Here is a 144,179-nt window from a genome sequence, read left to right on the forward strand (position 1 = left end):
GACTCTGTCTTCACTGCCGTCTGCACTACACCACCACAACCCCCATCCTCTGCGCCTGTCCCCTCTGAGGCTATACCCCTCCCGTTGGGGGTTATCCCACCAAGCTGCGCACCCACCATCAGCCTCAGCGGACCCTGCTGCAGCGGCGGCCACAGTGACCGCATCACAACGGGTGGCGTAGTCGACACAAAAGAACTTTAGTAACATCTGTAGAACTGCCACATCACACTGAGCTTGACGCCCTGGGCACGGGACCGGGTCACAGCCGCTCGGAGACTACAACCCCCATCTGATCCGGTGCCGGGTATTCCCCTCAAAAAGGAATATGTCCCAGGGGGCGCGTCAACTTTGGCGTAGTCGGCAGGATTACGTGCCCGCAACACCCGGGTACTGCGTGCCTGAAGAAAAGTGCAAGTTTACCTCAGAAAGAAGTCTCCCGCCGGTTCCGGAGGGTCCACGCCATCGGACTCCATCACCAGTCGTTTCCCGCCGATTGTCCGCCATTTCCAACTTGTTCCCGCCATCTGCAGAGTTTCCCGCCACTGGGCGACGCTTCCCGCCAAAACCGCAGATTTTCCGCCTTGGAAGAGCAGCGGACGCCATTATGGGCGTGCCAAAGGAGGGCAAGAGGCCACCTCCCATCGTGGGCCAGGACAGAAAATGGCGCCAAAAGTGGAAACCGCCCCCACCAACAGGGACTGTGATGCTGGAGGTGTCTGTCAGCGTGAAAGAACTACCCCTGGAGCTGACAGTCACCCAGTGGCCCCGGGACCGCCCTCGAAGTGGGAGGAGACGAAAGAGAAGAGAAAAGATGGGTGTCGCTTGGAGCAGGCTAGAGCGAGCGCACCCGGAGGCAAGAAGCCGGGAGAAGAATATCGGAGGAGCTTACCCGGAGATGGAGAGAAAGCAGAACAGCACCGGCCCGCTGGCCAGGAGTCTGCTAGAGACCGAGGAAGGAGGGCAGAGCAGCACCGGCCCGCTGGCCAGGAGCCTGCCGGAAGCAGAGCAGAGCAGCACCGACCCGATGGTCAGGAGCCTGCTAGAGTCCACAACCCCGCTAGGTCTAGCGGAGATCTTAGCGCAGCTCCCCCGAGACCGGGAGTGTGCACAAACTGCCTTGGAGGGCCTCGCACGGAGGATGGCCCGGGTACAGCGCGAGATACTGGCGGAGTGGAGCCGGGAGATGGCCCAGCAAGCAGAGACCAGTCAACGGAGCACGCTACCCTGGAAGAGGAAGCAGACCGCCTCTGAGGATGGCGCGGGAGGACCCAAGGCCGGAGACGGCGCCGAGAAGGGAGCCGAACGCATGGAGGCAGGTAAAGGGGACGCCTATACCCCAAGCCGAGAAATCGCCCACCTGCCCCAGCTCCCCGTCGCAGAGCCCGAAAGTCCCCCTGCTGTGCCCGTAGCCGCCATGTCACCGCTATGGACTAGGCCCCGACCGGAAGCCACCGCAGCGACCCCTGTGACGTCACGCGCCTCGACCCGGAGCGTGACAAAGCAGGAAATACCACCAGCCTGGTCGCAAGGCCTAGTACCCCCGGGCGCCGCATCACCAACAGCGCCCCCTACCTCCGCGGAGCCTCCGGCCTGGCCGCAAGGCCAGGTAGCCCAGGGTGCCGCCGTCCTAACGGTGCCCTTCACCTTCCAGGTGCCCCAGGCCTGGCCGCAAGGCCTGAGCAACCCGGGCGCCACCACCACCGCGCCCGCGCCCGTAAAACCAAGGGTGCCACACCTGGGGGAGGACTTGTTCAGCCAGCTCACATGGCCGGACGGGTCTGAAGTAACAACCAGCTATAAGCAAAGAGCAGGAGGAAGACGCCGTTGAGTGCGGCAGAGCAAGTGCTGTAAATAAGTTACCCAATGGGGGTATAAAGAAACTGAAACTGTTGCTGCTAAAATAGTCCCCGTTGGGACCAGTGAACTGTTTACCCGTTAACCCCTTCATCCTACAGGCTGAGGACTGTGAGCAGCCATTCCCTTCCCTCTACCTGGCCGAGGACTGAGAGCGGCCAACTTCCCCTGTAAATAGTTGCGCGTCCTAAAGCGCCCCCTACCGGTTTTATAGAAAACCAGTTTTTCAAAGAGACTGTCGCACTTTTCCCGGACACACGGTGCACAGTGTCCGGAGGAGGAACCAGAAACAAGAGACGACGAGAATGTTTATATGAAAAGTTTTATATGATGTTTTATATGTTTATGTTTAAAAAAAAAAAAAAAAAATGTATGTTTTGGTGTTTTTGTCTTTACAGCCCGAGGACGTGCTGTGATTTACCAGGGGGGAATGTAGCACCCTGAGGATTCGGCTGCTACAGGGGTATTGCACCTCAACCCAGAGGTGTGATATTCCACTCCCGGGTAAGGATGGAGAGTGGAACTGAGCTCGGTAGGCTGCATGCACTACACACATCCCATTTCCGAGGAACAGGCCGACGGTACTCCCACTTAGAAATGTGCAGGTACGACCGAGTCTGTTCCTGGCTGGAGTGGGAGGGGGGTGGAACATCCCATGTAGTGTAGGGGCAGATAGGGGGAGCAGCCTGGGTAAAGATAGGAGCTCATTGGGTGCTGGTCACCTGAGCTCACACATAGAGGGTGTATATAAGGTGGGCACCATCAAAGATCAGGGTCAGTCAGTTGCAGAGAACAAGTCAGGAGCAGAGGAGAGAAGAAAGACCAAGACCCAGAGTGAGAGAGGAGAAAAGAGAAAGACCCAGAGCACAGAAGAGAAGGGACCCAAGAACCCAAATCAGAGCACCGGGTGAGGAGTCAGCATCAGGGTACCGGAACCCAAGCTGGTGGGGGTAAAAACAATCCCCAGCCAGAGACCGGAGACCGTGGGCAGTGTCTGTCACGGTCACCCACCACATTCACCCCGAAGGCACACCACATGAAGGGTCAGGGAACCCAGGGCCAAGGGTGTCCCAAAAGAAGGCCCGAGGGAGCTGGACCTAGGTGGATCACTGGTGGGGACGGCTGAAGAAAGGACAGAGGGAGAGCTCAGGGCCACGCTCCGGACTTGTTTGGGGGTTGGCTGGATCCAGGACCTGGTGGACGCAGCACGGCTCGGGTGGTCACTAGCAGCTGGAGTGACCAGTACAACATCTGCAGTAAGTAAACACCCTTAACTGCACAACCCGACTCTGTCTTCACTGCCGTCTGCACTACACCACCACAACCCCCATCCTCTGCGCCTGTCCCCTCTGAGGCTATACCCCTCCCGTTGGGGGTTATCCCACCAAGCTGCGCACCCACCATCAGCCTCAGCGGACCCTGCTGCAGCGGCGGCCACAGTGACCGCATCACAACGGGTGGCGTAGTCGACACAAAAGAACTTTAGTAACATCTGTAGAACTGCCACATCACACTGAGCTTGACGCCCTGGGCACGGGACCGGGTCACAGCCGCTCGGAGACTACAACCCCCATCTGATCCGGTGCCGGGTATTCCCCTCAAAAAGGAATATGTCCCAGGGGGCGCGTCATATACATTACTGGAGACGCTGGGCTGGGGCATATACATTACTGGAGACACTGGGCTGGGGCATATACATTACTGGAGAGACTTGACTGAGGCATATATATCACTAAAGATGCTGGGTTAGAGCATATATTTCACTGGAGACACTGGGCTGGGGCATATCCATTACTGGAGACACTGGGCTGAGGCATATACATCACTGGAGACACTGGGCTGAGGCATATACATCACTGGAGAGACTTGACTGAGGCATATACAGTACAGACCAAAAGTTTGGACACACGTTCTCATTTAAAGATTTTTCTTTATTTTCATGACTATGAAAATTGTACATTCACACTGAAGGCATCAAAACTATGAATTAACACATGTGGAATTATATACTTAACAAAAAAGTGTGAAACAACTGAAAATATGTCTTATATTCTAGGTTCTTCAAAGTAGCCTCCTTTTCCTTTGATGACTGCTTTGCACACTCTTGGCATTCTCTTGATGAGCTTCAAGAGGTAGTCACCAGAAATGGTCTTCCAACAATCTTGAAGGAGTTCCCAGAGATGCTTAGCACTTGTTGGCCCTTTTGCCTTCACTCTGCGGTCCAGCTCACCCCAAACCATCTCGATTGGGTTCAGGTCTGGTGACTGTGGAGGCCAGGTCATCTGGCGTAGCACCCCATCACTCTCCTTCTTGGTGAAATAGCCCTTACACAGCCTGGAGGTGTGTTTGGGGTCATTGTCCTGTTGAAAAATAAATGATGGTCCAACTAAACGCAAACCTGATGGAATAGTATGCCGCTGCAAGATGCTGTGATAGCCATGCTGGTTCAGTATGCCTTCAATTTTGAATAAATCCCCAACAGTGTCACCAGCAAAGCACCTCCACACCATCACACCTGCTCCTCCATGCTTCACGGTGGAAACCAGGCATGTAGAGTCCATCCGTTCACCTTTTCTGCGTCGCACAAACACATGGTGGTTGAAACCAAAGATCTCAAATTTGGACTCATCAGACCAAAGCACAGATTTCCACTCGTCTAATGTCCATTCCTTGTGTTCTTTAGCCCAAACAAGTCTCTTCTGCTTGTTGCCTGTCCTTAGCAGTGGTTTCCTAGCAGCTATTTTACCATGAAGGCCTGCTGCACAAAGTCTCCTCTTAACAGTTGTTGAAGAGATGTGTCTGCTGCTAGAACTCTGTGTGACATTGACCTGGTCTCTAATCTGAGCTGCTGTTAACATCCGATTTCTGAGGCTGGTGACTCGGATAAACTTATCCTCAGAAGCAGAGGTGACTCTTGGTCCTCTTTTCCTGGGGCGGTCCTCAAGTGAGCCAGTTTCTTTGTAGCGATTTATGGTTTTTGCAACTGCACTTGGGGACACTTTCAAAGTTTTCCCAATTTTTCGCATTGACTGACCTTCATTTCTTAAAGTAATGATGGCCTCTCGTTTTTCTTTACTTAGCTGCTTTTTTCTTGCCATAATACAAATTCTAACAATCTATTCAGGAGGACTGTCAGCTGTGTATCCACCAGACTTCTGCACAACACAACTGATGGTCCCAACCCCATTTATAAGGCAAGAAATCCCACTTATTAAACCTGACAGGGCACACCTGTGAAGTGAAAACCATTTCCGGTGACTACCTCTTGAAGCTCATCAAGAGAATGCAAAGAGTGTGCAAAGCAGTCATCAAAGAAAAAGGTGGCTACTTTGAAGAACCTAGAATATAAGACATATTTTCAGTTGTTTCACACTTTGTTGTTAAGTATATAATTCCACATGTGTTAATTCATAGTTTTGATGCCTTCAGTGTGAATGTACAATTTTCAAAGTCATGAAAATACAGAAAAATCTTTAAATTAGAAGGTGTGTCCAAACTTTTGGTCTGTACTGTATATCACTAAAGATGCTGGGTTAGAGCATATATTTCACTGGAGAGACTTGGCTGAGGCATATACTTTACTGGAGACACTGGGCTGCGGTATATACATTACTGGAGACACTGGGCTGGGGCACATACATTACTGGAGACACTGGGCTGGGGCATATACATTACTGGAGACACTGGGCTGGGGCATATACATTACTGGAGACGCTGGGCTGGGGCATATACTTTACTGGAGACACTGGGCTGGGGCATATACATTACTGGAGACGCTGGGCTGGGGCATATACATTACTGGAGACGCTGGGCTGGGGCATATACATTACTGGAGACACTGGGCTGGGGCATATACAGGTGCATCTCACTAAATTAAAATATCATCAAAAAGTTAATTTATTTCAGTTCTTCAATATAAAAAGTGAAACTCATATATTATATGGAGTCATTACAAACAGAGTGATCTATTTCAAGTGTTTATTTCTGTTAATGTTGATGATTATGGCTTACAGCCAATGAAAACACAAAAGTCATTATCTCAGTAAATTAGAATACTTTATAACAACAGCTTGAAAAATGTTTTTAAAATCCGAAATGTTCGCCTACTGAAATGTATGTTCAGTAAATGCACTCAATACTTGGTCGGGGCTCCTATTGCATCAATTACTGCATCAATGCGGCGTGGCATGGAGGCGATCAGCCTGTGGCACTGCTGAGGTGTTATGGAAGCCCAGGTTGCTTTGATAGCAGCCTTCAGCTCGTCTGCATTGTTGGATCTGGTGTCTCTCATCTTCCTCTTGACAATACCCCATAGATTCTCTATGGGGTTAAGGTCAGGCGAGTTTGCTGGCCAATCAAGCACAGTGATAATGTTGTTTGTAAACCAGGTATTGGTACTTTTGGCAGTGTGGACAGGCGCCAAGTCCTGCTGGAGAATGAAATTTCCATCTCCAAAAAGCTTGTCGGCAGAGGGAAGCATGAAGTGCTCTAAAATTTCCTGGTAGATGGCTGCGCTGACTTTGGTCTTGATAAAACACAGTGGACCTACACCAGCAGATGCCATGGCTCCCCAAACCATCACTGATTGTGGAAACTTCACACTACACCTCAAGCAGCTTAGATTGTGTCCTCTCCACTCTTCCTCCAGACTCTGGGGCCTTGATTTCCAAATGAATATTGGAACTCTGAGACCTTGTGGAGTGTGTCAATGACTGCCTTCTGGACATCTGTCAAGTCAGCAGTCTTCCCCATGATTGTGGAGCCTACTGAAACAGACTAAGGGACCTTTTTATACGCTTAGGAAGCCTTTGCAGGTGTTCTTTGGTAATTATTGTATTTTACTGAGATAATGACTTTTGTGTTTTCATTGGCTGTAAGCCATAATCATCAACATTAACAGACATAGACACTTGAAATAGATCACTCCGTTTGTAATGACTATATAATATGAGTTTCACTTTTTGGATTGAAGAACTGAAAGAAATTACATTTTTGATGATATTCTAATTTTGTGAGCTGCACCTGTACATCATTTGAGACGCTGGGCTGGGGCATATAGATCACTGGAGACACTGGGCCGGGTCACCACCCCGCGCACCCAGGCAAGTGCCAGGGCCCTGAGAAAGCGGGGGGCCCACTCGCCACCGGGAACTCTATCACGCTATGGGGCCCTTGAGTTGGGGGAGCCCAGTGCCAGCACCCCCGAGTGGGCCCCCCCGCTTGCTTAGGGTCCCAGCCCTTGCAATAACTACTTCTCCCTGTTCCACCGCAGCTCCGGTGTCTTCCATGTCTTCTGACTCTGTGATGTCTTAGGGATGTAAGTAATAAAAGAAAACTAAAAAAATACATTGGTGTCTTGAATTTTAGTCCTTGTGAGGTTGGCTCAGTTAAACCTTGCATCAGAGGAGACTTGATACAGACATCTATAACAGCTGTTATTCAGAGTTCATATACATGGCTGATATTTCAGTCATTTTAGACAAAGCAATCATGACTTATAATTGATGTCACCATTCTGTAAGCATGTTCCTATTAAGGGCAAGGCCAGTGTTGTAACATAGGCGGCTTTCTGTTGTCATTAATTTTTGGTGTAATAATAATATATATGTCCATAAGTAAAGTACATCTGCGAGCGGCGTTATCGAGTATTTTCATAGCAATAACTACTATATACCACTTTCACGTACAAACAAGAACTCTTCTTTGGTAATGCTCAACTGCATTGTTATGACCATGTTCACACTCTAACACAGGTAACGGTTGAAAAAAAGGAAAGAGAGACGCTGTACCTGCACCCAACTGGTCCCTGTACAGACTAGAAAAATCATTAACCACATAACTCAAAAACACTTCCTGGCTCCCTAAAAGGCTGTTGAGGGGTTTCTTGTACCTCCTAAGGAACACGATGGGAGGCCGCAACACAAATGCTGCAAAAGGGAAAGGCAGGGAGACAGAAGAAGTCAGGGTAAGAAACTAAACACGTTCACACAGGATAGACAGGGATATATATCTAGAAGCAAAAAAATAAATGGGCTAAGCGAAAAACCTCCCAATCCCCCAAACATAAAAGAAAGGGAAGGGTATGGGAAGGAGAACTCACAGTCAGACCGCAGGAAAAGCAGCTGGGCTTTATCAAGCAAGATAATCCTTAGTTGAGGAGCTGGAACGCCTAACACCATCTAAGATCTCATTCCCACGTCCGTGTCTCCAGTACGTGTGAACGCAGTATAGGCCGCAAAATGTCCCGCACACGTGCACACTGATGACATCCGTGTGTCATCAGTGTGACACTTACCGGACACTGCAGTTTGCGCTGTTCCCCGGCGCCAGGTGCTGAATGCAGCTCACATAATTGTCGTCTGCTCTCCCTGTGATCAGGCGACAATGATGGAAGTTGTATTCAGTACCCGCAGTGTACTTTGTGTGTAAAATCAAGAATTAAATTTTAAAAAATCGTGGGCTCCCATCGATTATTCATAACCATAAGAGGAAAATCGCCCGCTGGGGGAATAATGGGCCCCACATAGTTCTCCATAGAGTATAATGTGCCTACATATCCTCCATACAGAATAATGAGCCCCACATAGTCCTCCATACAGTATAATGGCCCCACATAGTCCTCCATACAGTATAATGGGCCCCACATAGTCCTCCATACAGTATAATGGACCCCACATAGTCCTCCATACAGTGTAATGGGCGCCACATAGTCGTCCATACAGTATAATGGCCCCACATAGTCCTTCATACAGTATAATGGGCCCCACATAGTCCTCCATACAGTGTAATGGGCCCCACATAGACCTCCATACAGTGTAATGGGCGCCACATAGTCCTCCATACAGAATAATGGGCCCCACATAATCCTCCATACAGAATAATGGGCCTCACATAGTCCTCCATACAGTATAATGGGCCCCACATAGTCCTCCATACAGAATAATGGGCCCCACATATTCCTCCATACCGTATAATATGCCCCACATAGTCCTCCATACAGAATAAGGAAGTCAAGAGGCCAATGAAAAACAAAAAAAGGGCTTTCGGTAAACTTAAACAAGAAGGCAGCGAGGAACGAGGAAGCGCTAATATCTTATAGGGAAAAAAACAAAATCTGTAAGAAACAAATAAGAATAGCAAAAGAGGAGACAGAGAGACTAATTGCCAAGGAAAGTAAAACGAATCCCAAACTGTTCTTTAACTATATAAACAGTAAAAGGATTAAAACTGATGGAGTTGGCCCATTGAAAAATAACCTGGGTAAAATCATGGAGGGCAATGAGGGTAAAGCAAACCTACTCAATAGCTTCTTCTCCACTGTTTTCACAAAAGAAAACAATTTATCGGAGGAAATGCAGAGTGATAAAGTAAACCCTCCGCTAAATATCACCCACCTAACCCAGGAGGAAGTTCAGAAACGCCTAAATAATATCAAAATAGACAAGTCACCAGGCCCAGATGGCATACACCCCCGGGTACTAAAAGAATTAAGTAATGTGATAGACAGACCGCTGTATCTTATATTCAAGCACTCTTTATGGACAGGGACTGTCCCACTAGACTGGCGCCAAGCAAATGTGGTACCAATATTCAAAAAGGGGTCTAAAAGTGACCCTGGGAACTATAGACCAGTCAGCTTAACGTCTGTTGTGGGTAAATTGTTTGAAGGATTTCTTAGAGATGCTATTGTAGAATATCTTAATGATAATAACTGTCTAACTCCATATCAACATGGATTCATGAGGGATCGCTCCTGCCAAACAAACCTGATCGCCTTCTACGAGGAGGTGAGCTCACAGCTGGACCGGGGAGAGTCAGTGGATGTTGTATACCTTGACTTCTCCAAAGCGTTTGATACCGTGCCACACAAAAGGTTGGTATATAAAATGAGAATGCTTGGTCTGGGGGATAATGTGTGCAAGTGGGTAAATAGCTGGCTGAGTGATAGAAAGCAGAGGGTGGTTATCAATGGAGTAAGCTCAGGGTGTGTCAGGGTTACTAGCGGGGTGCCTCAAGGGTCTGTCTTGGGCCCTATATTATTTAATATATTTATTAATGATCTAGTGGAAGGGTTGCATAGTAAAATAGCAATATTTGCAGATGATACTAAACTTTGTAAAGTAGTTAATACAGATGAGGATAGGGCACAGCTACAGGAGGATTTAGATAAATTGGGGAGTTGGGCCAAAAAATGGCAAATGGGGTTCAATGCCGATAAATGTAAGGTCATGCACATGGGAAAGAAAAACAGCAGTCACCCATACATATTAAATGGGAAACCGTTGGGGAAATCTGACATGGAGAAGGACCTGGGCGTCTTGGTTAATAGCAAATTAAATTGGAGTGCCCAGTGTCAGGCAGCAGCTGCGAAGGCAAATAGAGTCATGGCATGCATCAGAAGAGGAATAGGGGCATATGATGAGAACATTGTTCTTCCTCTGTATAAAGCGCTGGTAAGGCCGCACTTAGAATATTGTGCACAGTTCTGGGCTCCGGTGCTCAGGAAAGACATATTGGAGCTAGAGAGGGTACAAAGGAGGGCGACTAAGGTAATAAAGGGAATGGAGGGACTAGAATACCCAGAGAGGTTGTCAAAATTAGGCCTATTTACTTTGGAAAAGAGAAGGCTTGGGGGAGACCTCATAAACATGTATAAATACATCAGGGGGCAATACAGAGATCTCTCCCATGACCTGTTTATACCAAGGATGGTGACAAAGACGAGGGGGCACACTATGCGTCTGGAGGAAAGGAGGTTCCTGCACCAGCATAGAAGGGGATTCTTTACGGTCAGAGCCGTGAGACTCTGGAACTCTCTGGGAGAGGAAGTGGTGATGTCCAACTCACTTAATGAGTTCAAGAGAGGCCTGGACGCTTTTCTTGAGAACAATAAAATTACATTTTATGCTTAGTTAATTAATCCAGGGATTTAATCTGACTGCCAGATTGGTGTCGGGAAGTGAATTTTTCCTCAATGATGTAAATTGGCCTATACCGCATGGTTTTTTGTTGCCTTCCCCTGGATCAACGCTGCGGAATAGCTGCAGTGCACAAGAAATAGGCTGAACTGGATGGATGCTTGTCTTTTTTCGGCCTTATAAACTATGTAACTATGTAAAAACTATGAATAATGGCCCCACATAATCCTCCATACAGAATAATGGCCCCACATAGGGGTGGCTGTTCTGGTGTCGCGGGCCAAATAAAACCACCCTGCGGGCCAGATTTTCTCCATGGGCCAGAGTTTGACATGTATGCTTTAAAGTGGCTCTGTCAGAAAAAAAAAATTATTTAAAATATATGAAAAAAAACAAAACATGAAAGTTAAAAATAAAGATAATAAAAAAAGTAAAAGAAATAAGCATATGTGGCATCGCCGTGTTCAGAAAAGCCCAATCTATCAAAATATGAAAATTATTAGCCAGATTTGCAAACATTGTAAACAGAAATTTTTTTAAAAACGACAAAATTATATTGTTTGGCTGCTGCAATATCACAAAAAATGCTGTAACAAGTGATCAAAAATCTTGTAAACAGCAGAAAGTTTGTAAATTTTACTAATAAACCTAATTTGCAATGAGTTTGAATACTTTTCATAACAACTAATTTAGTAGGTGTTATTTATAGTCTTAAGAGTATGAACACATGGCATTTTTTAGACACCAGCGTCAAGTTAAATATTTCAGGAAAATGCTGGCGCAGTTTCTCCTGAAGCATCTTTCTTGCCATTGTTATTTGCGGCAGGGGCGCCATCAGGTCATTACTGCCCTTACTGCTGTATGGGGCCAGGTGAACAGCTGTAAAGAGCAGGGGCCGGGGCCCCCCTCTTGTGCTTCTGGTCACCGGGCCCCGGGTTATCACGTGCTGGTGCTGAGAGCATATGATGGACTGGGACTGGGGGGTAGGGAGAGCATATGATGGACTGGGACTGGGGAGTGGGCAGAGCATATGATGAACTGGGACTGGGGAGTGGGCAGAGCATATGATGAACTGGGACTGGGGAGTGGGCAGAGCATATGATGAACTGGGAGTGGGGGGTGGGGAGAGCACATGATGGACTGGGGAGTGGGTAGAGCATATTATGGACTGGGGAGTGGGCAGAGCATATGATGGACTGGGGAGTGGGCAGAGCATATGATGAACTGGGAGTGGGGAGAGCTAATGATGAATTAGGAGTGGGGGAGCAAATAAAGAATGGGGGTAGGGAGAGCAAATTATGAATTGGGTGTGGGGGTGGGGAAAGCAAATTAATTGGGAGTGGGGATGGGGCTAGCAAATAATGAATTGAGGGTGGGGGTGGGGAGAGCAAATTATAATGAATTGAGGGTGGGGGAGAATAAATGATGATGCAGTGGGGGTAGGAGAGAGAGGACATGAAAAAATGAATTGGGGCGGAGAGGGGCATGTAAATATAATTAATTGGGAGAGGGGGCATTGAGGGTGACAGAGTGTGACTAGTAATGAATTGGGGGAAAGAGTACAGGTTCTAATTAATTGATATATTTATTAGGTGGGGAAAGTGGCTATTTACAGTCAGTGGGGGCAAAGTGGTGGATTACAATTTATATTTGGAATGGTGGGTTACATAATAGCTACTTATATATTAATGGTGGGTGCATGTCTGTATTCAGCTGCGTAGTGTAGAAGTTGGGGAATGTGCTTTAGATAACTGTGATATTTTATGCAGAGAAGAGTCCTGGCTGGAAGAAGTGATGGCAGTCTGCGCTGGATGAAGGACTTCAACTAGTCAGTGAAATCTTTCGCATTGTACTGCATCTATATTTTTTATCCGTGCATCATGAATCGTGGTATGTGTTAAAGGGGCCCACTGAGACTCTTTCGCCTGAGGCTCACGAAAATCTGGAGTCGGCCCTGATAGCAACAGTTAACAGCCTCCAGCCAATCAGAGGCTAGCAGCTGACATCGGCACGCACATCGCCGGCAACGACGTCACTGCCATGCGCCAGCGTGTCCGCGCCTCAAATGGATGAGGAAGAGGACGCCGCTGTACCGCCAGGTAAGGAGAAATTTTTTTTGTATTTTTGTATGGGGCCAGGATGGGAGATCATATGGGGCCTGGGGGCAGGATGGGAGAACATATATGGCCTGGGGCCGGGATGGGACATCATATGCAGTCTGGGGGCAGCATGGAGACACATGGGGCCTGGATGGGAAAACATATGGGGCCAGAAATGAGACACAATGGGGGCCAGGAATGAGACACAATGGGGGCCAGGAATGAGACACGTCATTACAGGAAGGGCCAGGATGTGAAACATTATTACGGCTGTGATGTATTTTATTTTTGAGGATACGGTTTTCAGTGAGGGGGGTCCTGTTACGATGCAGGCCGGCACTATGTCGCCTTTTTCTTCATCTGGCGTAGTGTACAAGTTAGGGAAAAATTGAGGAATGTTCTCTAGATAACTGTTATTTTCTGCAGAGACGAGTCCTGGCTGGAAGAAGTGATGGCGGTCTGTGCTGGATGAAGAAGAGAAGCGAAGATGAAGGACTTCAACTAGAGACGTCACTGGTGAGTCAGTGTGTTACCTGTACACTTACACTATATACTATATACAGGGCTCAGGGCCGGCGTCAGCACCCGGTGCACCCAGGCAAGTGCCGGGGCCCTGAGCAGGAGGAGGGCCCACTCGCGGTCAGGCACCCCGCCGGGCTATGGGCGGAGGAGAGCGGTGCCAGCACCTGCCCTTCTCCCCCGCTTGCTCAGGGCCCCGGCAGCCGGATACTTACCTCTCCCCGTGCCACTGCAGATCCGCTGTCTTCCTGCTGTGCGTTCCCTGTGACGTCTCAGGTCAGAGGGTGCGGTGACGTCTTTCCACCACGCCCTCTCCTGAGCCTTCACAGGCAGCGCAGAGCGGGAAGACGCCGGCAACGCTGGAGTCAGGACCTGAACAGTGGCAGCAGGTGAGGAGGAGTGAGGTGAGTATTTTTTTTTTTTAATGTATGGAGGCATGGAGCATTATATGAGGGGGTGGCATCCTGCATGGGGCATTATATGGGGGGGTGACATCCTGCGTGGGGCATTATATGGGGGGGTGACATCCTGCATGGAGCATTATATGAGGGGGTGACAGCCTGCATGGGACATTATATGGGGAGGGGGGTGACATCCTGCATGGGACAGTATATGTGGGGTGACATCCTGCATGGGGCATTATATGGGGGGGAGAAGTGATATCCTGCATGGCGCATTATATGAGGGGAGTGACATCCCGCATGGGGCAATATATGGGGGAAGTGACATCCCACATGGGGCATTATATGGGGGGGTGACATCCTGCATGGGGCATTATATGGGGGGTGACATCCTGCATGGGGAATTATAAGGGGGGGACAGTCTGCATAGGGCATTATGTGGGGGGAACAACCTGCATGGAGCATTATATGGGGACCAGTATCCTGTACGGAGCGTTTTATGGGGGCCAGTATTCTGTATGGAGCGTTATATGAGGGCCAGTATCTTGTACAGAGCGTTTTATGGGGGTCAGTATTCTGTATGGAGCGTTATATGGGGGCCAGTATACTGTGTGGAGCAATTTGCTGGTTTCTGAGCTATTATGGAATTTACAATAGATATCGCTCATGTAATGTAAGAAGTGAAATCTTTGCATTGTACTGCATATATATATTTCTCTGCGGTATCTGTGCATCATGAATCGTGGTATGTGTTAAAGGGGCCCACTGAGACTCTCGCCCGGGGCCCAGAAAAACCTGGAGCCGGCCCTGACAGGGCTCCTGTGTATAAAGTCACTGGTGATCTCTGTATTACCTGTACACTATATACTATATACAGAGCTCCTGTGTATAATGTCACTGGTGATCACTGTATTACCTGCAGGGGTGGATTAGGAGTAGCCAGGGTCCAGGCAGTTTAAAAGGTGTGGGTTCCCCCAGGTACCTGATGTATCACGTGACGTGCCACATGATCCCCTTTGATAGATCATGTGATAGGTCATGTGAGTAAAACGCAGGTGCTCTGGTGCAGATCTGTGGATGGAAAACGGCAGAGATAGCGGCACGCAAATTTATCTCTTACATACAGCACTATACATAACATAGCGATATACATAATAGAGCAGGGGTGGGAGAATAATTTTCATGAGGGGCCACATGAGAGACCGTGACTGTTGTGAACGCCGAACCATTATGCTGAAATTAACTTTGGTAATTCTGATCAATATTAATATTAACATATTGATTAGAATTATTTTTTATATTAATTGTATCACTTAATATTGAGCAGAATTAAGTATGCTCACACCACCCTATCTACAGTATGAGTCCCCACAGAGCCCCCTACATGCAATATGAGCCCCCAAATAGCCCCCTCAATCAACAAACAAAGCCATCAACCTATGGGGCTCTTATACATGTAAACCATAGCAAAAAAAGACACCTTAAAAATTCTCCCTTTCATTATTTCTTTTAAAAACCCATTACATAAAAACAAAAATGCACATACATTTGCACAGAAAAACAGGGATTTAAAAAAAAGAGCAGAAATGAGGGGATATAGGGACTAGTTTTACCTTTTACAATTCCCTTCCTGACAGTGGAGGTTGGCACACTAACTTGAAACGGTATGGCGCCCCCACTGCTCGTTGACTACCCCTATGTGGCCTTACCAATACTCTAACTGATCAGGCATCCTCAATCAGATAATATGTAATGAACATGTATAAATATATAAAATATAGATACTAGTGGGCTGAGGGATCGATCATCAATACTGTTCAACAATCTGGCCAGAAAAACCCTAACAAAGTCCAAAAGAAACACATATGATGTCCTTGTCAAACAAACAATAACCCTTCAGATCATAAATGGCCAGTCAATTAGCAGTGCAATTAAACCACAAAACATCCATATACCTCATATCACGTTTCTATGGACATGGACTAACTATGTATATATATATATACACTGCTCAAAAAAATAAAGGGAACACTTAACAGAATATAACTCCAAGTAAATCAAACTTCTGTGAAATCAAACTGTCCACTTAGGAAGCAACACTGATTGACAATCAATTTGACATGCTGTTGTGCAAATGGAGTAGACAATAGATGGAAATTATTGGCAATTATCAAGACACCCTCAATAAAAGAGTGGTTCTTCAGATGGGGACCACAGACCACATCTCAGTACCAATGCTTTCTGGCTGTTGTTTTGGTCACTTTTGAATGTTGGTTGTGCTTTCACACTCATGGTAGCATGAGACGGACTCTACAACCCACAGAAGTTGCTCAGGTAGTGCAGCTCATCCAGGATGGCACATCAATGCGAGCTGTGGCAAGAAGGTTTGCTGTGTCTGTCAGCGTAGTGTCCAGAGGCTGGAGGTGCTACCAGGAGACAGGCCAATACACCAGGAGACGTGGAGGGGGCCGTAGGAGGGCAACAACCCAGCAGCAGGACCGCTACCTCCACCTTTGTGCAAGGAGGAACAGGAGGAGCACTGCCAGAGCCCTGCAAAATGACCTCCAGCAGGCCACAAATGTGCATGTGTCTGCACAAACGGTTAGAAACCGACTCTATGAGGGTGGTATGAGGGCCTGATGTCCACAGATGGGGGTTGTGTTCACAGCCCAACACCGTGCAGGACACTTGGCATTTGCCACAGAACACCAGGATTGGCAAAGTCGCCACTGGCGCCCTGTGCTCTTCACAGATGAAAGCAGGTTCACACTGAGCACATGTGACAGACGTGACAGAGTCGGGAGACGCGTGCAGAGCGATCTGCTGCCTGCAACTTCCTTCAGCATGACCGGTTTGGCAGTGGGTCAGTAATAGTGTGGGGTGGCATTTCTTTGGAGGGCCGCACAGCCCTCCATGTGCTCGCCAGAGGTACCGAGATGAGATCCTCAGACCCCTTGTGAGACCATATGCTGGTGCGGTTGGCCCTGGGTTCCTCCTAATGCAGGACAATGCCAGACCTCATGTGGCTGGAGTGTGTCAGCCGTTCCTGCAAGATGAAGGCATTGAAGCTATGGACTGGCCCGCCCGTTCGCCAGACCTGAATCCGATTGAGCACATCTGGGACATCATGTCTCGCTCCATCCACCAACGTGACGTTGCACCACAGACTGTCCAGGAGTTGGCGGATGCTTTAGTCCAGGTAGGTCTGGGAGGAGATCCCACAGGAGACCATCCGCAACCTCATCAGTAGCATGCCCAGGCGTTGTAGGGAGGTCATACAGGCACGTGGAGGCCACACACAATACTGAGCCTCATTATGACTTGTTTTAAGGACATTACATCAAAGTTGGATCAGCCTGTAGTGTGTTTTCCACTTTTTTTTGAGCAGTGTATATATATATATATATATACTGTATACAGTATATATATACCCTATATGGCTGAACAGTTGTGCACTTAGCTTAATGGCATCTTCTTCTGACACATTTCCCTCCTCTTTTAGTAATTCAGGGGTTCATCAGGCAATTCCTTCAATCAGGACAAGAAAAAGAGACCATCAGCCGTACTGCAATGAGGATAACAGCTCACAGGCCTAGACACTATGCCCCCACATAGCCCCTTACATACAATATAAGCCCTCACACAACCCCCTATATAGAGCATGAGTCCTCACATAGTCCCCAATATACAGTATGAGCCCCCACATAGCTTACAGCCTGTAATTACGCCCTGGCACTTTGATTGACAGCTCCCAGTGCAGTGCATCATTGACCGAAAGCCAATGGTTCCTGGGATGAATAAAGTCAATTTTTTCCCCATGAGCTGCACTTTCAGTACAGCGGTCAGGCACCTTTCTAACGCTTGTAAGGAAGCTAACGGACACATAGTTGATGGGAGGTATGTATAACCAAGATGGTTGTCATCTGTGATGTAATCCTGGAGTGTTGCTCTAGTGCACATAACGCTAAGAGGTTTGTTTGGTGCGTCCGGGCCCAGATTTTACGGGTAGCTGGAGAGATGGGTGGATTTGGCTACCCACATACCTCACCTCTGGGTGTGGTTAACAAGGTAAAATGGAGTCTGTTATTTGACACATTGTTATTGGACACTGTGTGTGGAGGGAAAAGGCCTCCGGTGTGATATCAAGACGGAGGCAGGGTACTAGATGCTCTCCAGCCTGTGTGCTCACAGGACTGGCTAACCAGAGACTTTGGTTAAAGGACTGTTTTCTTTATTTTGCCTGCACTGAAGGCTGTTTGTTTTCCTTTTGCTTGTGGATGATTTATGAAGCAATAAACCGACATGGACATTTAAACAGAAACGCTTCTTTTTTTGCCTCCCGACGCACCCAAGGGAATAGAAATCCCACAATTGGTGTTAGAAGTGCAGGCAGCGTTACCAGCAAATACAGTACGTGTGACTGCTACAAGACGTACTGCATGTCCTGGGCGAAGTTTGCCATAAGCCAGCAAGTGACACCAGACAAAATGGAGGACATTCTTAAACATCTCGTGCAAGCACAGCAGGCACTGCACCAGCAGCATCTGCAATTGTTACAGCAGCACAGGGAGCAGCAGCAGCAAATGGCGCAACTGGAGACAAGTAAACTGCTTATGCAGCAGCAGCGACAGGACCAGCACCGTCAATAGCAGCAGCAAATTGATTTGCTCGCAGAGGCGATTCGTGGCATGGCGACAGCTCCGACAAGGTCAGTGGATGATTTTTCCATCCGGGAGGCGGTAAGCAGAGCCCTGCAGAAAATGACCTCAGGGGATGATACAGAGGCCTTTTTGCCTGTTTTTGAAAGGGTCTCCAAGAGGGGGTAACTTCCGCCAGAGCAACCTCAGAGGTGCTGGCGCCATACTTGACGGGGGAGCCCCAGAAGACTTACTGTGACTTGGCTTTGCAAGACGCCAAGGAATATGGCAAGCTAAAAACTGAAATTTTGGCGTGCTTGGGGGTAACGATGACTGTCAAGGCGCAGCAGGTCCACCGCTGGGCATATCATCGTGACAAACCCCCTCACTCCCAATTGTTTGACCTACTGCACCTGGTCCAAAAATGGTTGCAGCCGGATCCTCTTCCCCTGCGCAGATGGTAGAGCGAGTGATGATGGACCGGTTTGTGCACTCCCTTCTGAGGCCAATACAGATTTGGGTTGCCCAGGGTGATCTCTGGAACGCTGATGAACTGATCGTTCGAGAGGTATCAGGGGGTTGAGGGTTCCTTGGGAAGGCAGCCCACTCCATACTGGGGTTCCCAACAGGGGCGGAGGCCCAAAAAAGGGTGGGGCGTCCAAGGTCATGCCAAAGGTCCCTGCTGGCTATAATATATGCTGGAGATGGCACGGCCCAGGTCATATAGCCGCCCGTTGTCCCCTGACCTCCAAGCAAATGGATGTAGCATCCAGGCTTCGTCCAGGACTTATTGCACCCCATTACTATAGAGCGGGACTTTTGTTTGTTTTGGGATCTGTGGGGGAAGAGATCAAGGCTTAGTTGCTCGAATAAAAAGCCGGTTGGACCTAAAGAAGTATCACCACACCCAGAATCTGACAGGTTTCCCTTCTGTGTCCTTGTGGGGGATGAGGAGGTAGTGTCCCCTGGGACTGACTTCCTGAGTTAGGGGTGACCAGCGAAAATTTTGTGTCCACTCAACATAGGGACTTAACTCTAAGGAAAGCATTGAACAATGTAACAGTCATAAATGTTATTGCGCCGGTGGCTGACACGAGATTTCCCTATTTTATGTTGAGTGGGGAGTTATTGTACCAGGTTACGAAAATGAGGGTTAAACTTGTGGAACAGTTATTGGTACCAGGAGCCTATAGATGGAGGATGTTGGACATGACACATTTAATGTCTTGGGTGGCCATTTGGGAGTGGAAAAAAACTCAGAAATGGATCATGCAGCGGTTCTATTGGCCCGGATGTCACCGGGAAATCTTAAAGTATTGCAGGTGATGTCCTACGTACCAGTTAACAGCCCCCACCTCTCACTTTCGAAGTCCCCTCATGCCATTGCCCATCATTGAAGTGCCGTTTGAGAGAATTGCCATGGTCTTGGTCGGTCCCCTGGTTCAATCTGCTCGTGAGCAGCACTATATATTGGTAATCCTGGACTATGCCACACACTATCCTGAAGAGGATCCACAGAGAAACTCCTCGGCAAAAAGTATAGCTTGCGAATTAGTCCACTTTTTTTCCCGGATAGGATTACCAAGGGAGGTCCTGACTGACCAAGGAACACCCTTTAGGAGTAAGGTGATGAGGGAAATGTGTAAGGTGTGTAAGGGCCTGCAAATCACCCAACTAAAGACATCAGTATATCATCCTCAGACAGATGGCCTTGTGGAAAGATTCAATAAAACTCTGAAGATTATGCTGAGGAAGACCATAGAAAAGGACGATAGAGACTGGGACTGTCTCCTGCCGTACCTGTTGTTCTCTATCCGAGAGGTTCCACAGGCCTCTACTGGGCTCTCGCCATTTGAACTTCTGTATGGCCGACATCCGCGGGGTCGCCCATCTCTATATACTACTAACATCAGCAGTTGTGTGAGCAGTATATAATTACAACATAAGTGTTACCATATTATCATTGATGCAATTAAGGTATTTTTTTGTATTATATGCAGAATACGTGTGAACTGGCACAGAATAGAAATGAATTCTTGTTATAATGACACATGGGGAGATTGATATTCTTGCACTGTATACTTGTGCACTATCCTTTCCTGATGTATATTAATCACTGATTATGGCGTGTTACCTATATATACCTTGTTTCTGCACTGTGAATGTTCATGGTTTGAGATAAACTCACAGTTAGAAGGGCCGAAACGTCGCCCGTACATGGGGAATAAAGGCCACAGTTTCTTTTACTATCAAGTCTGGAGTGCTGACATTTTTTGCCGTATATCACTATAAATAAATATGTATCTGTATCAATCTCTAATCATGTGGTTACTTTTTTATATGTAAAGCAATAACTGCACAGATGTCCTCATGTATATGAAATGTATAATCTACAGACTCGAGCCAATCGATCACAGGATCTATTGTAGTGGGACCAAGGTCCCACAAACGTCTTCGGCTGGTATTGGGACCCCGGCATCCTGGATGTATGTGGCATTTACAAGGGTGCACTATTTCCTGACCGGCCTAATTATTTTGCATGACCCTGACCTGATAACCATGGAGTCCTGTGGATCTTTTTATTCAGCTCTACAGTACACTGTATTATATATTGATGATGGCTTACACAGTGATTTTGGCCATGGCACAGTTTGTGCAGCACAAAATCATTGCAATCTCCTGCTACATTACATAGCAGCAGAAATAAAGTGAATAGGGTCACATTACATCCTCTAGGTACCACAACAAGCAACTGAAAAAAATCATAACTTGTCACATCACCGCAGAGGTCGCAATGTGACCCTACTCACGAGCGTCATACAGAGTCTGATGGGCAGAGGGCAGTGCTGGACACTTAGGCCGGGCAGTGCGAGCTCTGGCTGTGAGTTTAGAAAAAAGCACAGGGAGTTTCCCAGTCTGGAGAGCAGCATGTAAACAAACCAGGTGCAGGCAATGTAGTGAAATTCAGGAGGAACGAAAGTTAGAAACCACAAAATTTATAGGGGAGTTATAAATTATAATAGAGCACAGATTATCTTAAAAGTTTTATTTTTCGGTCTGACAACCTTCTTAAATTGGTGCCAGGTGGAATTGGCTGCTGGTGGTGGTGGTGGTGGTTGCTAGGTGGAATTAGCTGCTTCAGGCGGTGGTGGTGGTCGCCAGGTGGAATTGGCTGCTGCTGGTGGTCGCTAGGTGAAATTGGCTGCTGCCGGTGGTGGTGGTCGCCAGGTGGAATTGGCTTCTGGTGGTGGTGGTGGTCGCCAGGTGGAATTGGCTGCTGCAGGTGGTGGTGGTCGCCAGGTGGAATTGGCTGCTGCTGGTGGTGGTGGTGGTTGCCAGGTGGAATTAGCTACTTCAGGTGGTGGTGGTGGTCGCCAGGTGGAATTGGCTGCTGCTGGTGGTCGCTAGGTGAAATTGGCTGCTGCCGGTGGTGGTTGTGGTCGCCAGGTGGAATTGGGTGCTGCTGGTTGTTGCAAGGTGGAATTGGCTGCTGCTGGTGGTGGTGGTCGCCAGATGGAATTTGCTATTGCTGGTGGTCGCCAGGTGAAATTGGCTGCTGCTGGTGGTGGTGGTCGCCAGGTGGAATTGGCTGCTGCTGGTGGTGGTGGTCGCCAGGTGGAATTGGCTGGTGGTTGCTGTTGCTAGACGGATGTTTCTTTGCTATATAGAGTGGAGATATAAGAAATAAAGTGCATTCAATTCACAAGATAAAACCATTTTTTTACACTTTCTGCATGCTTCAATAGTCTCCATAGGAGACTAGAAGCAGCAGTTGTCTGATAGCTTCTACTACATACAGGCGATAAGCAGATCGCTTGTATGCAGCAGAAATGCTCACTTGCTATGAGCGCCGACCACTAGGTGGCGCTCATAGCAATTGAGACATGACAACCACAGGGGTCTGCTGCAGACCCTGGGTTGTCATGCCCACCCATTGGTGACCCGCGATCATGTGACGGGGTCACCGATGGGCGGGGCTTAAGACGCACTTCCCGGAAGCGCGAGTTAAATGCCGCTGTCAGAGATTGACAGCGGCATTTGACTGGTTAACAGCCGCGGGTGGATCGCAATTCGACCCGTGGCTGTTGCGGGCACATGTCAGCTGTACAAATCAGCTGACATGTGCCCGGTTCAGTGCGGGCTCAGCGCCGGAGCCCCCGCTGAACCGGCCTTTCCGAGCTGGTGCATAATATTACTGACCAGGTCGGAAATGGGTTAAAATATGAAAAAATGAATAAAAAAAGCATAAAAGTTGGAATCACCTCCTTTATCCCCCAGTGAATAATAAAGAAAATAAAAATATACATCTGTGGTATCGCTACATCCATAAGTGTCCAGTCAAAGCATAAAAATAATTAACCCGTTTGGAAACATCATAAACAGAAAAAAATTCAAAATGATAAAAAATGTGTTTTTTTGTGTGCAGCAACACTGTAAAAAAATGTTGTAAGTAATAAAAATGTCATATCTGTCAATAAATTATATTGATAAAAACTTTGTCTCACCCCGCAAAAAATAAGTCCTCACACAGCTCTATAGTCCCAAAAATGAAAACATTATTAGTTTTGGGAAATGGAGACACAATCCCCCCCAATTATTTTTTTTTCAAAAATCTGTTTTTGTTTTCACCACTAAAATAATGAAAAAACTACTAGTTTGGTATCGCCGTAATCATACTGATGAGGAGAATCACATTGGCAGGTCATTTCTTACCATACAATGTTTGCCATAAATATAATTCCCAATAGAGAATGACAAGAGTGTGCAAAGCAGTCATGAAAGCAAAAGGAGGCTACTTTGAAGAACCTAGAATATAAGACATATTTTCAGCTGTTTCACACTTTTTTGTTAAGTATATAATTCCACATGTGTTAATTCATAGTTTTGATGCCTTCAGTGTGAATGTACAATTTTCGTAGACATGAAAATACAGAAAAATCTTTAAATGAGAAGGTGTGTCCAAACTTTTAGTCTGTACTGTAAGTTAGAATTGCTTTTTTTATGCTAAGTAAAGTACACACATGGCTATACTGGGGCTGTGACACTGATTAAAACGATACCTGTGGTGCAGAAATCTGTTTTGTGGATTTTGTGTTTGAAGCGGTGGAAGTTTTTTTCTAATCATAGCTTTGTGCGTCGGGGCGGGACAGTGAGATGGAACTGTGGGTAGGGTCTTCGGCTCTGCCACAGCCCCTCCGCTGCTCTTGTTGTCTTTATCGTCCTCCTGGTTTAGACTTCGCGTCGGTGCTGTCCTAGCCACAAGTGGTGCTGGTGCACATTGATCTCTTTGCAGTTTTTAGGAAAATGGCGCTGGTGGTATCACATGCGCAAAATTGACCTCCCGGTGGTCTTCAGTAAAATGGCGCCAGTGGTGGCACATGCGCAGATTAAGATCTTGGCTAGTCATTGAGCCGAGATCTAAATCTGCCAGTGAGCCACCACCGGGACCATTTCCCTGAAGACTGGCAGGAGATCAATGTGCACAAGTGACGCCCGCGGCTAGGACAGCACTGGCGCAAAGTCTAAACCAAAAGGACAATAAAGACAACAGGAGCAGCGGAGGGGCCGTGGCAGAGCCGAAGACCCTACTCCCAGTCCTGCCCCGATGCACAAAAAAAACTTCAAACCCTTTATGCGGAAAATCCACAAAACTGATTTCTTCACCACAGGTATCGTTTCAATCAGTATCACAGCGCCAATATGGCCATGTGTGTATTTTATTTAGCAAAATCCTGCTGACAGGTTCTTTTTAAGAGTATGTTCATACTGAGTCTTTTTCCTCAGTCCTTGGAGGGGAAACAGCAGAAATTCCTAGTTTTTGAGGAGTTGTGAATTTTTGAAGAGGATTTTGAAATTTCTGTTCCAAAAACTCAGTAAAAAAAAATCAATGTGAACACTCCCTAAAGCTAAACATTGGTTTCATCACGGAGAGTATGTGCTCATAAATATTTTTTTAGGTTTTTTTTTTCAAGCAGATCTTCTCCAAAATTCACCTCAAAAATTATTCCAGAAACTCTTGGAAATCAATTCCAGTTCATTTCTATGGAAAATCCACTTTGAACGCTTCAGGAAAAAAAACTCTTCCAAAACCTCTTAAAAATCAGGTATATAAGATGTGCAGTCAGAAATATACAGTAGTAAAGAATCATCTATATCATTATGTCATCATTTGCTCAGTAAATCTCTGCTCTTACATGATCAGGGTGGTGGTCTTCTCCTGATCATCATTTTCGGTGATCTCATATCTACAGTACATAAAACATCTCATGTAAATGTGCAGGTAACGGTGCGGATTAGGGTCAATATTCACAGTGAAAATATACCAATAAAATCATACTTTATAAGATATGCACTAAAAAGAGCAATACTTAAAACCAACACAGTACTCAAACAAGAAATGCTCCAGGGGCCGGGTGGTGATCCCTAATGGAAAACTACAAGTGTAACATCTGACGATGTGGGGTCCCAAACTGACCCTATTATATATCCTACCTAACCACGGGGGTTGGCACCCTAGAAAACGCAAATGGCGCTCCTGCTCAAAGACTGGCCCCAATAATCCCTAATGGCCCAAAGGGGAACAGGTCACAGTTGTTAAGTCAAAATACAGAAGGGTGATATCAGGATACAGGTATATTACCCACACAGGCAGACAGATATGCTGATAGCTGCAAACTAACATGGAGTCACATCCTCATTAAATATAAAGGTGAACTAGATTGATTTGTGGAAATCCAAACAGTATAGAGCAAGTTCTCATATATGGCATTAAAAATTATTGTAGCCTAAATGACAAAGCCCCAATCAGCACTAAACATATTGTAACCAAATCACTCAACGCGTTTCCCCTCCAGCATCAGAGGATCTTCAGGAGAGAACACAGAAACAGATCTGCAGCAAAAATAGGTAGAGATATAAAGACCAAAGGACTTCACTTATTTCAATGGATTTCAGTAACCACAGGTCCAATGGAGAGTGGGCTCCTCATAGAAGCACATATCAAAGAATATATCCTCCGAAGGTGAATGGCCCCATAGGAAGTGTGTGCCACAACTGTGGAGCTCTGTTCCTTAAGTGTGTCCAGGACCGGATGTGGTGAGCCCCCTTACCCTGGAGAAGGGGGTCTCTCCCTCATATCTCATAGAGGGAGACTGGATACCATACAACAGGGGTCTCAAACACGCGGCCCGCGGGCTGCATGCTGCCCCTCCGGCTGCTTCTTGTGGCCCGCAGGCACAGACTCCGTAACTATCGCGGCTCTCTCCAGCTGCCGCCGACATCAGCGCTGTAATGCAGTGTATTGCCGCGCAGAGACCGGCTCTCTGCACAGCAATACCAGTGCCAGCCATATTGCAGACATGGTCCCCCATCCAGATCCCCCATATTGCAGACATGGTCCCCCATCCAGGTCCCCCATATTGCAGACATGGTCCCCAATCCAGGTCCCCCATATTTCAGACATGGTCCCCCATCCAGGTCCCCCATATTGCAGACATGGTCAGTTGTCTGTTCTCCTTTACTACACACAGACGATCATCAGATCAACTGTGTGTAGCAGAATTGCTCACTGGCTATGAGCGCCGACTGCTGGGTGGCACTCATAGCAATCTGGCAATGACAACCGCAGGGGTCTCCTGCAGACCCCGGTTTGTCATGCCAAACCATCGGCGACCCGCAGTCATGTGATGGGATCACCGATGGGCGGAGCCAACCTTGCGTTTCCGATAAGTGCGAGTTAACAGGTAAACAGCCGCGGGTGGATCGAGATTCCACCCGTGGCTGTTGCGGGCATATGTCAGCTGTATAGATCAGCTGACATGTGCCCGGAAAGGTGCGGGCTCAGCACCAGAGCCCGCGCTAAACAGGGGGTTGTGATGTGTGTTGTACTATTACGGCAGACGTCATAAAGGGGTTAAACCCGTACAGCACACTGATGGTAAACTAACTCCATCCATGAGCTGTACGTGTTTATCACGGACCCATAGACTTGTATTGGCCATTGTCATCCGTGCTGCCAGAAAAAACAGACCTGTCTCCATGTGTTTTGCAAGGACACCCGGTTAGGTTATAACGGGTACCGCATTTACTCTTCCGGGGTGGTGCCGTGTATACACCAATTGTCTCTGTTGATACATTTTGTAATATCACAAGGTAGTTTTCTGTCCACAGCATGGATGTCTATACCTGAGGGACTGTCGGGGCCTATTCCCTCACACATACTACCAGGACGATCCTTTTCAAAAACAAGAACAACCATGTAATGAAAGAGAGTAGTAATTATACTGAGGATTCATTCCAAGTCTGTGTTTTATGGTCGGGGTACATAATGCATTTTCCGGACTGGCTGCGAGTCTCCTCACCCGAACCCAACAGCTTCATATGAGCCTGAGGATGTGGAGTGTGGGGTCCGGAGATTCACAGTCGGACTGGAAATCACGGTCCATATAGCCTTAGGGCCGTTTCACACTGCGTTCTTCACCACGTTCACTCGGGGCTTGAGTCCGAACCCCCCGCAAAACAGGATTCGTGCATATGCGCCGACAGGGCCATTTACTATAATGGTGCAGATAGGACCATTGACTCTACCTTCACCATTATAGTCAATGTCACTGTCAGCGCATAAGACCCAATCCTGCTTTGAATTTATTAAGCCTGTGAATTAATATTCAACAGATGGGAGAAAAGCAGCACGAGCCTATAATACTGTGTGGATGGGGCCACGGTGTGATTTGAACCCACAACCCAGAGCCGCGCCGTCACTAAGCTCTGAGCCACCAAACCTGTAGGAAAAAATTGTGCTTTGGCCGAGACCACTTCATGTCTTGGAGTCCCTGGCAATGTCCTGCCAGCTACATATGTGGTGGGCAAGCCACATAGGAGAACTCTCCGATCTGCCGCCTATCTATCCTATCTATCTTCTGATAGATATCTGGCTTGCTGGCAGATGCTTTCTTTATGACACTACCATGATCTCTGCACTGCACCCGATTATACAGGTAAACCTCAGCTCTATTTATGTGCCCGTGATGGCAGAAACTTTTAACTTAGGGAGACTTAAAAAAATATATATCTAAAGTGACCTGCTGACAGTGACCCCGCCCCTGCTGACAGTGACCCCGCCCCTGCCGGCAAAATGTCCCGCCCCTGCTGAATATTTAGGGCAAATTTGTTGAAAAGTTGTTGGTTTTGCCACCAGCTCATTTGCATATGTCGGTGAGCGAGCGCTCTGATTGGCTGGCTGTGGAATGCTGCATCTGCAGCCATGTGATAGACCGGAACATCACCCTGATAGGACAGGTCGCTGCACGAGGGATACGGGGTCACAGATTAAGGAAATGGGGCGTAACACAAGGCTGTATTTACCCCATGGCACCTTAGAGCGGGTGTCTAGGTCGGCAGACTGCAGGGGGCGACGTCAGCATGATTGAATAAACAAACATGTATTTCCGCTGCTTCACCGCTGGACCGAGCGTCAGTATTGCCGATGATATTTGGTGGGATATCAATCCATCATCTACCACATCCTATACATAATCTAGGGCAGGGGTCTCAAACACACGGCCCCCTCCGGCTGCTTCTTGCGGCCCGCAGGCACAGACTCCGTAACTATCGCGGCTCTCTCCAGCAGCCACCGACATCAGCGCTGTAATGCAGTGTATTGCCGCGCAGAGACCATCTCTCTGCACAGCAATACCAGTGCCAGCCGCCGGCCTATCAGAGGCCAGCAGCTGACATTGGCGTCCCAGCACAGCGGCGTATGACGTCACTGCCATGCGCAGATGTCAGCGGCTGGCCTCTGATAGGCCGGCGGCTGGCACTGCTATTGCTGTGCAGAGAGATGGTCTCTGCGCGGCAATACACTACATTACAGCGCTGATGTCGGTGGCTGCTGGAGAAAGCCAAGATCATTATGGGGTCTGTGCCTGCGGGCCACAGGTGAAGAAAGGACGCCGAGGGAACGGAGGACAGGTGAGAATCTTTTTTTTTTTTTTCTCTATCGTGTGAAATACACCACAGGGGACCTGTGCTCAGTATGGGGGGGGACACTGTGCGCAGTATGGGGGGACAGGGACCCTGAGCGCAGTATGGGGGGACAGGGACCCTGAGCGCAGTATGGGGGGACAGGGACCCTGAGCGCAGTATGGGGGGACGAGGACCCTGAGCGCAGTATGGGGGGGACGGGGACCCTGAGTGCAGTATGGGGGGGAACGGGGACCCTGAGTGCAGTATGGGGGGGAACGGGGACCCTGAGCGCAGTATGGGGAGGCGATGGGGACCCTGAGCGTAGTGTACGGGGGCGACGGGGACCCTGAGTGCTGTATGGGGGGGCGACGGGGACCCTGAGCGCAGTATGGGGGGTCGACGGGGACCCTGAGCGCAGTATGGGGGGGGCGATGGGGACACTGAGCGCAGTATGGGGGGGGATGGGGACCCTGAGTGCAGTATGGGGGGGGCGGGGACCCCGAGCGCAGAATGGGGGAACGGGAGACCCTGAGCGCAGTATGGTGGGGGACGGGCACCCTGAGCGCAGTATGGTGGGGGACGGGCACCTTGAGCGCAGTATATGGGGGGGGACGGGGACCCTGTGCGCAGTATGGGGGAACGGGAGACCCTGAGCGCAGTATGGGGGGGGACGGGGACCCTGAGCGCAGTATGGTGGGGGACGGGCACCCTGAGCGCAGTATGGTGGGGGACGGGCACCTTGAGCGCAGTATATGGGGGGGGACGGGGACCCTGTGCGCAGTATGGGGGGACGGGGACCCTGAGCGCAGTATGGGGGGGGGGACCCCGAGCGCAGTATGGGGGGGACGGGCACCCTGAGCGCAGTATGGGACGGGGATGGGGACCTTGTGCGAAGTATGGGGGGGACGGGGACCCTGTGCGCAGTATGGGGGGACGGGGACCCTGTGCGCACTATGGGGGGGGGACCTAGATGGGGGACATGTCTGTAAGATAAGGACCAGGATGGGGGACCATGTCTGCAATATGGGGGAACTGGATGGGGGACCATGTCTGCAATATGGGGGACCTGGATGAGGGACCATGTCTGCAATATGGGGGACCTGGATGGGGGACCATGTCTGCAATATGGGGGACCTGGATGGGAGACCATGTCTGCAATATGGGGGACCTGGATGGGAGACCATGTCTGCAATATGGGGGACCAGGATGGGAGACCATGTCTGCAATATGGGGGACCAGGATGGGAGACCATGTCTGCAATATGGGGGACCTGGATGGGAGACCATGTCTGCAATATGGGAGACCTGGATGGGAGACCATGTCTGCAATATGGAGGACCTGGAGGGGAGACCATGTCTGCAATATGGAGGACCAGGATGGGAGACCATGTCTGCAATATGGAGGACCAGGATGGGAGACCATGTCTGCAATATGGAGGACCTGGATGGGAGACCATGTCTGCAATATGGGGGACCTGGATGGGAGACCATGTCTGCAATATGGGGGACCAGGATGGGAGACCATGTCTGCAATATGGGGGACCTGGATGGGAGACCATGTCTGCAATATGGAGGACCAGGATGGGAGACCATGTCTGCAATATGGAGGACCTGGATGGGAGACCATGTCTGCAATATGGGGGACCAGGATGGGAGACCATGTCTGCAATATGGGGGACCTGGATGGCATACCATGTCTGCAATATGGAGGACCTGGAGGGGAGACCATGTCTGCAATATGGAGGACCTGGAGGGGAGACCATGTCTGCAATATGGAGGACCAGGATGGGAGACCATGTCTGCAATATGGGGGACCTGGAGGGGAGGCCATGTCTGCAATATGGGGGACCTGGAGGGGAGGCCATGTCTGCAAGATGAGGGACCAGGATGGGAGACCATATCTGCAATATGGGGGACCAGGATGGGAGACCATGTCTGCAATATGGGGGACCTGGATGGGAGACCATGTCTGCAATATGGAGGACCAGGATGGGAGACCATGTCTGCAATATGGAGGACCAGGATGGGAGACCATGTCTGCAATATGGGGGACCTGGAGGGGAGACCATGTCTGCAAGATGAGGACCAGTTCAAAAGGTGTATAGAAAATAAAATGGTATCACTAAAAATGTCAGTTTGTCATGCAAATTAAATGTTTTTCCGTGTGCGGCCCATATGCCCAGCTGAGTTTGAGACCCCTGCCATACAAAATACTATTTCATGCTCACTGCGCCTTAGAGTGACGTAATATAAGATGGCTACGCAGTCCACTCGGGAATGCATCTGGTTACTGCACTTGCGCAACCGGAAGTGATGTCATCAATATGACCCTCCACAACAGTGAACGGTCTCTCATGTGGACCCTCGGGGAATGTAACTGTCCACCCCTGGGATAAAGGAATCTAAACGATTGATGTAGAAGAGTATATATCCCATGTGAATGCCATATCCAGGTATCTCTACCCACAGCTGGAAGTGTTTTTTACAATGCAGGCCCTTTAATATAAATCCTGAGAAAGCAGGTATGCTATTATTAAGATGAGACACTAGTCAGCCAGGTGGATCGCCTGTGGTGGTAAAACAACTACTGGATAACTAGGGAGTAATAGAAAGCACTGGACCAGCGGGTGCGAGAAATAGATAGCAGGATCACTACAAGTACTGTACTCCACCAGGGGGTCAAGCGGAAACGCAACCTTGTATAATATATCAGACTGGTCATATAGTATATTTTCAGAAATAATATACGTACGGGATGTTTTCAAGAGATGAATTCTCCATACTATATTCGTATGCAGACGTCCAGATCAGTCTTGCATTTGCGATTTTGTGGAACTTTCTGTTGTAAAAGAAAAGTAATGACAAAGATTTAACAGCAGCAAATGTATGACAGCGACCTCAGAGCCACAATGATCCGACAAAGGTGACATATCGGAGAGATCGCACCACTCAGGGTGTAGTGTGACTGCAGGGGGCGCCACTATCTAACAGCAGCTTCCTTTCCCTACAGCTTCTTTCATCAGCTCAGGATGATGGGGGGTTAAGTAATGTGTTTTTTTACTGGACCCTTTAATTTTTTATAGTCTAAGACCCGAATTTATCCAAGTAATTTAACCAGAATTCTGGGATAAATTGCTAAATTTTAGCACAACTTGGAGTTGCACAAATATTTTTCAGCACTTTGAAAGACAGAAAAGGTGATGTGTTATGAGGGCACTTAGTCTTCTATGACAGTAGAATACCCCCGTATATGCCCCACAGTATAAAACCTTCACAGTATGACACCCCCACGATGCCCCTCCATATAGTATGATAGCCCAGAGATGTATTCCCACCCATAGGATAATACCCCTAACACACACATTACTATGCACCTACACATAATGCCCCAAAAAGTTGCACCACCACACAGTATGTTGCCCCAAGGCATCCCCCTCGCTCTATGATGCCCCCACAGTATAATGCCCCAAGGTGCTCCTTCACACTCAGTACAATGTCTCAAAATGCCCTCCCCAGTGCCCACCCCACGGCACGCAGAATAGTGCAATGGCTAAAAAAACCTCACAAAGTCTTGTTCCCATGATAAGTATGAATCTACAGGCTTGCTCTATTCTATGTCGTGTGGCTGGACGCTGCAGACATGATCTAGTGACATCATTATGTCTTCTGCACCAAACCTTATACAGTGCGGAGAGCATAGACTGTGTGGTGGTGCAGGGAGCTGACGGCTCCCTGCTCCACTACTATATACAACCATATCTATGAGGATACAGACTGGACATGTGCTGACCTCCTGAGACAGCTTCCCCAATCCAGCACCCTAGACAGGAGGTATGCTATAGAAAGTATACATACTTCTAATTATTACTCGTGTCTTTCTAAAGGAGCCATAGAAAAATGCTGGGTCATGAATAGAATAGAACTATAAGCGTAGACAGATATATATAATATGTGTCGACAGGTTTTATATAATTTCTACCTGAAAAAAAAAAGTACTTACAAAGTTTTCTCCATTGTCTTCATCTCTTCCTCTTCTTTTTCCAATCTCTCTTGTAAGATTTGTTTGATTTCTTTCCTGTTGTAGATGGAACATATATCATCATCTCATATGTAAATGTATAAATATCAGCAATTTGAAGATGAGTAGTGAACACATTCCACCCCTTGGCCTCCATCCCAAATACATTCCCAACATTTTCCATCTACATTACACAAATGATACAATTTTGTCTACATGGAGCGATCACTAGAGGGCGCTCACTGTGTAGGGACGGAAGAAACCTAGAAGGCTGGCGGCATAAAAAGACCTCATGGTTGTTATATACTTTTGATATATGTCTATCCCAGACTTATTTAAAGCTTTAATAACTGGGAAATTTTCCATTTTGGAATCTTCATTTGCACCGTTTGCCTTCTATAGCTTCTGTGTTGCAATATCTATTGCTGGCTGCATGACGAGTTAACCGAAAATCTGTCAGTGAACTTGTTCTAATGGTCCAATGATAGAGTTTGTAACTTTATCTGTCTTTTTTAGTTCCTCTCAGCCAATTTATAATCACAGACCACATCAAAGTTGAATGTGGAGGGAAACAAAGCGCCTGTGAAAGGCAAATGGTGCAAAATTTGTAATGAAATCAAAATGCTAAAATGTTTTGTCACCTACTGTATCTACTGGAATAATCCATTATCGCCTGTATTTTATACCATATTTTATCCAGGATGGAATAAATGTTAAATCTTATGGGATCTGCTTTGCTGGACTGAAATTTTGGATTGAGAAGTCTGTGTCTCCTGGCAGATGTTACTGTGATCTGGGAGTCCTCAACACTCCAGCGGTGAGATGACTTTATCTATAGGTTTAACATCTATAATATCTGATATATTTCTACAGAAGCCATATCAAGATATTGCCTCATTTTTCTTTTCTTCTCACAATTCAAGTAACAATTCCACTAATATTTGTATCCCATAAAAAACACTGCCATCTTTCTACAATAAAATATGAGAAATGAGCCACACCCAGTAAATGGCAACTACTGTATCTGTGTATCAGGCTTATCCCCAGGAAGAAGCACATCACGAAACGCGCGTCGGGGCTAGTGATTCATCTCTCAGGTCATATACGCTACTCCTATTTATTTATCTCTCACTACCAGCACTTTATGCTTATCTACCTCTTAACCCTTTATACCTGCCTACTTGATCTGCATATTTTCTGCGTGTTTGCACTATTTTAAGCACTTTCTGCTACTATGTGATCCTAATTCTATCTAATATACACCTACACTATGTTAGGCCTTTTGGCCACTACGTGATTTGGATTTTCTATGATTTGAATTGGTAATATAATCACTTTGAGGTGGACTGCTATATGTTTTAATTATCATCTTCATATCTGATATTAACACCGGAGTTAGACCTGTGAGGGGTATATTTTTCTTCCTCTTTGTACCTATTAAGCACAAGTTCACTTTACTTGCTTGACCTAGATACAAATTATTTTTGTCATTAATTGTCTTTCAAACTTGCTGAATTTGATATATCATGATCATAGAATCATAGAATGGTAGAGTTGGAAGGGACCTCCTGGGTCATCTGGTCCAACCCCCTGCTCAAAGCAGGATTCACTAGATCATCTCAGACAGATGTCTGTCCAGCCTCTGTTTGAAGACGTCCATTGAAGGGGAACTCACCACCTCTCGTGGCAGCCTGTTCCACTCATTAATCACCCTAACTGTCAAAAAGTTTTTTCTAATATCTAATCTGTGTCTCCTCCCATTTAGTTTCATCCCATTGCTTCTAGTCTTTCCTTGTGCAAATGAGAATAAAGATGATCCTTCTACAATGTGACAGCCCTTGACATATTTGTAGACAGCTATTAAGTCTCCTCTCAGTCTTCTTTTTTGCAAGCTAAACATTCCCAAATCCTGCAACCGTTCCTCATAGGACATGGTTTGCAGACCAGTCACCATTCTGGTCGCTCTTCTCTGAACTTGCTCCAGTTTGTCGATGTCTTTTTTAAAATGTCCCAGAATTGTATTTGCCTTTTTTGCTGCTGCATCACACTGTTGACTCATGTTCAGTCTATGATCTATTAGTATACCTAAGTCATTTTCACATGTACTGTTGCTTAGCTCTATTCCTCCCATTCTGTATATGCTTTTTTCATTTTTATTGCCCAGATGTAGTACTTTGCATTTTTCCCTGTTAAAAACCATTCTGTTGGTTGCTGCCCACTGCTCCAGTTTATTTAGGTCTTTTTGAATCCTCTCTCTCTCTTCTCTAGTATTAGCTATCCCTCCTAGCTTTGTGTCATCAGCAAATTTAATCAGTTTACCCTCAATTCCTTCATCTAAATCATTGATAAAGATGTTGAACAATACAGGTCCCAGGACGGAGCCCTGTGGTACCCCACTTGAGACATTCATCCAGCTGGATGTGAAGCCATTTACAACCACCCTTTGAGTCCGATCACTAAGCCAGTTATGAATCCACCAAACAGTTGCCTGGTCCATTGCATACTTGGTCATTTTTTCAATAAGGATGATGTGAGATACTTTGTCAAATGCTTTGCTGAAGTCAAGATATACTATATCTACAGCATTTCCCTGATCCACCCAGTCAGTGATTCTGTCATAGAAGGAAATTAAGTTAGTCTGACATGACTTGTTAGTTACAAACCCATGCTGACTCTGGTTAATCACTTCATTCTTATCCATGTACTTACATACATGTTGTTTAATAATTTGTTCAAAGATCTTTCCTGGTATAGAAGTCAGACTCACCGGCCTATAGTTCCCTGGGTCCACCTTCTTCCCCTTTTTGAAGATAGGAACAACATTTGCTCTTCTCCAGTCTTCTGGGACTTCTCCTGTTCTCCAAGAATTTTCAAAGATTATGGAGAGTGGTTCTAAAATTTCTTCTACAATCTCCTTCAGTACTCTGGGGTGTAATTCATCTGGACCTGGAGACTTGAACTCATTTATGTTAGCTAAAAATTCCCTCACAATCTTTCTGTTTACTGATAACTTGGATTCCTCTATTCCTTTAAAAGGACAGTGAAGATCAGTTGATGTTACATTTTCTTTCTGAGAGAAAACAGATGCAAAATAGGAATTAAAAAGTTCGGCCTTCTCAACATCCTCTCTTACCATTTCTCCATTTTCATCCTGTAAAAATCCTATAGCATCTTTGACTTTTCTTTTGACATACCCCCAAAATCCTTTTTTATTGCTTTTGACATCTCTTGCAAGCCTTAATTCATTGTCAGCTTTAGCTAACCTGATACGTGCCCTGCAGGATCTGCAGACTGCATTATAATCTTCTTTAGATATGCCTCCCTCTTTCCATTTAATAAACATTTCTTTCTTTCTTTTTAGCATGTGTTTAAGTTCTGTGTTCATCCATCCTGGTTTCCTTAAATGCTTCCCATTCTTCCTACTTTTCGGGATTGTTAACGATTGTGCTTTGAGAATCTCATTTTTAAAAATTTCCCATCCTTCCTGGACATTTTTGTCCTTAAGGACATCCAGCCATTGGATCCCTCCTATTCTCTTTCTGAGTCTCTTAAAATCTGCCTTTCTAAAATCTAACCTTGAAGTTTGAGTCTTCACATGTCTTCCTCCTCTAGTTATCCAAAATTCTATAATAGCATGATCGCTGCCTCCTAGGGTCCCAGCCACCTTTACCTCCTCAACCATTTCCTCCCTGTTTATAAGGATTAGATCCAAAGTAGCAGATCCCCTTGTTTTCTCCCCTACCTTTTGGAAGATAAAGTTGTCAGCAAGAGAGGATAAGAATTTGCTTGACCTGTTAGTTTTACTTGAGAGAGATTCCCAACAAATGTCTGGATAGTTGAAATCTCCCATGACCACTACGTCATATTTTTTGGAGAACTTGGTCATTTGATACATAAAGAGCTCATCCATATCTTCAGCTTGCCCAGGTGGCCTGTAGTAAATGCCTACAATGGTGTCCTTTCCGTTGTTCTCTCCTTGTATTCTTACCCAAACAGTTTCCACAGAACTCCCAGTCTCTGAAGCTTCAATGTCTGTGCGGATATACGCTTTTCTAACATACAATGCAACACCTCCTCCTCGTTTATCAAGTCTGTTTCTTGCAAATAAGTTGTATCCTTTTAGCCTTTTATTCCAATCATGTGTATCGTCCCACCAAGTTTCAGTGATTCCAATGACATCATATTCCTTTTCCTGCATTAGTAGTTCCAATTCTCCTTGTTTGTTGCCCATGCTTTGTGCATTTGTATAAAAACATTTTAGTTTGTGATTAGTTTCTCTTCCTCCCATATTTTTATTATTTAGATTTTTTTGTCTTTGTTCTTCTTTTCCACTTCCAGTAGCAGAGATCTCAATAGTATTTGTCAGCTGTATGGCTTTTTCTGGCCTTTTGCTTCCCTTCCCACATTGTTCTAGTTTAAAGCTCTTCTGATGAGTGTAGCAAGGCGACTTCCAAATACATGTTTTCCAGTCTTCGTAAGGTGCACCCCATCTCTAGCAAGTAGTCCATCGTATAGGTAATTCATTCCGTGATCCAGAAATCCAAATCCTTGTTGACGGCACCATCGACGTAGCCAGTTGTTCACCTGTAGAATCTTATTCCACCTCATTGTTCCATGGCCATCCACTGGGAGGATGGATGAGAAGACCACCTGCGCTCCCAATTCTTTCACTTTCTTGCCTAAGTCTTCAAAGTCACTGCAGATGGTTTCCAGGTCCTTTCTTGCGGTGTCATTTGTCCCCACATGTATTAGCAGGAATGGGTAGTGATCTGTAGGTCTGAAGAGTCTTGATATCCTGTCAGACACATCTTTAATTTTTGCTCCTGGAAGACAGCACATTTCTCTTGAGGTTATGTCTGGTCTGCAGATAGCGGCCTCTGTTCCTCTTAACAGGGAATCCCCCATGACCACCACTCTCCGTTTTTTCTTCACAACATTCTTCTTTCTCCATCCAGGAGGATTCTGAGGGCTTACAAGGTTATTCATTGCTGGCAAAGTCTTATCTTGCTGTATTTCTTCATGGTGCTCCTGTGAGAGAGCCTGGTACTGGTTCCTGAGCAGTATGGGTGCTGACTGCCTCTCGATCCTCCTGCTTCTCTGGGTCACATGCTTCCATTCCTCTGTTTCCTCAGGTGCAGTTCGAATTTCTTCTCTTTCTGAATCATGAAGAGATAATTCTGCTCCGTCTAAGAACTCTTCACCTTCCTTAATGATTTTCAAGGTAGTTAACCTCTCTTCTAGATTTCGCAACTTTTCCTCCAACAGGGACACAAGCTTGCATTTCTGGCATGTGAAGTTTGGCTTTTCCACTGGCAAGTCTGTGAACATGTAGCAGGATATGCAGCTCACCAAATGGCTCCTGGACTCTTCCATGTTCTTATTGTTAATGTTCTGAAAACAGTGAAAAAAGCTTAAAAAAAAAGCTTCAAAGCTTTACCGATGTCCTCTTTTCAGCTCCAACAGCCAAAATCCAGTGTTCTTTGAGCTCGCGGAGACTCTTCACTTACCCCAAAATGCAGTGGGAATATGCAAATTATCTCCTCAGGACTCCTCCCCTGGTTTACCGATGAGAGTTTACATCTATCACTATGAAATGGAGTGTGCGCTCCCTCTTGTGGAGGAACCTGGTATGACCACTGAATGAATTTATTTCTGCTAGTATTTTTCACCATTTTTTACTTGCTTTTAAAGAAATAATTTTTGACAATAAAGATTGATGTTTTTCTGGTATGATTGCTTTGACTTCCCATTCTTTGTAGGTGGTTATTATTTATATGGAAGTGCCATAGGATCTATTTGGCTATATTTAGGTTGACTTTACTGTATCTGTGTAGTAGATATACGGTGTATCATGTGCAGACAGGTTTTATATCATCTGTACCTGGAGACAATGAGTCACACATTGGAGATAAGGAAACATCTATATCATTGGGATCTATAAGGTTTGCTTCTATTACATCAGTAATTCTCTGCACTTACATAGTAATGATCCTCTTCTTGATCAATTTTATTTTCTTCTTTCCCTCTTTCTTAGGGGTGTCCTTACTATTGTACAAGGAAGATCCATCAATTTATGTTAAATGGTCACAAACCCAATAGTACGAGCAAATGTAAGAAGCTTTGTAATATAGGTTATCAGAGAAATATGCTTCCTTCTCCACTTATGAGCCACTTCTACTCCCACCAGCGTCTTGAACTCACCATCCAAAAAAATAATTAAAAAAACAGTTTAAGGTGAACCTGTCAGGTCCTATAATGCTGTTACCTGCAGATATTGGGTTAATCTGCAGGTTACTAGCGTTATGAAGGTGCCGGGCGGCTGCACTGAAAGTGCCGCACCTGGGAGAAAATGTCATTTCTTCTGGGAGCTGCCGGCTTTCAATCGTTCAGGCGTGCCCGGAGGAATTACAGTCACGGCTCACAGCACTGAGAGCGGCGGATGTAACCACACCCCGACACTGACTGACAAGGCGCTCAGAAGTGCATCAGTGCAGAGCCGGCTGTCAGTCAGTGGCGGGGTCCGGTTACAGCCGCCCTAACTGTATACTGAGTGGTGACTGAAGCTGTGCCGGACACTCCTCTATGACTGAAAGCTGGTGGCTGCTCAATTGCCGGCATTTGCAATAATCACACTGCACTTGGATGACATCCGAGTGCAGTCCGATGTTTTGCACCCATAGACTTGTATGGGTGATTGGAATCCGATTCCCGAATGCATTCACAGCTTGCTGCTGTTATTTTCTCATGCTGAATCGGCACGAGATTTTAATCTGCGCATTTGCCGCCTCTAGCGGCCATTTTCCCCAAACTCATCGCAGTGAAAAGGATGGATAGTGCAGGGACTCCGCCGATATTTTAGGAACGCCCCGTGCTCGCAGCAAACCCTCACACCAGCGAAAGCTCCCTCCTCCCAACCCGGGGCCCACAGCATCGCCCCACTCCTGACACCGCAGCCAGCTTCCTGCAGCAGCGACCCTGCTTCTTCTAGGACCCTGCTCCACTGTAAGCTATATTCAGATTAAAAGGCACACCCCCATTTTCCCCCCGAAATATAGGGGGAAAAAAGTGCGTTGTATAATCTGAAAAATTCGGTACGTATTTGATGGCTCGGCACCAGCAAAGCCATCTCTTATTCAGGACTGTAACAGAAAACAGTTTTCATCCATGAGGCCTCGTATCACGACTCATTCATTATACACTAGATTACAATACATACATCTGATGTAAAGGGAAACTGTCACCAGGTTTTTTACTCTAAATCCAGTGATGTGTCACTTACTGGGCTGCTTGCTGTTTTATCAGCAGTAGATTATCAGTAGAGGATTAGTAATCCTGCTGCCATTTAGTCCTCCATACTCATAATCTCTGTATAATCCCACCCCCACTACTGATCGGCAGCTTTCTGCCTATGCACAGTGTACACAGAAAACTGCCAGTGGTGGGGACAGGGTTATTCTGAGCTCAGTATTCAGAGAATTGGTAGATCTGCAGCAGATAAAACAGTGACTTTATCAAAACTGCTGCAAATAACCCAGTAAGTGATACATCTCAGGAATCAGGATCTCTGCCCCTACATTTGCTGCTCTGAGATGGGGCAGCTATAACCTGGTGGCAGATTCCCTTTTAATGTGTTTACATCTAGGCATTCACCAGTCCTGTGTGTGTCTTATAACCACCTTATAACTGGGTAATATTAATATTCATTATTATATAATTTTACTCTAGGACCAAATCTGGGGACGTCTCCGCTTTCTAACCTGGTGGGGGTCCGACTACCAGTGCTACAGATCCTGAGAGTGAAGGGTCCGCAGTGCTGGTTAGTGTCGCTTCCCCTCTGTTATTCCATGTACCGCTGTGCTCTCAGCCATGTCTGTATTAGGTGCAGCGCTGCCCCCATCACCTCCATAGAGCTGTGCTGTGGCTCCTGCATAGTAGGTGGATTTTCATTGAATCTTGCTGGTAACTATTGTGTCACCCGGTCACATTCTCATAGTTTCCATGTAACTTAGTGTGGTGCTTAGTTAAACTTTACACTAAGTTACAGTGTGGGGGGGTAGAGGAAAACCTGTAAGGCTATGTTCACACGTTCTGTTTTTGCTGTGTTTTTACACGAATTTATGCAAAATGTAAGCTGTGTTTTACAGTACCAGCAAAAGCTATGAGATTTCAGAAATCTCATGTACACACATTGTTTTTTTTCCTGACTGAATTGGAAAACTGCAGCATGTCACTTCTTTCAGCGTTTTTTCACCCATAGAAAGCAATGAGTGAGTGCAAAAATGCAGCAAAACGCAGGTATCAGGTTTTGCTGCATTTTTGTGAAAAAAGCAGGTACAGCAGGATGTGAAACCCATCTATTTTTGTGTTTTTCCCAAGTTTAAACCATAATATCTTGGTCACGGGGGTTGGACACGATGACCCTGGAGGTCCCTTCAAACGCTAACATTCTATGATTCATCACCTGATAATGCCAGTTTAGGATTAGTGCAGTTTAATTAAATTAGTGATATGTAGAAAGTAAAAATTGGCTGACCAAGGTGTGAAATTGAACAATACTTGGTCAACTCAAAGGCTGAGCAAAGTGTGAACGTAAACAATATCCTACAAACTCAACAATCTGCCAATGTCTTAGGTAAACTATTCCCGACCAATTCACCCCACTGTTACATTTGTAATTGTGTAATTTTTCATTAACTTCTTTCTTCAGAATAGTCACTATTTTTTGAGGCATAAAAATCTTTTTCCACTAAATATTTTGATCAAATTGCCCTTTTTTCCAAAAATGGTTTTATGGTTTCACCTATGTCTTGAATTGGTGACCTGTGTTAATGCTTCTTTGGTGGAAACAAAGCTGAACTTTGGGATCCTGAAAAACGCAGCAAAACCTGCTATTTGTAAGCAGCTTCTTTACTGCCAAGAGAGCAGGTTTGGCTGCAGAGAAAAAAACGCAGCAAAAATGCAACATGTGAACATAGCCTTAGAATATAAATCATTATGTTATTTATAACGTTAGATTTTATTAGCTCAATAAATCTCAGCACTTACAGAGTCAGGCTAATGTTCTTCAGGGCCATGTTCTCTTCTTCAATTTTCATTTCTAGAAGCTGTATGTTCCTCTTCCTATTGTACATGGAAAATATATCTCATATTGAAATATACAAATGCCATTATTTATTACGATATACACTAGTGACCAGGTACTTTCATTGCCAACATTTTACACTGACTACATTCCACAGTTAAAGGGAATCCGTCAGCAGGTTTTTACTATTTAATCTGAGAACAGCATGATGTAGGGGCGGACACCTTGATTCCATCAAGATGTCAATTACTGGGCTGCTTGCTGTAGGTTCAATAAAATCAGTGATTTATCAGCAGGAGATGATCACTAGAGGACTAGTTCTCTCCTGCTCTGTATAACCTCGTCCCCACCACTGATCAGCAGCTTTCTGTCAATGTACAATTTCCCCAATCAGTGGTGTGGGCGGTCAGGGCTAGATTTAGCGCTCATGCTGCTCTAGGCACTGTGATTTTTAATGCACTCTAGTTTTTTTTTACATATCTGTTATCCAGGTAAGCAAGACAAAAAAAATCTCCAAGCTTCTCTTACCCAGTGAACAAAAAAAAAAAAAGGATCTGGGGGCGGAGTGTCCAGGGGGCGGGGTGTCCAGGGGGCGGAGTGTCCAGGGGGCGGAGTGTCCAGGGGGCGGAGTGTCCAGGGGGCGGAGTAACAGACCTGCTCATCCCTGAACCGATGTACTTACACTGTCCTGATGCAGGATGATCTGATGGCGCAGCCGGGGATCAGTCTTCCCTATGCACAGTGTCCTTGGATGTAATCTGTCTTCTGATTGGTGGAGCATCGCACAGCAGCCCCTGCTGACTTCCGTTCCACCAATCAGCGCTGAGCGTTCTATTTTTCACTACATTATTCTGCTGCTTTCTGTCTGCCCTCGTCTCCGCAAAAAAACACACCCCTTCCCTCCCCCCTCAGAAAAACACCAAAATAACTTACAAGTCTGGAAGGAGAAAAAGGGGAGTGGGGAAAAAATCACCACTAGGTGGCACCACCCCCTACAATATGCCGCCCTAGGCACCAGCCCTCCAGTGCCTAATGATAATTATGGCCCTATGAGTGGTGCTATACAGAGCTCAGCATTCAGAGCTCAGCTAGATCTACAGCAGAGAAAACAGTGATTTTATTAAACTACAGCAAGCAGCCCAGTAAGTGACACATTACTGGAATCGGTGCTTTTAGATGGGAAACCTGGTGACAGATTTCCATTAAGTCCAGGGTCAGACAACCGTAGATTCTCTCATCCAAGAGAATTAGGTCCATTATGTTAATGACAATCTGATCAGAGTTTGCTCAGGGTGTCGGCATAGTGTGATCCGTGAGTAGAAGATGGAGAACAAAATTTCTCCCTTTTTTCAATTTTGTGAGTCCGTGGAAATTGGACTGCACTTAGTTGTCACCGAGTGCAGTCTGATGTTTTCCACGCACCCATAGGCTTGAATGGGTGAGTGGCATCTGATTTCAGAATGAATCGCAGCATGCTGTGATTTTTTTCACTGCCAGATCCTGCAATCAGTCATCACCACTGCCCTATTCAATAACATTGGTATGAATGCTATGCAATAAAAAAATCGGATAGAGCTCGTCCAATGTATACGATGGTGCCGCCCTAATTACTAAAATTCTGTCTGCCAGTTGCTGCCAGGACCTAGAAGATAATTGGCAGAAAAAGACTCCGTGGTCCATCTTGTCCATATTATTTCCCTTTTTTAAATTTATAATAGATGATTATGTGGCACCCCAGGGGTCTGGTTGCCACAGTAATAGGAATATTACGTCTGAGGGCAAGTGGGAGGTTTCTCTGGTCAGGAGCCCTTAAGCATGCAACATCTCCTGCCCAGACCTGGGAGGGGAGGAATCTGCCCTTATAAACTGGGTCTGGGGCAGGATCAGAGAGTCAGAGCCTGGAGAGGGAAAGTTACAGCAGGAGCTCTGTAGGAGCTAGGAGCAGAAGACCAGGGGCTGGAAGCTAAGCAGAGATATAGCTCGCCCTGGCAGAAGAATCTGATAACCGGACACCAGAGTCCGAGGCTGTGGGGACTGATATCCACCCAGCAGCAGAAACCAGCCGGCAGGGGATTCCAGGTCTTCTGGCCTTAGAAGGCCGGAGGCTCAGTCACAAGGAAGGGACCAGCACCGCCATCCAGGAGCGGAGGCTAACAGAAGGCCCCAAGTCACCAGCCATACGGGTGAGGACCACACGGTATACTCAGGGACGTGGGCTACTTCTACCCGCTTACAGCAAGGTAGCCAGAAAGAGTGCAGATAGAAGGGGAGGCCTACAACTCCACCTGGCCAGGGGAACTCCTGTTTGCTCGCAGACTGACCAGGCCCCTTATGCTAGCCAGCACTCCCGGGAGGGTCTGCCTTAATATCACCAGTAAAGACCCTAAACTGCACTGCTAAGACTCTGAGTCGTTCCTGCTTCATCGCCGCACCAGCACTATTAGTGCTGGGACTCCCGTGCACTATCACCCTCACCATCAACTACACTGCCCTGGGGCCGCACTCTTCCCGTGGGGAGTCACACTACCTAAGCTGCATACACCATCAGCCCCAGCGGTCAGCCTTGCAGCGGCGGTCCGCACTGACCGCAATCCACGGGTGGCGTAGTCGGACATTAAACCACAAAAACCCCATAAAAGACCACCATCAGCCTGACCACCCTGAGCCACGGGTCCGGGTCGCCGCCACGGAGACTACAACCCCCAGAGACCCGGCTCCGGGTAACCCACACGCGTCCACACTAGGCCCAGGGGGCGAGTCAATTATACCAGACATATTTAATTTACTGGTGATTTCCTAACTATGCCCCACAAAGTGAATATTGTAAATATTAATCGCAAAAAATAGCAATATTGCAGTTGTTTTGCATTTTGTCTTCTGCAGCCTCCATACATTCTAATACATTTAAGGCTGCTCAATCCTGTTCACTGTCAGATGAGCTTGTATACAGTTCACTGCAGTATACGTCCTTTCTTTCTAAAGAAGTCATACTACAATAGTGGCTTGTGTGTGTTTTCTCCTGGTTTCCATTATCCTTAGTGACTGAGTCAATTTTGACTTTAAGGCTATGTGCCCACTTAGCAGATTTGATACAGAGCGTTTTTGCCTCTCCCTGGCAGAAAAAACGCATGCAGATTTACATGAATTTTTTCTGCCAGAGAGAAGCGTTTTTTCAGTGTTATTACATGCGTTTTCGCATGCGTTTTTTCAAGCACTTTTCCAAGAGATTTTGGCTATGTGCCCACGATGCAGAAATGAAGCAGAAAATTTCTGCAGCATTTCTGCATCTCCCTGGCAGAAAAAAACGCATGCAGATTGTGCATGCGTTTTTCCTGCAGAATACATGTGTTTCCGCATGCAGATTGACAAGCACTTTCCAGGCGATAGCATCACTTGGAAAGTGCTTGACAACTAGGTCACACATGCAAACAGCATGGATTTATACAGTGTGAACCGTAAAAATTAAAACAAATAAAGCTATACTCACCCCCGAGGCCCCGGCGTGGCTGCAGCGCTGGTTCCCGGCTGCCGGCATATCGCGAGACAGAGCGGTGAAGGGCCTGCGGTCACATGACTGTGACGTCACCGCAGGTCCTTCAGCGCTGCTGGCATTCAGAGAGAAGCCGCCGGACAGGTGAATATAAACTTTATTTGTTATTTTATTCTTTTTTTACAGGTACAATGGTACCCAGGTCTGGAGGAGAGTCTCGTCTCCTCCAGAACTGGGTACCATCCGCACATAGAGACGCATAGAAGCCGCTTGTAAAAATGTACAGTCGCGGTTTCTGTGCGTCTCAATGCAAGTCAATGGCGGGAGTTCCGCTGCGCTTCCGCAAAATTAAATGACATGCTGCGGATTTTTGTACGCAGCATAAACGCTGCGGAAAAATCCACAGCATGTGCATAGAACATGCGGAATCCCCTTGGGGACCATGGGGTGCGGATTACCTAGCGTTTTACAAGCGTTTATGCTGCGGAAATTCCGCAGCATAAACGCTTGAAAAACGCTACGTGGGCACACAGCCTGAGAGCATCACTTGGAAAAGTGCTTGATAAGTTGATCACACAATATAAATCCATGCAACCGGCATGGATTTATAATGTGTGAACAACTTAGATGCTTTAAATGCAGCATCTATAGTAAAAAAAAAAAGAATTAAAAAGTAAAAAAAAAAAAAAAACCTGTATACTCGCCTCTCCGGCGGCCCCCGGTCTGCTCTCCGGTCTCCTCCGGTCTGCTCCCGGCCGCGTCTTCTCTCTTCAGCATCCCGCAGTGTAGTGTCAGGACCTGCGGTGACGTCATTTAGTCAGCTGATAGTCACGCGACCATCACCTGACCGCCGACGTCAGCGGGCGCATGACCATCAGGTGACTAAATGACGTCACCGTAGGTCCTGACAGTACACTGAGGGACGCTGAAGAGAGAAGACGTGGCCGGGAGCAGACCGGAGGAGACCGGGGGCCGCCGGAGAGGTGAATATATAGGTTTTGTTTATTTTTAACTTTTTATTTCTTTTTTTCACCGCGTGGTAGCCGGGATGAAGAGGAATTATAGTCTCGTCTTCATCCCAGGTACCACACGCACCGTGATTATGCTGCAGCGTAATCGCAGTAGAAATGGTCATGCTGCGTTTTGCAAAGCAATGCGAATTCGGCGCGCAAATTAGCACATCCGAATTCACATTGCTTTGCATGGCAGACTGTTTTACAAGCGTTTTCGTGGCCGTAAAAACGCCGCAAAACGCTACAAAAACGCTACAAAATCGCTACGTGGGCACATAGCTTAATGACCAGGACACATTTTTGAAATCTGACCAGTGTCACTTTGTGGTAATAACTCTGGAACGCTTCAATGTATCCTAGTGATTCTGAGACGTTTTTTTTCGTGACATGTTGTACATTGTGGTAAATTTAGGTCAATAATTTTTTCCTTTTATTTGTAAAAATATCTGAATTTCGGTAAAGACGTAGAGAAATTCACTTTTTTCAAACTTTCCATTTTGGTATCCTTACACCAATTAGTCATGCGGCACAAAATAATTAATAAAAAACACTTCACATATGTCTACTTTACATCTGCATAATTTTTAAAACATCATTTGATTTTGTTTGGGTGTTAGAAGGGTTAAAAGTTTAGCAGCAAATTTTCATTTTTTGCAAGAAATTAACAAAACCAGTTTCTATAGGGACCTATTCAGATTTGAATGGACTTTGAGGTTTTTATATTTTGGAAACTCCCCAAAAGTGATACCATATTAAAAACCGCACAATTCAAATACTTCAAAACAGCTGTCAAGATTTTTTTTTTAACCCTTCAGGTGCTACACAGGAATTAATGCAAAGTGGAATGTAAAAAAACTTTTAATTTTTCCCCTTTAGACCCAATTTTTTCACTTTTACAACTGATAATACAAGAAAATGGACCTCACAACTTTGTTACCCAGTTTCTTCTGAGGGGGCTGATACCCACGTGTGGTCAGAAACCTTAGTTTGGACAAATGTCAGGCCAGGAAGGGTAGAAGCACCATTTGAATTTTGAAACACAAATTTGGATGAAATAGATTGCAGGCACCATGTCACATTTGCAGGGCCCCTGAGGTGCTTAAACAGCAGAAAACTCCCACAAGTGACCCCATTTTTGGAAACTACAGCCCTCAAAGATATTATCCAGAGGTATCTGGAGCGTTTTGAACCCAAAGGTACTGCACAGATATAGATAACATTAGATTGTCATTTTGAAAACTTACATTTTTTTCATAATGTTCTTTTTGCCCCCAATTTTTCACTCTTGCAAGAGGTAACATGAAATAGTGGACACAGCAATTTACCAACTATCTTCTGAGTGTGCTGACACCCCACATGTAGTCAAAAGTTCTGTTTGGACGGAACGGAAGTAGCGACATTTGGCTGGAATAGATCGCAGACACCATGTCTCATTTGCAGGGCCCCTGGGGTATCAAAACAGCAGAAATCCCCACAAGTGACCCCATTTTTGGAAACTATCTCATCAAAAAATTCTGTGTTCTGTGTTGACCATGTTGAACTCATAGGTTCTTCACAAAACTTTTTAAAATGTGGATGTGAAAATGAAAATGATGTTTCCTTCTGCTAAAATGTTGTTTTAGCCCCAAATTTTTAATTTTCACAATGGTTTACATGTAACTTCTCTACCTAAATAAAAGAATCAGTCGTCTGAGATAAGGAAACATCTATATCACTATATAATCTATAAGGTTTACTTGTATTAAATTGTTACATTTTTCACTTACGTTGTTGTGAACTTCTTTTTAATGTCTTTACTGAGATCCTGAAGAATTTTTTTCAGGGGGTCCACCCTATAGTACGAGGAAAACATATCAATGTGCTTAATATCAGCATGACTACATGTGCACATGCGGATATTAAGTGATTCAATGTGCGGATGGTACCCGGGTCTGGAGAAGAGGAGACTCTCCTCCAGACCCGGGTACCATAGTACCTGTAAAAAAATAGAATTAAAATACAAAATATACATTATACTCACCTTCTGATGCCCCCAGTCTCCATAGCGATGCGTCCTGGCTCCCCGGCTGCTCGCAATGGTCTAAAAGGACCGGCCATGACGTCATTTAGTCATGTGACGGGTCACGCGACCGTTGATGTCGGCTGCCGCTTGACCCGTCACATGACTAAATTACGTCATGGCAGATCATTTTACACAACCGCGAGACACCGGGAAGACCGGATGCATCGGATAAGGAGACCGGGGGCCATCGGAAGGTGAGTATAAAGTTTTTTTTTTTTTTTTTTTAACATTTTTATTCTTTTTTTTTAACTAACTTGGTCACACTATATAAAATCCATGCCGGTTGCATGGATTTATATAGTGTGACCAAGTTGTCAAGCACTTTCCAAGTGATGCTAAAATCACTTGGAAAGCGCTTGATAACTCACATGCGAAATCGCATGATCAAAACGCTTCACTTACGCTTGTCCCTGGCAGGAAAAACGCATGTAAAATCCGCATGTACAATCCGCATGCGTTTTTTCTGCCAGGGAGATGCAGAAACGCTCAGGAAAAATCCGGAGCATTTCTGCATCGTGGGCACATAGCCTTACACTGGTAATTGATTTGAACTATTAAAAAAGATGTCCTAGCTTATTTCTCCCCTCTCCACAGTACAGGGAATAAGCTGCTGATTGCTGCGATCCATCTGCCGGACCCTCCAGCTCTGAGATGCCCTTGTAGGATGGAGCCGCGGTGACGCCTGCGCACCCCACCACTATACAATGAGAAGAAAGACTCTTACCTGTAAATCAGGTCTGTGGCTGAAAGACAAACAACAGGTTAGAATTAGATTTACTGAATTATATAATAAAAGTCACTCAGCTGCAGTCAATGACTTATTTTTAGGCCGTATTCACACTTCATTTTATTCTCATCTGCATAAAACCAAAACAACTAGTTGTCACTATTATACTGCATCCGAGTTTCATCTTTTTTTTTGGGGGCCGTGCCCATTTTTACCATCAGTATGTCATCCATTTCTCTTATATGCAAAAAAAGGAAAAAAGCTGCTGGAAGTTTTTCTTAGTAGTCAGTCAATGGGTGAGTGTGATCCACAATTCTCCCCAGAGCTGACATGTTACTAGCTCCATAGAATATAAGGGCCAGTGAAAACTGCAGACCATACACCTGGTACAGACACAACCATGTGAATGAACCCTTCCTCTCCATCATTATTGTACAGAGACTTCCTTACACAATATCGGATCTGATCTGGCATTCAGGTTTCGGCTGTACTGTAACTACTGCAGTGCGGGGGTGTTACATCCATAGCGGCAGACCACACGGCCGTGAGTCCTGGGGAGCGCTGGCTCTGTACCCCCATCACCCAACCGTCATCACTATATTACTGCTCATGTTCCACCATTCAGCCTGCACCTGTGCGTCTGAGACTCAGCTCAGCAGGCGCGATTACGTCACTGGATGGCGCCTGCTGTGCAAAGCCTCAGTCCCCACACTGCACAGACCGGAGCAGGGCGCTGGGGAACACGGCGAGGTATAAATGCTATAATTGTGTGAGAATGTCAGTACTTACATCTCATGTTGGAAATTGCCGTCTGTAATAGTAAAACAGAGAAATATATAAAGTCCATGAAATATTTCAGCTTCTTACATTGTACATCACATACTCATGGTTTCCTATTACACTGGATAATCAATGGGTTTTTAAGTTATCGCACAAGATAGATTTATTAATACTAGCGCAGTCTATGAGCAGAGAGCCAGTCCGTGCCCCATGCAGCATTCATATAGTCCATAAACCGCACGCCCGGTAAGTGACCCCGGAATCTGCTGACAACTCAGTGACATCTGACTTTATTGTCCACTTATTCAAGTATAAAATATGTGGAATATATTGTGACAGTGGCAGAATACTGGAGGGAGGGGAGATATGTTTCACTGAGGCTATTAGCTTCAGTGATGTAAAACATGGAAGTTGCTTCTGCATATTAGGTGCAGAGAGGGTTAATGAGTCAGGTTTACAAGGGCATGTTTTATTGGTGGATTGCTAAGTGCAAGGTGGGAGGCCATCCACCATACCTCCAATCCAGGGAGTCTTCTGGGCTTTAAATAGCCAGCCTTTTGACTCAGGTGTTGTTCAGTATCTGGAGAGACTTGCTCCAGAGAGCGGCTGGCAGGGATTGTGCTGAACCCTGTGTGATTAACCCTGAGTGGCCAGACCTCGGCCGATATATGGACTGTGCTTCACTTTGTATTTTGTTTTGCGATTTTTTGCCAAATGGGCTGTGTTTACTTTATGGACTCCAGGTTAGTTTATGACGCTTAATAAACTAACCCAAATTTTAAAGAGACAGTGTCTTGTGTCTACCTCCGTGTACAGCCAAGCAAGCAGCTTTGCCACAATATCTATAAATGAGCTGTGTGTTATGAGTCTCTGAAGCTGTGTCTATTTTTCCACATTTGTGTTAATAGATGGGGTCAGACTGGCAGAGCTGCATTGGTAAATCTGCATGAATGTAAGAGTTATGTGTATTCCGGGTGCTGTATACTACATAGATTAACCCTTTAATGCCCCATGAGAAATATATTCCTCATGGAGCGTGTCAGGGACTTTGGAGCGGTCTCAGAAGCAGAGTCCACTCCACACTGGGCAGATGTCGCTATATTATATAGACAGCATCATCCTCTAAAAGCAGCAATTGGCGTGACCCCTGACTGCTGCTGTTAACCTGTTTAATGCCGCTGTCAGTTTCTGACGTGACGTGATCGCAGGGGGCGGATGGGTTGCTGTGACAGTCAGGGGCCGGCTAAACTCCCCTGTGCCTGGTATGTGATCTCTCCTGTGATGTCCATCCTGTGGTTGAGCGTCAGAGAACACAGTGATTTTTACTATATACCGCAATACTGCTGTATTACTGTATGTTGCACAAGTGATCAGATAATCGCAGGTTCAAGTCCTGTAATGGACCTAACAAATAAAGTAAACAGTAAAGACATTATTTGGTTTCAATGTGTTCAGAAAAGTGCAATCTATGAAAATATAAAAGTAATTGACCCAATCTGTAAAAACTGTAAAGCAAAAAAAAAATCAAAATGCCAAAATTGCGGGTTTTTGGATGCTACAACTAAAAAAAATGAATTAAGAAGCGATCAAAGCTTCATAACTATCCCAAAATAGTATCAATAAAAACATCAGGTCACCATGCAAAAAAAGAAGCCCTCACACAGCTCCATCCACCCAAAAATTTTAATTTTACTGCTATTCAAAAATGACGACTCAAGTTAATTCTTGTTTTCTTTTGTTTTTTTACAAAATTCATATTTTTTTATTTAGCATTTAAAGGGAATCTGTCAGCAGTTTTTTTTCTACCTCATCTGAGAGCAGCCTGATGTAGGCAAAGAGAAGCTGAATCCAACTGTGTATCACATAGATTACTGGGTGCAGCAGTTCTCACACCAATCAAAGTTTTTAGATTTAGCAACGAAGCAGAGCTGAGAAAGCTAACCCCGCCCACACCACAGCTATCCCCGCCCACACCAGGCTCTGTATGTACAATGTCAATAGATAGTGAGCTGCCTGTCACAGGAAGGGGCGTGTTGGACCAGGGCTCATGGGACTAGGTAGTCACAATCCTTGTAAGCAAACAACATGGGGCTTGATAAGAGAGGCATCGCTGAAATCTGTGTTTACCCCTACAGCATGCACTTTTCAGTTTACATAGCAAAAACCAGCTGACAGATTTCCTTTAAATTAAAAAAAACAATGCAAGTTTGGTATCGTTGTAATCGTACTGATCTGATTGGTCCAGGCATTTGGCCGTGAATAAAGAATGGACATCAGACAACAGAAATTAATTTTTATATATCCGTATAGAGACATCATTACATTCACTATTCTGAATTACATGACTTTTCTTATTTCAGACTTACAAAAATCTTTGTCCAGTGTGCACTCGACATTTTTCAAAAATAAATAATCACAGAAACCTGAATTGGATAAAGAGAGAGGTTTCCTTATAAATAACCTAATGTTAAATACCAATTGTATCAATTGTACATATTGCCATAACGAGCTAATTAACAAATATAAGGTTTTCTAATGAAAAATGTCTGGGATATGAGAATTGGGAAGTAGAGGAAGCTTGTCATAAGAAATCAGAAACATATCTATAGGAAATGGGAAATAATAAGGACAGGACAGGAGTGTAAGAGACAGATACTCACTGTAAATCTCCTACTATAACCCTCAACGGAATTCTGGGTGAGCAGTTGCTTATATAGTCCTCATGATATCATAATGTCCAGGCAGAGGTGACCATGGTGCCCATCCTGTGATGTCATAACATTCTAGAACAAGCCCTGCAGCCAATGAGATCCAATATAACTATATATAATAATAAAGTCTATGGAGGGTTTATAATTGTATGTAAATAATCTGACACAGTAAATGGTTACAAATGATAAGAAACAGCAACACATCACATACAGACCCATGAACACATATACGCAGAAGGGTCTTATAATCAAATTGTTTTCTTCTACAGTATTGTTACTATACATATACACCATAGGGACATAAGTATAGGGATACAGAATTTTATGACATCCCATTCTGAATTCATAGGCAATAATTTGGAGTTGGTCTCTTTGTACAAGATTTTGGAGGCGTCTGTGGGAATTTTAGCCCCTTCATTCAGAAGAGTGTTTCGTCCTGGCTAGCAATCTCCATTCTAGTTCATCTCAAAGGTGTTGGATGGGGTTAAAGTCCGGACTCGGTGCGGCCAGTCAGGTTCTTCCACACCAATCTCCCCCAACCTTGCCACATTTCTACTGCTCTGCAGTATGACAGATATAAAGTGATAATCCTGAAAAGACATTTTAAGAAAAATGGAGAATAATTTCGGTATTCAAGCTGATAAGAAAGTTCATGTCTTTGACAAAGAACTCAAGTCTAACACCTGAATTTATTACTCACTACATGGGCCATGTCACACCTCCACCAGGCTGACTCCAGATCACTACACTCCTAAGCCATCACTGCCATCATCCAGAGGCATATCTAGGAGAAGGGCAGCCGGGGCATGTTCCCTGGACGCAGCCAGCATGGGGGCGCAGTCGGGCCGCCTAATGCGGTGGTCCGAAGTGTCTCCCCCGGCGGCTGCATTCTGCCGCCCCCTGGACTGGAAGTCGGCAGTTCTTTGAGCCGGCTGTCAAGCTAACATCCGGCTCACAGAAGCTGCAGCGCACCCGCTCCCTGTGATCAATTGTACTCATGTCTTTAAGATGCAAGAACAATGGAAGCTCTGACTGCCAGGTTAGAGTGTCGTCAGCAGCACGATCAAGTCATGTTATCACGCTGCTGACGTCACTTGCTGGCACGGAGAGCATTGATGGTAAGTGACGCACCCCTGGGCCTTCTGTGCCGTGCGGCATCGCGTACACGGGGGCTTACCCGGAGCCGGATCAGATGGGGGTAGTAGTCTTGTGGCGGTGACCCGGTCCGTGCCCAGGGAGTCAGACTAAGTGGCGGTAAAATAGCAGTGGATGTTGGATGACTACGCCACCCGTTGAATGCAGCTTTGGAGCTGCCGCTGCAGGGCAGACCGCTGAGACCGGTGGAAGGATGGTGCAGCGGGGATGGTATAACCCCCAACGGGAGGGGTATGGCCTCAGGGCAGCCGACGTGGATGATGGGGTAGTAGCAGGAACCACTCAGAGACGATGCGTGTAGTTCAGGGTCTTTACTGGTGACAAAGATAGACCCTCCCGGAGTACTTGCTAGCGATCGGGGCCTGGTCAGTCCTTGAGCAGATGGGATCTCCCCTGGCCAGGCGGAGTTGTAGGCCTTCCCCGCTAACTGTACTCTTCTGGCTACCTTGCTAGAGGCGGGTAAAAGTAGCCCACGTCCCTGAGTGTACCGTGTGGTGCTCACCCGTATGGCCGGTGACTCGGGGCCTTCTAATGGCTTCCGCTCCACGATGGCGGTGCTGGTCCCACGCGTGTGACCGTGCCTTCGGGTTTCTGGGCCAGAGGACCTGCAATCCCCTGCCGGTCGGTTTCTGCTGCTGGGTAAGGATTAGTCCCCACAGCCTCGGACTCCGGGTCCGGTGATAACTTCTCAGTCAGGGCGAGCTCTGCAGCTGCCAGCCCCTGACTCCTTGTAGCACTGCTCCCACAGAGCTCCTGTTGTTTCTTCCTATGCTGCTTCTCTTCTCTACTCTTGTTCTCTCCTAACCCTGCCTCAGCCCCAGGTTTATATAGGGGAAGTTCTTCCCCTCCCAGGACTGGGCAGGAGGTGTGGCATGCATAAGATCCCTGACCAAGAGACCTCCCACCTGCTCTCAGACATAATATTGCTATTATTGTGGAGACCAGACCCCTGGGGTGCCACATTCCCCCCTAGTGAAATTTAGTACTCCGGGACTAAACATATTTTACAAAAACATAATAGGGTGTAACAACAACAATAAAATACAATAAGGAAACACATAAAGATGGTCACGGTGTGTCCGCAACCGGGTGCAGTCTTTGAAGAAAACAAAGGTGTCCATTTCACCAAAACAGGGAGACGTAACCAGGTAGGGGCCTGTCCTGCCCCGAGTCCTTAACAGTCTTTTAGTCCGTCCTGGGTTACGCTCCAACTATACACAAAGGATTCCCGGTAAATCCACCAAAGACTCCTGTAAATAACTAGAAACACAAAATTATACACAAGCAACAATAACAGATAAACATTAATAAAATAACTTAAACACTTAGATCCTCCACCGTACAGGCAATTGGCCTCTAGTGACCTTAGTGGACCTACGAAGCTGGTTGACTGGTCCTGAGCTACAGGGTATAGGAGCTGTCAAGGGTAAACTGGGCAGCCGTCTACAGACCCTTTGGCTCACTAGGGGTATGGCAGGCTCACTATAAGCAGAGGGTTGATCCTCCTGATCTGCTTGTGTGGAGTTTTCTGCCTCCTGGACCGGCTGTTCTTCCAGCTCTACCGGTTGCTCTGTAAGTACTTGGGATGCTGGTTGGAGGAACGTGAGGACGGGTACCACAACTGCACCATTGACTTGAGTCCAGGACCGAGGGAAGTCTCCGAGCACAGTACTAACCATATCTTTCCCTTCCTCTACGGGTCGAGGGTCTTCTTGTTCCTCTTCAGGGTTCCGTAGCTGTTCGGGACACTTCTTCAGGTGATCCCGGGATACAATGGTTGTGGTTTCCCCTCCGTCTTTGCTGATGGTACAGACCTTCGGGTTGTCGTGGCTCGAGGGCAGTACGGTGTACGGGTCCTTCTCCCACTGGTCGTCCAACTTATGGAGCCGTCTTTTCCTCTTCAAGACCTGCTCTCCGGGCACCAGGGGAACAGCGGGTGCATACTGGTTGTAAGTTTTCTCTTGTCTTTCCCTAGCTTGACAGAGACTACGCTCCACGCTCTCCTGTACTTTCCGGTACTGCTGCTGCCTCTCTGTGTCCCAGTCTGCTTCTGGTGAAGTGTCCTCGGGTGTCAGGACTCCCATCTCCAGGTCAACAGGTAGCTTACCAGGTCTTGCCCTCATCAGGTAAGCCGGGGTACAGTTAGTGGAACCTACCGGGATGTGGTTGTATAGGTCCACTAGGTCGGGCAGCCTCTCGGGCCACAGACTGCGTTCTTCCAGGGGCAATGTTTTTAGAAGATCTATCACCACCTGGTTCATTTTCTCACAAAGTCCATTAGTTTGCGGATGATAGGGTGTCGTCCTTATCTTCCGGCAACCATACAGAGTGCAGAATTCTTGGAAGACCTCCGCTTCAAAGGCAGGTCCCTGATCCGTCAACACTTGGTCCGGGTACCCGTGTGGACGGCAGAAATGCTGCTGGAAGGCTCTAGCTGCTGTTCGAGCTGTTAAGTCCTTGACGGGGACGACAACCAAGAACCGGGAGTAGTGATCCACGATGGTTAGTGCGTAGACGTAGCCACTTCTGCTTGGGGTCAGTTTTACATGATCCAAGGCTACCAGTTCCAACGGCTGCCGGGTGACGATGGACTGCAGGGGAGTCTTCTGGCTGGCACGGTCCTTCCTTCTTAAGTTGCACGGGCCACAGTCTCTGCACCACCTCTCGATGGTTCATCTCATGCCCACCCAATGGAACCGCCCGCGCAGCAGGAACTCCAGCTTCTTCCATCCGAAGTGCCCAGCTCCGTCGTGGTATGCCTCCATCACCATAGCTGCGTCTCTTCTTGGCACCACTACTTGCCAGATTAGTTCATGCGTCCGGGAGTTAACCATTCTGTGGCACAACTTCCCCTTGTAAAGGAACAGTCGACTCTTCTCAGCCCACAGTTGCTTGGCTTCCTCCGGAGCGTCTGGGTCAAGGCGTGCATCTGGCCGAGTCAGCATCTCCTTTACCAGTCGGACGGCAGGGTCACTGTCTTGCGTCTCCGCCCAGTTGTAATGAGGTAAAGAGTTGAACGTAGCGGATTTACTCCTTACACGGTGGGAATACTGGATAGTCCCATGACGGTGGAATGCGGGTAGTTCAACTTCTTCCAGTTCCTCTGAATCTTCCCCTACGTCCGGTAGGTTTGGCATCCTGGACAGGGCGTCTGCGTTGGTATTGGAGCGTCCTGCCCGGTATTTGATTGTAAACTCATAGTTGGACAAGCGGGCCATCCATCTCTGCTCTAGGGCACCGAGTCTTGCTGTGTCCAGGTGTGTCAACGGGTTGTTATCCGTGTACACGGTGAACCGGGAAGAAGCGAGGTAGTGCTTAAAGCGTTCGGTGACTGCCCACACCACTGCCAGGAACTCTAGCTTAAATGAGCTGTAATTTTCAGGGTTTCTTTCGGTGGGTCGCAGTTTTCGGCTGGCGTAAGCAATTACCCGTTCTTTCCCCTGCTGAATCTGGGACAGTACGGCTCCTAGCCCGATGTTACTGGCGTCGGTGTAGAGGATAAAGGGCTGGCTATAATCAGGGTATGCCAGGATTTCATCCCCCGTGAGGGCCACCTTCAGCTGGCGGAAGGACTCTTCTTCCAGCTTCTCCCATCTGAAGGGTGGCTTCTGGTTCTTGGCCTTCCTGGACTGGCCTATCAGGAGGTCCTGCATAGGAGCTGCCTTTCTGGTGAAACCGGGAATAAACCTTCGGTAGTAGCCTACCAACCCGAGGAACTGCCTCACTTCCTTTACGCTGGAGGGGCTTGGCCATTCCTTAATTGCGGTGATCTTATCAGGGTCGGGAGCCACTCCGTCAGCACTCACCACGTGTCCCAGGTACTGCACCTTTGGCTTCAGGAGGTGACACTTAGAGGGTTTCACCTTCAGGCCATAACTTGCCAGGGCTTCGAACACTTCCGCCAGGTGTTTCAGGTGGTCCTCATAAGTCTTGGAATATACGATGACATCGTCCAGGTACAGCAGGACCGTCTCGAAGTTTCTGTGTCCCAGACAGCACTCCATTAATCGTTGGAAGGTTCCTGGTGCATTGCAGAGTCCGAACGGCATACAAGTAAACTCGCTAAGTCCCATCGGGGTAGTGAATGCGGTCTTCTCCCGGTCTGCCTCTGCTACAGGAACCTGCCAGTACCCGCTAGTGAGATCCAAGGTAGAGAAGAAGTTAGCAGATTTTAAAGCAGCCAAAGACTCCTCTATCCTTGGTAAGGGGTACGCATCCTTGTGTGTGATTCGGTTGATTTTCCGGTAATCTACACACATTCTCATGGTGTTGTCTTTCTTTTTGACTAAGACTAGTGGGGCTGCCCAGGGGCTACAGCTATCCTTGATTACCCCAGCCTCCTTCATGTCTCTAAGCATCCCCTTGGCGTGTTGGTAGTGTGCAGGGGGTACGGGTCGATACCTCTCTTTTATGGGAGGATGGTCTCCCGTGGGGATGTGGTGTTCCACCCCCTTGACTCGCCCGAAGTCTAACGGGTGTTTACTAAACACTCTCTCATACTCTTGAACCACCTGATAGACTCCCTGTTTCTGATGGGAGGGAGTGGAGTCAGTACCCAAATGTAGTTGCTGACACCAATCCTCCATTATTTTCTTAGAGCCGTTACCTTCCTCCGGGTGAGATGGAGGCAAGGGTTCCACAGACTGTATAGAATTTTGGTTGATGGTGTATAATTTGGCTAGCGTGGCATACCGGGGTAGGTACACTTCCCTCTTCCTGATATTTATTATGCGAACGGGCACCCTCCCATGGCGTACATCAACCACCCCCCGGGCTGTCAAAATGGTGGGCCTACTGTCCGAATAGGCTGGTTCTACCATTGCTTGGTAATCTCTACCTCTCAGACCAATAGCCTCCCGGCACCAAATCATCATTTCACTTTTTGGGGGCATGGCAATAGGGAAAGGGTCACACATTCTCACGCTACCAATCTCACCGCCGGAGAGTTCCACCTGTTGCCGTCGCATCAGTGCCCGGATCTCTTTCTGGAGCACTCGCTGCTGGCCGGAGCTGGCGTTCTTGGCAACCTGCTGTAAAATGAAAATCACCTCTGCAAGACAATTTTCAATCACATTAGTTCCTAGAGTTATCTTTGGGTGACTCTCATGCTTGTCAATGTCTACAATGATCAGTCCCTGTGCTGCCAGTTCGACTCTACCGATTTTAATGGTCATCTCTTTAAATCCGATCTGCGGCACGGGTTGACCATTGCTGGCGATGATACTCAAGTCGTCGTCAGGGTAGCGGGTTATATCCGAGTCATTCCAGTACTGCTTGAAGAGCACGTACGGGATGGTGGTGACCTGTGACCCGGTGTCCAGTAGGGCACTCATAGGAATGCCATCCAGTACCACAGGCAAGACTGGACGTCCTCCCACATATTTGTCGTGCCAGTTCGATGGGCCTGGTGATCTTTTTCCTGGGGGTTGGCCCTCTACCCCAGGTTGTGCCAGTTTAAAGGACAGTACCTTGCCATATGTCCGGGTTGATTGCAGCGGCGGCAGATGGGTTGTCCGTCCTCGTTGTATCGGTCGCTGGGTCTTCCTCTGGCCGGTGGGGTCCTCCTTGGTCGGCGCCACGGGATGTCCTCCGGTCCGGATGCCAGCTGGATCTTCCCTGGAGTGGAAACCTGTAAAGACTGCACAGTACGGGTTAGCGCAGCAACGCTTTTAGCTAGCTCTTGGACCTGATGGTGCAGGTCTGGAGTCGGGTCATTGTTCAAAGCCTGCGCATCAGCCCCCACAGGCCCTGCCGACAAGGGCGCCGCCTTCTGGTGGTAAGTGATAGCTGGGCGCCTGTGGGTCACAACGCCACCCGGTGCCGGTTCTCGGAGCACCCGGATAGCTCTGTCCTTGAACTGTGCAAAGTCCAGATGAGGATCCTGTAAGGCTATGGCCCGCAACTGGGTTCGGTGGACATTGCAATATAGTCCCTCTATAAATTGTTCGGTTAACAGCCTGTCCTCGTTTCCCACGCTGTCGGGGTCGGTCTGCTTAATGGCTCTCAGGGCCTCTTGTAGGTTTAGTGCATAGTCCCTTATACTCTCATGTGCTCGCTGCTTGCACCCATAGAATTTAAGCTTAATCTCGGCTGAGGTGCGGGTATCAAAGGTGTCCCTCAGCCGGGTTAGTATCCCTGCGACAGTCCTCCTCCCAGGTGGCCAGGACTTTACCTCCCTTTGGGCTGCCCCGGTTAGTTGGGCCACCAGGATGCTCACTTTTTGCTCTTCTGTGAGGGGGTACACCTGGAAGAGGCTATCCAGCTTTTCTCTAAAGTCATTCAGGGTATGTGACTCCCCTGAGTATTGGGGTAGCCAGGCTGCTCCCGGGATATAGGGCATGGTAAAAGGCATGACTGCAGCAGCGCTGGCGCTGGCGGGGGTTGAGGCAGTGAAGCTCTCCTCCGTATCCGACATCTTCCTCCCCCCCTAGTGGACTGTGGCCTACCTTGCGATGATCCTCTTCCGTAGGCCGCGGCTCCGCAGTGGATCATCAGGGTTGAGGACCTTCCGTCGCGCTCCTGTGACGTCGGCGTCTGCTGGGCTCCTTCCAGGACCTTACGCAACGTCCGGACGTGAGGCGGGGCTTCAGTTCTCACGCGCCTTCGGCGTCCACGCCCCTCTTCTTCCCGCGCGGCGTCTTCAAGATGGCGTCCAACGGCGGGAAAACTCCACGGATGGCGGGAAGAAGGCAAAAGATGGCGCCGGATGGCGGGAAACTTCACCACTGGTAAGTTTGAACAGTCTTTTTCAGGCACGCAGTACCCGGTGGTTGCGGGCACGAAATCCTGCCGACTACGCCAAAAGTTGTCGCACCCCTGGGCCTTCTGTGCCGTGCGGCATCGCGTACACGGGGGCTTACCCGGAGCCGGATCAGATGGGGGTAGTAGTCTTGTGGCGGTGACCCGGTCCGTGCCCAGGGAGTCAGACTAAGTGGCGGTAAAATAGCAGTGGATGTTGGATGACTACGCCACCTGTTGAATGCAGCTTTGGAGCTGCCGCTGCAGGGCAGACCGCTGAGGCCGGTGGAAGGATGGTGAAGCGGGGATGGTATAACCCCCAACGGGAGGGGTATGGCCTCAGGGCAGCCGACGTAGATGATGGGGGTAGCAGGAACCACTCAGAGACGATGCGTGTAGTTCAGGGTCTTTACTGGTGACAAAGATAGACCCTCCCGGAGTACTTGCTAGCGATCGGGGCCTGGTCAGTCCTTGAGCAGATGGGATCTCCCCTGGCTAGGCGGACTTGTAGGCCTTCCCAGCTAACTGTACTCTTCTGGCTACCTTGCTAGAGGCGGGTAAAAGTAGCCCACGTCCCTGAGTGTACCGTGTGGTGCTCACCCGTATGGCCGGTGACTCGGGGCCTTCTAATGGCTTCCGCTCCACGATGGCGGTGCTGGTCCCACGCGTGTGACCGTGCCTTCGGGTTTCTGGGCCAGAGGACCTGCAATCCCCTGCCGGTCGGTTTCTGCTGCTGGGTAAGGATTAGTCCCCACAGCCTCGGACTCCGGGTCCGGTGATAACTTCTCAGTCAGGGCGAGCTCTGCAGCTGCCAGCCCCTGACTCCTTGTAGCACTGCTCCCACAGAGCTCCTGTTGTTTCTTCCTATGCTGCTTCTCTTCTCTACTCTTGTTCTCTCCTAACCCTGCCTCAGCCCCAGGTTTATATAGGGGAAGTTCTTCCCCTCCCAGGACTGGGCAGGAGGTGTGGCATGCATAAGATCCCTGACCAAGAGACCTCCCACCTGCTCTCAGACATAATATTGCTATTATTGTGGAGACCAGACCCCTGGGGTGCCACATAAGTGCTCCACATTAATGGAGCTGAAGACACCGAAGATGGGGGGGATTTGGTGTAATGGGGCTGGGGTGTATTTACTTTCTGGGGGGGTATTTACTGCATGTGGGGTTATTTACTGTGGGGGGTATTTACTGTGTGTGTGAGAATATTTACTGTGTGGGGGGTGTATTTACTGTGTGTGTGGGTATTTACTGTGTATGGGGGGTATTTACTGTGTGTGTGGGGTATTTACCAGGTGTGGGGGGTATTTACCAGGTGTGGGGGGTATTTACTGTGTGTCTGGGGAGAAATTTGAAGACACAATATGAGGAGGAAGGGGTGAGATGGGGGCATGTATGGGGAGATGGCTGCAAATACAGTATGGTGAGTGGGGGTATGGCTGCGGACAGTATGAGGAGCAAGGGAAAAATGTATAGGAAGGGGTGATGGGATGGGTGCGGACACTGTATGGGGGGGTCAGAGGGACTCCCTGTCCTGTGTGGAGAGGCAGTATGGAAAGTGAGAGGGTAAATGTATGAGGAGGGTGGGGGAAACGTGTGAGAAGACTATTTGGGGGAATAGTGCGAGGAGACAGTATGGGGGGGGGAGTGTGACTGGGCACAGATTAGAGACTGAGTAGTGGGGGGTAGCATGGGGGAACAGTGTAAGGGCACAGCCAGGAGGGAACAGTATGCCAAGGAGGGGGAGTGTGATGAGGGGGCACAGTATAGAGAGTGGGCCCTATATGGGAGACCCAGTGTGAGAGAACAGTGTGAAGAGGGGGCCCAGAATGGAAAGGAGGGGGCAGTGTAGGGAGCATGTACCATAGGAGGGACAGTGTGGGGGTTATATTTTGTTCTGGGAATATAGTGAGGGGCAATCATTTATTCAAGGGATCAGCGTATGGCAGATATTTTTATTCAGGAGCATTATAATGACACTGCTATCTTTAAGGGCATCGTGTCGGGATGTGCTGAAGAAGACCGGGGATGTAAGTGACTCGCCCCCCACGGCCGTGGGGTACTCGGCAGCCGGGCCTCTGGTTGCCAGAGTATATCACTGTGGCTGGCCCGGTCCGTGACCCAGGGCGGTCAGTGAAAAAGGGAACTTCTATATGGGGTTTTTGGGATTTTTCGTGATGCCACCTGTGGTGTCTGGTGAGGATCACCAGCGCTGCAACAGTCCACTGAGGCAGATGATAGGGCAGCTTGGGATGGAACGGCTCCCCACAGGTGGAGCAGGCCTCAGGGCAGTGTAGAATAGATTGAGGTGCGCTGGGCGTTGTGGTGCAGGGAGGGAAATGACAACGGTGAAATAAAGGAGCGAAGGCAGTTCAGTGCAGTCATCCAAGATTTACTCACAGTTCATAGACAGTCCACAGGTGCACTGTACTGGTGCAAACCTCCCGCGTCGCGCTGCGTTCATCAGGCAGGGGTTCAGTCCTTCCTCAGGCAGTTTGGGTGTACTGGCAGAACCCCACTTTCCTGTGTACCTTCCTAGACCGACTTCACGCTGGGTCTTTACTCCCTCCTGCCCTGCGCTTCCCACTGTGAATCCTGTTCGGGTGCTGCGAGGTCCCCCCTGTCCGTCGGAGTTGCACAGACCTGCTTGACCTTACTTTTGGATTGAAGTGAGAGTTTGACTTCTGGGTATAAAAGCCAGAAGCCTCCGGTTTTTCCAGCCGAGGCTTGAAGCTGCACGACTGGGCCAGTGGCCGGTCCCCTTCTTGCGGCCTAGATCCTCCTGACACTTGGCAGGTTCGGGGTGTACGGGTGCCACCTGCACTCGCCGTACCCCCTAGGATCCCCTCTGAAGAATGGAGCCTACTCCCTGCTCCCCTCCTGGGCCTCAGTCCTTGGCCCGTGTAGTGGAGCAGAGCTCCTAAGGAGACTCTGCCCCCAGACTGTTCTCCAACCACTAGACTGCCACCCTAAGATGTCTTCCCTATTTTATATCTTTACTGTATGAGTGCTCCCATGAACTACTTCCTCCACCCACACCCACTACTGGTTCCCCCTAACTTTGGGTTCTCCCCACCCCAGCCAGGGTCAGGGCTCAGCAGAAAACTACATTGCGTCTTGCCCAGGAGCGGACACAGACTGTAGTGGGCCCCTGTGCAAGAATTTTTTGGGGGCCCCCCCCCCTGCCCTTCATAGGGGGCATGAAGGCCCCCCCCGTGCATCTCTCATCCCCCTGTGCATCTCTGATTCCCCCCACTCCTAGTTAATTAATTGTATTTAAAAAAAATAAAACTTGTTATACTTACCCCCAGGGCCAGCTCCAGGCTTTTGTGGGCCCTGGGCGACAGAGTTTCAGTGGGCCCCTTTAACACATACCACGATTCATGATGCACAGATACCGCAGAGAAATATATATATATAGTACAAGGCCAAGGATTTCACTTACTACATTACATGAGCGATATCTATTGTAAATTCTACAATAGCTCAGAAACCGGCGAATCCTCACAGCGCACAGTGCAGACCGGACAGTATAGTCCTCCATACAGTATTATGGGCACCATATAATTCTCCATACAGGATACTGACCCCCTAAGGCTGCGTGCCCACGATGCGTTTTTCATGCGTTTCCGCTGCGGAATTTCCGCAACGGAAACGCATCAAAAACGCATTGGTAATCCGCACCCCATGGTCCCCAATGGCATTCCGCAATGTCAATGCACATGCTGCAGATTTTTCCGCAGCGTTTCTGCAGCGCTCATAAATCCACAGCATGTTCATTAATTTTGCGGAAGCGCAGCGGAATGGCCGCCATTGACTTGCATTGAGACGCACATAATCCGTGTCTGTACATTTGCGGATGGTACCCAGGTCTGGAGGAGAGGAGACTCTCATCCAGACCTGGGTACCATTGTACCTGTGAAAAAAAGAATAAAATAATAAAAAAGTTTATATTCATCTGTCCGGCGGCCCCTGCAGCGCTTCTCCTTCCAGGACCTGAGATGACGTCGCGGTCATGTGACCGCAGGCTGTCTCGCGATGTGCCGGCAACCCGGAAGAAGCCAGGACGAGTGCGACAGCACACGCGGCGAGGGATCGGGGGTAAGTATAGCTTTATTTTTTTATTTTTACGGTCACACTGTATAAATCCATGCCTTTTGCAAGCATTTATATAGTGTGACCTAGTTGTCAAGCACTTTCCAAGTGATGCTATCGCCTGGAAAGTGCTTGTCAGTCCGCATACGGAAACACATGCGTTAACGCATGTGGATACGCATGTGAATCCGCATGTATTCTGCAGGAAAAACGCATGCACAATCTGCATGCGTTTTTTCTGCCAGGGAGATGCGGAAATGCTGCAGAAATTTTCTGCTTCATTTCTGCATCGTGGGCACATAGCCTTATACTGCTCCATACAGGATACTGGTCCCCATATAATGCTCCATACAGGATACTGGTCCCCATATAACGCTCCATACAGGATACTGGTCCCCATATAACACTGCATACAGAATACTGTCCCCCATATAACGCTCCATACAGAATACTGTCCCCCATATAACGCTCCATACAGAATACTGTCCCCCATATAACGCTCCATACAGAATACTGTCCCTCATATAACGCTCCATACAGAATACTGACCCCCATATAACGCTCCATACAGAATATTGGCCCCCATATAACGCTCCATGCAGGCTGTTCCCCCCTTATAATGCCCCATTACACGAGCGATATCTATTGTAAATTCTACAATAGCTCAGAAACCGGCGAAACCTCGCAGCGCACAGTGCAGACTGGACAGTATAGTCCTCCATACAGTATTATGGGCACCATATAATGCTCCGTACAGGATACTGACCCCCTTATAATGCGCCATACAGGATACTGGTCCCCATATAATGCTCCATACAGGATACTGGTCCCCATATAACGCTCCATACAGGATACTGGTCCCCATATAACACTGCATACAGAATACTGGCCCCCATATAACGCTCCATACAGAATACTGTCCCCCATATAACGCTCCATACAGAATACTGACCCCCATATAACACTCCCTACAGAATATTGGCCCCCATGTAACGCTCCATGCAGGCTGTTTCCCCCTTATAATGCCCCATGCAGGATGACACCCCCTTTTAATGCCCTATGCAGGATGTCACCTCTCCCCCCCCATATAATGCCCCTTGCAGGATGTCACTTCCCCCCTTTTCAATGCCCCATGCAGTATGTCAGACCACCCCCTCCCTTATAATGCCCCATGCAGGAGGTCACACCCCCCCTCCTTATAATGCCCCATGCAGTATATCACACATCCACCCTCCTTATAATGCCCCATGCAGGATGACACACACCCCCTCCCTTATAATGCCCCATGCAGGATGTCAATTCCCCCCTCGCCCTCTTATAATGCCCCATGCAGGATGTCACACCCCCTCCCTTATAATGCCCCATGCAGGATGTCACTTCCCCCCTCCCTCTCTTATAATGCCCCATGCAGGATGTCACACCCCCTCCCTTATAATGCCCCATGCAGGATGTCACACCCCCTCCCTTATAATGCCCCATGCAGGATGTCACCCCCCCTCCCTTATAATGCCCCATGCAGGATGTCACTTCCCCTCTTCCCTCTTATAATGCCCCATGCAGGATGTCACTTCCCCCCCTTCCCCTCTTCTAATGCCCCATGCAGGATGTCACACCCCCTCCCACCCCCATATAATGCCCCCATGCAGGATGTCAATTCCCCCCTCCCCCATATAATACCCCATGCAGGATGTCAATTCCCCCCTCCACCTCTTATAATGCCCCATGCAGTATGTCACCCCCCCATATAATGCCCCATGCAGGATGTCAAACCCACTCTCCCCCCTCCATATAATGGCCTATGCCCCCATACATAAAAAAAAAAAATCAAATGCTCACCTCACTTTTCACCTGATGCTGATCCGGACTCCAGCATCGCCCGCGTCTTCGCGCTGTGACAGCTCACGGGAGATCGCGCGCGCCCTCTGACCTGAGACATCACAGTCAGAGGACGCGGAAGACGCTGTGGAGGCACGGAGAGGGTAAGTATTGTGCCGGCGCCGTCACATGACCGGAGATGTCCCTGCGCTCAGCATGGGGCCGGGGGCCCATGTCGAGCGCAGGGACATCTCCGGTCATGTGACGGAGGGGGGTCCTGCCGGGGGGCCCCATGAGGAGACGCACAAGAGGGGGGCTCCGAGGGGGCCCCGACCGGCCGGGCCCCATGCTGGAGTCAGGGCAGTCATGCCCTGATGGCGGCCCTGCTAACGGCTGGAGGGGCGCCCTCTCCTTCGGGGGCCCCGTTCAATGAACCGGCTGCACGGGCGGTAGGTCCGCCCCTTGTCTTGCCCCTCCTGCTGGCCTGGGGTAGTGTAGTGTTGGATGTAGGTGTTTGGGGTTCCGTGCAGCACTCCCTCCTTACCTGAGAGAAGGGAGACACCACACCTCTGGGAGAGGTGCAGTACCTCTGTGGCGACCGAACCCTCAGGGGCGCCACATAAGTCTGTAGAGATGAGCTGTGGATGAGAAAACTCATCATGGAGACTGGACAATATGAAGAAGAAAAGAAAGAGAACGACTCCAGAGATAATGTCATCTATAAGGTACCTGGATGTAAATGTTTTCTTTTGATACTAACTAATTCTCATATTTTTATTTATGTTCAGAGCATTAAAGGGGTTGTCCAAGTTTGTGATGAGTCTGCAGTCATTCTATGTGACTGCACGCTGTCAGGATTCTCTCGTGCCAGCAATTTGCATACATGTGGTCACGAGCCGACTAGACATGCGTGGCCTCACTCAATGAAAATGAATTGAGCGAGGCCGGACACATCTAGATGGAATGTGGCCAGAATTATACAAATCGCATACTTGTGTTGTGCAAGGGAGAATCCTAAAAGTGTATAGTGCATGCGCTGGGAGAATTCAGAAGCCTGCAGTCACATAGAGTGACTGCAGACTTTCATCTCAAGCCTGGACGAGCCCTTAATTATAAAATGAAGCCCTGTAGCCGATCCTAACAGCTCTGGTTCCAGCAGTCATCTCATGGCCACTTCACTCATATGTGATTTTCAGTGTTACGGTCACATGACGAGCTTCTCTTCCCGCTTCTCTTTTTTTCACTGAACATTGAGAGAACTACCGAGAGCAGCTTGTTGGCATGTGATTAAGGCTGGGGTCCCACCAGCGTATCACATTCGATGTGAGAGCATCGGATGCAATATGCTAATGACTTAGTCCATGAAAAATAGTAAAAACGTGGCGCTCACCGTCCTCTTAAAAAAATGCATATAATGTCCTTAAAATATTGCAGCGATGTCATCATTTGGATGCTGGACGGACGACGGCCGTTTTCTGCTAGCTGCGCATCAACGTCCAATGTTTTAGGGACATGAAATAAAGTGCCACTTTTTTTTTATTTTTCATGGACTATGCTATTTGCACTTTTCTTCATGGTGAGCACCCAAGTTCCCAGAGCCATAGTGTGATCCACCTGTCCAGAGTAGGCTTGATTGTGTCAGCATGAAGTGTTTTCTGGTGTTGGCATTTTTCTTTTTATCCTCCAGTGTTCGATATGCTAATGACACTCGGCTCCTGCTCTGCAGCGAGCGTGAGCCGAGTGTCAGTGCTCTGTGCTCCAATCCTCTAGCATGTGAGAATCACAGCACAGCTGCGGAGGAGACGTAGAAATTAATTTCTCCATCTCCCCTGTTGCTGGCATCAGAGGGAATCACACTGCACTCGGGTGACATCTGAGTGCAGTGCTATGTTTCACACTCACCCATTGACTTATATGGGTGCGTGCGATCCAAACTCCGCATGCAATTGCAGATTGCGTTTTTTTTTTCAGTCCGATCGTGATCCAATTCATAGATTAACATTGGACTGAATGCAATCTGATTTTTTATTCGATTGCATTTTTCCAATGTAATCGAAAGTGAGAGCGAGCCCTATGACTGTTCCTGGGAGTTCCTGGGATAAGCTCAGTGTGCTGTATATGGGTCTCTGTGCAAGCTCAGCTCAGTTTCAGATGATGAAATGAGTCCCTGGAGTTTTGGAGAGATGTATTTTTTTTATTTTTTCTATTACATGGCAATGTGTTTTGTCAAAGAGGTCACTGGGGTGGACTCAGTGGACAGTGGAATATGGGTCCCTGGGGATGAGCAGAGTGGACAGAGAAAGGAATCTTCATCATAGCCAGATTTCCCCCTGAGCTAAATCTGCTAAGGGTTCCCAGGGTGAGCTCACTGAACAGTGGGATACATCCCTGGGGATGAACCCAAAAGACAGTAATAGGATGAGAACAACGGACGGCATGTAATGACATTCAATTGGTCAAAATCCGCACTAAGACGCTATCTCCACTACAGAAATTGACATGCTGCAGCTTGTAAACCCACACCGCAGGTGAGTTTACGCAGCGTTAAACAGAAGCACAGTGGGCATGGGATTTCTATAAATCCCATCCACTGTGCTTGTAATGTAGAATGCATCGCTCTGGACGCAGCGCAGATGGGCTGCGTCCAAAACTCTGCTCTTCCTGATCGTGGGCACGAAGCCTTAGCAAAAGACCATACAACCCCTTTAAATCCCAAGTATTGTAGTGCACCTCCCCTTCACTTCCCCAAAGTTGTGCATTGGTGAAGGTATTTTTCTCGGGCTGAGCCCCTCACCTGGGACTGCATGTAAGATTCCCTGTGGTGGCGGCTCCACTGGGTCTAATATCTCCATCCACATAATGGGACTAGTGACTGGGAGAAAAATGGCTTAATTGTGGCCCCTGAGACAGTAACTAGAGTAATGGAATGATTGCTTTATCTGATTACCAATCTCTGTCTGGCCTTATGTATATGACTCGCCCCCTGGGCCGTGGGGCACTCGGAACCGGGCTTCAGGGCAATGCTGGGAGTAGTAGTGGCGACCCGGTTCCGTGGCTCAGGGTGGTAAGACCAGTGGTAGTCTGCTATGTGCTGTAAGTAATGTCCGACTACGCCACCCGTGGATTGCGGTCAGGGCTAACCGCCTCTGCAGTGCAGACCGCTGGGGCTAATATAAATGTGCAGCACTGAATAGTTCAACTCCCCACTGGAGGAGTATGGCCCCAGGGCAGAATATATAATGGATGATGGGGGGGGGATGATTACGACCGCGATAGCCAGGAAACGGAGGCCTCTTAAACAGTTCAGGGTCTTTATTAGAACAGGTAATATGACCCAGAAAAAGGCCCGGCTAGGAGGGGGGCCTGGATGTCTGAGAACAAGTGGGAGGCTGGCCCTGGTCAGGGTGAGGGTGTAGGCCTACCGTGCTCTCTGTGCTCCTTCTGGCTATTTCCCTCCTTGTAGTGTAACAGCCCACGTTCCCGAGCTCACCGTGTCCTCTCGCCCGTATGGCTTGCAACTTGGGTCCCTTTCTACTCCCGGCCTGGTACGGCTTTGCTGGTCCCTTCCGCTGTGGCGGAGCCTCCGGGCTTCTTAGGCCAAGGAACATACAGTCCCCTGCGGACTGGTTATCTGCTGTAGGACGTGGAATCCTCACAGCCTCAGACACCAAAGTCTGGTAGATTAGTCTCTTCGTCTGCCAGGACAGGCGCACTTCGCCTCTTGTCCCTGGCTCATGGCTCTCCTACTGCCACACGTCCTCTTAGGCTGCAACACAACTGTCTCTCTCTGCTCTGGGACACCTCTCAATCCAGAGACAGGTCGTCCAGTTCTCCCTAACCCTGCCCCCAGCTCCAGCTTTTATATTGGCAGCCTGCTCCCCCTACTGGTCTGGGACAGGAGGTGCTGCATGCTAATGATCCCTGACTAGAGGACCTCCCCCTTGCTCTCAGACACAGCTTTATTATATTTGTGGCATCCAGGCCAGGGTGACACATTCCCCCCTAGTGAAATTTAGTACTCCGGGACTAAACGAGAAACAAGAATAACATGCATGACCATAAAACATTAGTAGACAAACGACGCACAAGTTGAGTTCTTAAGGTCACAGTGTGGTCTGTGACCGGGTGTCCATATCACCAACACAACGGTGAGCCTTAACCAGGTGGGGGTCTGTCCTAGCCCCAAGTCCTTTACAGTCTTAGTTCATTCCTTGGTCAGGCTCCGAACGCAGTCCATACAAAGTTCCGGTTATTAAAAGTCCATAACCTTTGAGTCTGTACGGTAACTGCAAGAAACTGAAACACACAATTACCAATCATGCATGTAACTTTGCAAACATTTCAACACTTGGCAACAGGGTTATTTACAGTTTAGTGCACCCTATATTCTCCAGCGAGCGGGTATCTGCCCCTTTGTGCTCCTGGTTGACCTACTTAATCCACTGCCTGGTGGTGGACCGACCTGGCTTTCCCCACTAGCGTTAGGGGTACAGCTACCAGCTTGGTGTACAGGTAGGGCAGGCAGCTGTCTGCGGGTCCTTTGGCTTACCGCAGGCATGGCAGGCTCACTGTCAGCAGAGGGTTGATTCTCCTGGGCTGCTGGTACAGGCTCTTCTGCCTCTGGAACTGCTTGCTCTTCTTCACCTTCCGGCTCTGGTGTAGGTTGTTGCTGAGCCGGTTGCAGGAAATGCAGGACGGGGTACCACTATGGCATCGTTTATTCGAGTCCAGGACTGAGGAAACTCTCCGAGAACGGTGCTGATCATTTCTTCCTTGTCCTCTGCGGGTTCAAGGTCACTTTGATCCTCTTCTGCACTAAGGAGTTGCTCGGGGCACCTGTTTAGGTGGTCTCTGGAGATGGTACTAGTGGTTTCTCCTCCATCCTTGGTGATCACGCACACCTTTGAGTTGTCGTGGTCAGACTGCAGTACGGTGTAGGGTTCCCTTTCCCACTGGTCGTCCAACTTATGTAGCCTTCTCTTTCGCTTCAGGACCTGCTCACCAGGTTCTAGGGGACCAGCAGGGGCGTGTTGGTTGAAGAGTCTTTCTTGCCTTTCTCTCACCTGGGCCAGGCTCTTCTCCACACTCTCCTGTACCTTCTTGTACTGCAGTCGCCTTTCCGTATCCCAGTCCGCATCCAGGGAGGTGTCCTCAGGTGTTAGGACTCCCATCTCCAGGTCCATGGGCAGCTTACCTGGTCTGGCTCGCATCAGGTAAGCCGGGGTGCAGTTTGTAGCATTCACCGGGATATGGTTGTACAGGTCTATTAGGTCCGGCAGTTTTTCTGGCCACAGGATGCGTTCCTCCAGGGGCAACGTCTTCAAGAGATCAATGACAATATTGTTCATTTTCTCACACATCCCGTTGGTTTGTGGGTGGTAAGACGTTGTACGAATCTTCTTACAGCCATAGAGGTTGCAGAACTCTTGGAAGATTTCGGCTTCGAACGCTGGACCCTGGTCTGTCAGGACCTCTTCTGGATACCCGTGTGGACGGCAGAAGTATTGCTGGAAGGCTCTGGCCGCCGTTTGGGCTGTCAAGTCTTTCACCGGGACCACCACTAGAAAACGGGAATAGTGGTCCACGATTGTCAGGGCGTAGATGTATCCTGACCGGCTTGGAGCCAATTTGATGTGGCCAGAGCTACCAGCTCAAGAGGCTGCTGGGTGACGATGGGCTTCAAGGGTGTCTTCTGGCTGGTGCGGTCTTTTCTCCTTAAGTTACAAGGGCCACAGTCCCTGCACCACTTCTCTACAGCCCCTCTCATGCCGACCCAAAAGAACCGTCCTCTTAGCTGGAACTCCAGTTTCTTCCAACCAAAGTGCCCCGCTCTGTCATGGTAAGCCCCCAGGACCATAGCTGCATCCCGCCTTGGGACCATGACTTGCCAGGTCAGCTCGTGTGTCCGGTGGTTGACAAGTCTTCTGCACAGCTTGCCTTTATAGAGGAACAGCTTGCTCTTCTCTTTCCATAGCTGCTTGGCTTCCTCTGGAGCATCCGGATCTAAGCGGGTCAGCAGATCTTTCACCAGGCGGATTGCAGGGTCACTATCTTGGGTCTCGGCCCAACTGTGGTGAGGTAGGGGATTGATCATAACAGTTGTTAAATCTTCCTCTTTCACGCGGTGGGAGTATTGAGCGGCCCCATACCGGTGGAACGCGGGGAGTTCTACCTCCTCCAGCTCTTCTGAGTCTTCGTCACCTTCAGGTAAGTGAGGCATTCTCGACAGGGCGTCAGCATTGGCATTGGTTTTGCCTGCCCGGTACTTGATCACGAAGTCATAATTGGAGAGACGGGCCATCCACCGCTGTTCCAGGGCACCAAGTCTTGCACTGTCTAGGTGTGTTAACGGGTTGTTGTCCGTGTACACAGTGAACTTTGCAGAGGCCAAGTAATGCTTGAAGCGTTCCGTTACGGCCCACACCACCGCCAAGAATTCTAGCTTGAAGGAGCTGTAATTCTCCGGGTTCCTCTCGGTGGGCCTCAGCTTCCGGCTGGCGTACGCGATCACCCTTTCTCTGCCCTGTTGGTTTTGTGACAGTACGGCTCCCAGTCCCAACATTACTAGCGTCTGTGTGGAGAGTAAAAGGCTGGCCATAATCAGGGTAGGCCAGGATCTCATCCCCTGTGAGGGCCATCTTCAACTGGCGGAAGGACTCCTCTTCCGGTTTATCCCACTTGAAGGGTGGCTTTTGGCTTCTGGACTTAGACTGTCCTATCAGGAGGTCCTGCATAGGAGCTGCCATCTTAGTGAACCCGGGGATGAACCTTGGCAGTAGCCTACCAACCCTAGGAACGGCATCACTTCTTTGATGTTCGAGGGGCTTGGCCAGCTCTTGATTGCCGTGACCTTGTCAGGGTCGGGGGCTACTCCTTCCGCACTTACCACGTGCCCTAGGTACTGGACCTTCGGTTTCAACAGGTGACACTTCGATGGTTTCACCTTCAGGCCATAGCCTGCCAGGGCTTCGAACACCTCGGCCTGGTGCTTTAGATGGTCCTCGTAAGTCTTCGAATAGACGATCACGTCGTCCAGGTAAAGGAGGACCGTCTCGAAGTTTCGGTGCCCTAGACAGCATTCCATCAGCCTCTGGAAGGTCCCTGGTGCGTTGCAGAGCCCGAAGGGCATACAGTTGAACTCGCTCAGTCCCATCGGGGTGGTGAAGGCGGTCTTCTCCTTGTCAGCCTCTGCCACAGGAACCTGCCAGTACCCGCTAGTAAGGTCCAAAGTAGAAAAGAAGTTAGCTGATTTTAGTGCGGCTAAAGACTCCTCTATTCTAGGCAGCGGATATGCGTCTTTGTGGGTGATACGGTTGATTTGTCTATAGTCCACGCACATTCTCATGGTGCCGTCTTTCTTTTTTACCAGAACCAGGGGGGCTGCCCAGGGGCTACAGCTATCTCTAATGACCCCAGCTTCTTTCATTTCTCTTAGCATGCCCTTGGCGTTCTGATAATGTGCAGGGGGTACAGGCCTGTGTCTCTCTTTTATTGGTGGGTGGCTCCCCGTGGGCATATGGATCTATCCCTTTTACTCTGCCGAAGTCTAGCGGGTGCTTACTAAAAATTCTCTGGTACTCCTGGACCACCCGGTAGACTCCTTGTTTTTGGTGCAGGGGAGTGGAGTCAGCACCCACATGGAGTTTCTGGCACCAGTCCTCCTTTTGTTTCTGGGAGCCATTACCCTCCGCCTGTGGAGATGGAGGCAAAGGCTCCACGGCCCTGATAGCTTTGTGTTCGACAGCAAACAGTTTGGCAAGTGTATCGTACCTGGGTAAGTGTACCTCCCTCTCTCCGATGTTGAGAATGCGAACGGGCACCCTCCCATGACGGACATCAACCACCCCCTGGGCTGTCAAAATGGTGGGCCTGCTGTCTGAGTACACGGGTTCTACCATGGCTTGGTAGTCTCTACCTCTCAACCCGATTGCAGTCTGACACCAGATCATCATTTCACTTTTGGGAGGCATGGAAATAGGGAATGGGTCACTCATTCTTACGCTACGGATCTCACCACCAGACAGTTCTACCTGCTGCCGTCTCATCAGGGCTTTTATCTCTTTGTTGAGGACTCTCTGTTGGCTGGAACTAGCATTCACTGCCACCTGTTGTAGAATTACAATTACCTCTGAAAGACAATTTTCAATCACGTTAGTACCCACAGTTATTTTAGGGTGACTTTCACGACGGTCAATGTCCACAATAATCACTCCCTGTGCCGGCAGTTCAACTTTACCAATCTTAATGGTCATCTCTTTGAACCCCATCTGCGGCACGGGAAGCCATTACTGGCGATGATGCTCAAGTCACTGTCTGGATACCGTGTTATATCAGCATCAGTCCAATACTGCTTAAAAAGTACATAAGGGATAGTGGTTACTTGCGACCCGGTATCCAGCAAGGCGCTCATTGTTATGTTCTGCTACCAGAGCTAAGGAAAGAGAGGAGATCTGTCCCTACGATACAACTCAGCTTAATCCCTACGATGTAACAGGGGACCTGATCCTGCGATCAGACCTGCTAAAGTCCTAAGCTAGTCTGTACGGAGACCTATAGATGTGGGGAAGGAATCCCTACAAGTACTAAGGACTGGGAGGAAAATGGGACACCTCCTAACAGAAATAGTAGCAGACAGACGAACAAACAAAATATATAGAACATAGAGGTCCGTAGACCAAGCAAACTAACAGAGTTAGATACAGAGCACAGGCTAGCTAGAAAGTAGTTAAACAATGAAGTCCAGCAAAGCCAGAAGGGCGGAGCAGGATTAAATAGGCCAACAAGGTCATGTGACCAGCAAAGGAAAAAACCTAAGAGCAAGGTTCTAACAGTACCCCCCCTTCTAAGAGGATCCTCCGGATCCCCTAGGACCAGGCTTATCAGGAAATCTCCTGTGAAACGCTCTGATAAGTCTGGACGCGGAAACATCATCCGACCTCACCCAAGAGTTATCCTCTGGTCCGAAACCTTTCCAGGCCACAAGATACTGCAAACTACCTCTTTACCGTCTAGAGTTAAGGATGCGAGAAATTTCATATTCCCCGTCCTCCACCACCGGGGGAACAGAGGCAGAGGCGTCACAATCCGATACAACAGCTTTTTTCAACAGAGAGACATGAAATACCGGATTAATTCTCCAGGAGGTAGGAACCTCCAACACTAACAGCAGATTGGTTGACAACCTGAAGCACCTTAAAGGGCCCTACAAACTTGGGACCCAATTTCTTAGAAGGAATCCTCAACCGCAGATTCCTAGAGGACAACCAAACCATGTCACCAACAGCGAACATAACCTCCTGTCGTTTCCTATCAAAGTAGTCTTTAGATTTTCTGTTGGCCTCCTGAAGATTACCACGCACATCCGTCCAAACTCTCTCCAAATCACCGGAAAAATTCTCCTCCTCAGGCACGGCAGATCCCAACTTGGAGAACGACCCAAACGACGGATGTCTCCCAGAACAACAAAAAAAAGGCGAACAACCAGCAGAAGAAGATGTATGATTGTTCAGAGCAAATTCAGCAAGTGGCAGAAACTCAGACCACCCCTCTTGATTGTCTGCCACAAAACAACGCAAGAACTGCTCAACATCCTGGTTTTTCCTTTCTGTCTGGCCATTAGATTCAGGATGATATCCTGACGAGAACGACAAATGAACTCCCAACCTGTCACAAAAGGCACGCCAAAAACGAGCCACGAACTGAGGACCTCTATCAGAAACAATGTCAGTAGGAACGCCATGAAGTCTGACAATTTCCTTGACAAAGGCCTTAGCGAGAGTTTTAGCGCAGGGCAGTTTGACGAAGGGAACCAAGTGACACATCTTGCTAAAATGGTCCACGACCACCCAGATGACAGTAAAACCCTCAGAGGGGGGAAGGTCAGTTATAAAGTCCATAGCCAAATGTGTCCAAGGAGCACTGGGAACCTCCAAAGGACAAAGCAACCCCGCAGCAGGAGTATGTGAGGACTTAGATCTAGCACATATAGTACATTGGCGCACCCACTTAATGACTTCCTTCTGCCATCCAGGCCACCAAAAACTGCGACCCACCAGTCTCTTGGTCTCAGAGATTCCGGGATGACCTGCCAACCGAGATTCGTTACACTCAACAAACAAATCTCTCCTAAAGGTCCCAGGCACAAACAACCTCCCATGAGGAGTGTTAGATGGGGCATTCTCCTGTGCTTTAAGAATCTCATCTTCCAAAACGGAGTCCAAAGCAGCTATCACAACACCTTCTTGTAAAATGTTCTCCTCTTTCTCAGCACCGACTATGGGAGAAAAACTGCAAGACAAGGCATCCGCCTTAACATTCTTAGTACCAGGGATGTAAGTAACGGAGAAATTAAACCGCGAGAAAAACAGTGCCCACCTAGCCTGACGGGCATTCAGGCGCTTGGCAGTATCAAGATATATCAGATTTTTATGATCCGTAAGAACCTGAACGGGAAATTCCGCACCTTCCAATAAGTGGCGCCAGTGTTCAAATGCGAGTTTAATAGCCAATAATTCCCGATTACCAATATCGTAATTCAGTTCATTCTCCGAAAATTTTTTTGAAAAAAAGGCACAGGGATGTAATCCATCCCCGTTATCCTGAGACAATACTGCGCCAACCCCCACAGAGGAAGCATCAACCTCAACCAAAAACGGCTTAGTCACATCAGGCTGCATAAGGATGGGAGCAGAGGTGAACCTCTCCTTGAGATACACAAAAGCTTCAATGGCCTCAGAAGACCACTGAACCGCATCAGCACCTTTCCTGGTGAGATCGGTCAGAGGTTTGACAATACTAGAAAAATTTTTTATGAATTTTCTGTAATAATTGGCGAAACCCAAAAACCTCTGTATCGATTTCAAACCAATAGGCCTAGGCCATTCCTGTACAGCTTGAACTTTAACCGGGTCCATCTCAAAACCTTCGCTGGAGATAATGTAGCCCAAAAAACTAATTCTCTGTACAGCGAACTCACATTTCTCCAGTTTAGCAAAAAGCGAATTGTCCATCAATAACTGTAATACCTCACGTACGCTCCGCCAATGAGACTCCAGATCCGGCGAATAAATCAAAATGTCATCCAAATACACAACCACATTTTTGCCGATCAAAGGTCTAAGGATGTCATTAATAAGATTCTGAAAAAATGCAGGAGCCATTAGTAAGACCAAAAGGCATAACCAGATTCTCAAAATGACCCACAGGAGTGTTAAAAGCAGTCTTCCATTCGTCACCCTCCTTCATGCGCAACAGATTGTATGCCCCCTTAAGGTCGATTTTAGAGAACCACTTGGCCCCCATTAACTGGTTAAACAGATCAGGAATCAATGGCAGTGGGTAAGGATTGCGTACAGTAATTTTGTTAATCTCACGAAAATCCAGACAAGGACGTAAACCGCCGTCCTTTTTTTTTACAAAAAAAAATCCAACCGCCACAGGAGACTTAGAGGGCCTAATGTGACCGGCGGCCAAGCTTGTCTGTATGTATTCCTCCAAAGCCTTTCTCTCAGGAATAGTAAGGTTAAATAAACGACTTTTAGGAAGAGTCGCTCCAGGGACAAATTCAATAGAACAATCATAGTCTCTATGGGGAGGCAAAACCTGCGATTCCTTCTCAGAAAAAACTCTCCAAAAATCCTGAATAGGAACAGGCAATTCTCCCCTATCCAAAGCTGCAATACGCCCGTTACAACACTTGTCATAACATTTATGGCTCCAGGATTTAATTTCACTGGTAGACCAATCCAGTACAGGATTGTGAAATTTTAACCAGGGCAATCCCAATATTACTGGAGAAGGCAAGTTATTCAACACTACCAAATCCAATTTCTCATGGTGAACACCATTAATAGTGAGAGGAAATTCACAGACCTTGAGAGTAATATTCTTCAAAGGGGAACCATCCACAGAAACCACAGCAATGGGGGATGATAAAGGTTCGGGTTTTAAATTGAGTCTTTCCAAGAATCCCCCATCAATAACATTCAGAGTAGACACACAATCAACAAACACCCGAAATTCCATTAATTTTTCCTGAGCAATCGTGGAAGCAGCTAAAAATACACCCTTGGAATTTAAACAGGCAATACGGGCATGACTGACCATTTTTTTTTTCTTTCTTGATACGAAGCTCACTGTCTTTAATTAAATGACCAGATTTTCCGCAATAGAAACACAAGCCTTCAGAAAATCTGCGATCTTTTTCTTGAGAGCGAGGTGCCATCGCTCCAATCTCCATCGATTCACCACTGTTGTTAGTACACACATTCTCATAACCAGAAACTGACATAGCAGAGGATTTGCTCTCATTAACCCTTGCACGCAGTCTCCTATCCACCCGTATAGCTAATTGCATAGCCTGTTGCAAATCTTCAGGTGTAGGATAAGCAATTAGCAGGTCTTTAACCCTTTCACTGAGCCCAGCAAGAAATAGACTTTTCAGAGCAGAATCGTTCCACCCTGTTTGAGTAAACCATCGACGGAAATGAGTACAATATTTTTCCACATTACCTGATCCCTGTTTCAAATGTCTCAACTCAGTCTCAGCTGATGCGACACGGTCAGGATCATCATATAATAGTCCCAAGGCAGAAAAGAACTATCCACTGAACTGAAGCATGTATCACTAGGTTGCAAAGAAAAGGCCCACTCCTGAGGCTCTTTGCGCAAAAGTGACATTATAAACCCTATGCGCTGGGAATCATCCCCAGAGGACTTGGGTCTCAAACGAAAATACAATAAGCAAGCATTTTTAAATGAAAAAAATTCTCTGTGTTCACCAAAAAATAAATCCGGCAAACGTACCTTAGGCTCCAAGAAATGTGCTCCAGGACAGTTACTCACGTGTTGACGGAGCTCAGTCACCTCCAAAGAGAGTCCCTGCAGGTGTTTAGCCAAATCCAGAACCGACACCATGATGGAACAGAAAAAAATCTTTCCTTAGAGCATTTGCTGGGCTGGACTTACTGTTATGTTCTGCTACCAGAGCTAAGGAAAGAGAGGAGATCTGTCCCTACGATAGAACTCAGCTTAATCCCTACGATGTAACAGGGGACCTGATCCTGCGATCAGACCTGCTAAAGTCCTAAGCTAGTCTGTACGGAGACCTATAGATGTGGGGAAGGAATCCCTACAAGTACTAAGGACTGGGAGGAAAATGGGACACCTCCTAACAGAAATAGTAGCAGACAGACGAACAAACAAAATATATAGAACATAGAGGTCCGTAGACCAAGCAAACTAACAGAGTTAGATACAGAGCACAGGCTAGCTAGAAAGTAGTTAAACAATGAAGTCCAGCAAAGCCAGAAGGGCGGAGCAGGATTAAATAGGCCAACAAGGTCATGTGACCAGCAAAGGAAAAAACCTAAGAGCAAGGTTCTAACACTCATGGGGATACCGTCCAGCACCACGGGTAAAACCGGGCGCCCCCCAACGTACTTATTACGCCAATTGTAAGGGCCTGGTGATCTTATGCCTGGGGGTTGGCCCTCTGCCCCAGGTTGGACCCGTTTAAATTACAGTACCTGGAAATGTGTCCGGGCTGGTTGCATCGACGGCAAATGGGCTGTCCATCCTCTGCGTAGCGGTCTGTAGGCCTCCCTCGAAACGACAGGGTCCTCCTCTGTCGACGCCCCGGGACATCCTCCGGACTTGAAGCCAACTTGATGAGTCTTGACGGGTCCACTTGTAACGCCTGGACGGTCCTGGTCAACGCCGCGACGCTCCTGGTCAGCTCCTGGACTTGGTGATGCAGATCTTTCGACGGGGCTTGGTTCAGGGCCTGTGCATCGGCCCCCACAGAGTCCATAGAGGAGGGCGCCGCCTCCTGGTGGTAGGTGAGAGCAGGGCGCCGGGGGTTTATAGCGCCACTTGTTGCGGGTTCACGGAGCACCCTTATGGCCCTGTCCTTGAATTGGGCAAAGGTTAGATCAGGGTTCTGAAAGAACTTGAGGCGCAGCTGAGTCCTGTGGGCGCTAGACAGCAGACCTTCTATGAACTGTTCTGTTAGTAGCTTATCCGTATCCTGCATGCTGCCAGGGTCAGCTTGTTTGATGGCCCTCAAGGCTTCCTGCAAATTTAGGGCATAGTCTCTAATGCTGTCCTGTGCCCGCTGCTTACATCCATAGAACCGCATTTTAATTTCAGCGGAGGTACGGGTATCAAAGGTACCTCGCAGCCGGGCCACAATGTCCTTTACAGTCCTTTTCTCCTCAGCGGGCCATGACTTTACCTCCCGCTGGGCTGCGCCAGTTAGCTGCCCTGTCAGTATGCTAATCTTCTGTTCCTCTGTCAGGGGGTAAACTTGGAACAAACTGTACAGCCTTTCCTTAAAGTCAGTTAGGGCATGGGGCTCCCCTGAATACTTGGGCAGCCAGGTCGCTCCAGGGATGTAAGGCAGGGAAAATGGCATCACCGCTGCTGCAGCGGCGCTGGTGGTAGAAGGTCCCTCCGCGTCCGTCATCTTCCTCCCCCCTAGTTAAGCGTGGCCTACCTTCCGACGATCCTCTTCTGTAGGCCGCGGCTCCGCTGGTGCTGCTCCGGACGAGGACCTTGCGTCGCGTCCTGGTGACGTCAGCGTCGCTCTCTCTCCCACAGTACCTTGCGCAGCGTCGGTGCGTGGGGCGGAGCTTCGGGTCTCGCGTGGTTTGGACGTCCACGCCCCTCTTCTTCCCGCTCGGCGTCCTGAAGATGGCGTCCGATGGCGGGAAAACGGCTGAAGATGGCGGGAACCGATGGAAGATGGCGGGAACCGATGGAAGATGGCGGGAAACGGCTCCGGATGGCGGGAAACCTCTTTTCAGGTGCGTGTACAGTCTTTTTCAGTCACGCAATACCCGTTTGTGGCGGGTTGGTTACTATCCTGCCGACTACGCACAAAACTGACTCGCCCCCTGGGCCGTGGGGCACTCGGAACCGGACTTCAGGGCAATGCTGGAAGTAGTAGTGGCGACCCGGTTCAGTGGCTCAGGGTGGTCAGACCAGTGGTAGTCTGCTATGTGCTGTAGGTAATGTCCGACTACGCCACCCGTGGATTGCGGTCAGGGCTAACCGCCGCTGCAGTGCAGACCGCTGGGGCTGATATAAATGTGCAGCACTGAATAGTTCAACTCCCCACGGGAGGCGTATGGCCCCAGGGCAGAATATATAATGGATGATGGGGGGGATGATTCCGACTGCGATAGCCAGGAAACGGAGGCCTCTTAAACAGTTCAGGGTCTTTATTAGAACAGGTAATATGACCCAGAAACAGGCCCGGCTAGGAGGGGGGCCTGGTGTCTGAGAACAAGTGGGAGGCTGGCCCTGGTGAGGGTGTAGGCCTACCGTGCTCTCTGTGCTCCTTCTGGCTATTTCCCTCCTTGTAGTGTAACAGCCCACGTTCCCGAGCTCACCGTGTCCTCTCGCCCGTATGGCTTGCAACTTGGGTCCCTTTCTACTCCCGGCCTGGTACGGCTTTGCTGGTCCCTTCTGCTGTGGCGGAGCCTCCGGGCTTCTTAGGCCAAGGAACATACAGTCCCCTGCGGACTGGTTATCTGCTGTAGGACGTGGAATCCTCACAGCCTCAGACACCAAAGTCTGGTAGAATAGTCTCTTCGTCTGCCAGGACAGGCGCACTTCGCCTCTTGTCCCTGGCTCGTGGCTCTCCTACTGCCACACGTCCTCTTAGGCTGCAACACAACTGTCTCTCTCTGCTCTGGAACACCTCTCAATCCAGAGACAGGTCGTCCAGTTCTCCCTAACCCTGCCCCCAGCTCCAGCTTTTATAGGGGCAGCCTGCTCCCCCTACTGGTCTGGGACAGGAGGTGCTGCATGCTAATGATCCCTGACTAGAGGACCTCCCCCTTGCTCTCAGACACAGCTTTATTATATTTGTGGCATCCAGGCCAGGGTGACACATATACACAAAATCCAGCCCGCATGTCTTCCTCTGCTTACTGTCACTAAATGGAAATATTGATTCCTGAGGCTGAACACATTCCAGGAGAAATTTGTGCACCTTAAACTGACGAGCAAGCAAATCTCTAATAAAATGCAACAATATAATCGACGTAACCAGTGCTCCATGCTGGAAAAAGTCTACATCCGTTAGAGCAGTGGACTCCACTCTACGTCCATTGGTCCAATAGTCTTTAGTCCATGGCCAGCTCCTCACATCTTATATCACAACCAAAACAGACAATGATTCAATAATTTGCATCATATTTGAATTCATACCAAGAAGTACAACAATGACTACACTGATATGACTTCTTTATCCAATTTCTGGTCTCAATGGCCACATGATGACTATGCTACAATCGAGAATGCAGAATGTATGGGCTCCTGGTGGTATATATTACTGAAGATATCAGAATGTATGGGCTCCTGGTGGTATATATTAGTGACAACAACAGAAAGTATGGGATCCTGTTGGATATATATTAGTGTAGACATCAGAATGTATGGGGTCCTGGTGGTATATATTAGTGAAGACATCATAATGTATGGGGTCCTGGTGGTATATATTAGTGAGGACATCAGAATGTATGAGGTCCTGGTGGTATATATTAATAAAGACATCAGAATGTACAGGGTCCTGGTGGTATATATTAGTGAAGACCTCAGAATGTATGGGGTCCTGGTGGCAATATATTAGTGAAGATATCCACCAATCAGGCCCAGTGCTGTCACTTTCCAGACATGGCCGCACGTGTGGCGCCCCTGAGGGTTCGACCGCCACAGGGATGCTGCACCTCTTTAATGGGGTGTAGTGTTCCTCCTTTGAGGTAAGAACAGTGCGATGGTCAGGACTCTACCTCCACATCCAACACCACACTTCTCCCACCAGAGGCGGCTAGTAGGCACCAGGTGCCGCCTCTGCTGGGAATCGGGAGACTGGGGAACCAAGAGATACGGGAACCAACTAGTGGGTGAGGGTGGAGGATTCACATTTTAGTGACACTTTAAATGTGATATTTAATACACAGCCATCTTGGTTCTGGGTTCTTGGATCGTGACCTCCCTCCCTGAGCGTGGATCCTGTGTGGACCTGCAGAGGATGGAGGCACGGCCCTCGTACCCTGGCCTTGGGTCGAGGGGCAGGTTGCAGATAATTTGTCTCAGCCCGGTCAAGGACCATGACCAAGAAGGCCCAGAGCTTAGGAGTGTAGCTCCACCGCAAATGGATCCCAGGGGGATGCAGACGGAGGGGTATACGCCACCTGTCCTCGCAACCTGATCTATTCAGAAGGATTCCAGCTGCAAGAGGGGTACCGGCCCCTGACACCTGACCTTGCCACTCTACGTCCTGGTCAGGGAAGTCTGGTAGGCCCTGAGGATCCCACCGGGTAACGGAAGGAGCGGAGCTTCCACCCGTACCCTTTTTCTGAGTGAAGTTCAGAGGGAGACCCGGCCTATCTACACACACACAGACAGGAAAGGACCCGGTCTGAAGTCCAGGAACACTCTGGTGCGGGGTCCTGATTGAACACTGGACTTACTCGGAGGTTGTCAGACCCCCCCACCTCTGGTGACCGCAAAACTCTGCGATGAGCAGGGAGAAGCCTTTCAACTGCAGTCTCCACCGTGAGTAAAAACCCTGGAAGTTAACCCCTATGGCCTCCAGACTGTTTATTCTGCATTACACCGCACTACGCAGCACCAGACCTCCTAGACTACAACCCCCTCCATCCTGGCTCTCTCTGCCCTGAGGCCCTGCTCCGCCTGTGGGGAGTAGTAACAATGACGGCTGCCATAACATCCTGCCTCAGCGGCCTGCAGCAGCGCTGGTGGCCTTCACCAGGTGCCACAGGTGGCGTAGTCGAGATCAGCCACTCAACCCGGATAAGCCCATACCACCCCTTTTTAGTGTGACGGCCCTGGGCACGGAGTGGGTCTGGGCCACGGCTGCACCCCATCTACAACACAGGACCCGGCTCCGAGTCCCCCATCTCCCAGGGTAGGGCTTCCAGCGTCACACACACGCAGTGCGCTGTGTGGCTGTGTCTGGTAGTAATGATGCGGCAGGGGAGACACACAAGCAAAATTAAAGGCGTAGTGTCACCCCTGCCGCATCATTACTACCAGACACAGGCGCACAGCGTGCGGCCATGTCTGGAAAGTGACAGCACTGGGCCTAATTGGTGGAGCAGCAGCACACTAACTGCTGCATGAAGCAGAGCAGGACCCTGTACACATGACGGGTAAGCGGCCCGGGCCCCGACGGTGAATGGGTCCCCCTGATGGTCCAGGGCATGTGACACGCCGGAGGTCCTGCACTGCCACATGACTGAGGAGCTGGACGGGACACATGCCAGGGGGCAGGTGAGCGAGGCTTCCCCAATCCTCATATAAAAAATATTTCTAATGTGTGTGTGCATGTATGATGTGAATGTCTGTGTATGTCAGTGTGTATGACTGTATATATATATTTATGTCTGTTTTATATGCTTTTAAGAATCTGTTAAAATATGTATGTGTATGTATCTGTGCGTGTCTGCGTATTGTATGTGTGTATATCTGTGTACCATGTGCATGTCTGCAAACCGTGTGTGTGTGCATGTCTGCCTACTGTGCATGTGTGCATGTCTGCATATGTGAAGGATGAGGGGACAGGCTGGGCCCCGTGTACTATAACTATATTTCTCCGCCGTATCTGTGCATCATGAATGGTGGTATGTGCTAAAGGAGCTCACTGAGCCTCATTCTCCAGGGCCCACGAAAACCTGGAGCCGGCCATGCCTGGTGGGTATATGTTAGTGACAACATCAGAATGTATGGAGTCCTGGTGGGTATATAATAATGAAGACATCAGAATGTATGGGGTCCTGGTGGTATATATTAGTGAGGACATTACAATGTATAGGGTCCTGGTGGTATATATTAGTGAGGACATCAGAATGTATGGGATCCTGTTGGATATATATTAGTGAAGACATCAGAATGTACGAGGTCCTGGTGATATATATTAATGAAGATATCAGAATGTATGGGCTCCTGGTAGGTATATATTAGAAAAGACATTAGAATGCATGGGCTCCTCGTAAGTATTTATGAGTTTGTATGAAGGTTTACTGTGTATACACATGTCTATATGTATGTATGTGCATTTATGTGTCTGTATGTATGTGCTCTGTGTATACATATAGGTGTGTGTGTGCTCAGTGTATACATGCGTACATGAGTGTGTGCACTATGAGTGTGATACATATAGCCATGGTCGAAAGTGTTGGCACCCTTGAAATTTTTTCAGAAAATGAAGTATTTCTGCCAGAAAATTATTGCAATTACACATGTTTTGTTACACACAAGTTTATTTCCTTTGTGTGTATTATAACAACACAAAAAAAACAGAGAAAAAATGGCAAATTGGACATCATTTTACACAAAATCCCAAAAATTGACCGGACAAAATTCTTGGCACCTTCAACTTAATATTTAGTTGCACACCCTTTGGAATAAATAACTGCAATCAATCGCTTCCATCAACATCAACCATCAACAAGCTTCTTACAACGCTCAACCGGAATTTTGAACCACTCTTCTTTTGCAAACTGCTCCAGGTCTCTCATATTTGAAGGCGCCTTCTCCCAACAGCAATTTTCAGATATCTCAAAAGGTATTCAATGAGATTTAGATCCGGACTCATTACTGCCACTTCAGAACTCTTCAGCGCTTTGTTTCCATCCATTTCTGGGTGCTTCTTGAAGTATGTTTGGAGTCATTTTCCAGCTGAAATACCCATAACCTAGGAAGCAAACCCAGCTTTCTGACACTGCGCACTACATTGCAACCCAAAATCCATAGGTAATGTTCAGATTTCATGATGCCTTGTTCACAGTCAAGGCACCTAGTGCCAAAGCCAACAAAACAAACCCAAAACATCTTGGCACCTCCTTTTTTATTTGCTAAGCAGTAGAATGATGTGCTTTACCAAAAAGCACAGATTTCATAATACTTTGCACAAAGTCAAGGCACCCAGTGCCAGAGGCAGCAAAACAACCCCAAAACATATTTGAACCTCCACCATATTTGACTGTTGGTACTGTGGTACAGCAGAATGATGTGCTTTATAAAACAGCTCATCTATCCAGAAGACACTTTTTAAGAAGGATTTTGGCTTACTAACATACAATTTGGCAAACTGCAGTCTATCTTTTTTATGTCTCCGTGTCAGCAGTGGGGTCCTCCTGGGTCTCCTACCATAGTGTTTCATTTTATTCAAATGTCGACAGATAGCTTGCGCTGACACTGATGCACTCTGAGCCTGCAGGACAGGTTGAATTTCTTTGGAAATTGATTGGGGCAGCTTATTCACCATCCAGGCCATCCTGCGTTGCAACCTTTCACCAATTTTTCTCTGCCGTCCATGTCCAGGGAGATTAGCTACAGTGCCATGGGTTGTAAACTTTTTCATTATGTTTCGCACTGTGGACAAAGGAACATCAAGATCTCTGGAGATGGACTTGTAAGCTTGAGATTGTTGATATTTTTCAACAATTTTGGTTCTCAAGTCTCCAGACAGTTCTCTTCTCCTCTCTCTGCTCTCCATGCTTAGTGTTGCACACAGACATAAAATGCAAAGATTGAGTCAATTTATCCCCTTTTTATCTGGTTTCAGGTGTGATTTTCATTTTGCCCTCAGCTGTTACTTGCCACAGGTGAGTTGTTTACTCACAATTTTGGAAAGGTGCCAGCAAATTCTGTTCAGCCCATTTATGGGTTTTGTGTGACATTATGTCCAATTTGCCTTTATTTCTCTGTTTTTTTTGTGTTGTTCCAATACTCACAAAGGAAATAAACGTGTATAATAAAACATGTGGAGTTGCAATAATTTCCTGGGAGAAATACTTCATTTTCTGGAACAATTTCAAGGCTGCTAACACTCTTGGCCATGACTGTATGTATGTGTGTAACATACAGTGTATAAGAAGATGGAAGTATTGCCAACATTTCCCCTTGAAGACACGTGTATTGTTGCATTGTATTTTATGTGTGACCTGTTGGGACTTGTCTACCATTAGTCTGCTGGAAGTCAAGGAGTGAGCAGTACCGTGTAGTGACTGAACGAAAGTCCATTATGGTAGAAGTAGGCCTCACGTGCAGCGTACAGTCGGGTGGTGAAAGAGGATGTGGCCGGCTGTGGCAGTTGATGGAATTGGTGGAGCAGAGATGGGAGGATAACACAATGGAGGGGGTGGTCCCCCACTTAAAGGGAAGAATGGTAGGATCGCACGGGGAACATAATCGCGGGCCGTGTCAGCCTCTTTCACAGACTGCGATGGAGGAAGAAGAACCCGAGGCCTGCAGCCTGAGGGTGCGCTAAGGCCGGGTGGTCTAAACAGAGAAGACCACTGGGTCCCCTGAGGAAAAATCAGATGCGGGACTGGCGTTGGAGGTCTCGCATCTGATTTTTGGACAGTATATACTTCTCCCTACGTTATTGTCCAGTAAAAGACAGTTTATGTTTGAGTGGTGCTCTCATTAAAAGACTCTACAACATCTGGTCCTGGCCAACATGTTTGCAATCTCCCAACGAACGATCAAAATGCCGCTCATTCATTGGGTGATTGGATTGTTTATGCTGGAATAGAAAACATTGTTCTCAGCAGCACATCGCCCAGTGAAAACTGTAGATGTGCTGCTGATAACACGATACTGTATAGGGACAGATTGATCTATCAGGGACCATTCTGTTCCCATCATTCTTCATAAACCTGTGTAAAGTGGCCGGGAAAGAAGCGCTGACTGACTTCAATATTGTCATTCACGCTCATTTAACGGCCTAAACTCAGCCCATGTAATTGCAACCTTAATAATTGAGTGTGATGGTGCAATCTGTTAGCATTTAGGGCCCCGGTTAGGTTTGTCTAAAACTGGTCCTGGGTTTAGGTTAATAATAAATAACATTGGTAACCAAGGACACAGTAGCACCGGGACACAGGAGAATTCTCCGGTGGGCCCGCGTCCTTGGCGGGCCCCTGAGCAGCACTCATGGGGCCCGCTGGTTAACATGGCCGCTGGTGCTCCTGCACCGGGGCCCGAAGGTGGAGGGGGGGCCCTTGCAGTGCGGTTGATGAGGGCAATCTGGCCTGCTTCGTGGACCCCCAGGCCTCATAGTGTGCGGCAGGCAGGGAGCGATGTGATCCCTCCCGCTCCGTTGTTGACGGGAGGAAAATAACAGCGGAGCGGAGGGATCCGTCCTGTGCTTCCTGCCTGCCACTTTCTCCCTGACACAGACTCGCGCTGCTTGATGACGTCACCATGCAGCGCGAGCCTGTGTCAGGGAGAAAGATGGCGGGCAGGAAGCCGAGGATGATGCTGCGGGGGAACGAGCAGAGAGGGTAAGTGTTTTTTTTTTTTTTACTAATACAGTGATGATGGAGGAGGTGGAGAGGAGATGAGGGAGAGCAACAATTATGGAGGAGATGGAGGGAGATGAGGTAGAGCAATGGTGATGGAGGAGGTGTGGGGGAGATATGGGAATGGTGATGGAGGAGGTGGGGGGAGATATGGCAATGATGGATAAGGTGGAGGAGATATGGCAATGATGATGGAGGAGGTGGGGGAGATATAGCATGGCAATTATAATGGAGGAGGTGGGGGAGATATGGCAATGATGATAGAGGAGGTGGGGGGGATATGGCAATGATGGAGGATGTGTGGGGGAGATATGGCAATGATGGAGGAGGTGTGGGGGAGAAATGGCAATGATGGAGAAGGTGTGGGGGAGATATGGCAATGATGATGGAGGAGGTGGGGGAGATATGGCAATGATGATGGAGGAGATGGGGGAGATATGGCAATGATGGATAAGGTGGGGGAGATATGGCAATGATGATGGAGGAGGTGGGGGAGATATGGCAATGATGATGGAGGAGGTGGGGGAGATATAGCATGGCAATTATAATGGAGGAGGTGGGGGAGATATGGCAATGATGATAGAGGAGGTGGGGGGGATATGGCAATGATGGAGGATGTGTGGGGGAGATATGGCAATGATGGAGGAGGTGTGGGGGAGAAATGGCAATGATGGAGAAGGTGTGGGGGAGATATGGCAATGATGATGGAGGAGGTGGGGGAGATATGGCAATGATGATGGAGGAGATGGGGGAGATATGGCAATGATGATGGAGGAGGTGGGGGAGATATGGCAACGATGAATGAGTTGGGGGAAGATATGGCAATGATGATTGATAGGTGCGGGGAGATATGGCAATGATGATGCAGGAGGTGGGGGAGATATGGCTATGATGATGGAGGAGGTGGGGGAGATATGGCTATGATGATGGAGGAGGTGGGGGAGATATGGCAATGATGGTGGAGGAGGTGGGGGAGATATGGCAATGATGGAGGAGGTGTGGGGGAGATATGGCAATGATGATGGAGGAAGTGTGGGGGAGATATGGCCATGATGGAGGAGGTGTGGAGGAGATATGGCAATGATGATGGAGGAGGTGGGGAAGATATGGCAATGATGGAGGAGGTGGGGGAGATATGGCAATGATGATGAAGGAGGTGGGGGAGATATGGCAATGATGATGGAGGAGGTGGGGGAGATGTGGCAATGATGATGGAGGAGGTGGGGGAGATATGGTAATGATGGAGGAGGTGTGGGGGAGAAATGGCAATGATGGAGGAGGTGTGGGGGAGATATAGCAATGATGATGGAGGAGGTGGGGGAGATATGCCAATGATGATGGAGGAGATGGGGAGATATGGCAATGATGATGGAGGAGGTGGGGGAGATATGGCAACGATGAATGAGGTGGGGGAAGATATGGCAATGATGATTGATAGGTGCGGGGAGATATGGCAATGATGATGGAGGAGGTGGGGAAGATATGGCAATGATGATGGAGGAGGTGGGGGAGATATAGCATGGCAATTATAATGGAGGAGGTGGGGGAGCTATGGCAATGATGGAGGAGGTGTGGGGGAGATATGGCAATGTTGATGAAGGAGGTGGGGAGATATGGCAATGATGGAGGAGGTGTGGGGGAGATATGGCAATGATGATGGAGGAGGTGGGGGAGATATGGCAATGATGATGGAGGAGATGGAGGAGATATGGCAATGATGATGGAGGAGGTGGGGGAGATATGGCAATGTTGATGGAGGAGGTGGGGAAGATATGGCAACGATGATTGAGGTGGGAGAAGATATGGCAATGATTGAGGAGGTGCGGGGAGATATTGCAATGATGATGGAGGAGGTGGGGGAGATATGGCAATGATGGAGGAGGTGGGGGGGAGATATGGCATTGATGGAGGAGGTGGGGAGGATATGACAATGATGATGGGGAGATATGGCAATGATGGAGGAGGTGGAGGAGATATGAAAATGATGGAGGAGGTGGGGGAGAACAATGATGGAGGAGGTGGGGAGAGCAATGATGGGGATAGGGGAGAGCAATGATGGGGGATTATTTGGACGCTATATACTGTTAATATGTGGTCTGGTCATGGTGTGGTGGTATTTCTCCCTTGTATGTAGTATTATTTGGTCACTATGTGGTGGTAATATGTTGTCTGGCCATGGGGTTACTGTATTTCTCCCTTGTATGTTGTATTATTCGGTCACTATGTGGTGGTAATATGTGGTCTGGTCACGGTGTGGCAGTATTTCTCCCTTGTACGTGGTACTATTGGTGTTGGTATAGTGGATTGTGTTGTGTATGGCGGTCATTTGTTCTCTCTGATATTAATTAGAAGATTCTTTATTTCCATTAGTGATTAAATACTTGGAACAAGATGCACTCACAGGGGTTCTCCAGGGAAAACAAGTAATCACCTCTCCACAGGATAAGTGATAAATTAGTGACTAGTGGGGGTCTGACTGCTGGGACCCACACCGATTGGTAGAATGTGGAGTTTTTATCCCATTAGACTGGAGCTCATGTGCGACTTGACCACTGATCCATTCATTCCCTCAGTGGCTGTTCTTGTCTTTTTCTGGAAGCCACAAAGAGAATGAATGTCCTGTCAGGGATAAAATGTCCCCATTCTTCCGATCAGTGCGTTTTCCAATGTTTGAACACAAACAATCAATAAGTTGTCACTAATCCTGTGGAGCCCATGGATCGATGATAACTTGTTTTAACCAAAGAACCCCTTTAATGCAAACTATCGTAATTGTACATCCCAGTTATGGTGGCGCACAGTAGTTGTGCAGGAGCCGCCTGTGATTTACAGTCGACACTCCACTATAACGGGGATAACAGCTAACGGGTATTTGCATATAGCTGTAGGGTGGGCCCTTAGGATCAATTCCTCCTGTGGACCCCAGACACCACAGTCCGACATTGTTGGTAACCTAATGGGTCATATACCCGATAAGGTGCTCAACTATTTTTTAGGGATAGTGGTTTAACCTCTTAACTCCGAACACCAGCATTCTTTAACACCTCCTAATAATACTATGTTAAATATTATTTGTATTCCAAAGTTATGAGCTTTAAAATGTGGAGATTAAAAAAAAAATTGCCATGTCAGAAAGCACCAACCCAGGCAGACGTTTGACAGGTGAAGTGTTATTTTTTGGGGGATAGTAGGAAAAACAATAAAATATAAACGTAGATTAACAACGGATTACAATAATGTATTATTTCTCAGAATTCATTGCCATTAAAAGGGAGAATCTGTCTGACTCCCAAAGTTTACAAATTTTCTCAGTAATCGTGATGAGATAAAATTCTCACAAGGTGACAACACTGAACCCGCTTATTCTCACGTGATCTAAGATTGCCAGACTCATAGAGATGACAAAACGGGAATCAGCCACTTCCCTGCATGTCTCAGAAGTGGCTGTTTGTATAAATGAGACCTAATTCCACAGGAATATTGCTTTCTTTAAGGCAAAAGACGTAAAATTTATTAAAGTGAATCTGTCACCAGGTTTTTGTTACCTCATCTGAGAGCAGCATAATGTGGAAAAATAGACCCTGATTCCAATGATGTATCACTTAGTTTCCTGGGTGCAGCAGTTGTGACACAATCAGAGTTCTTAGATGTAGAATGTAGCAGAGCTTAGAAAGCTAACCCCGCCCACACCAGCCTCTGTATGTACCTAGTCTATTGACAGTGAGCTGATTATCACAGGAGGGGGGCGTGGTCAGACTAGCAGTTGTGTGAGACCTAGTCTAGCAATGATAATATCCTGGTGATAGAACCTTCATTGTAAATAAACAACAGTACACAAGCTGATAATTGACACATTGCTTAATTCAGTGTTTTAACACCTACATTATGCTATCCTCACATTACATAGCAAAAAAAACTGCTGACAGGTTCTCTTTAAGTGTGACATTTTATCACAATTTAAATATTATTGGGAACATCTACTTTTCTCTGTTGGTTTTCCACAGATATATTGCTGAAGTTACAATCACATAATAGCAGGGGTTATCCAGAAAGAGTTTTTCAAAAATACTCTAAGCTCTTAGTGGCAGAACATAGTATAAATGGTGAATTTCTGTATTATTATTATTATTATTATTATTAACCATACACTGACACCTAGTGGTCACAGAGTTAACTGTTGTTAGGGTGAGAGAAAATATACTGTACCAGACAATCTTCATATCAGTGCTATTGAGTTGTGTGTTTCATTTATAATTCAAGTAATAATTTTTTTTTTTCATAGAAAATATTTTTTTTCTTTTACATAGGAAACAATATTTAATTAGTATACTAGAATACTGGCTCCTATGAATAAGAATGTAGATGAGCTATTTCTGATACCAAAAATGTTTGAATGATTAAAATTTTTATATTTATTTAACGGTTTTCTACTTTTACTTTATTTTATAGTCCCCTTAAGAGACTTGAAGCTGCATTTGTTTGATCACTTATACTATAAAACATCAGGGCTGGTGCATATACATCACTGGAGACACTGGGCTGGGGTATATACATTACTGGAGACACTGGGCTGGGGCATATACATTACTGGAGACACTGGGCTGGGGCATATACATTACTGGAGACACTGGGCTGGGGCATATACATTACTGGAGACACTGGGCTGGGGTATATACATCACTGGAGAGACTTGACTGAGGCATATACATCACTGGAGAGACTGGGCTGGGGCATATACATCACTGGAGACACTGGGCTGGGGTATATACATCACTGGAGACACTGGGCTGAGGCATATACATTACTGGAGACACTGGGCTGGGGCATATACATTACTGGAGACACTAGGGTGGGGCATATACATTACTGGAGACACTAGGGTGGGGCATATACATTACTGGAGACACTGGGCTGGGGCATATACATTACTGGAGACACTGGGCTGGGGCATATACATTACTAGAGACACTGGGCTGGGGCATATACATTACTAGAGAGACTTGACTGAGGCATATACATCACTGGAGAGACTGGGCTGGGGCATATACATCACTGGAGACACTGGGCTGAGGCATATACATTACTGGAGAGACTTGACTGAGGCATATACATTACTGGAGACACTGGGCTGGTGCATATACATTACTGGAGACACTGGGCTGGTGCATATACATTACTGGAGACACTGGGCTGGGGCATATACATTACTGGAGACCCCGGGCTGGGGAATATACATTACTGGAGAGACTTGACTGAGGCATATATCTCACTAAAGATGCTGGGTTAGAGCATATATTTCACTGGAGAGACATGGCTGAGGCATATACATCACTGGAGACACTGGGCTGGGGCATATACATTACTGGAGACACTGGGCTGGGGCATATACATTACTGGAGACACTGGGCTGGTGCATATACATTACTGGAGACACTGGGCTGGGGCATATACATTACTGGAGACCCTGGGCTGGGGCATATACATTACTGGAGACACTGGGCTGAGGCATATACATCACTGGAGACACTGGGCTGAGGCATATACATCACTGGAGAGACTTGACTGAGGCATATATATCACTAAAGATGCTGGGTTAGAGCATATATTTCACTGGAGAGACTTGGCTGAGGCATATACTTTACTGGAGACACTGGGCTGGGGCATATACATTACTGGAGACACTGGGCTGGGGCATATACATTACTGGAGACGCTGGGCTGGGGCATATACATTACTGAAGACACTGGGCTGGGGCATATACATTACTGGAGACACTAGGGTGGGGCATATACATTACTGGAGACACTAGGGTGGGGCATATACATTACTGGAGACACTGGGCTGGGGCATATACATTACTGGAGACACTGGGCTGGGGCATATACATTACTAGAGACACTGGGCTGGGGCATATACATTACTAGAGAGACTTGACTGAGGCATATACATCACTGGAGAGACTGGGCTGGGGCATATACATCACTGGAGACACTGGGCTGAGGCATATACATTACTGGAGAGACTTGACTGAGGCATATACATTACTGGAGACACTGGGCTGGTGCATATACATTACTGGAGACACTGGGCTGGTGCATATACATTACTGGAGACACTGGGCTGGGGCATATACATTACTGGAGACCCCGGGCTGGGGAATATACATTACTGGAGAGACTTGACTGAGGCATATATCTCACTAAAGATGCTGGGTTAGAGCATATATTTCACTGGAGAGACATGGCTGAGGCATATACATCACTGGAGACACTGGGCTGGGGCATATACATTACTGGAGACACTGGGCTGGGGCATATACATTACTGGAGACACTGGGCTGGTGCATATACATTACTGGAGACACTGGGCTGGGGCATATACATTACTGGAGACCCTGGGCTGGGGCATATACATTACTGGAGACACTGGGCTGAGGCATATACATCACTGGAGACACTGGGCTGAGGCATATACATCACTGGAGAGACTTGACTGAGGCATATATATCACTAAAGATGCTGGGTTAGAGCATATATTTCACTGGAGAGACTTGGCTGAGGCATATACTTTACTGGAGACACTGGGCTGGGGCATATACATTACTGGAGACACTGGGCTGGGGCATATACATTACTGGAGACGCTGGGCTGGGGCATATACATTACTGAAGACACTGGGCTGGGGCATATACAGGTGCATCTCACTAAATTAAAATATCATCAAAAAGTTAATTTATTTCAGTTCTTCAATATAAAAAGTGAAACTCATATATTATATGGAGTCATTACAAACAGAGTGATCTATTTCAAGTGTTTATTTCTGTTAATGTTGATGATTATGGCTTGCAGCCAATGAAAACACAAAAGTCATTATCTCAGTAAATTAGAATACTTTATAACAACAGCTTGAAAAATGTTTTTAAAATCCGAAATGTTCGCCTACTGAAATGTATGTTCAGTAAATGCACTCAATACTTGGTCGGGGCTCCTATTGCATCAATTACTGCATCAATGCCGCGTGGCATGGAGGCGATCAGCCTGTGGCACTGCTGAGGTGTTATGGAAGCCCAGGTTGCTTTGATAGCAGCCTTCAGCTCGTCTGCATTGTTGGATCTGGTGTCTCTCATCTTCCTCTTGACAATACCCCATAGATTCTCTATGGGGTTAAGGTCAGGCGAGTTTGCTGGCCAATCAAGCACAGTGATACTGTTGTTTGTAAACCAGGTATTGGTACTTTTGGCAGTGTGGACAGGCGCCAAGTCCTGCTGGAGAATGAAATTTCCATCTCCAAAAAGCTTGTCGGCAGAGGGAAGCATGAAGTGCTCTAAAATTTCCTGGTAGATGGCTGCGTTGACTTTGGTCTTGATAAAACACAGTGGACCTACACCAGCAGATGACATGGCTCCCCAAACCATCACTGATTGTGGAAACTTCACACTAGACCTCAAGCAGCTTAGATTGTGTCCTCTCCACTCTTCCTCCAGACTCTGGGGCCTTGATTTCCAAATGAATATTGGAACTCTGAGACCTTGTGGAGTGTGTCAATGACTGCCTTCTGGACATCTGTCAAGTCAGCAGTCTTCCCCATGATTGTGGAGCCTACTGAAACAGACTAAGGGACCTTTTTATACGCTTAGGAAGCCTTTGCAGGTGTTCTTTGGTAATTATTGTATTTTACTGAGATAATGACTTTTGTGTTTTCATTGGCTGTAAGCCATAATCATCAACATTAACAGACATAGACACTTGAAATAGATCACTCCGTTTGTAATGACTATATAATATGAGTTTCACTTTTTGGATTGAAGAACTGAAAGAAATTACATTTTTGATGATATTCTAATTTTGTGAGCTGCACCTGTACATCATTTGAGACGCTGGGCTGGGGCATATAGATCACTGGAGACACTGGGCCGGGTCACCACCCCGCGCACCCAGGCAAGTGCCAGGGCCCTGAGAAAGCGGGGGGCCCACTCGCCACCGGGAACTCTATCACGCTATGGGGCCCTTGAGTTGGGGGAGCCCAGTGCCAGCACCCCCGAGTGGGCCCCCCCGCTTGCTTAGGGTCCCAGCCCTTGCAATAACTACTTCTCCCTGTTCCACCGCAGCTCCGGTGTCTTCCATGTCTTCTGACTCTGTGATGTCTTAGGGATGTAAGTAATAAAAGAAAACTAAAAAAATACATTGGTGTCTTGAATTTTAGTCCTTGTGAGGTTGGCTCAGTTAAACCTTGCATCAGAGGAGACTTGATACAGACATCTATAACAGCTGTTATTCAGAGTTCATATACATGGCTGATATTTCAGTCATTTTAGACAAAGCAATCATGACTTATAATTGATGTCACCATTCTGTAAGCATGTTCCTATTAAGGGCAAGGCCAGTGTTGTAACATAGGCGGCTTTCTGTTGTCATTAATTTTTGGTGTAATAATAATATATATGTCCATAAGTAAAGTACATCTGCGAGCGGCGTTATCGAGTATTTTCATAGCAATAACTACTATATACCACTTTCACGTACAAACAAGAACTCTTCTTTGGTAATGCTCAACTGCATTGTTATGACCATGTTCACACTCTAACACAGGTAACGGTTGAAAAAAAGGAAAGAGAGACGCTGTACCTGCACCCAACTGGTCCCTGTACAGACTAGAAAAATCATTAACCACATAACTCAAAAACACTTCCTGGCTCCCTAAAAGGCTGTTGAGGGGTTTCTTGTACCTCCTAAGGAACACGATGGGAGGCCGCAACACAAATGCTGCAAAAGGGAAAGGCAGGGAGACAGAAGAACTCAGGGTAAGAAACTAAACACGTTCACACAGGATAGACAGGGATATATATCTAGAAGCAAAAAAATAAATGGACTAAGCGAAAAACCTCCCAATCCCCCAAACATAAAAGAAAGGGAAGGGTACGGGAAGGAGAACTCACAGTCAGACCGCAGGAAAAGCAGCTGGGCTTTATCAAGCAAGATAATCCTTAGTTGAGGAGCTGGAACGCCTAACACCATCTAAGATCTCATTCCCACGTCCGTGTCTCCAGTATGTGTGAACGCAGTATAGGCCGCAAAATGTCCCGCACACGTGCACACTGATGACATCCGTGTGTCATCAGTGTGACACTTACCGGACACTGCAGTTTGCGCTGTTCCCCGGCGCCAGGTGCTGAATGCAGCTCACATAATTGTCGTCTGCTCTCCCTGTGATCAGGCGACAATGATGGAAGTTGTATTCAGTACCCGCAGTGTACTTTGTGTGTAAAATCAAGAATTAAATTTTAAAAAATCGTGGGCTCCCATCGATTATTCATAACCATAAGAGGAAAATCGCCCGCTGGGGGAATAATGGGCCCCACATAGTTCTCCAAAGAGTATAATGTGCCTACATATCCTCCATACAGAATAATGAGCCCCACATAGTCCTCCATACAGTATAATGGCCCCACATAGTCCTCCATACAGTATAATGGGCCCCACATAGTCCTCCATACAGTATAATGGGCCCCACATAGTCCTCCATACAGTGTAATGGGCGCCACATAGTCCTCCATACAGTATAATGGCCCCACATAGTCCTCCATACAGTATAATGGGCCCCACATAGTCCTCCATACAGTGTAATGGGCCCCACATAGACCTCCATACAGTGTAATGGGCGCCACATAGTCCTCCATACAGAATAATGGGCCCCACATAGTCCTCCTTACAGAATAATGGGCCCCACATAGTCCTCCATGCAGAATTATGGCCCACATAGCCCTCCATACAGTATAATGGGCCCCACATAGTCCTCCATACAGTATAATGGGCCCCACATAGTCCTCCATACAGAATAATGGGCCCCACATAGTCCTCCATACAGAATAAAGGCCCCACATAATCCTCCATACAGAATAATGGGTCCCACATAGTTCTCCATACAGAATAATGGCCCCACATAGTCCTCCTTACAGAATAATGGCCCCACATAGTCCTCCATACAGAATAATGGGCCCCACATAGTCCTCCATACAGAATAATGGGCCACACATAGTCCTCCATACAGTATAATGGGGCCCACATAGTCCTCCATACGGAATAATGGCCCCACATAATCCTCCATACAGAATAATGGGCCCCACATAGTCCTCCATGCAGAATTATGGCCCACATAGCCCTCCATACAGTATAATGGGCCCCACATAGTCCTCCATACAGTATAATGGGCCCCACATAGTCCTCCATACAGAATAAAGGCCCCACATAGTTCTCCATACAGAATAATGGCCCCACATAGTCCTCCATACAGAATAATGGGTCCCACATAGTTCTCCATACAGAATAATGGCCCCACATAGTCCTCCTTACAGAATAATGGCCCCACATAGTCCTCCATACAGAATAATGGGCCCCACATAGTCCTCCATACAGAATAATGGGCCACACATAGTCCTCCATACAGTATAATGGGGCCCACATAGTCCTCCATACGGAATAATGGCCCCACATAATCCTCCATACAGAATAATGGGCCTCACATAGTCCTCCATACAGTATAATGGGCCCCACATAGTCCTCCATACAGAATAATGGGCCCCACATATTCCTCCATACCGTATAATATGCCCCACATAGTCCTCCATACAGAATAAGGAAGTCAAGAGGCCAATGAAAAATAAAAAAAGGGCTTTCGGTAAACTTAAACAAGAAGGCAGCGAGGAAGCGCTAATATCTTATAGGGAAAAAAACAAAATCTGTAAGAAACAAATAAGAATAGCAAAAGAGGAGACAGAGAGACTAATTGCCAAGGAAAGTAAAACGAATCCCAAACTGTTCTTTAACTATATAAACAGTAAAAGGATTAAAACTGATGGAGTTGGCCCATTGAAAAATAACCTGGGTAAAATCATGGAGGGCGATGAGGGTAAAGCAAACCTACTCAATAGCTTCTTCTCCACTGTTTTCACAAAAGAAAACAATTTATCGGAGGAAATGCAGAGTGATAAAGTAAACCCTCCGCTAAATATCACCCACCTAACCCAGGAGGAAGTTCAGAAACGCCTAAATAATATCAAAATAGACAAGTCACCAGGCCCAGATGGCATACACCCCCGGGTACTAAAAGAATTAAGTAATGTGATAGACAGACCGCTGTATCTTATATTCAAGCACTCTTTATGGACAGGGACTGTCCCACTAGACTGGCGCCAAGCAAATGTGGTACCAATATTCAAAAAGGGGTCTAAAAGTGACCCTGGGAACTATAGACCAGTCAGCTTAACGTCTGTTGTGGGTAAATTGTTTGAAGGATTTCTTAGAGATGCTATTGTAGAATATCTTAATGATAATAACTGTCTAACTCCATATCAACATGGATTCATGAGGGATCGCTCCTGCCAAACAAACCTGATCGCCTTCTACGAGGAGGTGAGCTCACAGCTGGACCGGGGAGAGTCAGTGGATGTTGTATACCTTGACTTCTCCAAAGCGTTTGATACCGTGCCACACAAAAGGTTGGTATATAAAATGAGAATGCTTGGTCTGGGGGATAATGTGTGCAAGTGGGTAAATAGCTGGCTGAGTGATAGAAAGCAGAGGGTGGTTATCAATGGAGTAAGCTCAGGGTGTGTCAGGGTTACTAGCGGGGTGCCTCAAGGGTCTGTCTTGGGCCCTATATTATTTAATATATTTATTAATGATCTAGTGGAAGGGTTGCATAGTAAAATAGCAATATTTGCAGATGATACTAAACTTTGTAAAGTAGTTAATACAGATGAGGATAGGGCACAGCTACAGGAGGATTTAGATAAATTGGGGAGTTGGGCCAAAAAATGGCAAATGGGGTTCAATGCCGATAAATGTAAGGTCATGCACATGGGAAAGAAAAACAGCAGTCACCCATACATATTAAATGGGAAACCGTTGGGGAAATCTGACATGGAGAAGGACCTGGGCGTCTTGGTTAATAGCAAATTAAATTGGAGTGCCCAGTGTCAGGCAGCAGCTGCGAAGGCAAATAGAGTCATGGCATGCATCAGAAGAGGAATAGGGGCATATGATGAGAACATTGTTCTTCCTCTGTATAAAGCGCTGGTAAGGCCGCACTTAGAATATTGTGCACAGTTCTGGGCTCCGGTGCTCAGGAAAGACATATTGGAGCTAGAGAGGGTACAAAGGAGGGCGACTAAGGTAATAAAGGGAATGGAGGGACTAGAATACCCAGAGAGGTTGTCAAAATTAGGCCTATTTACTTTGGAAAAGAGAAGGCTTGGGGGAGACCTCATAAACATGTATAAATACATCAGGGGGCAATACAGAGATCTCTCCCATGACCTGTTTATACCAAGGATGGTGACAAAGACGAGGGGGCACACTATGCGTCTGGAGGAAAGGAGGTTCCTGCACCAGCATAGAAGGGGATTCTTTACGGTCAGAGCCGTGAGACTCTGGAACTCTCTGGGAGAGGAAGTGGTGATGTCCAACTCACTTAATGAGTTCAAGAGAGGCCTGGACGCTTTTCTTGAGAACAATAAAATTACATTTTATGCTTAGTTAATTAATCCAGGGATTTAATCTGACTGCCAGATTGGTGTCGGGAAGTGAATTTTTCCTCAATGATGTAAATTGGCCTATACCGCATGGTTTTTTGTTGCCTTCCCCTGGATCAACGCTGCGGAATAGCTGCAGTGCACAAGAAATAGGCTGAACTGGATGGACGCTTGTCTTTTTTCGGCCTTATAAACTATGTAACTATGTAAAAACTATGAATAATGGCCCCACATAATCCTCCATACAGAATAATGGCCCCACATAGGGGTGGCTGTTCTGGTGTCGCGGGCCAAATAAAACCACCCTGCGGGCCAGATTTTCTCCATGGGCCAGAGTTTGACATGTATGCTTTAAAGTGGCTCTGTCAGAAAAAATATTATTTAAAATATATGAAAAAAAACAAAACATGAAAGTTAAAAATAAAGATAATAAAAAAAGTAAAAGAAATAAGCATATGTGGCATCGCCGTGTTCAGAAAAGCCCAATCTATCAAAATATGAAAATTATTAGCCAGATTTGCAAACATTGTAAACAGAAATTTTTTTAAAAACGACAAAATTATATTGTTTGGCTGCTGCAATATCACAAAAAATGCTGTAACAAGCGATCAAAAATCTTGTAAACAGCAGAAAGTTTGTAAATTTTACTAATAAACCTAATTTGCAATGAGTTTGAATACTTTTCATAACAACTAATTTAGTAGGTGTTATTTATAGTCTTAAGAGTATGAACACATGGCATTTTTTAGACACCAGCGTCAAGTTAAATATTTCAGGAAAATGCTGGCGCAGTTTCTCCTGAAGCATCTTTCTTGCCATTGTTATTTGCGGCAGGGGCGCCATCAGGTCATTACTGCCCTTACTGCTGTATGGGGCCAGGTGAACAGCTGTAAAGAGCAGGGGCCGGGGCCCCCCTCTTGTGCTTCTGGTCACCGGGCCCCGGGTTATCACGTGCTGGTGCTGAGAGCATATGATGGACTGGGACTGGGGGGTAGGGAGAGCATATGATGGACTGGGACTGGGGAGTGGGCAGAGCATATGATGAACTGGGACTGGGGAGTGGGCAGAGCATATGATGAACTGGGACTGGGGAGTGGGCAGAGCATATGATGAACTGGGACTGGGGAGTGGGCAGAGCATATGATGAACTGGGAGTGGGGGGTGGGGAGAGCACATGATGGACTGGGGAGTGGGTAGAGCATATTATGGACTGGGGAGTGGGCAGAGCATATGATGGACTGGGGAGTGGGCAGAGCATATGATGAACTGGGAGTGGGGAGAGCTAATGATGAATTAGGAGTGGGGGAGCAAATAAAGAATGGGGGTAGGGAGAGCAAATTATGAATTGGGTGTGGGGGTGGGGAAAGCAAATTAATTGGGAGTGGGGATGGGGCTAGCAAATAATGAATTGAGGGTGGGGTAGCTCAAATAATGATGAATTGAGCGTGGGGGTGGGGAGAGCAAATTATAATGAATTGAGGGTGGGGGAGAATAAATGATGATGCAGTGGGGGTAGGAGAGAGAGGACATGAAAAAATGAATTGGGGCGGAGAGGGGCATGTAAATATAATTAATTGGGAGAGGGGGCATTGAGGGTGACAGAGTGTGACTAGTAATGAATTGGGGGAAAGAGTACAGGTTCTAATTAATTGATATATTTATTAGGTGGGGAAAGTGGCTATTTACAGTCAGTGGGGGCAAAGTGGTGGATTACAATTTATATTTGGAATGGTGGGTTACATAATAGCTACTTATATATTAATGGTGGGTGCATGTCTGTATTCAGCTGCGTAGTGTAGAAGTTGGGGAATGTGCTTTAGATAACTGTGATATTTTATGCAGAGAAGAGTCCTGGCTGGAAGAAGTGATGGCAGTCTGCGCTGGATGAAGGACTTCAACTAGTCAGTGAAATCTTTCGCATTGTACTGTATCTATATTTTTTATCCGTGCATCATGAATCGTGGTATGTGTTAAAGGGGCCCACTGAGACTCTTTCGCCTGAGGCTCACGAAAATCTGGAGTCGGCCCTGATAGCAACAGTTAACAGCCTCCAGCCAATCAGAGGCTAGCAGCTGACATCGGCACGCACATCGCCGGCAACGACGTCACTGCCATGCGCCAGCGTGTCCGCGCCTCAAATGGATGAGGAAGAGGACGCCGCTGTACCGCCAGGTAAGGAGAAATTTTTTTTGTTTTTTTGTATGGGGCCAGGATGGGAGATCATATGGGGCCTGGGGGCAGGATGGGAGAACATATATGGCCTGGGGCCGGGATGGGACATCATATGCAGCCTGGGGGCAGCATGGAGACACATGGAGACACATGGGGCCTGGATGGGAAAACATGGGGCCAGAAATGAGACACAATGGGGGCCAGGAATGAGACACAATGGGGGCCAGGAATGAGACACAATGGGGGCCAGGAATGAGACACGTCATTACAGGAAGGGCCAGGATGTGAAACATTATTACGGCTGTGATGTATTTTATTTTTGAGGATACGGTTTTCAGTGAGGGGGGTCCTGTTACGATGCAGGCCGGCACTATGTCGCCTTTTTCTTCATCTGGCGTAGTGTACAAGTTAGGGAAAAATTGAGGAATGTTCTCTAGATAACTGTTATTTTCTGCAGAGACGAGTCCTGGCTGGAAGAAGTGATGGCGGTCTGTGCTGGATGAAGAAGAGAAGCGAAGATGAAGGACTTCAACTAGAGACGTCACTGGTGAGTCAGTGTGTTACCTGTACACTTACACTATATACTATATACAGGGCTCAGGGCCGGCGTCAGCACCCGGTGCACCCAGGCAAGGGCCGGGGCCCTGAGCAGGAGGAGGGCCCACTCGCGGTCAGGCTCCCCGCCGGGCTATGGGCGGAGGAGAGCGGTGCCAGCACCTGCCCTTCTCCCCCGCTTGCTCAGGGCCCCGGCAGCCGGATACTTACCTCTCCCCGTGCCACTGCAGATCCGCTGTCTTCCTGCTGTGCGTTCCCTGTGACGTCTCAGGTCAGAGGGTGCGGTGACGTCTTTCCACCACGCCCTCTCCTGAGCCTTCACAGGCAGCGCAGAGCGGGAAGACGCCGGCAATGCTGGAGTCAGGACCTGAACAGTGGCAGCAGGTGAGGAGGAGTGAGGTGAGTATTTTTTTTTTTTAATGTATGGAGGCATGGAGCATTATATGAGGGGGTGACATCCTGCATGGGGCATTATATGGGGGGGGTGACATCCTGCGTGGGGCATTATATGGGGGGGTGACATCCTGCATGGAGAATTATATGAGGGGGTGACATCCTGCATGGGACATTATATGGGGAGGGGGGTGACATCCTGCATGGGACAGTATATGTGGGGTGACATCCTGCATGGGGCATTATATGGGGGGGAGAAGTGATATCCTGCATGGCGCATTATATGAGGGGAGTGACATCCCGCATGGGGCAATATATGGGGGAAGTGACATCCCACATGGGGCATTATATGGGGGGGTGACATCCTGCATGGGGCATTATATGGGGGGTGACATCCTGCATGGGGAATTATAAGGGGGGGACAGTCTGCATAGGGCATTATGTGGGGGGAACAACCTGCATGGAGCATTATATGGGGACCAGTATCCTGTACGGAGCGTTTTATGGGGGCCAGTATTCTGTATGGAGCGTTATATGAGGGCCAGTATCTTATACAGAGCGTTTTATGGGGGTCAGTATTCTGTATGGAGCGTTATATGGGGGCCAGTATACTGTGTGGAGCAATTTGCTGGTTTCTGAGCTATTATGGAATTTACAATAGATATCGCTCATGTAATGTAAGAAGTGAAATCTTTGCATTGTACTGCATATATATATTTCTCTGCGGTATCTGTGCATCATGAATCGTGGTATGTGTTAAAGGGGCCCACTGAGACTCTTTCGCCCGGGGCCCAGAAAAACCTGGAGCCGGCCCTGACAGGGCTCCTGTGTATAAAGTCACTGGTGATCTCTGTATTACCTGTACACTATATACTATATACAGAGCTCCTGTGTATAATGTCACTGGTGATCACTGTATTACCTGCAGGGGTGGATTAGGAGTAGCCAGGGTCCAGGCAGTTTAAAAGGTGTGGGTTCCCCCAGGTACCTGATGTATCACGTGACATGCCACATGATCCCCTTTGATAGATCATGTGATAGGTCATGTGAGTAAAACGCAGGTGCTCTGGTGCAGATCTGTGGATGGAAAACGGCAGAGATAGCGGCACACAAATTTATCTCTTACATACAGCACTATACATAACATAGCGATATACATAATAGAGCAGGGGTGGGAGAATAATTTTCATGAGGGGCCACATGAGAGACCGTGACTGTTGTGGACGCCGAACCATTATGCTGAAATTAACTTTGGTAATTCTGATCAATATTAATATTAACATATTGATTAGAATTATTTTTTATATTACTTGTATCACTTAATATTGAGCAGAATTAAGTATGCTCACACCACCCTATCTACAGTATGAGTCCCCACAGAGCCCCCTACATGCAATATGAGCCCCCAAATAGCCCCCTCAATCAACAAACAAAGCCATCAACCTATGGGGCTCTTATACATGTAAACCATAGCAAAAAAAGACACCTTAAAAATTCTCCCTTTCATTATTTCTTTTAAAAACCCATTACATAAAAACATAAATGCACATACATTTGCACAGAAAAACAGGGATTTAAAAAAAAGAGCAGAAATGAGGGGATATAGGGACTAGTTTTACCTTTTACAATTCCCTTCCTGACAGTGGAGGTTGGCACACTAACTTGAAACGGTATGGCGCCCCCACTCCTCGTTGACTACCCCTATGTGGCCTTACCAATACTCTAACTGATCAGGCATCCTCAATCAGATAATATGTAATGAACATGTATATATATATATAAAATATAGATACTAGTGGGCTGAGGGATCGATCATCAATACTGTTCAACAATCTGGCCAGAAAAACCCTAACAAAGTCCAAAAGAAACACATATGATGTCCTTGTCAAACAAACAATAACCCTTCAGATCATAAATGGCCAGTCAATTAGCAGTGCAATTAAACCACAAAACATCCATATACCTCATATCACGTTTCTATGGACATGGACTAACTATATATATATATACACTGCTCAAAAAAATAAAGGGAACACTTAACAAAATATAGCTCCAAGTAAATCAAACTTCTGTGAAATCAAACTGTCCACTTAGGAAGCAACACTGATTGACAATCAATTTGACATGCTGTTGTGCAAATGGAGTAGACAATAGATGGAAATTATTGGCAATTATCAAGACACCCTCAATAAAAGAGTGGTTCTTCAGATGGGGACCACAGACCACATCTCAGTACCAATGCTTTCTGGCTGTTGTTTTGGTCACTTTTGAATGTTGGTTGTGCTTTCACACTCATGGTAGCATGAGACGGACTCTACAACCCACAGAAGTTGCTCAGGTAGTGCAGCTCATCCAGGATGGCACATCAATGCGAGCTGTGGCAAGAAGGTTTGCTGTGTCTGTCAGCGTAGTGTCCAGAGGCTGGAGGTGCTACCAGGAGACAGGCCAATACACCAGGAGACGTGGAGGGGGCCGTAGGAGGGCAACAACCCAGCAGCAGGACCGCTACCTCCACCTTTGTGCAAGGAGGAACAGGAGGAGCACTGCCAGAGCCCTGCAAAATGACCTCCAGCAGGCCACAAATGTGCATGTGTCTGCACAAACGGTTAGAAACCGACTCTATGAGGGTGGTATGAGGGCCTGATGTCCACAGATGGGGGTTGTGTTCACAGCCCAACACCGTGCAGGACACTTGGCATTTGCCACAGAACACCAGGATTGGCAAAGTCGCCACTGGCGCCCTGTGCTCTTCACAGATGAAAGCAGGTTCACACTGAGCACATGTGACAGACGTGACAGAGTCGGGAGACGCGTGCAGAGCGATCTGCTGCCTGCAACTTCCTTCAGCATGACCGGTTTGGCAGTGGGTCAGTAATAGCGTGGGGTGGCATTTCTTTGGAGGGCTGCACAGCCCTCCATGTGCTCGCCAGAGGTACCGAGATGAGATCCTCAGACCCCTTGTGAGACCATATGCTGGTGCGGTTGGCCCTGGGTTCCTCCTAATGCAGGACAATGCCAGACCTCATGTGGCTGGAGTGTGTCAGCCGTTCCTGCAAGATGAAGGCATTGAAGCTATGGACTGGCCCGCCAGTTCGCCAGACCTGAATCCGATTGAGCACATCTGGGACATCATGTCTCGCTCCATCCACCAACGTGACGTTGCACCACAGACTGTCCAGGAGTTGGCGGATGCTTTAGTCCAGGTAGGTCTGGGAGGAGATCCCACAGGAGACCATCCGCAACCTCATCAGTAGCATGCCCAGGCGTTGTAGGGAGGTCATACAGGCACGTGGAGGCCACACACAATACTGAGCCTCATTATGACTTGTTTTAAGGACATTACATCAAAGTTGGATCAGCCTGTAGTGTGTTTTCCACTTTTTTTTTGAGCAGTGTATATATATATATATATATATATATATATATATATATATATATATATACTGTATACAGTATATATATATATACCCTATATGGCTGAACAGTTGTGCACTTAGCTTAATGGCATCTTCTTCTGACACATTTCCCTCCTCTTTTAGTAATTCAGGGGTTCATCAGGCAATTCCTTCAATCAGGACAAGAAAAAGAGACCATCAGCCGTACTGCAATGAGGATAACAGCTCACAGGCCTAGACACTATGCCCCCACATAGCCCCTTACATACAATATAAGCCCTCACACAACCCCCTATATAGAGCATGAGTCCTCACATAGTCCCCAATATACAGTATGAGCCCCCACATAGCTTACAGCCTGTAATTACGCCCTGGCACTTTGATTGACAGCTCCCAGTGCAGTGCATCATTGACCGAAAGCCAATGGTTCCTGGGATGAATAAAGTCAATTTTTTCCCCATGAGCTGCACTTTCAGTACAGCGGTCAGGCACCTTTCTAACGCTTGTAAGGAAGCTAACGGACACATAGTTGATGGGAGGTATGTATAACCGAGATGGTTGCCATCTGTGATGTAATCCTGAAGTGTTGCTCTAGTGCACATAGCGCTAAGAGGTTTGTTTGGTGCGTCCGGGCCCAGATTTTACGGGTAGCTGGAGAGATGGGTGGATTTGGTTACCCACATACCTCACCTCTGGGTGTGGTTAACAAGGTAAAATGGAGTCTGTTATTTGACACATTGTTATTGGACACTGTGTGTGGAGGGAAAAGGCCTCCGGTGTGATATCAAGACGGAGGCAGGGTACTAGATGCTCTCCAGCCTGTGTGCTCACAGGACTGGCTAACCAGAGACTTTGGCTAAAGGACTGTTTTCTTTATTTTGCCTGCACTGAAGGCTGTTTGTTTTCCTTTTGCTTGTGGATGATTTATGAAGCAATAAACCGACATGGACATTTAAACAGAAACGCTTCTTTTTTTGCCTCCCGACGCACCCAAGTGAATAGAAATCCCACAATTGGTGTTAGAAGTGCAGGCAGCGTTACCAGCAAATACAGTACGTGTGACTGCTACAAGACGTACTGCATGTCCTGGGCGAAGTTTGCCATAAGCCAGCAAGTGACACCAGACAAAATGGAGGACATTCTTAAACATCTCGTGCAAGCACAGCAGGCACTGCACCAGCAGCATCTGCAATTGTTACAGCAGCACAGGGAGCAGCAGCAACAAATGGCGCAACTGGAGACAAGTAAACTGCTTATGCAGCAGCAGCGACAGGACCAGCACCGTCAATAGCAGCAGCAAATTGATTTGCTCGCAGAGGCGATTCGTGGCATGGCGACAGCTCCGACAAGGTCAGTGGATGATTTTTCCATCCGGGAGGCGGTAAGCAGAGCCCTGCAGAAAATGACCTCAGGGGATGATACAGAGGCCTTTTTGCCTGTTTTTGAAAGGGTCTCCAAGAGGGGGTAACTTCCGCCAGAGCAACCTCAGAGGTGCTGGCGCCATACTTGACGGGGGAGCCCCAGAAGACTTACTGTGACTTGGCTTTGCAAGACGCCAAGGAATATGGCAAGCTAAAAACTGAAATTTTGGCGTGCTTGGGGGTAACGATGACTGTCAAGGCGCAGCAGGTCCACCGCTGGGCGTATCATCGTGACAAACCCCCTCACTCCCAATTGTTTGACCTACTGCACCTGGTCCAAAAATGGTTGCAGCCGGATCCTCTTCCCCTGCGCAGATGGTAGAGCGAGTGATGATGGACCGGTTTGTGCACTCCCTTCTGAGGCCAATACAGATTTGGGTTGCCCAGGGTGATCTCTGGAACGCTGATGAACTGATCGGATTGTTCGAGAGGTATCAGGGGGTTGAGGGTTCCTTGGGAAGGCAGCCCACTCCATACTGGGGTTCCCAACAGGGGCGGAGGCCCAAAAAAGGGTGGGGCGTCCAAGGTCATGCCAAAGGTCCCTGCTGGCTATATTATATGCTGGAGATGGCACGGCCCAGGTCATATAGCCGCCCGTTGTCCCCTGACCTCCAAGCAAATGGATGTAGCATCCAGGCTTCGTCCAGGACTTATTGCACCCCATTACTATAGAGCGGGACTTTTGTTTGTTTTGGGATCTGTGGGGGAAGAGATCAAGGCTTAGTTGCTCGAATAAAAAGCCGGTTGGACCTAAAGAAGTATCACCACACCCAGAATCTGACAGGTTTCCCTTCTGTGTCCTTGTGGGGGATGAGGAGGTAGTGTCCCCTGGGACTGACTTCCTGAGTTAGGGGTGACCAGCGAAAATTTTGTGTCCACTCAACATAGGGACTTAACTCTAAGGAAAGCATTGAACAATGTAACAGTCATAAATGTTATTGCGCCGGTGGCTGACACGAGATTTCCCTATTTTATGTTGAGTGGGGAGTTATTGTACCAGGTTACGAAAATGAGGGTTAAACTTGTGGAACAGTTATTGGTACCAGGAGCCTATAGATGGAGGATGTTGGACATGACACATTTAATGTCTTGGGTGGCCATTTGGGAGTGGAAAAAAACTCAGAAATGGATCATGCAGCGGTTCTATTGGCCCGGATGTCACCGGGAAATCTTAAAGTATTGCAGGTGATGTCCTACGTACCAGTTAACAGCCCCCACCTCTCACTTTCGAAGTCCCCTCATGCCATTGCCCATCATTGAAGTGCCGTTTGAGAGAATTGCCATGGTCTTGGTCGGTCCCCTGGTTAAATCTGCTCGTGAGCAGCACTATATATTGGTAATCCTGGACTATGCCACACACTATCCTGAAGAGGATCCCCAGAGAAACTCCTCGGCAAAAAGTATAGCTTGCGAATTAGTCCACTTTTTTTCCCGGATAGGATTACCAAGGGAGGTCCTGACTGACCAAGGAACACCCTTTAGGAGTAAGGTGATGAGGGAAATGTGTAAGGTGTGTAAGGGCCTGCAAATCACCCAACTAAAGACATCAGTATATCATCCTCAGACAGATGGCCTTGTGGAAAGATTCAATAAAACTCTGAAGATTATGCTGAGGAAGACCATAGAAAAGGACGATAGAGACTGGGACTGTCTCCTGCCGTACCTGTTGTTCTCTATCCGAGAGGTTCCACAGGCCTCTACTGGGCTCTCGCCATTTGAACTTCTGTATGGCCGACATCCGCGGGGTCGCCCATCTCTATATACTACTAACAGCAGTTGTGTGAGCAGTATATAATTACAACATAAGTGTTACCATATTATCATTGATGCAATTAAGGTATTTTTTTGTATTATATGCAGAATACGTGTGAACTGGCACAGAATAGAAATGAATTCTTGTTATAATGACACATGGGGAGATTGATATTCTTGCACTGTATACTTGTGCACTATCCTTTCCTGATGTATATTAATCACTGATTATGGCGTGTTACCTATATATACCTTGTTTCTGCACTGTGAATGTTCATGGTTTGAGATAAACTCACAGTTAGAAGGGCCGAAACGTCGCCCGTACATGGGGAATAAAGGCCACAGTTTCTTTTACTATCAAGTCTGGAGTGCTGACATTTTTTGCCGTATATCACTATAAATAAATATGTATCTGTATCAATCTCTAATCATGTGGTTACTTTTTTATATGTAAAGCAATAACTGCACAGATGTCCTCATGTATATGAAATGTATAATCTACAGACTCGAGCCAATCGATCACAGGATCTATTGTAGTGGGACCAAGGTCCCACAAACGTCTTTGGCTGGTATTGGGACCCCGGCATCCTGGATGTATGTGGCATTTACAAGGGTGCACTATTTCCTGACCGGCCTAATTATTTTGCATGACCCTGACCTGATAACCATGGAGTCCTGTGGATCTTTTTATTCAGCTCTACAGTACACTGTATTATATATTGATGATGGCTTACACAGTGATTTTGGCCATGGCACAGTTTGTGCAGCACAAAATCATTGCAATCTCCTGCTACATTACATAGCAGCAGAAATAAAGTGAATAGGGTCACATTACATCCTCTAGGTACCACAACAAGCAACTGAAAAAAATCATAACTTGTCACATCACCGCAGAGGTCGCAATGTGACCCTACTCACGAGCGTCATACAGAGTCTGATGGGCAGAGGGCAGTGCTGGACACTTAGGCCGGGCAGTGCGAGCTCTGGCTGTGAGTTTAGAAAAAAGCACAGGGAGTTTCCCAGTCTGGAGAGCAGCATGTAAACAAACCAGGTGCAGGCAATGTAGTGAAATTCAGGAGGAACGAAAGTTAGAAACCACAAAATTTATAGGGGAGTTATAAATTATAATAGAGCACAGATTATCTTAAAAGTTTTATTTTTCGGTCTGACAACCTTCTTAAATTGGTGCCAGATGGAATTGGCTGCTTCTGGTGGTGGTGGTCGCCAGGTGGAATTGGCTGCTGGTGGTGGTGGTGGTGGTTGCCAGGTGGAATTAGCTGCTTCAGGTGGTGGTGGTGGTCGCCAGGTGGAATTGGCTGCTGCTGGTGGTCGCTAGGTGAAATTGGCTGCTGCCGGTGGTGGTGGTCGCCAGGTGGAATTGGCTTCTGGTGGTGGTGGTGGTCGCCAGGTGGAATTGGCTGCTGCAGGTGGCGGTGGTCGCCAGGTGGAATTGGCTGCTGCTGGTGGTGGTTGCCAGGTGGAATTAGCTACTTCAGGTGGTGGTGGTGGTCGCCAGGTGGAATTGGCTGCTGCTGGTGGTCGCTAGGTGAAATTGGCTGCTGCCGGTGGTGGTTGTGGTCGCCAGGTTGAATTGGGTGCTGCTGGTTGTTGCAAGGTGGAATTGGCTGCTGCTGGTGGTGGTGGTCGCCAGATGGAATTTGCTATTGCTGGTAGTCGCCAGGTGAAATTGGCTGCTGCTGGTGGTGGTGGTCGCCAGGTGGAATTGGCTGCTGCTGGTGGTGGTGGTCGCCAGGTGGAATTGGCTGGTGGTTGCTGTTGCTAGACGGATGTTTCTTTGCTATATAGAGTGGAGATATAAGAAATAATGTTAAAGTGCATTCAATTCACAAGATAAAACCATTTTTTTACACTTTCTGCATGCTTCAATAGTCTCCATAGGAGACTAGAAGCAGCAGTTGTCGGATAGCTTCTACTACATACAGGCGATAAGCAGATCGCTTGTATGCAGCAGAAATGCTCACTTGCTATGAGCGCCGACCACTAGGTGGCGCTCATAGCAATTGAGACATGACAACCACAGGGGTCTGCTGCAGACCCTGGGTTGTCATGCCCACCCATTGGTGACCCGCGATCACGTGACGGGGTCACCGAAGGGCGGGGCTTAAGACGCACTTCCCGGAAGCGCGAGTTAAATGCCGCTGTCAGAGATTGACAGCGGCATTTGACTGGTTAACAGCCGCGGGTGGATCGCGATTCGACCCGTGGCTGTTGCGGGCACATGTCAGCTGTACAAATCAGCTGACATGTGCCCGGTTCAGTGCGGGCTCAGCGCCGGAGCCCCCGCTGAACCGGCCTTTCCGAGCTGGTGCATAATATTACTGACCAGGTCGGAAATGGGTTAAAATATGAAAAAATGAATAAAAAAAGCATAAAAGTTGGAATCACCTCCTTTATCCCCCAGTGAATAATAAAGAAAATAAATATATACATCTGTGGTATCGCTACATCCATAAGTGTCCAGTCAAAGCATAAAAATAATTAACCCGTTTGGAAACATCATAAACAGAAAAAAATTCAAAATGATAAAAAATGTGTTTTTTTGTGTGCAGCAACACTGTAAAAAAATGTTGTAAGTAATAAAAATGTCATATCTGTCAATAAATTATATTGATAAAAACTTTGTCTCACCCCGCAAAAAATAAGTCCTCACACAGCTCTATAGTCCCAAAAATGAAAACATTATTAGTTTTGGGAAATGGAGACACAATCCCCCCCAATTATTTTTTTTTCAAAAATCTGTTTTTGTTTTCACCACTAAAATAATGAAAAAACTACTAGTTTGGTATCGCCGTAATCATACTGATGAGGAGAATCACATTGGCAGGTCATTTCTTACCACACAATGTTTGCCATAAATATAATTCCCAATATACAGTACAGACCAAAAGTTTGGACACACCTTCTCATTTAAAGATTTTTCTGTATTTTCATGACTGTGAAAATTGTACATTCACACTGAAGGCATCAAAACTATGAATTAACACATCTGGAATTATATACTTAACAAAAAAGTGTGAAACAACTGAAAATATGTCTTATATTCTAGGTTCTTCAAAGTAGCCACCTTTTGCTTTGATGACTGCTTTGCACACTCTTGGCATTCTCTTGATGGGCTTCAAGAGGTAGTCACCGGAAATGGTTTTCACTTCACAGGTGTGTCCTGTCAGGTTTAATAAGTAGGATTTCTTGCCTTATAAATAGGGTTGGGACCATCAGTTGTGTTGTGCAGAAGTCAGGTGGATACACAGCTGATAGTCCTACTGAATAGACTGTTAGAATTTGTATTATGGCAAGAAAAAAGCAGCTAAGTAAAGAAAAACCAATGGCCATCATTACTTTAAGAAATGAAGGTCAGTCAGTGCGAAAAATTGGGAAAGTGTCCCCAAGTGCAGTTGCAAAAACCATCAAGCGCTTCAAAGAAACTGGCTCACATGAGGACCGCCCCAGGAAATGAAGACCAAGAGTCACCTCTGCTTCTGAGGATAAGTTTATCCGAGTCACCAGCCTCAGAAATCGCAGGTTAACAGCAGCTCAGATTAGAGACCAGGTCAATGCCACACAGAGTTCTAGCAGCAGACACATCTCTACAACAAGTGTTAAGAGGAGACTTTGTGCAGCAGGCCTTCATGGTAAAATAGCTGCTAGGAAACCACTGCTAAGGACAGGCAACAAGCAAAAGAGACTTGTTTGGGCTAAAGAACATAAGAAATGGACATTAGACCAGTGGAAATCTGTGCTTTGGTCTGATGAGTCCAAATTTGAGATCTTTGGTTCCAACCACCGTGTCCTTGTGCGACGCAGAAAAGGTGAACGGATGGACTCTACGTGCCTGGTTCCCACCGTGAAGCATGGAGGAGGAGATGTGATGGTGTGGGGGTGCTTTGCTGGTGACACTGTTGGGGATTTATTCAAAATTGAAGGCATACTGAACCAGCATGGCTACCACAGCGTCTTGCAGCGGCATGCTATTCCATCTGGTTTGGTTTAGTTGGACCATCATTTATTTTTCAACAGGACAATGACCCCAAACACACCTCCAGGCTGTGTAAGGGCTATTTGACCAAGAAGGAGAGTGATGGGGTGCTACGCCAGATGACCTGGCCTCCACAGTCACCAGACCTGAACCCAATCGAGATGGTTTGGGGTGAGCTGGACCGCAAAGTGAAGGCAAAAGGGCCAACAAGTGCTAAGCATCTCTGGGAACTCCTTCAAGATTGTTGGAAGACCATTTCCGGTGACAACCTCTTGATTCTCATCAAGAGAATGACAAGAGTGTGCAAAGCAGTCATCAAAGCAAAAGGAGGCTACTTTGAAGAACCTAGAATATAAGACATATTTTCAGCTGTTTCACACTTTTTTGTTAAGTATATAATTCCACATGTGTTAATTCATAGTTTTGATGCCTTCAGTGTGAATGTACAATTTTCGTAGACATGAAAATACAGAAAAATCTTTAAATGAGAAGGTGTGTCCAAACTTTTAGTCTGTACTGTAAGTTAGAATAGCTTTTTTTATGCTAAGTAAAGTACACACATGGCTATACTGGGGCTGTGACACTGATTAAAACGATACCTGTGGTGCAGAAATCTGTTTTGTGGATTTTGTGTTTGAAGCGGTGGAAGTTTTTTTCTAATCATAGCTTTGTGCGTCGGGGCGGGACAGTGAGATGGAACTGTGGGTAGGGTCTTCGGCTCTGCCACAGCCCCTGCGCTGCTCTTGTTGTCTTTATCGTCCTCCTGGTTTAGACTTCGCGTCGGTGCTGTCCTAGCCACAAGTGGTGCTGGTGCACATTGATCTCTTTGCAGTTTTTAGGAAAATGGCGCTGGTGGTATCACATGCGCAAAATAGACCTCCCTGTGGTCTTCAGTAAAATGGCGCCAGTGGTGGCACATGCGCAGATTAAGATCTTGGCTAGTCATTGAGCCGAGATCTAAATCTGCCAGTGAGCCACCACCGGGACCATTTCCCTGAAGACTGGCAGGAGATCAATGTGCACAAGTGACGCCCGCGGCTAGGACAGCACTGGCGCAAAGTCTAAACCAAAAGGACAATAAAGACAACAGGAGCAGCGGAGGGGCCGTGGCAGAGCCGAAGACCCTACTCCCAGTCCTGCCCCGATGCACAAAAAAAACTTCAAACCCTTTATGCGGAAAATCCACAAAACTGATTTCTTCACCACAGGTATCGTTTCAATCAGTATCACAGCGCCAATATGGCCATGTGTGTATTTTATTTAGCAAAATCCTGCTGACAGGTTCTTTTTAAGAGTATGTTCATACTGAGTCTTTTTCCTCAGTCCTTGGTGGGGAAACAGCAGAAATTCCTAGTTTTTGAGGAGTTGTGAATTTTTGAAGAGGATTTTGAAATTTCTGTTCCAAAAACTCAGTAAAAAAAAATCAATGTGAACACTCCCTAAAGCTAAACATTGGTTACATCACGGAGAGTATGTGCTCATAAATATTTTTTTAGGTTTTTTTTTTCAAGCAGATCTTCTCCAAAATTCACCTCAAAAATTATTCCAGAAACTCTTGGAAAACAATTCCAGTTCATTTCTATGGAAAATCCACTTTGAACGCTTCAGGAAAAAAAACTCTTCCAAAACCTCTTAAAAATCAGGTATATAAGATGTGCAGTCAGAAATATACAGTAGTAAAGAATCATCTATATCATTATGTCATCATTTGCTCAGTAAATCTCTGCTCTTACATGATCAGGGTGGTGGTCTTCTCCTGATCATCATTTTCGGTGATCTCATATCTACAGTACATAAAACATCTCATGTAAATGTGCAGGTAACGGTGCGGATTAGGGTCAATATTCACAGTGAAAATATACCAATAAAATCATACTTTATAAGATATGCACTAAAAAGAGCAATACTTAAAACCAACACAGTACTCAAACAAGAAATGCTCCAGGGGCCGGGTGGTGATCCCTAATGGAAAACTACAAGTGTAACATCTGACGATGTGGGGTCCCAAACTGACCCTATTATATATCCTACCTAACCACGGGGGTTGCCACCCTAGAAAACGCAAATGGCGCTCCTGCTCAAAGACTGGCCCCAATAATCCCTAATGGCCCAAAGGGGAACAGGTCACAGTTGTTAAGTCAAAATACAGAAGGGTGATATCAGGATACAGGTATATTACCCACACAGGCAGACAGATATGCTGATAGCTGCAAACTAACATGGAGTCACATCCTCATTAAATATAAAGGTGAACTAGATTGATTTGTGCAAATCCAAACAGTATAGAGCAAGTTCTCATATATGGCATTAAAAATTATTGTAGCCTAAATGACAAAGCCCCAATCAGCACTAAACATATTGTAACCAAATCACTCAACGCGTTTCCCCTCCAGCATCAGAGGATCTTCAGGAGAGAACACAGAAACAGATCTGCAGCAAAAATAGGTAGAGATATAAAGGCCAAAGGACTTCACTTATTTCAATGGATTTCAGTAACCACAGGTCCAATGGAGAGTGGGCTCCTCATAGAAGCACATATCAAAGAATATATCCTCCGAAGGTGAATGGCCCCATAGGAAGTGTGTGCCACAACTGTGGAGCTCTGTTCCTTAAGTGTGTCCAGGACCGGATGTGGTGAGCCCCCTTACCCTGGAGAAGGGGGTCTCTCCCTCATATCTCATAGAGGGAGACTGGATACCATACAACAGGGGTCTCAAACACGCGGCCCGCGGGCTGCATGCTGCCCCTCCGGCTGCTTCTTGTGGCCCGCAGGCACAGACTCCGTAACTATCGCGGCTCTCTCCAGCTGCCGCCGACATCAGCGCTGTAATGCAGTGTATTGCCGCGCAGAGACCGGCTCTCTGCACAGCAATACCAGTGCCAGCCATATTGCAGACATGGTCCCCCATCCAGATCCCCCATATTGCAGACATGGTCCCCCATCCAGGTCCCCCATATTGCAGACATGGTCCCCCATCCAGGTCCCCCATATTGCAGACATGGTCCCCAATCCAGGTCCCCCATATTTCAGACATGGTCCCCCATCCAGGTCCCCCATATTGCAGACATGGTCAGTTGTCTGTTCTCCTTTACTACACACAGGCGATCATCAGATCAACTGTGTGTAGCAGAATTGCTCACTGGCTATGAGCGCCGACTGCTGGGTGGCACTCATAGCAATCTGGCAATGACAACCGCAGGGGTCTCCTGCAGACCCCGGTTTGTCATGCCAAACCATCGGCGACCCGCAGTCATGTGATGGGATCACCGATGGGCGGAGCCAACCTTGCGTTTCCGATAAGTGCGAGTTAACAGGTAAACAGCCGCGGGTGGATCGAGATTCCACCCGTGGCTGTTGCGGGCATATGTCAGCTGTATAGATCAGCTGACATGTGCCCGGAAAGGTGCGGGCTCAGCACCAGAGCCCGCGCTAAACAGGGGGTTGTGATGTGTGTTGTACTATTACGGCAGACGTCATAAAGGGGTTAAACCCGTACAGCACACTGATGGTACACTAACTCCATCCATGAGCTGTACGTGTTTATCACGGACCCATAGACTTGTATTGGCCATTGTCATCCGTGCTGCCAGAAAAAACAGACCTGTCTCCATGTGTTTTGCAAGGACACCCGGTTAGGTTATAACGGGTACCGCATTTACTCTTCCGGGGTGGTGCCGTGTATACACCAATTGTCTCTGTTGATACATTTTGTAATATCACAAGGTAGTTTTCTGTCCACAGCATGGATGTCTATACCTGAGGGACTGTCGGGGCCTATTCCCTCACACATACTACCAGGACGATCCTTTTCAAAAACAAGAACAACCATGTAATGAAAGAGAGTAGTAATTATACTGAGGATTCATTCCAAGCCTGTGTTTTATGGTCGGGGTACATAATGCATTTTCCGGACTGGCTGCGAGTCTCCTCACCCGAACCCAACAGCTTCATATGTGCCTGAGGATGTGGAGTGTGGGGTCCGGAGATTCACAGTCGGACTGGAAATCACGGTCCATATAGCCTTAGGGCCGTTTCACACTGCGTTCTTCACCACGTTCACTCGGGGCTTGAGTCCGAACCCCCCGCAAAACAGGATTCGTGCATATGCGCCGACAGGGCCATTTACTATAATGGTGCAGATAGGACCATTGACTCTACCTTCACCATTATAGTCAATGTCACTGTCAGCGCATAAGACCCAATCCTGCTTTGAATTTATTAAGCCTGTGAATTAATATTCAACAGATGGGAGAAAAGCAGCACGAGCCTATAATACTGTGTGGATGGGGCCACGGTGGGATTTGAACCCACAACCCAGAGCCGCGCCGTCACTAAGCTCTGAGCCACCAAACATGTAGGAAAAAATTGTGCTTAGGCCGAGACCACTTCATGTCTTGGAGTCCCTGGCAATGTCCTGCCAGCTGCATATGTGGTGGGCAAGCCACATAGGAGAACGCTCCGATCTGCTGCCTATCTATCCTATCTATCTTCTGATAGATATCTGGCTTGCTGGCAGATGCTTTCTTTATGACACTACCATGATCTCTGCACTGCACCCGATTATACAGGTAAACCTCAGCTCTATTTATGTGCCCGTGATGGCAGAAACTTTTAACTTAGGGAGACTTAAAAAAAAATATATCTAAAGTGACCTGCTGACAGTGACCCCGCCCCTGCTGACAGTGACCCCGCCCCTGCCGGCAAAATGTCCCGCCCCTGCTGAATATTTAGGGCAAATTTGTTGAAAAGTTGTTGGTTTTGCCACCAGCTCATTTGCATATGTCGGTGAGCGAGCGCTCTGATTGGCTGGCTGTGGAATGCTGCATCTGCAGCCATGTGATAGACCGGAACATCATCCTGACAGGACAGGTCGCTGCACGAGGGATACGGGGTCACAGATTAAGGAAATGGGGCGTAACACAAGGCTGTATTTACCCCATGGCACCTTAGAGCGGGTGTCTAGGTCGGCAGACTGCAGGGGGCGACGTCAGCATGATTGAATAAACAAACATGTATTTCCGCTGCTTCACCGCTGGACCGAGCGTCAGTATTGCCGATGATATTTGGTGGGATATCAATCCATCATCTACCACATCCTATACATAATCTAGGGCAGGGGTCTCAAACACACGGCCCCCTCTGGCTGCTTCTTGCGGCCCGCAGGCACATAGACCCCGTAACTATCGCGGCTCTCTCCAGCAGCCACCGACATCAGCGCTGTAATGCAGTGTATTGCCGCGCAGAGACCATCTCTCTGCACAGCAATACCAGTGCCAGCCGCCGGCCTATCAGAGGCCAGCAGCTGACATTGGCGTCCCAGCACAGCGGCGTATGACGTCACTGCCATGCGCAGATGTCAGCGGCTGGCCTCTGATAGGCCGGCGGCTGGCACTGCTATTGCTGTGCAGAGAGCCGGTCTCTGCGCGGCAATACACTACATTACAGCGCTGATGTCGGCGGCTGCTGGAGAAAGCCAAGATCGTTATGGGGTCTGTGCCTGCGGGCCACAGGTGAAGAAAGGACGCTGAGGGAACGGAGGACAGGTGAGAATCTTTTTTTTTTTTTTCTCTGTCGTGTGAAATACACCACAGGGGACCTGTGCTCAGTATTGGGGGGGGGACACTGTGCGCAGTATGGGGGGGGACACTGTGCGCAGTATGGGGGGACAGGGACCCTGAGCGCAGTATGGGGGGACGGGGACCCTGAGGGCAGTATGGGGGGACGAGGACCCTGAGCGCAGTATGGTGGGGGACGGACCCTGAGCGCAGTATGGGGGGACGAGGACCCTGAGCGCAGTATGGGGGGACAGGGACCCTGAGCGCAGTATGGGGGGGACGGGGACCCTGAGCGCAGTATGGGGGGGGAGGGGATCCTGAGCGCAGTGTGGGGGAGATGAGGACCCTGAGCGCAGTATGGGGGGGGTGGGGACCCTGAGCGCAGTATGGGGAGGCGATAGGGACCCTGAGCGTAGTGTGGGGGGGCGACGAGGACCCTGAGTGCAGTATGGGGGGGCGACGGGGACCCTGAACGCAGTATGGGGGGGCGACGGGGACCCTGAGCGCAGTATGGGGGGGCGATGGGGACCCTGAGCGCAGTATGGGGGGGCGACGGGGACCCTGAGCGCAGTATGGGGAGGCGATGGGGACCCTGAGCTCAGTATGCTGGGGACGGGAGACCCTGAGCGCAGTATGGGGGGGGACAGGCACCCTGAGCGCAGTATGGTGGGGGACGGGCACCCTGAGCGTAGTATGGGGGGGCGATGGGGACCCTGAGCGCAGTATGGGGGGGCGACGGGGACCCTGAGCGCAGTATGGGGGGGCGACGGGGACCCTGAGCCAGTATGGGGGGGCGATGGGGACCCTGAGCGCAGTATGGGGGGGCGATGGGGACCCTGAGTTCAGTATGCTGGGGACGGGAGACCCTGAGCGCAGTATGGGGGGGGACGGGCACCCTGAGCGCAGTATGGTGGGGGACGGGCACCCTGACCGCAGTGGGGGGGGGGGCGGGGACCCTGTGCGCAGTATGGGGGGACGGGGACCCTGTGCGCAGTAGGGGGGGCAGCCCTGTGTGCACTATGGGGGGAGGGGGACCTAGATGGGGGACATGTCTGCAACATGGGGACCTGGATGGGGGACATGTCTGTGAGATAAGGATCAGGATGGGGGACCATGTCTGCAATATGGGGGACCTGGATGTGGGACCATGTCTGCAATATGGGGGACCTGGATGGGGGACCATGTCTGCAATATGGGGGACCTGGATGGGGGACAATGTCTGCTATATGGGGGATCTGGATGGGGGACCATGTCTGCAATATGGGGGACCTGGATGGGGGACCATGTCTGCAATATGGGGGACCTGGATGGGAGACCATGTCTGCAATATGGGGGACCTGGATGGGAGACCATGTCTGCAATATTGGGGACCTGGATGGGAGACCATGTCTGCAATATGGGGGACCTGGATGGGAGACCATGTCTGCAATATTGGGGACCTGGATGGGAGACCATGTCTGCAATATGGGGGACCAGGATGGGAGACCATGTCTGCAATATGGGGGACCTGGAGGGGAGACCATGTCTGCAAGATGAAGGACCTGGAGGGGAGACCATGCCTGCAAGATGGGGGACCTGGAGGGAAGACCATGTCTGCAAGATGGGGGGCCTGGAGGGGAGACCATGTCTTCAAAATGGGGAACCTGGAGGGGAAACCATGTCTGCAAAATGGGGGCCTGGAGGGGAGACAATGTCTGCAAGATGACCAGTTCAAAAGGCGTATAGAAAATAAAATGGTATCACTAAAAATGTCACTTTGTCATGCAAATAATGCGGCCCCCCAAATTAAATGTTTTTCCGTGTGACCAGCTGAGTTTGAGACCCCTGATCTAGGGTATATAATATACACAGGGGCAGACATATCATTGGTGATCACAGGGGCCACTTCCACCGATAAAAGCACAGGGGCCCGTGTGTGTATAGACTTCTCGAATGGCACCAGTCCCGTTAATTCACGTCCGTGTTTAAACTCTGATGTGTGAAGGAGGCCTTAGGCAATAATATATATATATATATATATATATATATATATATATATATATATATTGGCGCTAGACCCCCTTCACACATCAGTGTTTAAACACGTACGTGAAATAACTGGACTGGTGCCATCCGTGTTATTCATCCGTGTCTCCGTTTTTACCATCATTGTAGTCATCAGTGTTTTTCCAGTATGGATAAAGAAATGACAAAGCTTCTCCTATACTTCACAATGTTATCCCCTTACTGACCAGGCCATTTTCCGATTTCGCGTTTTTTCGTTCCCCTTCTTCCCAGAGCCAAACTTATTTTGTTTTTTGGTCAATATGGCCATATGAGGGCTTATTTTTTGAGGGACGAGTTGTACTTTTGAATGACACCATTGGTTTTACCATATTGTGTACTTTAAAACGGGAAAAAAATTCCAAGTGCGGTGAAATTGCAAAAAAAGTGCAATTCCACAGTTGTTTTTTTGGGTTATTTTTTCCATGTTCACTAAATGCTAAAACTGACCTGCCATTATAATTCTCCAGGTCATTAGTTCGTAGACACCAAACATATATAGGTTATTTTTTATGTAATTGGTGAAAAAAAATCCAAAGTTTGTTAACAGAAAAATGGCGCCATTTTCCGAGACGCGTAGCGTCTCCATTTTTCAGGATCTGGGGCAGAGTGAGCTTAGTTTTTTCCCACCGAGCTGGCGTTTTTATTGATACTATTTTGGGGTAGATCCGATGTTTTGATCGCCCGTTATTGCATTTCATTTAAATGTTGCGGTGACCAAAAAAACTTAATTCTGGGGTTTTTAATTTTTTTCTTGTTACGCCGTTTACCGATCGGATTAATTCTTTTTTACATTGATAGATCGGGCAGTTCTGAACGCGACAATAACAAATATGTGTATATGTAGCACCCCGAGGGCTCGGCTGCTACAGGGGTATTGCACCTCAAACCAGAGGTGTGATATTCCACTCCCGGGTAAGGATGGAGTGTGGACCAGGGCTCAGTTAGCTGCATGCACCACACACACCCCATTTCCGCGGGACAGCTCAACGGTGCTCCCACAGAAGTGCAGGCACGACAGCATCTGTCCCTGGCTGGAGTGGGGAGGGGAAAGTACACCCAGTGATGTAGGAGCAGATAGGGGTTGGGTCTCTGGGCATAGGTAGGAGCCCATTGGTTGCTAGACACCTGGGCTCACACATAGAGGGAAGTATATAAGGTGGGCACCATCTTAGAACGGGGTTCTGTTCAGACAGACAGAGGAGAGAAGGAGTTCAGCCAGAGAGGGCTGACAGGGAGCTGTGGCTCAGTCTGGGCCCAGCTCCACGAGGCAGGCCTAGGGTGAAGGCCGGAGCCAGAGAGAGAGAGAACGGGAACAGAAAGGAACAGAAAGGAAAGAAGAAAAGGAACTTTAAGAGAGGCCCAGAGACACGAGAGAAGAAGGAACCCCATAGGCCCAGGAGATTGCGGGTGACGGGTTGGCAGAACAGGGTACCGGAACCCAAATTGGTGGAGGCAATAAATTCCTCAGCCAAAGACCGGAGGTTGTGACCACAACTTGGTGCGACCCCTCACTACATCTGACGCACCCCTGGGCCTGTGTCGCGCAGCGTTGCGCACGCGGGAGCTTACCCGGAGCCGGATCTGTTGAGGGTTGTAGTCTCGTGGCGGTGACCCGGTCCGTGCCCAGGGAGTCAGACTAAGTGGCGCTGTATTAGCGGTAGATGTTGGACGACTACGCCACCCGTTGAATGCAGCTATGGAGCTGCCGCTGCAGGGCAGACCGCTGAGGCCGGTGGAAGGATGGTGCAGCGTGGATGGTATAACCCCCAACGGGAGGGGTATGGCCTCAGGGCAGCCGACGTGGATGATGGGGGTAGCAGGAACCACTCAGAGACGATGCGGTGTAGTTCAGGGTCTTTACTGGTGACAAAGATAGACCCTCCCGGAGTACTGGCTAGCGGTTGAGGCCTGGTCAGTCCTTGAGCAGATGGGATCTCCCCTGGCCAGGCGGAGTTGTAGGCCTCCCAAACTAACGATACTCTTCTGGCTACCTTGCTAGAAGCGAGTATAAGTAGCCCACGTCCCTGAGTGTACCGTGTGGTGCTCACCCGTATGGCCGGTGACTCGGGGCCTTCTAGTAGCTTCCGCTCCACGACGGCGGTGCTGGTCCCATGCGTGTGACCGTGCCTTCGGGTTTCTTGGCCAGAGGACCTGAAATCCCCTGCCTGACGGATTCTGCTGCTGGGTAGGAGTTAGTCCCCACAGCCTCGGACTCCGGGTCCGGTAAGAAATCTTCTCAGTCAGGGCGAGCTCTGCAGCTGCCAGCCCCTGACTCTTTGTAACACTGCTCCCACAGAGCTCCTGTTGTTTCTTCCTATATCTGCTTCTCTTCTCTACTCCTGGCATGGCCCAGGAGCTGGGCCCAGCCGGAGCCACAGCTCCCTGTCAGCCCTCCTGGCTGAACTCTCCCTCTGAACTCTCTAACCCTGCCTCAGCCCCAGGTTTATACAGGGGAAGTTCTTCCCCTCCCAGGACTGGGCAGGAGGTGTGGCATGCATAGGATTCCTGACCAAGAGACCTCCCACCTGCTCTCAGACATAACATTGCTGTTACTGTGGAAACCAGACCCCTGGGGTGCCACACATCCACCATGAAAGCATACCACATAGGTCGGGGAAACCGGAGATAAGTTTTGCCAAGAGAAGGCCCGAGGAAGCTGGACAAAGGTGAGTCACTGGTGGGGATGGCCAGAGAAAGGAAGAGAAGGGAGCCCTGTGCCACGCTCTGGAATTGCCTGGGAGTTGGTCGAGCCCCTTGCCTGGTGGACGCAGCACGGCTTGGGCAGTCACCGCCGGTACCGAGGTGACTAGGACCAGTAAAGAACTGTGAGTAAAGCATTGGAAACTGCAACCACACGTCTTTGTGTTTCATCGCCGCACCAGCACCATCAGTACCGGGACGCTCACACCATCACTCTCATCATCCACACTAGCTGCCCTGAGGCAATACTTCTCCCGTGGGGAGTCATCCCATACTTGGCTGCGCATACAGCATCAGCCTCAGCGGTCTGCAGCGCAGCGGCGGTCCCCACTGACCGCCATCCACGGGTGGCGTAGTCGGACACTTGTTATTACACTAAGACTGCCACTGAATTGACCACCCTGGGCACGGACCGGGTCAGCGCCACGGAGACTACAACCCCCAGTGATCCGGCTCCGGGTATTCCCTGCACAACACAGGCCCAGGGGGGCGCGTCATATATTTGTTTTTTTTATTGTTTTATTTTGAATGGGGTGAAATTCAAAATTTAAACTTTTATACTTTTTTTTCAATAACATTTTTTTTTACCTTTTGTATGATTCAATGTCTCCATGGGAGACTAGAAGCTGCAGTTGTCTGTTCTCCTTTACTACACACAGGCGATCATCAGATCAACTGTGTGCAGCAGAATTGCTCACTGGCTATGAGCGCCGACTGCTGGGTGGCACTCATAGCAATCTGGCAATGACAACCGCAGGGGTCTCCTGCAGACCCCGGTTTGTCATGCCAAACCATCGGCGATCCGCAGTCATGTGATGGGGTCACCGATGGGCGGAGCCAACGTTGCGTTTCCAATAAGTGCGAGTTAAATCCGCTGTCAGAGATTGACAGCGGCATTTAACAAGTTAACAGCCGCGGGTGGATCGAGATTCAACCGGGGCTGTTGCGGGCATATGTCAGCTGTATAGATCAGCTAACATGTGCCCAGAAAGGTGCGGGCTCAGCACCAGAGCCCGCGCTAAACAGGGGGTTGTGATGTGTGTTGTACTATTACGGCAGACGTCATAAAGGGGTTAAACCCGTACAGCACACTGATGGTACACTAACTCCATCCATGAGCTGTACGTGTTTATCACGGACCCATAGACTTGTATTGGCCATTGTCATCCGTGCTGCCAGAAAAAACAGACCTGTCTCCATGTGTTTTGCAAGGACACCCGGTTAGGTTATAACGGGTACCGCATTTACTCTTCCGGGGTGGTGCCGTGTATACACCAATTGTCTCTGTTGATACATTTTGTAATATCACAAGGTAGTTTTCTGTCCACAGCATGGATGTCTATACCTGAGGGACTGTCGGGGCCTATTCCCTCACACATACTACCAGGACGATCCTTTTCAAAAACAAGTACAACCATGTAATGAAAGAGAGTAGTAATTATACTGAGGATTCATTCCAAGCCTGTGTTTTATGGTCGGGGTACATAATGCATTTTCCGGACTGGCTGCGAGTCTCCTCACCCGAACCCAACAGCTTCATATGTGCCTGAGGATGTGGAGTGTGGGGTCCGGAGATTCACAGTCGGACTGGAAATCACGGTCCATATAGCCTTAGGGCCGTTTCACACTGCGTTCTTCACCACGTTCACTCGGGGCTTGAGTCCGAACCCCCCGCAAAACAGGATTCGTGCATATGCGCCGACAGGGCCATTTACTATAATGGTGCAGATAGGACCATTGACTCTACCTTCACCATTATAGTCAATGTCACTGTCAGCGCATATGACCGAATCCTGCTTTGAATTTATTAAGCCTGTGAATTAATATTCAACAGATGGGAGAAAAGCAGCACGAGCCTATAATACTGTGTGGATGGGGCCACGGTGGGATTTGAACCCACAACCCAGAGCCGCGCCGTCACTAAGCTCTGAGCCACCAAACCTGTAGGAAAAAATTGTGCTTTGGCCGAGACCACTTCATGTCTTGGAGTCCCTGGCAATGTCCTGCCAGCTACATATGTGGTGGGCAAGCCACATAGGAGAACTCTCCGATCTGCCGCCTATCTATCCTATCTATCTTCTGATAGATATCTGGCTCGCTGGCAGATGCTTTCTTTATGACACTACCATGATCTCTGCCCTGCACCCGATTATACAGGTAAACCTCAGCTCTATTTATGTGCCCGTGATGGCAGAAACTTTTAACTTAGGGAGACTTAAAAAAATATATATCTAAAGTGACCTGCTGACAGTGACCCCGCCCCTGCTGACAGTGACCCCGCCCCTGCCGGCAAAATGTCCCGCCCCTGCTGAATATTTAGGGCAAATTTGTTGAAAAGTTGTTGGTTTTGCCACCAGCTCATTTGCATATGTCGGTGAGCGAGCGCTCTGATTGGCTGGCTGTGGAATGCTGCATCTGCAGCCATGTGATAGACTGGAACATCACCCTGACAGGACAGGTCGCTGCACGAGGGATACGGGGTCACAGATTAAGGAAATGGGGCGTAACACAAGACTGTATTTACCCCATGGCACCTTAGAGCGGGTGTCTAGGTCGGCAGACTGCAGGGGGCGACGTCAGCATGATTGAATAAACAAACATGTATTTCCGCTGCTTCACCGCTGGACCGAGCGTCAGTATTGCCGATGATATTTGGTGGGATATCAATCCATCATCTACCACATCCTATACATAATCTAGGGCAGGGGTCTCAAACACACGGCCCCCTCCGGCTGCTTCTTGCGGCCCGCAGGCACAGACCCCGTAACTATCGCGGCTCTCTCCAGCAGCCACCGACATCAGCGCTGTAATGCAGTGTATTGCCGCGTAGAGACCATCTCTCTGCACAGCAATACCAGTGCCAGCCGCCGGCCTATCAGAGGCCAGCAGCTGACATTGGCGTCCCAGCACAGCGGCGTATGACGTCACTGCCATGCGCAGATGTCAGCGGCTGGCCTCTGATAGGCCGGCGGCTTGCACTGCTATTGCTGTGCAGAGAGCCGGTCTCTGCGCGGCAATACACTGCATTACAGCGCTGATGTCGGCGGCTGCTGGAGAAAGCCAAGATCATTATGGGGTCTGTGCCTGCGGGCCACAGGTGAAGAAAGGACGCCGAGGGAACGGAGGACAGGTGAGAATCTTTTTTTTTTTTTCTCTGTCGTGTGAAATACACCACAGGGGACCTGTGCTCAGTATGGGGGGGGACACTGTGCGCAGTATGGGGGGACAGGGACCCTGAGCGCAGTATGGGGGGACGGGGACCCTGAGCGCAGTATGGGGGGACGGGGACCCTGAGCGCAGTATGGGGGGACGAGCACCCTGAGCGCAGTATGGGGGGGACGGACCCTGAGCGCAGTATGGGGGGACGAGCACCCTGAGCGCAGTATGGGGGGGACGGACCCTGAGCGCAGTATGGGGGGGGACGGGGACCCTGAGCGCAGTATGGGGGGGGGACACTGAGCGCAGTATGGGGGGGGACGGGGACCCTGAGCGCAGTATGGGGGACTGGACGGGGACCCTGAGCGCAGTATAGGGGGGGACGGGGACCCTGAGCGCAGTATGGGGGGGGACGGGGACCCTGAGCATAGTATGGGGGGGGGGGTCGGGGACCCTGAGTGCAGTATGGGGGGGACGGGGACCCTGAGCACAGTATGGGGGGGGCGGGGACCCTGAGCGCAGTATGGGGGAGATGAGGACCCTGAGCGCAGTATGGGGGGGGCGGGGACCCTGAGCGCAGTATGGGGGGGCGACGGGGACCCTGAGCGCAGTATGGGGGGGCGACGGGGACCCTGAGCGCAGTATGGGGGGGCGACGGGGACCCTGAGCGCAGTATGGGGGGGCGACGGGGACCCTGAGCGCAGTATGGGGGGGCGATGGGGACCCTGAGCGCAGTATGGGGAGGACGGGAGACCCTGAGCGCAGTATGGTGGGGGATGGGCACCCTGAGCGCAGTATGGGGGGGGGACGGGGACCCTGTGCGCAGTATGGGGGGGACGGGGACCCTGTGCGCAGTATGGGGGGACGGGGACCCTGTGTGCAGTAGGGGGGGCAGCCCTGTGCGCACTATGGGGGGGGACCTAGATGGGGGACATGTCTGCAACATGAGGACCTGGATGGGGGACATGTCTGTGAGATAAGGATCAGGATGGGGGACCATGTCTGCAATATGGGGGACCTGGATGGGGGACCATGTCTGCAATATGGGGGACCTGGATGAGGGACCATGTCTGCAATATGGGGGACCTGGATGGGGGACCATGTCAGCAATATGGGGGATCTGGATGGGGGACCATGTCTGCAATATGGGGGACCTGGATGGGGGACCATGTCTGCAATATGGGGGACCTGGATGGGAGACCATGTCTGCAATATTGGGGACCTGGATGGGAGACCATGTCTGCAATATGGGGGACCTGGATGGGAGACCATGTCTGCAATATTGGGGACCTGGATGGGAGACCATGTCTGCAATATGGAGGACCAGGATGGGAGACCATGTCTGCAATATGGGGGACCTGGAGGGGAGGCCATGTCTGCAATATCGGGGACCTGGAGGGGAGACCATGTCTGCAATATGGGGGACCTGGATGAGGGACCATGTCTGCAATATGGGGGACCTGGATGGGAGACCATGTCTGCAATATGGGGGACCTGGATGGGAGACCATGTCTGCAATATGGAGGACCTGGAGGGGAGACCATGTCTGCAATATGGAGGACCAGGATGGGAGACCATGTCTGCAATATGGGGGACCTGGAGGGGAGGCCATGTCTGCAATATCGGGGACCTGGAGGGGAGACCATGTCTGCAAGATGAGGACCAGTTCAAAAGGTGTATAGAAAATAAAATGGTATCACTAAAAATGTCAGTTTGTCATGCAAATTAAATGTTTTTCCGTGTGCGGCCCATATGCCCAGCTGAGTTTGAGACCCCTGCCATACAAAATACTATTTCATGCTCACTGCGCCTTAGAGTGACGTAATATAAGATGGCTACGCAGTCCACTCGGGAATGCATCTGGTTACTGCACTTGCGCAACCGGAAGTGATGTCATCAATATGACCCTCCACAACAGTGAACGGTCTCTCATGTGGACCCTCGGGGAATGTAACTGTCCACCCCTGGGATAAAGGAATCTAAACGATTGATGTAGAAGAGTATATATCCCATGTGAATGCCATATCCAGGTATCTCTACCCACAGCTGGAAGTGTTTTTTACAATGCAGGCCCTTTAATATAAATCCTGAGAAAGCAGGTATGCTATTATTAAGATGAGACACTAGTCAGCCAGGTGGATCGCCTGTGGTGGTAAAACAACTACTGGATAACTAGGGAGTAATAGAAAGCACTGGACCAGCGGGTGCGAGAAATAGATAGCAGGATCACTACAAGTACTGTACTCCACCAGGGGGTCAAGCGGAAACGCAACCTTGTATAATATATCAGACTGGTCATATAGTATATTTTCAGAAATAATATACGTACGGGATGTTTTCAAGAGATGAATTCTCCATACTATATTCGTATGCAGACGTCCTGATCAGTCTTGCATTTGCGATTTTGTGGAACTTTCTGTTGTAAAAGAAAAGTAATGACAAAGATTTAACAGCAGCAAATGTATGACAGCGACCTCAGAGCCACAATGATCCGACAAAGGTGACATATCGGAGAGATCGCACCACTCAGGGTGTAGTGTGACTGCAGGGGGCGCCACTATCTAACAGCAGCTTCCTTTCCCTACAGCTTCTTTCATCAGCTCAGGATGATGGGGGGTTAAGTAATGTGTTTTTTTACTGGACCCTTTAATTTTTTATAGTCTAAGACCCGAATTTATCCAAGTAATTTAACCAGAATTCTGGGATAAATTGCTAAATTTTAGCACAACTTGGAGTTGCACAAATATTTTTCAGCACTTTGAAAGACAGAAAAGGTGATGTGTTATGAGGGCACTTAGTCTTCTATGACAGTAGAATACCCCCGTATATGCCCCACAGTATAAAACCTTCACAGTATGACACCCCCACGATGCCCCTCCATATAGTATGATAGCCCAGAGATGTATTCCCACCCATAGGATAATACCCCTAACACACACATTACTATGCACCTACACATAATGCCCCAAAAAGTTGCACCACCACACAGTATGTTGCCCCAAGGCATCCCCCTCGCTCTATGATGCCCCCACAGTATAATGCCCCAAGGTGCTCCTTCACACTCAGTACAATGTCTCAAAATGCCCTCCCCAGTGCCCACCCCACGGCACGCAGAATAGTGCAATGGCTAAAAAAACCTCACAAAGTCTTGTTCCCATGATAAGTATGAATCTACAGGCTTGCTCTATTCTATGTCGTGTGGCTGGACGCTGCAGACATGATCTAGTGACATCATTATGTCTTCTGCACCAAACCTTATACAGTGCGGAGAGCATAGACTGTGTGGTGGTGCAGGGAGCTGACGGCTCCCTGCTCCACTACTATATACAACCATATCTATGAGGATACAGACTGGACATGTGCTGACCTCCTGAGACAGCTTCCCCAATCCAGCACCCTAGACAGGAGGTATGCTATAGAAAGTATACATACTTCTAATTATTACTCGTGTCTTTCTAAAGGAGCCATAGAAAAATGCTGGGTCATGAATAGAATAGAACTATAAGCGTAGACAGATATATATAATATGTGTCGACAGGTTTTATATAATTTCTACCTGAAAAAAAAAAGTACTTACAAAGTTTTCTCCATTGTCTTCATCTCTTCCTCTTCTTTTTCCAATCTCTCTTGTAAGATTTGTTTGATTTCTTTCCTGTTGTAGATGGAACATATATCATCATCTCATATGTAAATGTATAAATATCAGCAATTTGAAGATGAGTAGTGAACACATTCCACCCCTTGGCCTCCATCCCAAATACATTCCCAACATTTTCCATCTACATTACACAAATGATACAATTTTGTCTACATGGAGCGATCACTAGAGGGCGCTCACTGTGTAGGGACGGAAGAAACCTAGAAGGCTGGCGGCATAAAAAGACCTCATGGTTGTTATATACTTTTGATATATGTCTATCCCAGACTTATTTAAAGCTTTAATAACTGGGAAATTTTCCATTTTGGAATCTTCATTTGCACCGTTTGCCTTCTATAGCTTCTGTGTTGCAATATCTATTGCTGGCTGCATGACGAGTTAACCGAAAATCTGTCAGTGAACTTGTTCTAATGGTCCAATGATAGAGTTTGTAACTTTATCTGTCTTTTTTAGTTCCTCTCAGCCAATTTATAATCACAGACCACATCAAAGTTGAATGTGGAGGGAAACAAAGCGCCTGTGAAAGGCAAATGGTGCAAAATTTGTAATGAAATCAAAATGCTAAAATATTTTGTCACCTACTGTATCTACTGGAATAATCCATTATCGCCTGTATTTTATACCATATTTTATCCAGGATGGAATAAATGTTAAATCTTATGGGATCTGCTTTGCTGGACTGAAATTTTGGATTGAAAAGTCTGTGTCTCCTGGCAGATGTTACTGTGATCTGGGAGTCCTCAACACTCCAGCGGTGAGATGACTTTATCTATAGGTTTAACATCTATAATATCTGATATATTTCTACAGAAGCCATATCAAGATATTGCCTCATTTTTCTTTTCTTCTCACAATTCAAGTAACAATTCCACTAATATTTGTATCCCATAAAAAACACTGCCATCTTTCTACAATAAAATATGAGAAATGAGCCACACCCAGTAAATGGCAACTACTGTATCTGTGTATCAGGCTTATCCCCAGGAAGAAGCACATCACGAAACGCGCGTCGGGGCTAGTGATTCATCTCTCAGGTCATATACGCTACTCCTATTTATTTATCTCTCACTACCAGCACTTTATGCTTATCTACCTCTTAACCCTTTATACCTGCCTACTTGATCTGCATATTTTCTGCGTGTTTGCACTATTTTAAGCACTTTCTGCTACTATGTGATCCTAATTCTATCTAATATACACCTACACTATGTTAGGCCTTTTGGCCACTACGTGATTTGGATTTTCTATGATTTGAATTGGTAATATAATCACTTTGAGGTGGACTGCTACATGTTTTAATTATCATCTTCATATCTGACATTAACACCGGAGTTAGACCTGTGAGGGGTATATTTTTCTTCCTCTTTGTACCTATTAAGCACAAGTTCACTTTACTTGCTTGACCTAGATACAAATTATTTTTGTCATTAATTGTCTTTCAAACTTGCTGAATTTGATATATCATGATGAGAGTTTACATCTATCACTATGAAATGGAGTGTGCGCTCCCTCTTGTGGAGGAACCTGGTATGACCACTGAATGAATTTATTTCTGCTAGTATTTTTCACCATTTTTTACTTGCTTTTAAAGAAATAATTTTTGACAATAAAGATTGATGTTTTTCTGGTATGATTGCTTTGACTTCCCATTCTTTGTAGGTGGTTATTATTTATATGGAAGTGCCATAGGATCTATTTGGCTATATTTAGGTTGACTTTACTGTATCTGTGTAGTAGATATACGGTGTATCATGTGCAGACAGGTTTTATATCATCTGTACCTGGAGACAATGAGTCACACATTGGAGATAAGGAAACATCTATATCATTGGGATCTATAAGGTTTGCTTCTATTACATCAGTAATTCTCTGCACTTACATAGTAATGATCCTCTTCTTGATCAATTTTATTTTCTTCTTTCCCTCTTTCTTAGGGGTGTCCTTACTATTGTACAAGGAAGATCCATCAATTTATGTTAAATGGTCACAAACCCAATAGTACGAGCAAATGTAAGAAGCTTTGTAATATAGGTTATCAGAGAAATATGCTTCCTTCTCCACTTATGAGCCACTTCTACTCCCACCAGCGTCTTGAACTCACCATCCAAAAAAATAATTAAAAAAACAGTTTAAGGTGAACCTGTCAGGTCCTATAATGCTGTTACCTGCAGATATTGGGTTAATCTGCAGGTTACTAGCGTTATGAAGGTGCCGGGCGGCTGCACTGAAAGTGCCGCACCTGGGAGAAAATGTCATTTCTTCTGGGAGCTGCCGGCTTTCAATCGTTCAGGCGTGCCCGGAGGAATTACAGTCACGGCTCACAGCACTGAGAGCGGCGGATGTAACCACACCCCGACACTGACTGGTCGCTCAGAAGTGCATCAGTGCAGAGCTGGCTGTCAGTCAGTGGCGGGGTCCGGTTACAGCCGCCCTAACTGTGTACTGAGTGGTGACTGAAGCTGTGCCGGACACTCCTCTATGACTGAAAGCTGGTGGCTGCTCAATTGCCGGCATTTGCAATAATCACACTGCACTTGGATGACATCCGAGTGCAGTCCGATGTTTTGCACCCATAGACTTGTATGGGTGATTGGAATCCGATTCCCGAATGCATTCACAGCTTGCTGCTGTTATTTTCTCATGCTGAATCGGCACGAGATTTTAATCTGCGCATTTGCCGCCTCTAGCGGCCATTTTCCCCAAACTCATCGCAGTGAAAAGGATGGATAGTGCAGGGACTCCGCCGATATTTTAGGAACTCCCCGTGCTCGCAGCAAACCCTCACACCAGCGAAAGCTCCCTCCTCCCAACCCGGGGCCCACAGCATCGCCCCACTCCTGACACCACAGCCAGCTTCCTGCAGCAGCGACCCTGCTTCTTCTAGGACCCTGCTCCACTGTAAGCTATATTCAGATTAAAAGGCACACCCCCATTTTCCCCCCGAAATATAGGGGGAAAAAAGTGCGTTGTATAATCTGAAAAATTCGGTACGTATTTGATGGCTCGGCACCAGCAAAGCCATCTCTTATTCAGGACTGTAACAGAAAACAGTTTTCATCCATGAGGCCTCGTATCACGACTCATTCATTATACACTAGATTACAATACATACATCTGATGTAAAGGGAAACTGTCACCAGGTTTTTTACTCCAAATCCAGTGATGTGTCACTTACTGGGCTGCTTGCTGTTTTATCAGCAGTAGATTATCAGTAGAGGATTAGTAATCCTGCTGCCATTTAGTCCTCCATACTCATAATCTCTGTATAATCCCACCCCCACTACTGATCGGCAGCTTTCTGCCTATGCACAGTGTACACAGAAAACTGCCAGTGGTGGGGACAGGGTTATTCTGAGCTCAGTATTCAGAGAATTGGTAGATCTGCAGCAGATAAAACAGTGACTTTATCAAAACTGCTGCAAATAACCCAGTAAGTGATACATCTCAGGAATCAGGATCTCTGACCCTACATTTGCTGCTCTGAGATGGGGCAGCTATAACCTGGTGGCAGATTCCCTTTTAATGTGTTTACATCTAGGCATTCACCAGTCCTGTGTGTGTCTTATAACCACCTTATAACTGGGTAATATTAATATTCATTATTATATAATTTTACTCTAGGACCAAATCTGGGGACGTCTCCGCTTTCTAACCTGGTGGGGGTCCGACTACCAGTGCTACAGATCCTGAGAGTGAAGGGTCCGCAGTGCTGGTTAGTGTCGCTTCCCCTGTTATTCCATGTACCGCTGTGCTCTCAGCCATGTCTGTATTAGGTGCAGCGCTGCCCCCATCACCTCCATAGAGCTGTGCTGTGGCTCCTGCACAGTAGGTGGATTTTCATTGAATCTTGCTGGTAACTATTGTGTCACCCGGTCACATTCTCATAGTTTCCATGTAACTTAGTGTGGTGCTTAGTTAAACTTTACACTAAGTTACAGTGTGGGGGGGTAGAGGAAAACCTGTAAGGCTATGTTCACACGTTCTGTTTTTGCTGTGTTTTTACACGAATTTATGCAAAATGTAAGCTGTGTTTTACAGTACCAGCAAAAGCTATGAGATTTCAGAAATCTCATGTACACACATTGTTTTTTTTCCTGACTGAATTGGAAAACTGCAGCATGTCACTTCTTTCAGCGTTTTTTCACCCATAGAAAGCAATGAGTGAGTGCAAAAATGCAGCAAAACGCAGGTATCATTTTTTTGCGGTCAGGGCTAGATTTAGCGCTCATGCTGCTCTAGGCACTGTGATTTTTAATGCACTCTAGTTTTTTTTACATATCTGTTATCCAGGTAAGCAAGACAAAAAAAATCTCCAAGCTTCTCTTACCCAGTGAACAAAAAAAAAAAAAAAAGGATCTGGGGGCGGAGTGTCCAGGGGGCGGAGTGTCCAGGGGCGGAGTGTCCAGGGGGCGGAGTAACAGACCTGCTCATCCCTGAACCGATGTACTTACACTGTCCTGATGCAGGATGATCTGATGGCGCAGCCGGGGATCAGTCTTCCCTATGCACAGTGTCCTTGGATGTAATCTGTCTTCTGATTGGTGGAGCATCGCACAGCAGCCCCTGCTGACTTCCGTTACACCAATCAGCGCTGAGCGTTCTATTTTTCACTACATTATTCTGCTGCTTTCTGTCTGCCCTCGTCTCCGCAAAAAAACACACCCCTTCCCTCCCCCCTCAGAAAAACACCAAAATAACTTACAAGTCTGGAAGGAGAAAAAGGGGAGTGGGGAAAAAATCACCACTAGGTGGCACCACCCCCTACAATATGCCGCCCTAGGCACCAGCCCTCCAGTGCCTAATGATAATTATGGCCCTATGAGTGGTGCTATACAGAGCTCAGCATTCAGAGCTCAGCTAGATCTACAGCAGAGAAAACAGTGATTTTATTAAACTACAGCAAGCAGCCCAGTAAGTGACACATTGCTGGAATCGGTGCTTTTAGATGGGAAACCTGGTGACAGATTTCCATTAAGTCCAGGGTCAGACAACCGTAGATTCTCTCATCCAAGAGAATTAGGTCCATTATGTTAATGACAATCTGATCAGAGTTTGCTCAGGGTGTCGGCATAGTGTGATCCGTGAGTAGAAGATGGAGAACAAAATTTCTCCCTTTTTTCAATTTTGTGAGTCCGTGGAAATTGGACTGCACTTAGTTGTCACCGAGTGCAGTCTGATGTTTTCCACGCACCCATAGGCTTGAATGGGTGAGTGGCATCTGATTTCAGAATGAATCGCAGCATGCTGTGATTTTTTTCACTGCCAGATCCTGCAATCAGTCATCACCACTGCCCTATTCAATAACATTGGTATGAATGCTATGCAATAAAAAAATCGGATAGAGCTCGTCCAATGTATACGATGGTGCCGCCCTAATTACTAAAATTCTGTCTGCCAGTTGCTGCCAGGACCTAGAAGATAATTGGCAGAAAAAGACTCCGTGGTCCATCTTGTCCATATTATTTCCCTTTTTTAAATTTACAATAGATGATTATGTGGCACCCCAGGGGTCTGGTTGCCACAGTAATAGGAATATTACGTCTGAGGGCAAGTGGGAGGTTTCTCTGGTCAGGAGCCCTTAAGCATGCAACATCTCCTGCCCAGACCTGGGAGGGGAGGAATCTGCCCTTATAAACTGGGTCTGGGGCAGGATCAGAGAGTCAGAGCCTGGAGAGGGAAAGTTACAGCAGGAGCTCTGTAGGAGCTAGGAGCAGAAGACCAGGGGCTGGAAGCTAAGCAGAGATATAGCTCGCCCTGGCAGAAGAATCTGATAACCGGACACCAGAGTCCGAGGCTGTGGGGACTGATATCCACCCAGCAGCAGAAACCAGCCGACAGGGGATTCCAGGTCCTCTGGCCTTAGAAGCCCGGAGGCTCAGTCACAAGGAAGGGACCAGCACCGCCATCCAGGAGCGGAGGCTAACAGAAGGCCCCAAGTCACCAGCCATACGGGTGAGGACCACACGGTATACTCAGGGACGTGGGCTACTTCTACCCGCTTACAGCAAGGTAGCCAGAAAGAGTGCAGATAGAAGGGGAGGCCTACAACTCCACCTGGCCAGGGGAACTCCTGTTTGCTCGCAGACTGACCAGGCCCCTTATGCTAGCCAGCACTCCCGGGAGGGTCTGCATTAATATCACCAGTAAAGACCCTAAACTGCACTGCTAAGACTCTGAGTCATTCCTGCTTCATCGCCGCACCAGCACTATTAGTGCTGGGACTCCCGTGCACTATCACCCTCACCATCAACTACACTGCCCTGGGGCCGCACTCTTCCCGTGGGGAGTCACACTACCTAAGCTGCATACACCATCAGCCCCAGCGGTCAGCCTTGCAGCGGCGGTCCGCACTGACCGCAATCCACGGGTGGCGTAGTCGGACATTAAACCACAAAAACCCCATAAAAGACCACCATCAGCCTGACCACCCTGAGCCACGGGTCCGGGTCGCCGCCACGGAGACTAGAACCCCCAGAGACCCGGCTCCGGGTAACCCACACGCGTCCACACTAGGCCCAGGGGGTGAGTCAATTATACCAGACATATTTAATTTACTGGTGATTTCCTAACTATGCCCCACAAAGTGAATATTGTAAATATTAATCGCAAAAAATAGCAATATTGCAGTTGTTTTGCATTTTGTCTTCTGCAGCCTCCATACATTCTAATACATTTAAGGCTGCTCAATCCTGTTCACTGTCAGATGAGCTTGTATACAGTTCACTGCAGTATACGTCCTTTCTTTCTAAAGAAGTCATACTACAATAGTGGCTTGTGTGTGTTTTCTCCTGGTTTCCATTATCCTTAGTGACTGAGTCAATTTTGACTTTAAGGCTATGTGCCCACTTAGCAGATTTGATGCAGAGCGTTTTTGCCTCTCCCTGGCAGAAAAAACGCATGCAGATTTACATGAATTTTTTCTGCCAGAGAGAAGCGTTTTTTCAGTGTTATTACATGCGTTTTCGCATGCGTTTTTTCAAGCACTTTTCCAAGAGATTTTGGCTATGTGCCCACGATGCAGAAATGAAGCAGAAAATTTCTGCAGCATTTCTGCATCTCCCTGGCAGAAAAAAACGCATGCAGATTGTGCATGCGTTTTTCCTGCAGAATACATGTGTTTCCGCATGCAGATTGACAAGCACTTTCCAGGCGATAGCATCACTTGGAAAGTGCTTGACAACTAGGTCACACATGCAAACAGCATGGATTTATACAGTGTGAATCGTAAAAATTAAAACAAATAAAGCTATACTCACCCCGGAGGCCCCGGCGTGGCTGCAGCGCTGGTTCCCGGCTGCCGGCATATCGCGAGACAGAGCGGTGAAGGGCCTGCGGTCACATGACTGTGACGTCACCGCAGGTCCTTCAGCGCTGCTGGCATTCAGAGAGAAGCCGCCAGACAGGTGAATATAAACTTTATTTGTTATTTTATTCTTTTTTTACAGGTACAATGGTACCCAGGTCTGGAGGAGAGTCTCGTCTCCTCCAGAACTGGGTACCATCCGCACATAGAGACGCATAGAAGCCGCTTGTAAAAATGTACAGTCGCGGTTTCTGTGCGTCTCAATGCAAGTCAATGGCGGGAGTTCCGCTGCGCTTCCGCAAAATTAAATGACATGCTGCGGATTTTTGTACGCAGCATAAACGCTGCGGAAAAATCCACAGCATGTGCATAGAACATGCGGAATCCCCTTGGGGACCATGGGGTGCGGATTACCTAGCGTTTTACAAGCGTTTATGCTGCGGAAATTCCGCAGCATAAACGCTTGAAAAACGCTACGTGGGCACACAGCCTGAGAGCATCACTTGGAAAAGTGCTTGATAAGTTGATCACACAATATAAATCCATGCAACCGGCATGGATTTATAATGTGTGAACAACTTAGATGTTTTAAATGCAGCATCTATAGTAAAAAAAAAAAGAATTAAAAAGTTAAAAAAAAAAAAAACCTGTATACTCGCCTCTCCGGCGGCCCCCGGTCTGCTCTCCGGTCTCCTCCGGTCTGCTCCCGGCCGCGTCTTCTCTCTTCAGCATCCCGCAGTGTAGTGTCAGGACCTGCGGTGACGTCATTTAGTCAGCTGATAGTCACGCGACCATCACCTGACCGCCGACGTCAGCGGTCGCATGACCATCAGGTGACTAAATGACGTCACCGTAGGTCCTGACAGTACACTGCGGGACGCTGAAGAGAGAAGACGTGGCCGGGAGCAGACCGGAGGAGCCCGGAGAGCAGACCGGGGGCCGCCGGAGAGGCGAGTATACAGGTTTTTTTTTTTTTTTACTTTTTAATTCTTTTTTTTTTTTACTATAGATGCTGCATTTAAAACATCTAAGTTGTTCACACATTATAAATCCATGCCGGTTGCATGGATTTATATTGTGTGATCAACTTATCAAGCACTTTTCCAAGTGATGCTAAAATCACTTGGAAAGCGCTTGATAACCCACATGCGAAATCGCATGATCAAAACGCTTCACTTACGCTTGTCCCTGGCAGGAAAAACGCATGTAAAATCCGCATGTACAATCCGCATGCGTTTTTTCTGCCAGGGAGATGCAGAAACGCTCAGGAAAAATCCGGAGCATTTCTGCATCGTGGGCACATAGCCTTACACTGGTAATTGATTTGAACTATTAAAAAAGATGTCCTAGCTTATTTCTCCCCTCTCCACAGTACAGGGAGTAAGCTGCTGATTGCTGCGATCCATCTGCCGGACCCTCCAGCTCTGAGATGCCCTTGTAGGATGGAGCCGCGGTGACGCCTGCGCACCCCACCACTATACAATGAGAAGAAAGACTCTTACCTGTAAATCAGGTCTGTGGCTGAAAGACAAACAACAGGTTAGAATTAGATTTACTGAATTATATAATAAAAGTCACTCAGCTGCAGTCAATGACTTATTTTTAGGCCGTATTCACACTTCATTTTATTCTCATCTGCATAAAACCAAAACAACTAGTTGTCACTATTATACTGCATCCGAGTTTCATCTTTTTTTTTGGGGTCCGTGCCCATTTTTACCATCAGTATGTCATCCATTTCTCTTATATGCAAAAAAAGGAAAAAAGCTGCTGGAAGTTTTTCTTAGTAGTCAGTCAATGGGTGAGTGTGATCCACAATTCTCCCCAGAGCTGACATGTTACTAGCTCCATAGAATATAAGGGCCAGTGAAAACTGCAGACCATACACCTGGTACAGACACAACCATGTCAATGAACCCTTCCTCTCCATCATTATTGTACAGAGACTTCCTTACACAATATCGGATCTGATCTGGCATTCAGGTTTCGGCTGTACTGTAACTACTGCAGTGCGGGGGTGTAACATCCATAGCGGCAGACCACACGGCCGTGAGTCCTGGGGAGCGCTGGCTCTGTACCCCCATCACCCAACCGTCATCACTATATTACTGCTCATGTTCCACCATTCAGCCTGCACCTGTGCGTCTGAGACTCAGCTCAGCAGGCGCGATTACGTCACTGGATGGCGCCTGCTGTGCAAAGCCTCAGTCCCCACGCTGCACAGACCGGAGCAGGGCGCTGGGGAACACGGCGAGGTATAAATGCTATAATTGTGTGAGAATGTCAGTACTTACATCTCATGTTGGAAATTGCCGTCTGTAATAGTAAAACAGAGAAATATATAAAGTCCATGAAATATTTCAGCTTCTTACATTGTACATCACATACTCATGGTTTCCTATTACACTGGATAATCAATGGGTTTTTAAGTTATCGCACAAGATAGATTTATTAATACTAGCGCAGTCTATGAGCAGAGAGCCAGTCCGTGCCCCATGCAGCATTCATATAGTCCATAAACCGCATGCCCGGTAAGTGACCCCGGAATCTGCTGACAACTCAGTGACATCTGACTTTATTGTCCACTTATTCAAGTATAAAATATGTGGAATATATTGTGACAGTGGCAGAATACTGGAGGGAGGGGAGATATGTTTCACTGAGGCTATTAGCTTCAGTGATGTAAAACATGGAAGTTGATTCTGCATATTAGGTGCAGAGAGGGTTAATGAGTCAGGTTTACAAGGGCATGTTTTATTGGTGGATTGCTAAGTGCAAGGTGGGAGGCCATCCACCATACCTCCAATCCAGGGAGTCTTCTGGGCTTTAAATAGCCAGCCTTTTGACTCAGGTGTTGTTCAGTATCTGGAGAGACTTGCTCCAGAGAGCGGCTGGCAGGGATTGTGCTGAACCCTGTGTGATTAACCCTGAGTGGCCAGACCTCGGCCGATATATGGACTGTGCTGCACTTTGTATTTTGTTTTGGGATTTTTTGCCAAATGGGCTGTGTTTACTTTATGGACTCCACTTTAGTTTATGACGCTTAATAAACTAACCCAAAATTTTAAAGAGACCGTGTCTTGTGTCTACCTCCGTGTACAGCCAAGCAAGCAGCTTTGCCACAATATCTATAAATGAGCTGTGTGTTATGAGTCTCTGAAGCTGTGTCTATTTTTCCACATTTGTGTTAATTTATGGGGTCAGACTGGCAGAGCTGCATTGGTAAATCTGCATGAATGTAAGAGTTATGTGTATTCCGGGTGCTGTATACTACATAGATTAACCCTTTAATGCCCCATGAGAAATATATTCCTCATGGAGCGTGTCAGGGACTTTGGAGCGGTCTCAGAAGCAGAGTCCACTCCACACTGGGCAGATGTCGCTATATTATATAGACAGCATCATCCTCTAAAAGCAGCAATTGGCGTGACCCCTGACTGCTGCTGTTAACCTGTTTAATGCCGCTGTCAGTTTCTGACGTGACGTGATCGCAGGGGGCGGATGGGTTGCTGTGACAGTCAGGGGCCGGCTAAACTCTGTGATGTCCATCCTGTGGTTGAGCGTCAGAGAACACAGTGATTTTTACTATATACCGCAATACTGCTGTATTACTGTATGTTGCACAAGTGATCAGATAATCGCAGGTTCAAGTCCTGTAATGGACCTAACAAATAAAGTAAACAGTAAAGACATTTTTTTAAAAAAATGTAATCGAATTACCCAGTTAAATTTAAAGGAAAAAATAAATAAAAAAATACACATATTTGGTTTCAATGTGTTCAGAAAAGTCCAATCTATGAAAATATAAAAGTAATTGACCCAATCTGTAAAAACTGTAAAGCAAAAAAAAAATCAAAATGCCAAAATTGCGGGTTTTTGGATGCTACAACTAAAAAAAATGAATTAAGAAGCGATCAAAGCTTCATAACTATCCCAAAATAGTATCAATAAAAACATCAGGTCACCATGCAAAAAAAGAAGCCCTCACACAGCTCCATCCACCCAAAAATTTTAATTTTACTGCTATTCAAAAATGACGACTCAAGTTAATTCTTGTTTTCTTTTGTTTTTTTACAAAATTCATATTTTTTTATTTAGCATTTAAAGGGAATCTGTCAGCAGTTTTTTTTCTACCTCATCTGAGAGCAGCCTGATGTAGGCAAAGAGAAGCTGAATCCAACTGTGTATCACATAGATTACTGGGTGCAGCAGTTCTCACACCAATCAAAGTTTTTAGATTTAGCAACGAAGCAGAGCTGAGAAAGCTAACCCCGCCCACACCACAGCTATCCCCGCCCACACCAGGCTCTGTATGTACAATGTCAATAGATAGTGAGCTGCCTGTCACAGGAAGGGGCGTGTTGGACCAGGGCTCATGGGACTAAGTAGTCACAATCCTTGTAAGCAAACAACATGGGGCTTGATAAGAGAGGCATCGCTGAAATCTGTGTTTACCCCTACAGCATGCACTTTTCAGTTTACATAGCAAAAACCAGCTGACAGATTTCCTTTAAATTAAAAAAAACAATGCAAGTTTGGTATCGTTGTAATCGTACTGATCTGATTGGTCCAGGCATTTGGCCGTGAATAAAGAATGGACATCAGACAACAGAAATTAATTTTTATATATCCGTATAGAGACATCATTACATTCACTATTCTGAATTACATGACTTTTCTTATTTCAGACTTACAAAAATCTTTGTCCAGTGTGCGCTCGACATTTTTCAAAAATAAATAATCACAGAAACCTGAATTGGATAAAGAGAGAGGTTTCCTTATAAATAACCTAATGTTAAATACCAATTGTATCAATTGTACATATTGCCATAACGAGCTAATTAACAAATATAAGGTTTTCTAATGAAAAATGTCTGGGATATGAGAATTGGGAAGTAGAGGAAGCTTGTCATAAGAAATCAGAAACTTATATCTATAGGAAATGGGAAATAATAAGGACAGGACAGGAGTGTAAGACACAGATACTCACTGTAAATCTCCTACTATAACCCTCAACGGAATTCTGGGTGAGCAGTTGCTTATATAGTCCTCATGATATCATAATGTCCAGGCAGAGGTGACCATGGTGCCCATCCTGTGATGTCATAACATTCTAGAACAAGCCCTGCAGCCA

Source organism: Phyllobates terribilis, unplaced genomic scaffold (genome assembly GCF_046119375.1).
Source record: "Phyllobates terribilis strain yellow unplaced genomic scaffold, ASM4611937v1 Scaffold_5__5_contigs__length_657084704, whole genome shotgun sequence".
Classification (NCBI taxonomy): Eukaryota; Metazoa; Chordata; class Amphibia; order Anura; family Dendrobatidae; genus Phyllobates; species Phyllobates terribilis.